Source organism: Pongo abelii, chromosome 1 (genome assembly GCF_028885655.2).
Source record: "Pongo abelii isolate AG06213 chromosome 1, NHGRI_mPonAbe1-v2.0_pri, whole genome shotgun sequence".
NCBI classification, from domain to species: Eukaryota; Metazoa; Chordata; class Mammalia; order Primates; family Hominidae; genus Pongo; species Pongo abelii.
In genome coordinates this window covers 209468672-209601024 of record NC_071985.2, presented here as the reverse complement: position 1 = coordinate 209601024, position 132353 = coordinate 209468672, and the positions used below count along the sequence as shown (strand labels likewise).

The 132353-nt window shown below is 48.2% G+C and overlaps 2 protein-coding genes and 1 long non-coding RNA gene across 3 annotated transcripts; 1 reads left to right on the top strand and 2 right to left on the bottom strand.

Moving 5' to 3' along the window:
* Positions 1 to 24740: 24740 nt before the first annotated feature.
* LOC100454751 (large ribosomal subunit protein eL36-like) lies at positions 24741 to 29024 on the bottom strand. The gene is made up of 4 exons (XM_054549505.1): positions 28942 to 29024; positions 28679 to 28782; positions 25138 to 25412; positions 24741 to 24836 (listed from the first exon to the last, which is right to left on the bottom strand). Exons 1-4 carry the CDS (start codon positions 29022 to 29024, stop codon positions 24741 to 24743), a joined length of 558 nt encoding a protein of 185 aa, XP_054405480.1.
* A 17527-nt stretch (positions 29025 to 46551) lies between these two features.
* LOC129051945 (uncharacterized) lies at positions 46552 to 81368 on the top strand. The gene is made up of 5 exons (XR_010136585.1): positions 46552 to 46696; positions 56116 to 56208; positions 57523 to 57591; positions 79481 to 79707; positions 81203 to 81368. It is a non-coding gene; the product is annotated as an uncharacterized LOC129051945 (long non-coding RNA).
* Positions 71286 to 129037, bottom strand: MYOM3 (myomesin 3). Its single transcript, XM_024253074.3, has 37 exons — positions 128857 to 129037; positions 125324 to 125502; positions 124841 to 124921; positions 123921 to 124080; positions 122768 to 122925; positions 116102 to 116197; positions 114369 to 114457; positions 111892 to 111936; positions 111301 to 111438; positions 109400 to 109561; positions 108632 to 108773; positions 107260 to 107459; positions 106534 to 106587; positions 106006 to 106133; positions 103115 to 103298; positions 100943 to 101114; positions 97499 to 97620; positions 96907 to 97094; positions 96242 to 96368; positions 94918 to 95096; positions 91379 to 91493; positions 90529 to 90685; positions 89387 to 89496; positions 87187 to 87231; positions 86335 to 86471; positions 83448 to 83592; positions 83185 to 83244; positions 82435 to 82502; positions 81322 to 81432; positions 79506 to 79593; positions 78925 to 78963; positions 78564 to 78672; positions 77151 to 77314; positions 76484 to 76520; positions 76274 to 76296; positions 74163 to 74218; positions 71286 to 72869 (listed from the first exon to the last, which is right to left on the bottom strand). Exons 2-37 carry the CDS (start codon positions 125482 to 125484, stop codon positions 72606 to 72608), a joined length of 4314 nt encoding a protein of 1437 aa, XP_024108842.1. The 5' UTR covers positions 125485 to 125502; positions 128857 to 129037; the 3' UTR covers positions 71286 to 72605.
* Between the last annotated feature and the right edge of the window lie 3316 nt (positions 129038 to 132353).

Sequence of the window (132353 nt, the reverse complement as noted above, 5' to 3'; positions counted from 1 at the left end):
TGTGAGCCACTGTGCCCCCCGCCGTGTTTTTAATTTTTAAAACAGGGTTGCCTAGGAAGGCCTTGCTGAGCAAGTGTCTCCCCTGCTCCTCTCAGTTGAGTACTTTCAGTGGCAAGAAAACAGTCTTGCAACTTACCTTAAGTAATGGAGGAAATTTACACAGTCTGGTGCTACTCCAGCCACTCATATTTAATAGGGTGAAGATTTAGAATGGAGTCTGATGCATAGAAAGTGCCCTAAAATGTTAACAGGATCACAGGGGCCCAGTACAACATGAAAATGCAAGGCCCTTCATTCAATATTTATTAAGAAATTCAAAACGACAATCGCAGAGTACTAAGCCAAGTGCAGGGTCCTTCTGAGCATGGGGCCCCTTCCAGTGCACAAGTAGTACGCTCAAGAAGCTGGCCCTGAATGCTAGCAATTATTATTATTCATAATGCCTTGAGAAATAATACAGGCAACTGAGGGACAAATATTTACTCACCACAATTGCTTTCCGCCTCACACTCAAAAGTGTCTCTTTTTTTTTTGAGATGGAGTCTTGCTCTGTCGCCCAGGCTTGAATGTGGTGGTTCAGTCTCAGCTCACTGCAACCTCTGCCTCCTGGGTTCAAGTGATTTTCCTGCCTCAGCCTCCCCGGTAGCTGGGATTACAGGCATGTGCCACCACGCCCAGCTAATTTTTGTATTTTTAGTGGAGGTGGGGTTTTACCATGTTGGACAAGCTAGTCTTGAACTCTTGACCTTAAATAATTCACCCACCTCGGCCTCCCAAAGTGCTGGGATTACAGGCGTGAGCCATTGTGCCCGGCCCACAAAGTGCAGTTTGATGTTTTCTGCTGTAGGATCCCAGAACCTAGAAAACGGTGATGCTGGAAAAAGTAGAGAGAGACTGAACTCCTTTCTGCCAGAGATAGGGCTTGAGCTGGGTAATTTACCAAACTACAAATCTGCTGGGGGTTGGGGGACAGGGACAAGGGAAGATACACTAAGGAATTTTGGAAGCACAACATCGCATCCTGGAAGTGCTGCCCAGTGTGCTAAGAGCACTGTATTTAATTCTGAGTATAATACTAGGGCTGGTAATTTTTTTGAAGACCCAAATGTTAAGTTCTCTCTCTCTTTCTTTATTTTCCTTTTTTCTTTTTTTTGCTCTGTCGCCCAGGCTAGAGTACAGTGGTAGGATCTTGGCTCACTGCAACCTCTGCCTCCTGGGTTCAAAAGATTCTCCTGCCTCAGCCTCCCAAGTAGCTGGGATTACAGATGCCAGCCACCTCGCCTGGCTAAGTTTTTGTATTTTTAGTAGAGATGGGGTTTCGCCATGTTGGCCAGGCTGGTCTCAAACTCCTGACCTCATGATCCACCCGTCTCAGCCTCCCGAAGTGCTGGGATTACAAGCATGAGCCACCATGCCTGGCCTCTTTCTTCTTTTCTTTCTTTCCTTGCTTTTTTTTTTTGAGACAGAGTCTTGCTCTGTCTCCCAGGCTGGAGTGTAGTGGTATGATCACAGCTCACTGCAACCTCCACCTCCCAGGCTCAAATGATCCTCCCACTTCAGCCTCCCTAGTATCTGGGACTACAGGTTCGTGCCACCACGCTTGGCTAATTCTGTAAGGTTTTTGTAGAAATGAGTTTTACTGTATTGCTCAGGCTGGTCTCGAACTCCTGGGCTCAAGCAATCATCCTGCATCAGCCTCTCAAAGTGCTGGGATTACAGGTGTGAGCCCGTGCACTTGGCCTCCAAATGTTAATTTCTGAAAATGATCTGTTGGGTGCTGCACCTCTTCTTGAAGACACTATGTTTTATTGAGATTTGTGTTAGAAAACCACTTTCCTTGGTACTGTTCTCAGAACTGCACAAATAAGACCCAAATGTAAACAATATAACTGGATTTCCTTGACCCTGAAATAGTTCTTTCTTGATTTGTGGGTAATGGCACACTCATTGAGCCATTCTGCTTGCTGGAAGGAGACTCACAGGGACAAATTCTGTGTGTTAAGTCAGTGGAATTACAAGCCTGACTCCATAGGCAGAACCAAAGCCTTGAGTCAATACAACATTAATTTTATTGGTACAATTGCTTAATTCAGACAACTGCCACAGACAGTGCTTGGTGTTGTGACTCTGTCTCCATGAGCAAACAATTAATTAGAAGCATGTTCATTTAATTTGTTTGATAAGACATGCCTGGTGTTTCCTATAAGCTGCCTCGCTCTAGTGAGTGGGCAGCAAGCCAAGTTCTTCAGACTGCGAGAACTCAGTGTTCTCATTTAAACATTCCTTTACTTGTGAGTTGGAAACTTTTGGGCACATACATATGTACACATTTATCAATTTATTAATATCTATGTGCAGACTCACCTTTCAACCCCTGCTCTGACTAATTTTGCTCTGTGGGAGAATTCATGGCTAATGGACATATTTGTTCACCACATTATTTTTTTAATTTTTATTTTTTTGAGACAGGGTCTCGCTCTGTCACCCAGCCTGGAATGCAGTGGCAGAGTCATGACTTATTGCAGCCTTGACCTCCCAGGCTCAAGAGATCATCCCCCCTCAGCCTCGCGAGTAGCTGAGACTGAGACACAAGCCAACATGCCCCTCTAATTTTTTTTTTTCTAATTTTTTGTAGAGATGGAGTCTCACTACATTACCCAGGCCCATCTTGAACTCCTGGGCTCAAGCCGTCCTCCCACCGAGGCCTCCCAAAATGTTGAGATTACAGGTGTGAGACACTATTTCTGGCTTAATGCCTTAAAATAACACTTTTCCTAGTTGTACATGTTAAAACTTTGGAGATGAAAAATTTAAAGGAAACAAAAATCACCTGTTATCCTACCACTCAGAGCTAATTACCATTAAAACTTCGATTATTATTATTATTTTGAGAAGGAGTTTTGCTCTTGTCACCCAGACTAGAGTGCAGTGGTGTGATCTCAATTCCCTGCAAACTCCACCTCCTGGATTCTCCTGCCTTATCCTCCTGAGTAGCTGGGATTACAGGCACCCGCCACCAAGCCCAGCTAATTTTTGTATTTTAAATAGAGACGAGGTTTCACCATGTTGGCCAGGCTGGTCTCGAACTCCTGACCTCAAGCGATCTGCCCACCTTGGCCTCCCAAAGTGCTAGGATTACAGGTGTGAGCCGCCACGCCCGACCTAGAGCCTGACTCTTAAATGCTACATGACATCTCCCTGGAAAAGTAGATCAGGGAGCTCTGATTTACCGAGGAGTGCGTGTAGGGGCTGAGAAAAGGTAAGAACCTTTACCTTAAGACTTTATAGAATTGTCAAGGCTTACTGTTCTTTGCAGCCTGGTTATCTAGGCTAACATGTAACAATTGGTATCATGTAACAAAGGGCATGGGAAAGAACTGAAGAAATACAATCATGGGCTTCATAACAAGGTTTTGGTCAACAATTGGTCCTCTATACCAGTAGTCTCCAACCTTTTTGGCACCAGGGACCAGTTTCATGGAAGACAGTTTTTCCATGGATCAAGGATGGGGGATGGTTTCAGGAAGATTCAAGCACATTACATTTATTGTGCACTTTATTTATATTATTATTAAGTTGTACTATATAATGAAATAATTATATAGCTCATCATAGTGTAGAATCGGTGGGAGCTCTGAGCTTGTTTTCTTGCAACTAGGTGGTCCTATCTGGGGGTAATAGGAGACAGTGACAGATCATCAGGCATTAGATTCTCATAAGGAGCATGCAACCTAGATCCCTCACATGCGCAGTTCACAATAGGGTTCGTGCTCCTATGAGAATCTAATGCTGCCACCAGTCTGACAGGAGGTGGAGCTCAGGCAGTAACGCAAGTGATGGGGGGGTGGTTGTAAACACAGATGAAGCTTCGCTTGCTCACCCGCTGATCACCTCCGGCGGTGTGGCCCACTTCCTAACAGGCCACAGACTGGTACCAGTCTGTGGCCTGGGGTTTGGGGACCCCAACTATATACAATGGGGCTCCCATGAGATTATAATGAGCTGATTATAAAGATTATAGAATTATAGCGATGTCGTAGCTGTCTTAATGTCATGGGTTAATGTCATTATTGTTATGTGGTGTTGCTGGTATAAATAAACCTACTGGGCTGTCAGTTGTATAAAAGTATAGCGTAGGCCAGGCGTGGTGGCCTATACCTGTAATCCCAGCACTTTGGGAGGCCAAAGTGGGAGTGAGATCCTGTCTCAAAAAAAAAAAAAAGTATAGCATATACAATTACGTACAGTACATAATACTTGATAATGATAATAAATGATTATGTTACTGGTTTATATATTTACTATACTGTGCTTTTTATTTTGTATAACTTTTTGTTTTTAATTTTTGAGGATACATAGGATGTATCTATATTTATGGGTTACAATATATACACAAATAATATTAGTTATTAATAGTTTTTAATAACTACTAAAGTATAGTTTAGAGTATACTCCTTCTATTTATATATTAAAAAGTTAACTGTAAAGCAGCCTCTGGGCCAGGTGCAGTGGCTCACACCAGTAATCCCAGCACTTTGAGAGACCGAGGCAGGCAGATCATCTGAGGTCAGGAGTTTGAGACCAGCCTGGCCAACATGGTCACTGTGTTACAGTTGACTATAGTATTCAGTACAGTAACATGCTGTTCAAGTTTGTGGCCTAGGAGCAATATCCTATATCATCTAGGTTTGTGTAAGTATACTTTGATGTTTGGACACTGATGAAATTGCCTAACGATGCATTTTTCAGAAAAAAATCCCCACCATTAAGCCATGCATGACTGTGTGAGAATGTTGAAGCCAGGCCGAGGTGGGAGGACTGCTTAAGGCCAGGAGTTCAAAACCAACCTGGGCAACATACTGAGACTCTACCTCTAAAAAAATAATTAGTTAGGCATGGTGGCATGTACCTGTAGTCCCACCTACTAGGGAGGCTGAGGTGGGAGGATCACTTGAGCCCAAGAGGTTGAAGCTGCAGTAAGCCATGATTGTACCACTGTACTCCAGCCTGGGTGACAGAGGGAGACCCTGTTTAAAAATATATATATATAGAGGTCATCCTGTTAATGGATTTCAGTCATCTTTAAAAGGCCTCAAAGCTTCTTTTTCAAACAAATTATTATCAGAAATCCAGTATATAGAATTGTATCTGTCTTGTCTCATGTTGGGGAGAGGAAAAAAAAAACACAGAAAAAAACAAGTTAATGTACAGTGGCTTATCCTGTAATCCCAGCATTTTGGAGGCTGAGGCAGGAGGATCACTTGAGCCCAGGAGTTCAACCGATTAACATAGCAGAGGCCCCCTCTCCACAGAAAAAAAAAAAGCTGGGCATGGTGGCGCATGATTACAGTTCCAGCTACTCAGGAAGTTGAGAAGGAAGACTGCTTGAGCCCAGGAGGTTAAGGCTGCAGTGAGCTATGATTGTGCCACTGCACTCCAACCTGGGCTAAAGAGTGAGACCCAATCTCCAAACAAAACAGAACAACAACAACAACAAAACCATACCTGGAGGGTGGAACCGCCTATAAAAGACTACTGATCTGGTTTAACCTCCTCACTTTATAGGCAGGAAGGGAGGGATGCACCCCAGCCCACACCGAAAGTGAGTGGGAGAGTTTGTTCTAGAAAACTGCCAGCTGGCTGCTATGCCTACATATTATCTGCAAACTACAGTTGTTTGAAGGAAGCCTGTAAAGCCACTTATCCATTTGGTGAAGATGAGTTTAGTTAAAATTAGATTATATTATTAAATTACATTTATTGAGCTATAAGTTTTTTTTTGAGACAGAGTCTTGCTCTGTTGCCCAGGCTGGAGTGCAGTGGCATGATTTCAGCTCACTGCAACCTCCACTTCCCAGCTTCAAGCAATCCTCCTGCCTCAGCCTCCCGAGTAGCTGGGATTACAGGTGTGCACCACCACGCCCGGCTAATTTTTTGTATTTTTAGCAGAGACGGGGTTTCCCCATGTTGGCCAGGCTGGTCTTGAACTCCTGACCTCAGGTGATCCACCTGCCTTGGCCTCCCAAAGTGCTGGGATTACAGGTGGGAGCCACTGTGCCTGGCCCATTTACCGAGCCATAGTTTAGATATGATAACATGTGCCCACTCTAAGTGTACTTTTCCAGTGAGTTTTGGCAGATTTGTACACCTGTGTGAGAGTCATCACAGTAAAAATATGGGACATTTCCGTCACCCCAAGAGGTTCCCTTGTGCTCCGTCCCACTTGATTTCTCTTCTAACTCATGCCCTAGGCAACCACTAATCTGCTTTCTTTTACAATCATACAGTATGTTTACTTTTTTGTGTATCTGGTTTCTTTTGCTGAGTATGTAAGATTCATCCATTTGTTGTTGTTGTTGTTGTTGTTTGAAATGGAGTCTCCTTCTGTCATCCAGGCTGGAGTGCAGTGGTGCCATCTTGGCTCGCCTCAGCCTCCCACAGTGCTGGGATTATAGGCGTAAGCCACCGCGCCCTGCCTGTTTTGTATATATCTGTACTTCATTCCTTTTTGTGACCGTATAGTATCCTATCATATGGTGTGATGGTTAATTTTATGTGTCAGCTTGACTGGGCAATGAGGTGCCCAGACATTTGGTTAAACATTATTCTGGTTGTATCTGTGGGGATATTTTTAGATGAGATTAACATTTGAATCAGTAGACCTAGTAAAGCAGATTGCTCTCCCTAACAGGGGTAGACTTCATCCAATCCATTGAAGACCTGAATAGAACCAAAAGGCTGGGTAAGAGGGAACTTCACCTCCCTGACTCCTTGAGCTGGGACATTGCCCTCAGATTGGAATGACTCCATCAGCTCTCCTGGGTCTCCAGCTTGCTGACTGCAGATCTTGGGACTCCTCAGCCTCCATAATCATATGAGCCAATTTCTCATCATAAATCTTTTTACCTCTATAATTATCTCTAGTCTCTGGATAGCTATACACATACTATTGGTTCTGTTTCCCTGAGGAACCTTGACAAATACATGTGGCTATTCTATAATTTGTTTATCCACTCACCTGTTGCTGGACATTTGGGTCGTTTCCAGTTTGGGGCCATTAGGAATGAAGCTTCTAGGCCAGGTGTTGGGGGGTCACGCTGTAATCCCAGCACTTTGAGAGGCCAAGGTGGGTAGATCACTTGAGGCCAGGAGTTTGAGTCCAGCCTGGACAACATGTTGAAACCCCGTCTCTACTAAAAATACAAAAATTAGCCCGGTGTGGTGGCGCGTGCCTGTAGTCCCAGCTACTGAGGTGGCTGAGGCATGTGAATCGCACGAACCTGGGAGACAGAGGTTGCAGTGAGCTGAAATCAAGCCACTGGAGAGTCTGGGTGACAGAGAGAGACTGTGCAAAAAAAAAAAAAAAAAGAAAAGAAAGAAAAAGAATGAAGCTTCTATGAACATCTGTGTACCAGTATTTTTGTAGATATATGCTCTCACTTCTCATGGGTAAATGTCTAGAACTGGATTTACTAGGTCCTATGGTGAGTCCTCTAGGAAGCAGATGCCAAGATAGAGCAAGAAATGCAATAAATTTATTGAGGTTAATGCCTGTGAAATATAAAGGAGAAACAGAACAGGAGGAGGCAGACCTGAACAGGGTCTTCAGACTAGATGTGACCCTGTGAAAGGAGAGGGGGATATCTTGATGGTTTACCTGGTTACCATGCCCTTGAAGGGTGGCAGAATATGCCACTCCAAAATATGCCACTTTGGCATAGGATTATTTTGAACTGAAGGCACTTGAAAAACAGCAGATATAAGAAGGGCACTCTGACCTCTCTTCCTTCTTCCTGAAAGCAGGAGATAAAACTCCCATGTGAAAGATGCACTCCCTAAGCCAGGAGGAAGAAACATTCTTGTCAACAGAGATAGGGAGTCAAGGCTGAGAAAAATCTGTACAAACAGACCTTATTAAAATACTCATTATTTTTCCCACATATTTTAGTTACTTTTGTGCAGTTGCCTCTTTCTGTTCAACATGGAATACAAGCACTTAGATTTTTCCACTTCTTTATACACAAATGGTCAATAAACATTATGAAAAAATGTTCAACATCACTAATGATCAGGAAATGCAAATCAAAACCACAATTTGATACAACCTTACTCCTGCATATATATATATATATATATATATATATATATATATATATATATAGTGTGTGTGTGTATATATATATATATTTTTTTTTAACTTTTTTTGAGTTAGTTTCTTGCTCTGTTGTCCAGGCTGGAGTGCATTGGCACAAAGATGGCTCACTGCAGCCTTGACTTCCCCAGTTTGAGGTGATCCTCCCACCTCAGCCTCCCAAGTAGCTGGGACTACAGGTATGTGCCACCACACCTGGACAATTTATTTGTTTTTAGTAGAGACAAGGTCTCACTATATTGCCCAGGCTGGTCTTGAACTCCTGGACCCAAGTGATCCTTCTGCCTTGGCCTCCCAAAAAGCTGGGATTATAGGTGTGAGCCAACATTCCTATCCTATTTATTGGTTTTCAACCATGGTTCCTGGCTTATGACTCCCATTGCCTTTGTTACAGTCCTTTGTTCTAATGTTGGGTGTGTTAAGCCACAGGAGCAGTTCCTCTGCCCTCCTGCCCTCCTTTCACCTGTGCAATGGCAGGACTCTCATGTTCCCTAGCCCTTTAAAAAAAAAATTTCCCATAGGTTATTGGGCTACAGGTGGTGTTTGGTTACATACTTTTTTTTGTTTTGTTTTTTGTTTTTGTTTTTGTTTTTTTTTTGAGACGGAGTCTTGCTTTGTGACCCAGGCTGGACTGCAGTGGTGAGATCTTGGCTCATTGCAACCTCCACCTCCTGGTTTCAAGCGATTCTCCCACCTCAGCCTCCCGAGTAGCTGGGATTACAGGCGTGCACCACCACGCCCAGCTAGTTTATGTATTTTTAGTAGATACAGGGTTTCACTACGTTGGCCAGGCTGGTCTTGAACTCCCAACCTCAAGTGTTCTGCCTGCCTTGGCCTCCCAAAGTGCTGGGATTACAGGTTTGAGCCACCGCACTCGGCAGATGAGTAAGTTCTTTAGTGGTGATTTGTGAGATTTGGGTGCACCCATCACCTGAGCAGTTTACACTATATCCTATTTGTTGTCTTTTACCCCTCACCTCTCTCCCACCCTTCCCCCCAAATCCCCAAAGTCCATTGTATCATTTTTATGCCTTCGCATCCTCATAGCTTAGCTCCCACATATCAATGAAAACATATGATGTTTGGTTTTCCATTCCTGAGTTACTTTACTTAGAATAATAGTCTCCAATCTCATCCAGGTCACTGTGAATGCCATTAATTCATTCCTCTTTATGGCTAAGTAGTATTCAATCATTATGTATCTATCTATCTATCTATCTATCTATCTATCTATCTATCACAATTTCTTTATCCACTTGTTGATTGATGGGCATTTGGGTTGGTTCCACGATTTTGCAATTGCAAACTGTGCTGCTATAATCATATGTGTGCAAGTATCTTTTTTGTATAATGACTTCTTTTCCTCTGGATAGATACCCAGTAGTGGGATTGCTGGATCAAATGGTGGTTCTACTTTTAGTTCTTTAAGGGATCTCCACACTGTTTTCGATAGTGACTGTACTAGTTTACATTCCCACCAGCAGTGTAGAGGTGTTCTCTGATCACAGCATCCACTCCAACATTTACCGTTTTTTTGATTTTTTGATTATGGCAATTCTTGCAGGAGTAAGGTTGTATCAAATTGTGGTTTTGATTTGCATTTCCTGATCATTAGTGATGTTGAACATTTTTTCATAATGTTTATTGACCATTTGTATATCTTCTTTTAAGAATTGTCTATTTGTGTCCTTAGCCCACTTTTTTTTTTTTTTTTTTTTTTTTTGAGACAGAGTCTCATTCTGTTGCCCAGGCTGGACTGCAGTGATCTCGGCTCACTGCAACCTCTGCCTCCCAGGTTCAAGTGATTCTCCTGCCTTAGCCTCCCGAGTAGCTGGGATTACTGGCGCGTGCCACCACGCCCAGTCAATTTTTTGTATTTTTAGTAGAGATGGAGTTTTGCCATGTTGGCCGTGCTGGTCTCAAACTCCTGAACTCAGGTGATCTGCCTACCTCAGCCTCCCAAAGTGCTGGGATTACAGGCGTGAGCCACCCCGCCTGGCCCTTAGCCCACTTGTTGATGGGATTGTTTTTTTCTTGCTGATTTGTTTGAGTTTGTTGTAGATTCTGGATATTTGTCCTTTGTCAGATGTATAGATAGTGAAGATTTTCTCCCATTCTATGGCTTGTCTATTTACTCCGCTGACTGTTCCTTTTGCTGTGCACAAACTCTTTAGTTTAATTAAGTCCCAGCTGTTTATCTTTGTTTTTATTGCATTTGCTTTTGGGTTCTTGGTCATGAAATTCTTGTCTAAGCCAATGTCTAGAAGGGCTTTTCCAATGTTATCTTCTAGAATTTTTATAGTTTCAAGTCTTAGATTTAAGTCCTTAATCCATCTTGAGTTGATTTTTTTTTTTTTTTTTTTTTTTGAGACGGAGTCTCACTCTGCCGCCCAGGCTGGAGTGCAGTGGCGCGATCTCGGCTCACTGCAAGCCCCGCCTTCCGGGTTCACGCCATTCTCCTGCCTCAGCCTCCCGAGTAGCTGGGACTACAGGTGCCTGCCACTGCGCCCAGCTAATTTTTTGTATTTTTAGTAGAGACGGGGTTTCACCGTGGTCTGGATCTCCTCGTGATCCGCCCACCTCGGCCTCCCAAAGTGCTCAGATTACAGGCGTGAGCCACCGCGCCCGGCCGGAGTTGATTTTTGTATAAGGTGAGAGATGAGGATCCAGTCTCATTCTCCTACATGTGGATAGCCAATTACCCCAGCGCCATTGTTGAAAAGGGTGTCCTTTCGCCACTTTATGATTTTGTTTGCTTTGTTGAAGATCAGTTGGCTGTAAGTATTTGGGTTTATTTCTGTGTTCTCTATTCTGTTCCATTGGTCTACGTGCCTATTTTTATACCAGTACCATGTGGTTTTGGTGAGTATGGCCTTGTAGTGTAGTTTGAAATCAGGTACAGTGATGCCTCCTGATTTGTTCTTGTTGCTTAGTTCTGTTTTGCCTATATGGGCTCTTTTTGGTTCCATACGAATTTTAGAATTTTTTTTCTAGTTCTGTGAAGAATGAACCCCTACCCTTTCTGATTGTGGTTTCTTTCTTTCTTCTTCGTCTTCTTCTTTTTTTTTTTTTTTAAATGAGATGGAGTTTCGCTCTTACTGCCTAGGCTGGAGTGCAATGACATGATCTTGGCTCACTGTAACCTCCGCTTCCTGGGTTCAAGCGATTCTCCTGCCTTAGCCTCCCAAGTAGCTGGGATTATAGGTGCCTGCCACCACGCCCGACTAATTTTGTGTTTTTACTTGAGATGGGATTGCTCCATGTTCGTCAGGCTGGTCTCAAACTCCCGACCTCAGGTGATCCGCCCGCCTTGGCCTCCCAAAGTGCTGGGATTACAGGCGTGAGCCACTGTGCCTGGCCTTTTTTTTTTTTTTTTTTTTTTTTTTTTGAGACTGAGTCTCACTCTTGTCGCCCAGGCTGGAGCACAATGGCGTAATCTCAGCTCACTGCAATCTCCGCCTCCTGGGTTCAAGCAATTCTCCTGCCTCGACCTCCCCAGTAGCTAGGATTACAGGCGCCTGCCACCATGCCTGGCTAATTTTTGTATTTGTAGTAGAGACGGGGTTTCGCCATGTTGGCCAGGCTGGTCTCGAACTCCTGACCTCAGATGACCCACCTGCCTCGCCCTCCCAAAGTGCTAGTGCCTGGCCCAACTGAATGTGGGTCTTAAGACCCTCCCATAAGAGGGTCCCATCCTATACCCTGAGGTAAGGAATGCTGATGTCATGAAGCCTCCGTGAAAATCCACGAGGACAGGGTTCAGAAGCTTCTGGATACTTGAAAAAGTGGAGCCTCCTGAAGGGTGGCACAACCAGGGAGGCCATGGAAGCTCCGAGCCCCTTCCCCCATACCTTGCCTTACATGTCCCTTCTGTATCCCTGGCAATATCCTATATAATAAACCAGTAAATGTAAGTGTTTCTCTGAGTTCTGTGAGCCGCTCCAGCAAATTAATTGAACTCAAAGAGGGGGTCATGGGAACCTCAACTTGAAGCCGGTTGGTCAGAAGTTCTGGAGGCCTGGACTTATGACTGGTGTTTGTATGTGTTGTGGGGGGCAGGGGCAGTCTTGGGGACTGAGCCCTCAACCTGTGGGATCTGGCACTGTCTTAGGGTACATAGTGTTAGAGCTGAATTGGAGAACACCCAGCTGGTGTCTGCTGCTTGCTGTGTGTGGGAAAAAAACCACTCATTTGGTCACAGAAATCTTCTTTTGTGTTGACGTGGTTGTTGTGGTATGAGAGTAGGGGAAAAACACAGAGTTCTGGGGGTGTGGGGGTGGCTCACGGCTGTAATCCCACCACTCTGGGAGGCCAAGGTGGGTGGATTACCTGAGTTCAGGAGTTAGTGACCACCCTGGCCAACGTGGTGAAACCCCATCTCTACTAAAAATACAAACATTAGCCGGGTGTGGTGGTGGGTGCCTGTAATCCCAGCTACTCAGGAGGCTGAGGCAGGAGAATTGCTTGAACCCAGGAGGCAGAGGTTGCAGTGAGCTGAGATCGCACCACCGCACTCCAGCCTGGGCAACAAAAGCGAAACTCCATCTCAAAAAACAAAAAACAAAAGCTACAGAGTTTTTCCTACACAGGGTCTTTATTTTCAAATGGGAGCTCCTATGTAGATGTAAACATCTGTATGCTTTCCTCTTGTTAATTTGCATTATGTTAATTTAATTTGCAGACCCAGTTGGAGACCCTAAGAGGGTAGAGAAAAGTCGTGCCCCCCATTCCCTTCTCAGGCCAGGTTGCAGCACTTGTCCATTCACTTTACAATTGGCAAAGAAAATCACAAGACACCTACATAGATCACCTGGGTTCCAGGTATATTCATCCCAACCCCCATTCTATTATTTATTTATTTATTTATTTATTTTGAGAGTCTCACTCTGTCACCCAGGCTGGAGTGCAGTGGTGGGATCTCGGCTCACTGCAACCTCCTCGTCCTGGTTTCAAGAGATTCTCCTGCCTTAGCCTCCTGAGTAGCTGGGATTACAGGTGTGTGCCACCACGCCCTGTCCCAACCCCCATTCTAGAACAATAACTCTATCTTTCCCTGTTGAGGAGGGTCAGTTGAGACCAGTTGTGAGGAATAGTATCAGAGGCTCAGCATTGTTTTTGTTTTGTTTTGTTTTGTTTTTGAGACAGTTTCACTCTTGTTGCCCAAGCTAGAGTGCAATGGCATGATCTTGGCTCACAGCAACCTCTGTCTCCCAGGTTCAAGTGATTCTCCTGCCTCAGCCTCCCAAGTAGCTGAGATTATGGGCGCCCACAACCACACCTGGCTAATTTTTGTATTTTTAGTAGAGATGGGGTTTCACCATGTTGACCAGACTGGTCTTGAACTCCTGACCTCAGGTAATCTGCCTGCCTCAGCCTCCCAAAGTGCTGGGACTCCAGGCGTGACCCACTGCGCACTGCGCCTGGCCACAGCACTGATTTTTGTAGCTGTTAGGTAAGCAGCAGCTAGATCAGTCTTGGTAAATGGGAGTCTATTCCAGGTGTCAGAAAACTACAACCCTCAGGCCAAATCTGGCTTGCAGCCTGTTTTTGTATTGCCCACGTGCTACGAATGGATTTTGCATTTTTATTGATTTATTTTATTTTATTATATTATTTTTTTAAGACACAAGGTCTCGCTCTGTCACCTAGGCTGGAGTACAGTGCTATGATCATATGATGCAGCAGTAGGCTGCTCGTGGGAGCCTTGAAATCTAGGGCTTAAGTGATCCTCCCCCCTTAGCCTCCTGAGTAGCTGGAATTACAGCCTTGAATCACCACCATGCCTGGCTAATTAAAAAAAAAAAAATTTGGCCAGCTGCGGTGGCTCACACGTGTAATCAAGCACTTTGGGAGGCTGAGGCAGGTGAATTGCTTCAGGCCAGGAGTTTGAGCCCAGCCTGGACAATATGGTGAAACCCCATCTCTACTAAAAATACAAAAATTAGTCGGAGGTGGTGGCACGCACCAGTTTCGAACTCCTGTAATTCCAGCTACTCAGGAGGCTGAGGCAGAAGAATAGCTTGAACCCAGGAGGTAGAGGTTGCAGTGAGCCGAGATAATGCCACTGTACTCCAACGTGGGCGACAGAGCAAGACCTGTCTCAGAAAAAAATTTTTTTTTTTTTTAGAGATGGTGGGGGTGGGGTCTCACTGTGTTGCCCAGGCTGGTCTTGAACTCCTGGCCTAAAGCAATCTTCCTGCCTTGGCCTCCCAAAGAGTTGGGATGACAGGAATGAGCCACTGCACCCACCTGTTTTACAGTTTTAAATGGTTGAAAAAAATCAACCATTTCTTTATATTAATCAAAGAAGATTAATATTGATTTACAGTATTTGTATTATAAACTGATTTCCTCTGCTGACTATACGTTTCTTAAAAGCAGGGACTTTGTTTTATTAGTGACAGGATAGTCTGGCACAGCAAAACTGTGGAATAACATGTTAATCTATGGAACCCTTGTGCATTGCTGATGGGATGTGAAATGGTGCAGTCACCGTGGAAAACTGTTTGGCAGTTCCTTAATAAGTTACACATTGAATTACTGCATGATACAGCAATTCCACTCCTGGGTATGTGCTCAAAAGAATTGAAAACAGGTGTCTGAACAAAAACTTGTACACAAATATTTATAACAGCACTATTCACAATAGCCAAAAGCTGGAAACAGGCCAAATGTCCATCAACTGATGAATGGATAAATTAAATATGGTATATTAATACAAGGGACATTATTCAGCTATAAAAAGAAATGAAGTACTGTGACATGCTACACCATAGATGAACCTTGAAAACATTATGTTAAGTGAAAGCCAGACACAATTGGCCACATAATGTGTGATTCCATTTATATAAAATATCCAGAATAGGGAAAATCCACAGAGAACATAAGCAGATTAGTGGTTCCCAGGGGCTAAGGAGAGTAAACTGCTCAGTAGGTGGGAAGTTTCCTTTTGGGGTGATGAAAAAGTTCTGGAACTAGATAGTGGTGATGATTGCACATCATTGTGAATGTACTAAATGTCACAGAACTGTGCACTTCAGAATGGTTAAAATAGTGAATTGTATCTTATGTGTATTTTACCACAATTTAAAAAATAGGCTATACAAATAGGAAAAAAATTTCATCTATTACTGAATGTCAGACATTTGCATTATTTCCTAGTTTTCCTTTTTTTTTTTTTTTTTTGAGACAGGGTCTCACTCTGTCACCCAGGCTGGAGTGCAGTGGCACAATCATGGCTTACTGCATCCTCGATCTCCCCAGGCTCAGGTGATCCTCCTACCTTAGCCTCCCATGTAGCTGGGACTATAGGAGTACATTACCACGCTTGGCTGATTTTCATATTTTTTTCTTTTAGTACAGATGGGGTTTTGCCACATTGCCCAGGCTGGTCTCAAATTCCTGGGCTCAAGCAATCTGCCTGCCTTAGCCTCCCAAAGTGTTGGGATTACAGGCATTAGCCATTACACCTGGCCCTATTTCCCATTTTTTATTGTTAAAACTAACTGATACGGTTTGGCTGTGCCCCACCTAAAATCTCATTTTGAATTGTAATCTCCATAATCCCCACGTGTCAAGAGAAAGACTAGGTAGAGGTAATTGAATCATGGCCGGGGTGGGGAGTAGGGGGATTGAGGGGTGGTTTCACTTATGCTATTCTCGGGGTAGTGAGTGCTCATGAGATCTGATGGTTTTATAAGGGGCTCTTCTCCCTTCACTCAACACTTTTCCTTCCTGCTGCCTTGTAAAGAAGGTCCCTTGCTTCCCCTTTGCCTTCCACCATGATTGTAAGTTTCCTGAGGCCTCCCCAGCGATGCTGAACTGTGAGTCAATTAAACCTCTTTCTGTTATAAATTACCCAGTCTCGGGCAGTTCTTTATAGCAGTATGAAAATGGACTAATACACTAACCTTGAGATAATCATTGTTGTTCATCTCAGAAGCACAAAATTTTAAGGACAAATTCCAAAGTGTTGAATGACTGAGTTAAAGAACATGAACAATTTTAAGAACTTGATATACAAGATAAAAATAACCTTTAGAAAGGTTGCATTGGTTTCACTCTCATTACCCATTCAGTACACACACAGTGAACATGTGTAGAGTTTATACTCTGTGCCAGGTATATATGGAAGACTAAGCCACAGTTCTCAGAGGTTTGAAATTTAACTAGATGATATAGGCCTGTAAATAGCCAGCAACAATAAGGTACAATAGATGTAAATTTCAGGTGACACTGGAAACCCAAAGGAAGAGGACCTGATTTACTCTTTTTTTTTTCAAGATGGAGTCTCTTTCTGTCACCCAATCTGGAGTGCAGTGGCACTATCCTGGCCCACTGCAACCTCTGCCTCCTGGGTTCAAGCCATTCTTCTGCCTCAGCCTCCCGAGTAGCTGAGACTACAGGCATGCACCACCATGCCTGGCTGATTTGTGTATTTTTAGTAGAGACGAGGTTTCACCATGTTGGCCAGGCTGGTCTCGAACTCCTGACCTCAAGTGATCCGCCTGCCTTGGTCTCCCAAAGCACTGGTATTACAGGTGTGAGCCACGGCACCTGGCCCTGATTCACTCCTGTTTAGGAAGGGAGGTGATATCTAAGGAGACCAAAGTGTTTTCTCAGCCTGTGTCAGCCATCCTCACCTATTTTGGATGTTACCTTAAAAAAGAAGTTGCCATTTTTCATGGATTAAACCTTTACTTCTTAAAAACATGTTTATTTTATTTATTTATTTTTTGAGACAAGAGTTTCGCTCTTGTCTCCCAGGCTGGAGTGCAGAGGCGTGATTGACTCACCGCAACCACCTCCTCCCAGGTTCAAACGATTCTCCTGCCTCATCCTCCCAAGTAGCTGGGATTACAGGCATGCACCACCATGCCCGGCTAATTTTTGTGTTTTTAGTAGAGATGGGGTTTTGCCATATTGGCCAGGCTGGTCTTGAACTCCTGACCTCAGGTGATCTGCCTGCCTTGGCCTCCCGAAGTGCTGAGATTACAGGTGTGAGCCACTGCGTCTGGCCTCCATGTTTATTTGACTGCTAGTGAAGATGAAGGTTTTTCTCATGTTTATTGACAACTTTTATTTCTTCTTTTGCTCATTTTCCATTGAGATGTAAATGCTTTTCTCAGAATTTTGAAGATTTCTGTAGTAAGGGTGATTTTATTTCAGTTATTTTCACAGCAAATATATTCTGCTGGCTTATGTTTGCTTTTAAGTCTTGTACAAGGTGGTTTTTTAAAAAGTTTTATTGAGGTATAATTTACATACTATAAAATATACCCACTGTGGCTAGGTGCGGCGGCTCATGCCTCTAAACCCAGTACTTTGGGAGGCTGAGGCAGGCGGATCACCTGAGGTCAGGATTCGAGACCAACCTGGCCAACATGGTGAAACCCCGTCTCTACTAAAAATACAAAAATTACCCAGGCGTGGTGGCAGATGCCTGTAATCCCACCCATTTGGGAGGCTGAGGCAGGAGAATCACTTGAACCGGGGAGGTGGAGGTTACACTGAGCTGAGATTGTGCCATTGCACTCCAGCCTGGGCAACAAGAGGGAAACTTTGTCCCCCTCCAAAAAAAAAAAAAAATATATATATATATATATACACACACACACACATATATACACATATATATACATATATACACACCCATTGTAAGTGTACAATTCAATGATTTTTAGTAAAATATATAGAGTTTATATAGACATATCCAAGTCATATAAATATGTAATAAAGTTGTAGAATTGTACAGGGTGTTTTAAAAAGATGTATCTCTTTCATTGTATGTAGTCATAGTTAATTTTTATTTCTTTTTAAATTCAAAGTATTTTAGAGATTAAACATATCAGTAAACAAATTTGTTAACATTTTTAGAACCATGTTCTATATCAATCATTATTTATTTTCAAATCTGGAACAATGCAAGGAGCCACACAGTTATGGGGAAAAAAATCACACTAGATTTTTTTTTCACATGGAGAGACTTTAGGCATGAAAAGCAAAGATGCAGAGATTTAACTGTTTAATTTCACTGCTGTTATTGTAATCCAGTGACTTGCATAACACATGGCCTGCAGGCATGTGGGAGAATCGGGTGACTTGGAGCCCTGGGTGAGAAGGTGAAGCTGTTACCTGATACTGATTTAGGGCAAGACGACCTCTGTTTTAGGACTGTCCTAGGTTGTTTTTTTTTTTCCTTCTGGGTCAGAGTCTCACTCTGTCATTCAGGCTGGAGTGCAGTGGCACAATCTCGGCTCACTGCAACGTCTGCCTCCTGTGTTCAAGCAATTCTCCTGCCTCAGCCTCCCAAGTAGCTGGGATTACAGGCGTGCACCATCATACCTGGCTAATTTTTGTATTTTTAGTAGAGAAGGGGTTTCACCATGTTGGCCAGGCTGGTCTCGAAATCCTGACCTCAGGTGATTCACCCGCCTCAGCCTCCCAAAGTGTTGGGATTACAGGCGTGAGCCACTGCGCCCGGCCAGGACTGTTGTAGGTTTTGACTTTGCTCCCTCTCTGGACTCTGTACACAGAGTGCTTCACTTTAGAGCATCTTTTTCTGTCTTTTTTCTTTATTTAAGTCTGACTCTTTCTTCCTCTTTGCTCAGTGATAACTGTTGGGAAGAAATGGCTTGTGTATCATTCACTTCGCATGGGCATTTCAGCTTAGGTCCTTGCCTTGAGGATCAAAATATTATCACCTTCGCTCATACTCCTTGTGACCATCTCACCCCTCTCTCACATGGTGAAAAAGAGAGCAAGAGAGATGCCAGGCTTTTTTCAAAAGCCAGACCTTGTGTGAACTACCAGAGCCAGAACTCACTCATTACCATGGGGATGGCACCACGCCATTCATAAGGGATCTGGCCCTAAGACCCAAACACCTCCCATCAGGCCCACCTCCAACATTGGAGGCCACATTTCAACATGAGATTTGAAGGAGACACACATCCAAACTACATCATCATCCAAAGATGAGGATAGTAATTTATACCTAATAGGATTTCATAAGGAACAAATGTAGTAATACATGTCCAGTATCTTGCACATGGTAGGTGATCAATACATATTTACAAATGTCAATAAATATTAACATTATTATTATTCTCATTCAATGTACATGATTAGGAGTTAGTTAATAAGAGAATACTTTGGTCAGTCACTACTACATATTAATATAGTTTCAGCTCTGTCAGCAGGAACCAAGGTCAAGAAATAATGGTTATGAAGAAGATAAAAGAGGCCGGGTGTGGTAGCTCAAGTCTGTAATCCCAGCACTTTGGGAGGCAGAGGTGGGCAGGTTGCTTGAGGCAAGGAGTTCAAGACCAGCCTGAGCAACATAGTGAAACCTCATCTCTACAAAAAATTTAAATTAGTTGGGCATGGTGGCACATGCCCGTAGTCCCATGTACTTGGGGGGCTGAGGCGGGAAGATCACTTGAGCCTGGGTGGTTGAGGCTGCAGTAAGCCATGGATCATACCACTGCACTCCAGCCTGGGCGACAGAGTAAGACTGTGTCCAAAAAAAAAAAAGGAAAATAAAAAGTAAAACCTTAACTATTTACAAAATTGAAGAGCATAATCAGGGCTGTTATATATGGATATTCAGGTTGTACACTGCCCAACACAGGAATGTAGTTTACATAGACTATAATATGAATGGTGCTCTCTGGATTTGTTCAGTGCACAACTCTAACAGTCATACATGGTAGCTTCCAAGATAATAAATAGTAGCCTCCAAGATAATAGATAGTAATGGTCTTCAATGAATAATTGGACGTCTCGTAACAAGGAAAGCAGAAAGCAATCAAAGATGTTTTTGGATTTCATGATTGGAAGGGTCCTTGGAGATGATCTAGTTCAACCCCCTCATATTTCAGATAAGAAAACTAAGATCAGGGGAGGGAAAAGTACAAGGTTCATCCAGGGCAGAACTGGGACAAGAACTATGTCTCTAGGGTCTTTGCTAATTGCCCTTTGTGTTTATGTGCAATTTCATTGTTGGTAGAAATTAGCATTCCAAATCACATCTTAAAACCCCTGTAGAGAAGGAAGACTTGCAATGGCTTTGCATCTTCTAGCCTTTGTTGGGAACAAACCCAGGATGGCTAAGCAGGAATGTGTTGAGTTCTGGGTCTTAGCTCTTCAGTGTCCTGCACGTTTCCTTAGGGTGAACAATTCCTGTTGAGCAATGCACCTTTGAAAGCATTTTGTTTACCTCTGTCTTTGACTTGATGTTAGCTGGCAAGCGGTGTGGTTTGCTAATGACCTCAACCAGGTGGCTAGCTTGGTAGTAATCTGAGAACAGTGTCTCTGGAGACCAGCTGAACTCCTTTGAGATTTGTTGTGGTGAATTGATGTACTGCTTCAGATTTTAATTCAGAATCAAACAGAGCCTGAGTAGGGACGATGGGAGGCTACAGGAAGCTGATGTTGGGCATTAAGTGCCTTGGGCTTTGAATTAATAGCTAGCTATGCGTTGCCTTTTCCCTATCCTCCACAGCCAGGTATTTGTCAGTAAATGGATATGTGGGAGGCATAGTGCCACTAGGTGCTGTGGGGAAGCCAGGAAGAATCAAACCCAAGGGGGTTAGTTTGTCCCAGAGGGCTGGTGCCTTTGGGAGAGAGCTGTGTGCAGACATTGAACCTGAGCCATACCTTGAAAAATTGGTAGGTTTGGAGCAGAGGAGATAGAAAAGAAAAAGAGAATGGGGAAAGCATTTTGGGTGGGAGTAATGACAAGCTGAAAAGCTTAGAGGGAGAAATATACAAGGTGTGTTTGGGAAATGAGATACAGATCAATCTAATCAGTAGTGAGAAGTTAAGAAAGGAAGATCGAGCTTTGTGCAGTGGCAATATCATAGCCAATGAGGTGCGATTGTTGCTAATTGGGGGAAAAAAAAGGAGGACTTTGGTCTAGCTTGATAGGTCCTTAAACCCCAAATGTGGGAGACTTTATTTATTTATTTAAGATGGGATCTAACTGTCGCTGAGACTGGAGTGCAGTGGTGCAATCATAGCTCACTGTAGCCTTGAAACTCTGGGTTCAAGTCATCCTTCTGCTTCAGCCTCCTGAGTAGCTGGAACTACATGTGTGCGCCACTATGTCCAGCTAATTTAAAAAGAATTTTTGGCAGAGATGGGGTTTCACTTTGTTGCCCAGGCTGGTCTTGAATTCCTGGGCTCAAGCGACCCTTTCACCTTGGCCTGCCAAAATGCTGGGATTACAGGCATAAGCCACTGCGCACCCAGCTGGATTTTGACTGTATATAATCTGAAGATAAATAGGGAGCCCCAAAAGGTTTATGGACAACAACATTATAAGATGAGGCAGTGTTGGTAACTAACTTCGACTTAGTCTTTGAGTTATTGAATATCCAGATGGGATTGTGATTGGGCTAAAAGATGATTTAGCATCACCCAGAGATAAATTCAGAGGTGGATTAAATTAAATTAAATTTATTTATTTATTTATTTTGAGATGGAGTCTCACTCTGTCACCCAGGCTGGAGTGCAGTGGCACTATCTCAGCTCACTGCAACCTCTGCCTGCCAGATTCAAGCGATTCCCCTGCTTCAGCCTCCCGAGTAGCTAGGATTACAGGTGCCCTCCACCACACTTGGCTAATTATTTTATTTTATTTTTATTTTTAATAGAGACAGGGTTTCACCATGTTGGCCAGGATGGTCTTGAACTCCTGACCTCAGGTGATTCACCCTCCTTAGCCTCCCAAAGTGTTGAGATTACAGGCATGAGCCACTGCACCCGACCAGAGGTGGATTTTATATCTCACATTTTTGAGGAAGAAGATGGGTCTTTGTGGGAGAGATTATTTGCATACTCAAGGAGAAGAGCATGAAGTAGTTTTAATTGTTGTATGAAAGTTAAATATAGGCTGGGAGCGGTGGCTCATGCCTGTAATCCTGGCACTTTAGGAGGCTGAGGCAGGCAGAGCCCTTGAGCTCGGAAGTTCAAGACCAGCCTGGGCAACATAGTGAGTGATCTGTAGTCTCAGCTACTCAGGAGGCTGAGGTAGGAGGATCACCTGAGCCCGAGAAGGCAAGCCTTCAGTGGGCCGTGATTGCGCCACTGCCATGCACTCTAGCCTGGGCAACAGAGTGAGACTCTATCTGAAAAAATAAAGAAAAAGAAAAAGTTAAATGTAGGTAGAGTGACAAAACATGCTGGGTAACCAATAACTTGTGCTGTTGCTCTCACCTGCCCTTCTGCACTCTGGTAGACATTTCAGAGAGTGACAAACTGTATTTTCTAGGCTTCCTTGCTAGCTGGCTTCTGTTTATGTTCTGATGATGAAAGGCATTGGTGTGATACTGGAGGATGGAAGGAGGCATTGACTCTCTTCCTGCTTTTGGATTTTGGTGGCATCTTTGGCCCGCAGAGGTAATTGATGGTGATGGCACTGGCTCCAGTGAAAATGGTAGCAATGCAGTGGCTCACGCCTGTAATCCCAGCACTTTGGAAGGCTGAGGCGAGTGGATCACCTGAGGTCAGGAGTTTGAGACCAGCCTGGCCAACATGGCAAAACCCCACCTCTATTAAAAATACAAAAATTTGCCAGGCATGGTGGCGCATGCCTGTAATCTCAGCTACTAGGGGGGCTGAGGCAGGAGGATTGCTTGAACCTGGGAGGCGGAGGTTGCAGTGAGCCGAGATCGTGCCACTGCACTCCAGCCTGGGCAACAGAGCGAGACTCTGTCTCAAAAAAAAAAAAAAAAAAAAAAGAAAATGGTTGTAATGGATCTGAGAGGTGGCTGCAGGGACAGGAGCAATGACTTGGAAGTACAGACTCTTGGGTTCCTGTTTAAACAACTGGGATCCCACAGCCAACAGGATCCTTAGAGACAGAATCCTCAGAGATCCTGTCTCTGAGTTTTGGGTAAGGTTTTTGTTCCTCTGTCCCAAGGTGGTAATGGTTTCCTGAAGTTACTGATCTTTGAGCAATCTCATCTCCCCTCTTTTGATACTCCTTCCCTTTTAATACTCTTGTAGCTAGTTTCATTATTAATTTATTCTATTTGAAATACCTAGACTGATTTTCTTGATTAGATCCTGATTGATACAGTACCTAGTCATCTTTTTTTCTTCCTTCTTCTTTTTTTTTTTGAGACGGAGTTTTGCTCTTGTTGCCCAGGCTGGAGTGTAGTGGCACGATCTCGGCTCACTGTAACCTCCGCCTCCCGAGTTCAAGCGATTCTCCTGCCTCAGCCTCCTGAGTAGCTGGGATTACAGGCATGTGCCACCGTGCCCAGCTAATTTTGTATTTTTAGTACAAAATTAGGGGTTTCTCCATGTTGGTCAGGCTGGTCTCGAATTTCTGACCTCAGGTGATCTGCCCTCCTCAGCCTTCCAAAGTTCTGGGATTACAGGTGTGAGCCACCACGCCTGGCTGTCTTTCTTCACTTGGCTTCTAGGATGCCACACGGGTTTTTCTCCCATTCTACCAGACATTCCTTTTCAGTCTCCCTTGCTGATTCTTCCTCTTAAACCTGACTCTTAACATTGGGAATGATTTTCACATAAAAATTACTAATGGTGACTTTCTTTCCAGTATCCTGAAGATCCAAATTTATCTGTAATATAGCCCTATCACTCAACATAGGAATTCATCTCATTTTACATGTGAGAAAATGAAGATTTCTTGCCCTAGGGACTATTTCAGGAATATCATCTTGAGAAATTAGTTCACATATTGCTTCTACCTGTGAAGCTGAGGCTTACTCTCAGACTGTTAAAGCTAAAAAGAGCCAAAGAGATTTGCTCACTGGTAGGATATTCCTTCAGTAAAAAATCTACAGTCTAAGCTCTGGTCATCTTTGCAGGTTTAGAAACTACTTTTCTGTTGCGCTTACCCAGAAACACACCAAATTTAATACAAATGCTTATACTTTTCAGATGTTAATAATATAAAATGTAAGCAACCATTTTGAACAATGAATTGTTGATGATGGGCATTTGTGGTTTTACAGTAACTAAAGCATTCTAACAGTATTGAGTGTTCTAATCCATGAATATGGTATATCTCTCCATTTATTTAGATCTTCTTTAATTTCTCTTAGTGATATTCTGCCAGAGTGGTCAGGATTGAAGTTTTGCACATGTTTTGTCAAATTTAAGAATGTACTTTTTGGGGGCCGGGTGTGTTCGCTTATGCCTGTAAACCCAGCACTTTGGAGACTAAGATGGGAGGATCACTTGAGACCTGGAGTTTGAGAGCAGCCTGGGCATCAAAGTGAGACCCATCTCCACAAAAAAAAAAAAAAAAAAAAAAAAAAAAAATTGCTGGTTTGGTGGCATGCGCCTATAGTCCCAGCTACTTTGGAGTCTGAAGCAGGAGAATTGCTTGAGCTCAGGCATTCAAGGCTGCAGTGGGCTATAATGGCACCATTGCATGCCAGCTTGGGTGACAGAGCCAGACCCTATCTCAAAAAAATAGAAAATAAATTAATAAAAATAAAAAGTAAAAAAGAATATACTTTTTATACAATTTTGTATTCAACTTTTTTTTTTCTTTTTCTTTTTTCTGTCAAGCTGTTCTTTATTTCAGGAAGAGGGCAGGGCAAGGGGCTCAGTCTTTCTTGGCAGTGGCTTTCTTCATGGCAGCCAGGACATTGCTCAGCTCCTCCCACTTCCTCTTGGCATGGATATGCATCCCCACCCTTTTCTTTTTTTTTTTTTGGAGATAGAGTCTTGTTCAGTTGCCCAGGTTGGAGTGCAGTGGTGCATTCTCGGCTCACTGCAACCTCTGCCTCCTGGGTTCAAGCAATTCTCCTGCCTCAGCCTCCTGAGTAGCTGGGATTACAGGCATGCGCCACCACACTCGGCTAATTTTTGTATTTTTAGTAGAGACAGGGTTTTGCCATGTTGGCCAGGCTGGTCTCGAACTCCTAACCTCAGGTGATCCAACTGCCTCAGCCTCCCAAAGTGCTGGGATTACAGGCTGAGCCACTGTGCCTGACCCCCACCCTTTTCTTGATAAACTTGGAGGTCTTCAGTAACTCCACGGCCTTGGAGACTTTCTGTAATTCCATGGCGCAACACTCGTAAGGGGCAAAGCCACACACCTCTCGGATCATGTCCCGCACAAACTTGGTGTGTTTGGTCAGGCGCCCGCGGCAGCAGCTGTGCCTGGGATTGCTCACGTTCTTGGTCACCTTGTGGCCCTTGTTGAGGCCCATGGCCATAGGGTAGCGCAGAGCCACGGCTGCTGCTCTCCAAAGGCAGCCGTGGCAGAAGGCAGCTTTTTTTAAATAGTATTATTTCCAAAGCATTTTACCATGTCTTTAAAGGGGTTTATTAACATTGGTAATGGCTGCATTAATTCAGGTGGCAACTTTTAAACCACTGGTATTACTGGTTTTACTTAATACTTTTACTTAATGGTGATGGCTGCGCTTTGTTTTATAGCATCAGCTTTGCTGTGTTAAACAGAAGGTCTAGTGTTGCACTGAGTCCCTTGGGGAAAGTAGACTAGAGAAATCGCAGGCTCGGTTCCAAAACCAACATTCCAAATAAAGAGGGTTTTCAGTGAAAATGTCAGTTTACCTTGAATATTTTTCCAGTCATGTAAATAATCTTCATTTTCTTCCTTACATTAAATGTATTCATTTGTGATCTCTGAGCTACTTTCATTATAATACAAATTTGCTATATTTCAGGGATTTTCTTGTGGGGAGAGGGGACTATTTTTTTTTTTTTTTTCGAGACGGAGTCTCATTCTGTCACCCAGGCTGGAGTGCAGTTGCGCCATCTTGGTTCATTGCAACCTCCGCCTCCTGGGTTCAAGCAATTCTCCTGCCTCAGCCTCCTGAGTAATTGGGATTACAGGTGCATGCCACCACACCAGGCTAGTTTTTTGTATTTTAGTAGAGACGGGGTTTCACTGGGTTGCCCAGGCTGGTCTCAAACTCCTGAGCTCAGGCAATCCACCCAAAGTGCTGGGATTACAGGCGTGAGCCAGCACACCCGGCGAGAGGGGACTGTTGATCTAATCTTGAAATCTGAATGCTCTATAGTACTCTATATTGCTATATGGCTGTGCTAAGTGCCATCACAAATAGAATAAACAGTATATATAATTTGTTCATCTATTTCTTCAATAAGCATTTAGTGAGCCACCTTCTAGTATATGCAGTGGGAATCTGTTATATTCTGAAGTTTCAGAGCTGAATAAACATAGTATCTCTTGTCCAGGAACTTCCAGGCTTACCCCTGTTATGCTATATGATCACATTAGAAATAAATCAATGCAGGCCATTGCTGACACATTCCTGGAGGCCTGACTCATGCCCACTCACTCTTCTACCCTCCCTCTGCTTTGTTCAACTGTTGATAGAGTCCTGGGGACTCAATAGAACTATCACTGGCCAGTTTACCTGGATGAGAGTGTCTTCAAAAGCCTTACCAACTTAGGACAAGACCGATTTCTTCCAGAATGCCCTAAATTCCCCCCTGCCCATTAACAGACTGCCAGGACAGATTCCTTGCAAACATTGTGGCCAGTTGGGCCTGCCCTCCCTCACAATCCTCTAATCTTTGATTTAATGTTCAAAATATTAACATCCCCGTAATCTATAATACCCTCTATTACCCTATGACCTGTTCTTTTATAGCCTCCTCTCCATTCTATTCTGTGTTGCCTCTTCCCGCTGCTTTGCTCCTCCAAAGATTCCCCCTGCACCTGCTGAAGGCTCATCCCATGCTAAGCAAATCCTTCTAGAATGTAAGCTCTTTATGGAAACTCTGTCTCTACCTCTACCTCTGTGCCTGATGGAAACCCAGACATCGTCTGAGATTTCCTCTGTAGCTCTCTCAAAAGGATGCCACTCCTTGTCTACTTCTCAAATACCTGGGATCAGGAAGTGGGTAAGGATTCCTTTTTGCTTTTCAGGGCTACTTCTGAACCATTTCTAGTATAAAGCCCCTTGGTCTTTCAACTCTGCTATGACCCAGATATAATCCTGTCTGTTCTTCCCTCTCCCCAATTCCTGGCTATTCCTCTCATTTGTTGAAGGTTTTCAGAAGTGGTATTATTAAGAACATGGGCTTCAGAGTCAGGTATGTCTGGGTTCCAGTGTCAGGTGTGCCACTTACTAGCTGTGCAATCTTCAGCAAATTATAGTATTTAATCTCTGAGCTAATTATAGTACTTAATCTCTGAACTTAAATTTTCTTAGATGTAAAATAAGATAATGGCAATCACCTTGGAGAGTGGTTACTGGCATTCAACATTCATTCAACTAAAAGTAAGTGGAATAAAATAATTATACATTGATATATGTTCTGTGAAGGGTTTAGGATAGAGAATAAAGGGGGCACTCCACTATGGAGGAGGTTCAAAGGGGAGGTGCCATTTGAGCTGAGACCTGAAGGAAGAGAGCGAGGGTTAAATGAAATAAAGCACATGGAACCACTTGGCACAGCACGGGCCCATAGTGAACTCAGTGTTAGTGGAAATCATTTTCCTGGTAAGGGTGGTGGCAGAGTGAATGGCTTTCAAAGCTGCAGTAATTGCAAGCTGAGTTGATCCTGGTCCAAGTGAAATAGTGGCATTAGTGCTTGGTGGTGGTAGCGGCAGCAGAAGCAGTAGTTTTTCTATCAGATCAGTTTTTCTCCTCCGCTCTCCTCTCCTCTCCTCTCCTCTCCTCTCCTCTCCTCTCCTCTCCTCTCCTCTCCTCTCCTCTCCTCTCTTCCCCTCCCCTCCCCTCCCCTCCCCTCCCCTCCCCTCCCCTCCCCTCTCCCCTCCCCTCTCCCCTCCCCTCCCCTTCCCCTTCCCCATTCCTTTCCTTTCCTTTCCGAGACAGACTCTTGCTCTGTTGCTTGGGTTGGAGTGCAGTGGTGCGATCTTGGCTCACTGCAACCTCTGCCTACTGGGTTGAAGTGATTCTTGTGTTGCAGCCTCCTGAGTAGTTGGGACTACAGGCGTGTGCCACCATGCCCAGCTAATTCTTTTGTATTTTTAGTAGAGACAACTGTTTTCCATGTTGCCCATGCTGGTCTCAAGCTCTTTTTTTTTTTTGAGATGGAGTCTCACTCTGTTGCCCAGGCTAGAGGGCAGTGGCATGATCTCGGCTCACTGCAACCTCTGCCTCCCGGGTTCAAGCAATTCTCCTGCCTCAGCCTCCCAAGTAGCTGGGATTACGGGCACACACCACCATGCCCGGCTAATTTTTTGCATTTTCAGTAGACACGGGGTTTCACCATGTTGGCCAGGCTGGTCTCAAACCCCTGATCTCAAGTGATCTGCCTGCCTTAGCCTCCCAAAGTGCTGGGATTGCAAGCATGAGCCATTGCGCCCAGCCTATAATAATTACATTTCAAAGGGTGGCAGCCTTAAACCCATCTATCATCTTGAATTGGCTCAAGACAAAGACTTTTAAATTATGTGAGAAGAGGACTGGTAGAATACAGAGGTAAAAGTAAGGTCTTCAGACTTAAAAGCTCTGTCTAAATAAAATCTTTTGATGTGGGTCATTCATGAAACTAAAGCAAACAGATGAAGCCTACTAAGATCTTGAAGGTTTGGATTGTCAAAGAGCCTGCCCCATTCAGCCGTGTCATTCAGCACAGCCCGTGACTGTTCGGCCCCAAGGCAGTTGATGGGGCCTGATCTACATGGGCAGGAGAGGTCTGCTAAAGCTCTTCAGCCTCTAGGAATGGCCTTCCCCACAGTGCCCTCCCCAGATGCAGCCATGGGGAATAGCAAGCAAGGAGAATCCTTCCAGAGAACAAAACTAAGGGCTGTAGATTGACCAGCCAAGAAACTCTACTGCAGGGATAGCGAGTCCCCACTACTCCTGCCCTGCAGGACTGTACAAGTGCGATGGACCAGAGACAGCTGAGTGTTTGCCATGTTCTTTTTTTCCCAAAGGGAGTTTTTATTGCACTTATCCTGTTAGGGAGAGATAAATTGTTTTTAAGCTTACAGATCTCTAGTCATGAGAAGCCACATCCTGACCCTAATCCTCTAGAGATCCTGGACTTTGAGCTGGATTTAGTAACTGGATGTAACTTTATTGCTCTATGCCTTGGGGAGGGCCAAATGTGTTTCCTTTTTCTTTCTTTTTTTTTTTTTGGAGACGGAGTCTTGCTCTGTCTCCCAGGCTGGAGTGCAGTGGTGTGATCTCAGCTCACTACAACCTCCACCTCCCGGTTCAAGTGATTCTCCTGCCTCAGCCTCCTGAGTAGCTGGGATTACAGGCATGTGCCACCATGCCCGGCTAATTTTTGTATTTTTAGTAGAAACGGGGTTTCACCATGTTGGCCAGGTTGGTCTCGAGCTCCTGACCTCCAGTGATCCACCTGCCTCGGACTTCCAAAGTGCTGGGATTACAGGTGTGAGCCACTGTGCCTGGCCTCCAAATGCATTTTCTTCATGGGAAGACGATGTGTTTGAATGTTGCTAGCCAAAAGGAGGACCGTGGCAGCAACTGCTTATTTCCTATCTCAAATCTACTCTCTCTCTATTTCTTTTTGTTTTTGTTTTTTTTTCTGAGACGGAGTCATGCTGTGTTGCCCAGGTTGGAGTGCAATGGCATGATCTTGGCTGCCTGCAACCTCTGCCTTTATTTCTTCTTAATAGAGAGCCCTGGAGGCCGGGCGCGGTGGCTCACGCCTCCCCGAGTAGCTGGGACTACAGGTGTCCGCCACCATGCCTCGTTAATTTTTGTATTTTTAGTAGAGATGGGGTTTTGCCATGTTGGCTAGGCTGGTCTTGAACTTCTGACCTCAGGTGATCCGCCCACCTCAGCCTCCCAAAGTACTGGGATTACAGGTGTGAGCCACTGCGCCTGGCCCTAAAAAGTTATGTTTGCGTCCTAACCCCCAGTATCACACAATGTGATTGTATTTGGAAATAGGATTGTTGCAGACATAATTAGTTAAGATGAAGTCATTGCTGTAGTCTGAATAGTCACCCTCTCACCATGCATATGTTGAGAGCCTGATGGCCAAGGTGATGGTATTAGGAGGTGGGGGGCCTTTGGGAGGTGATTGGATCATGAGGGCATGAGGGTGGAGCCCTCAAGAATGGGATTAGTGTCCTCATAAAATAGACCCTTTCCAACATGTGAGGACACAGTGAGAAAGCTCTATGAGAAATTAGACTTTCACCAGACACTAAATCTGCTGGCAGCTTGATTTTTTTTTTTTTTTTTTTCTTTTGAGACAGAGTTTTGTTCTGTTGCCTAGGCTGGGGTGCAATGGCACAATCTTGGCTCATTGCCACCTCTGCCTCCCGGGTTCAAGTGAATCTGCTGCCTCATCCACCTGAGTAGCTGGGACTATAGGTGTGCACCACCACACCCGGCTAATTTTTGTATTTTTAGTACAGACAGTCTCACCATGCTGGCCAGGCTGGTCTCAAACTCCTGACCTCAAGTGATCTGCCCACCTTGGCCTCCCAAAGTACTGGGATTACAAGTGTGAGCCACCATGCCCAGCCCTGCCAGCTTGACCTTGAACTTCTCAGACTCCAGAACTGTGAGAAAAAATTTCTGTTGTTTATAAGCCACCCAGTCTGTGGCATTTTGTTATGGTAACCCCAATAATCTAAGACAGTAATAATGGAGTAGGGTGGGTCATTAATCCAATATGATTGGTGTCCTTATCAAAAGACAACATGAAGACACAGATGAAGAATGCCCCATACGATGGCCCAGGCAGAAAGTGGCATGAGATGGCTACGAAGAGGTGAGGAAGGATTCCACCCAGAGTCTCGAGGGGGCGGAGGCCCTCTGACACTTTGATTTTGGCTGTCTAGCCTCTAGAACTGTGAGAGAATACATTACTGTTGTTTTCAGCCCCCTAGTGTGTGGTACTTTGTTCCTGAAGCCCTAGTGCCCCCTCTCATCCATCCATTCTCCACCCTAGGTCACCAGGCTCTCATTTTGCCACAAGAGCCTCTAAACTGGTCTCTAAGCTTCCGGTGGAGTTTCCTTTCCATTCATGCTCCATACAACAGCCTGAATGAGTTTTCTAAAGCTCAAATTACTCACCTGTTCACATGCCTTTCAGTGGCTTCCCAGGATGCTGAAGATAAATTCTGAATTCCCTCACCTGATACAAAAGGCCCTATGTGCCTTCCCAGCATCAATTTGTACCAGACTTTTTCTGTTGCTCTCAATGACTGCAACTCCCCCAGTGCTCCTACTGTCTGACCTCCGGGCTTTTATTTTTTTTCAAATGAAATGGAGCCTGACTCTGTTGCCTAGGCTGGAGTGCAGTGGCGTGATCTCGGCTCACTGCAAACTCTGACTCCAGGGTTCAAGAGATTCTTCTGCCTCAGCTTCCCGAGTAGCTGAGACCACAGATGCCCGCCACCACACTCAGCTAATTTTTGTATTTTTAGTAGAGATGGGGTTTCACCATGTTGGCCAGGCTGGTCTCGAACTTCTGGGCTCAAGTGATCTGCCCGCCTCAGCCTCCCAAAGTGCCGGGATTGCAGGCATGAGCCATCACGCCTGGCTGGACCTCTGGGCTTTAATTCCCATTTGACGTCCCTTCTCCCAAGAAGCCTCCTCCTAACAGTTAGTGCCCGTGTTATATGCTCTCTTCAAGCCCAATTCTTACCCCATCAGAACACAGATTCCATTTATTATGATGCACACTTGCCTGTCTATTTGCCTCCCGAATCTGTAAATTCCTCAAGGGCAGGGCAGTGTTTTCTTCAGCACTGAAACATCAGTGACCAACAGTGACTGTCCCATTTCAGGTGGTCAATTCATTGGATTTAGGGGAACAGATGGCTAACTCCTCTTACTATCTTTTTCTCCATGAGTTTCATATTTTGAAAGATTTTAGGCATTAAACACAGTTTATTAATTAAGTTAACCTTTGTGGACTTACGAGAGGATTAATGCATGGTTTTCTTTTTTTCTTTTTAAAATATCGAAAACAGCTTGAAGAATCTCCAACCTGTTTTCTTTTTTGGGAAATAACTTATCATCTGGTGATCCTGGGTTTTGAATGTAGCCAATTCCCCTAGGTAAAGAAACTGAGGCTGAGAGAGGTGAAATGACTTGTCTAAGGTTTACAGTGAGTTAATAATGACACCAGGCTAAAACTCAAGTTTCCTGACTTCAAATCCAGGATTCTTTCTGCTGTTTTATAATAGACAGGGCTTCAGGAGACCTGTTATAGCCAGTTATGTGCTGGTAAATGTTTAACAACTGGCTCCATAGGAGGGAAAAAAAAAAGATCTTGATTTATAGCATTTGTCGATTTCTGTGGTGTAAATAACTCTACCTTGTCTAATTTCAAGCTACCTGAAGTAACTCAACATAACAGTTGATTCAGGCAGACTCCAGCACACTGCTAGATATAGCCCCTGATTTTAGACTTTGCAGGTTTCTGTTCTGGAGAAACTTCCACACTCTCTTTCTTTTTTTTTTAACTTTTAAAATTAATTTTTATTTATATTAATTTTATTTTTATTAAATGAAATTTATATTTTATTATATATAATTTATATACTATTTTATTTATATTAAATTTATAAGGCATTATTCCTTAATCTTTTTATATGTTCTAGAAGAGTTTAAGCTACCTTAAATTCATATACCCTCTTTCTTAAAAATTTGTAGTGCTTGGAGACTCCCATCCCCCAGACACTGGCTGTTGCCAGAACATGCGAAACTCTTACAGTCAGATGATGCAGAAGGCTATAAATAAAAATAAAGGATCTCAAAGGAATGACCTGCTGAAAATATGACAAGATGGAAAACTCATATAAGTAGAGAGTGATGTTCATGGTTATGTGTTAGAACCAAAAGCCAGCGATGAACTCTGGAAAGATGAGTTAATGGAATACGAGTCCCTAAAGCATTTAGGCTGCGAGGAAGTGCCACGTCCTCTCCGTAGCTTTTCTGATTTATCTCGGGCAGAAATAATTCCTCCTTCCTTAGTAGATCCCAAATACTTACACTCAGTTGCTTTTTTTATTTTTAGAATTGCATTGCATCTAGAATGTATTTTACAGAATACATTCAAACTCCTTAGTTTGGCAGAGAGGCCTTTTATTAAATGAATTTTCAAAGAGGTGGGTGGGACAACAGGAAGAGCTTCGGAGCTTGATTGATTCTGAGTTCAACTCCTGCTGCACCGCTTACCGCTGTGAGACTTCAGGCCAGTTTCCTAACCTAGGCCTCAGTTTCTTCATTCTTTTTTTCTTTTTTTTTTTGAGACAGAGTCTTGCTCTGTCGCCCAGGCTGGAGTGCAGTGGCACAATCTCGGCTTACTGCAACCTCTGTCTCCCAGGTTCAAGCAATTCTCCTGCCTCAGCCTCCCAAGTAACTGGGATTACAGGTGCCTGCCACCACGCCTGGCTAATTTTTTTGTATTTTTGGTAGAGATGGGGTTTCACCATGTTGGCCGGGCTGGTTTTGAACTCCTGACCTCAAGTGATCCACCTGCTTCGGCCTCCCAAAGTGCTAGGATTACAGGTGTGAGCCACTGCATCCATCCAGTTTCTTCATTCTTAAATACCTTCCTTATAAGGTTGACACAGACGGAAATGACAGAAGACATGTGAGGTACTTAATACACCACCTGTTATGTGTTAAGGATGCAAGAAATGATCTGTTCTCTCCTTTTACAGGTGAAACATTTCCTGCTTGTTCAAATCTTCTTTATATTTTTGGAGATGTGCTTTACTATTAATGAGTTAGTTTATTTACACAGACTCCTAACAAATAATTAGAGCAAAATTCTCTGTGGACTGAATCTCTGATTCTACTGTCTTTAATGTCTAGTGGTTTTATTTGTTTGTTTTTTTGAGACAGGGTCTTGCTCTGTCACCCAGGCTGGAGTGCAATGGTGCCGTCGTTGCTCACTGCAACCTCTGCCTCCTGGGTTCAAGTGATTCTCCTGCCTCAGCCTTCTGAGGAGCTGGGATTTCAGGTGCCCACCACCATGCCTGGCTAATTTTTGTATTTTTAGTAGAGATGGGGTTTCATCACGTTGGGCAGGCTGGTCTCGAACTCCTGACCTCAAGTGATCTGCCTGCCTCAGCCTCCCAAAGTGCTGGGATTACAGGCGTGAGCCACCGCACCCAGCTTAATGTCTAGTGGTTTTGCAGGACTAGGACACAGATAAATTCTTGGGCTCAGGGGTCAGGTATACCCCTTCCCAGGCAGAAAGTAAGATACCATGAAAGTTATTCTTAAATGTGATCTAAGTACTACAGGAAGGTGATGAGGGGGCCTCACCAAATGGAGGATGTAACCAGAAGTGACACCAGTACCCCTGCTAAGGACTGGGCACTTATGCCATAGCATCTCCTTCAACCCTCACATTAACCCTATGGTGGTAGAATGACTCTTATTTTGCTAATGACAAAACTAATGTTCACAGAAGTCCATGCATTTACTCAACAATCTTCCTTGTGCACCTACTACATGCCAGGTATTTTCTAGGTGCTGGAGATAGAGCATGGGCAAAATGGACAAAAATCCCTGTCCCTGTGGAAGTGACATTAACAAGGCAATAAATAAGTTAAGGAAGTAAAATATAGAGCATGTCAGGTGGTGCTAAGAGCATGGAGAAAAATAAAGAAGAGTAGGAGTGTCGGGGATGGGTGAGGCTGCAATTTGATTTTTTTCTTTTCTTTTTTTTTTTTTTTTTTTTTTTTGAGACAGAGTCTTGCTCTGTCACCCGGGCTGGAGTGCAGTGGCACGATCTCGGCTCACTGCAACCTTGGCCTCCCAGGTTCAAGCAATTCTCCTGCTCAGCTTCCCAAGTAGCTAGGATTACAGGCATGCGCCACCATGCTCGGCTAACTTTTGTACTTTTAGTAGAGACAGGGTTTCACCATGTTGGTCAGGCTGGTCTTGAATTCCTGACCTCAAGCAATCCACCCGCCTTGGCCTCCCAAAGTGCTGGGATAACAGGCGTGAGCCACTGTGCCCAGCCTGCAATTTGATTTAAAGTGACTAGGGCGGCTGGGCAAGGTGGCTCATGCCTGTAATCTCAGCACTTTGGGAGGCCAAGGCGGGTGGATCACCTGAGGTCAGGAGTTCAAAATCAGCCTGGCCAACATGGTGAAACTCCACCTCTACTAAAAATACAAAATTAGCTGGGCGTGGTGGCACATGCCTGTAATCCCAGCTACTTGGGAGGCTGAGGCAGGAGAATCACTTGAACCTTGGAGGTGGAGGTTGCAGTGAGCCGAGATCATGCCACTGCACTCCAGCCTGGGTGACAGAGCGAGACTCCATCTCAAGAAAAATAAGTAAATAAATAAATAAAATACATAAATAAATAAAGTAACCAGGAAACGTCTCATGGAGATGACCTTGGAGCAAAGACATGGAGAAGGCAAGGGAGGTGGCCATGAGGATGACTTGTTCAGAAACTGACCTGGGGTTCCCAGGAATTGACAGGGCGGGTACTGGAATCTCTGTCTGGCTCTAAGGCCAGTGCTCTCCTTTCAACAAGCCTCTTTTTCAAGAAGTAGTGTCGCTGTCCTCCAAGCAGGCTGTGTGCGTGTGATCCTGTGTGTGCCCACATATGTGCTATTTAGGAAAGTGTTATATTTCTATGGGTAGACCCTGTGGGGACCCAAGCTTCCCTACTGACATCTTCCAGAGGCTGAGGCCTCACATTGCTGGTTTTCATGGAAACTTGGCAACTTTCTAGTTATCCCGCCCTGAGCCCTGCACCACATTCCAATGGCTTTATTTGTGTGCCTTGGAGCTCTGCCAGGGCTGGGCCCGGGACAGGTTGCCATGGCGACCTCCCCACTCTTTCCAGATAAGAATTTCTCAAGGATGTTGACGTTGGGCCTGAAATAGTTCTAGCCTGCTCTCAGCCCGTAGGAGGATGAACTTTGGCATGGAGAACTGAGTTAGGAAACCTACTCATTCCCTCAGTCTTTCAATTTGTGTATACTGAATCCTGGGTAAGAAAGACTTCTGGGGAGGGTACTCCAGGGCCCCCCAGCTTTGAGATTGAGGATGGCTTTGCTTAGGTACTAGGAGAGCTTCTTTCAGTTTTTCCATTCCAGTTGTTATATTCAGAGCTTGCCTTTGAGAGCCCTGCTAACAAGATATTTTTCTTTTTTTCTTTTTTTTTTTTTGAGATAGAGTCTCGCTCTTGTCATCCAGGCTGGAGTTCAGTGGTGCGATCTCAGCTCACTGCAACCTCTGCCTCCGAGGTTCAGGTGATTCTCCTTCCTCAGCCTCCCAAGCAGTTGGGATTACAGGTGCCCACCACTATGCCCAGCTCATTTTTGTATTTTTTTTAGTAGAGATGGGGTTTCACCATGATGGCCAGGCTGGTCTCGAACTCCTGACCTCAAGTGATCTGCCCGCCTCAGCACCCCAAAGTGCTGGGATTATAGGTGTGAGCCACTGCTTCCAGCTTTTTTTTTTTTTGAGATGAAGTCTTGTTGTGCAGCCCAGGCTGGAGTGCAGTGGTATGATCTTGGCTCGCTGCAACCTCTGCCTCCTGGGTTCAAGCAATTCTTGTGTCTCAGCCTCCCTTGTGGTTGGGATGATAGGCATGTGCCACCACGCCTGGCTAATTTTTGTATTTTTAATAGAGATGGGGTTTCACCATGTTGCCAAGGCTGGTCTTGAACTCCTGGACTCAAACAATCCTCCTGCCTTGGCCTCCCAAAGTGTTGGGATTACAGATGTGAGCCACTGCACCTGGCCTGAAAGAACAACTGTCACTGGGAATTTGCTTTCAGAAAGAAAAAATGTCAGTGTTCATGCCTTTAACTCAAAATAATTCTTAAGCCAAAATAGCATATTTTGGGGTGGCGTATTCTGCCGCCCTTCACTTCTTTTTCCCAGTAAATATTATTTTGAGTGAATAAAGTGACTCATTCAAAAATTATTATTTTTTTGATGACTTGTCCAAATTCACTGCATCAGTTATCTATTTCTGTATAACAAAACACTCTTGGATTTAGTGGCTTATGACAACACTGTCTTATTTGTTTATGATTCTGTGGGTCAGCTATTTGAGGTGGGATGGATGGTTTTTCTCCTGGTCTTGTCCGAGACCACTTGCAACTGCAGTCAGCTGGGGGTTTGGCTGAGAGCTGGTTGATCTGGGGCCTCAGCCAGGGTATGTTTTTGCTCTTTGTGGTCTTACGTCCAACAGGCTAGTGTCCTGGGCTTCTTTCTGAGAAAGCGAGGCTCAGGGCCTCTTCAGGGGCAGATCCTGAAGCAGTTCTAGGGGTCTTCTCTAAAGAAAATAAAAATCATTAATATGAAATTAGGTCCAGGGCCTTGGAAGAGGCCGGTGCAAGTAAAGGGCCCAAAGCTTGAGCTGCAGGAGCCTCCCAGAACATCCGCCTTTGGTCTTCTCTGCTCTTGGATCCTCAGTGAGACTTGATGGGGTCTGACATCATTCTTACCCTTGAGAACGGGCCAGGGAACTAGCATGACATGGAACAGGGCCTCTTCTCAGTGACACACCTAAGTGCCCTCTCCCTCCTCCCCAACTTGCCCCTCTCCTCTCAATCTTGAAGCTGCTATTGCTGTACTTCATCACGCTGAATTTATTGAGACATAACTTTTATCAGGCTTTAGATTTTATTTTGTTTTATTTTTTGTTGAGATGGATCCTCACTCTGTCACCCAGGCTGGAGTCCAGTGGCACCATCTCGGCTTACTGCAACCTCCACCTCCCAGGTTCAAGCAATTCTCCCACCTCAGCCTCCCGAGTAGCTGGAATTTCAGGCGAGCGACACCACGTCTGGCTAATTTTTGCATTTTTAGTAGAGATGGGGTTTCACCATGTTGGCCAGGCTGGTCTGGAATTCCTGACCTCAGGTGATCCGCCCGCCTTGGCCTCCCAAAGTGCTGGGATTACAGGCATGAGCCACTGGACCCTGCCAGATTTTATTTTATTTTGAGTCAGGATCTCACTGTGTCGCCCAGGTTGGAGTGCAGTGGCGTGATCACGGCTCATGCAGCCTCAAACTCTCCATCTCAAGTGATCCTCCAGCTTCAGCCTCCTAAATAGCTAGGACCGTAGGTACTCCACAATGCCTGGTGAATTTTTGTTTATTTTTTGTAGAAACAGAGTCTCGCTATATTGCCCAGGCTGGTCTCAAAACTCCTGGATTTAAGTGATCCTCTCCTTGGCTTCCCAAAGCTCTGGGATTACAGGTGTGAGCCACTGCGCCCGGCCCAGGTTTTAGATTTAAAAATTCAACTCCTGTCCCTATTTCCCCCCACAAATATGCTCTCTGGCATAAATTTCAAAGGTCTATTTGAAACTCAAAAGCTAAGGATAGACTCTTTGTTCTGCTATATCCCCCATCACTTCCTGAGGGAATGAGTTTCAAATGTCCTACCTGCTTCCCAAATGGGCAGAAAGATTCAGGAACAAAACCCACATTAGATAACAGTATAAAATAGCTTCCGGCTGCATGGTTAGAACTGTTTATTTACACAGGTCTAGGAGCATCACGTGAAAAATGTGAGCTTTGCCCTCACTTGGGCCTCAAATTTACCTGGGCATGTTTGGTGGGGGATGGAACCACACTGTAGGTACAATTGTGTTCCAGAGAGAGAGGTGACAATGGAGAATAAGGAATACACCATGCTAGGCTCAGACGTGGGGCCTTGGGTGGGATGTAGGCAGTGGCTCTTTGCATGGGGTGTGGCTATAACCGGGACCTCCGGGTGGTGGCTCATGGTTGCACTGGGGAAGGAAACTAATCTGTGTATAAAAGTTGATGAAGCTGTAGCACCAGGAGTCCAAGCTGTGAAGGAAGTTGAGTCCTTCCTCCGCCAGCAGCAGACTGAGCTGCAGAGTCAAATATGTAAGTAGCAATTATTGGTGAGGCTGTTGGCAGCTCATGGGCAAGAACAGAGGTTGTTGGCAGGCAGGCAAATAGCAAGGGCAAGGTCAGTGGCCCTGGTTGGGGTCTGGGTCTGGTGTGATGGTAGTGAGAACTGCAAGAACTCTTTTCACCTAATGACTCCAAACTCCTGTACTAAGAGATTTAACCAGCCCTAGCATGGCTTCTAGAAGCCTAAGGTGGCATCTCTGGGACCATCCAGCCCCCTTTTAAGTTCCTGTCTGTAAAATCTCTGGGCTGTCAAAAGAATTAACTGTTCGTTGCAGCCAGCACCTAACATAGACCCCTGACCTCCCTTTTGCAAAGCATTCATGAAAAAGGCTTCCTATTGAGACTCCTTCCTCTGCCCCTTTGAGATGTGTGTGTATCTCCTACAACTTACCTTTCTCAAAGACCTGAAAGCCATTCCTTTGAAATGTGATTATCAGGAGGGCCTCTGTCTCCCAGTCTCTGTGGGAGGACAGAATCCCAACCTTGTTGATCACCAGCTAGCAGACACAGCTGGCCGACTGCATTTTCACTTGATCATTTTTCCCTTTATTCCCTGCTTGCCTCCACCCACTCCCACTCCCATTCTCCCTTTAAAATGCTGTCACCTCTGGGTAAACCAGAAAAGAGCTCAGCTGTTTGCCCTACTGCCCCTCATTACTGCATATAACCTGTTTTCACTGCTTTAACTAGTGTCTGGCTTGTTTTTCTTTGACAGTTGCTCAGGGATTAGCAATGGCCCTCCTGGGCAACTCAAAGCTGTGGCCTGCATGAGGGGTGAATCAGAGGAGAACTGGTATCCAATCAGGTGATGGTGACAGGGTGTAACTGTGACCTATGAACAGGAGTGGTCTGGCCAGCACTGAGGATATATTAGGGACCACAACTGGGGCACATGGTGGTTTTTGTCCAAGTGAGACAGCCAAGTGTACAGCCTGAAGCAAACTGATGTGGGCAGAAAGCATGGGAGTCACCTCCCCCAGTAGTCCTGCAGACATACAAGGGGGGCAGGAGACCCAGAAAGGAGGCATCCTGCTCATTTGGCATCCTGCTCTTTTTTTTTTTCTTTTTTTGAGATGGAGTTTCACCTCGTAGCCCAGGCTGGTGTGCAATGGCGTGATCTCAGCTCACTGCAACCTCAGCCTCCTGGGTTCAAGTGATTCTCCTGCCTCAGCCTCCCAAGTAGCTGGGATTATAGACATGCGCGACCACACCTGGCTAATTTTGTATTTTTAGTAGTGATGGGGTTTCACCATGTTGGTCAGGCTGGTCTTGAATTCCTGACCTCAGGTGATCTGCCCACCTCGGCCTACCAAAGTGCTGGGATTACAGGCATGAGCCACCACGCCTGGCCTCATCCTGCCCTTTTACATGTCAACTGTTGAGTCCACAGTCTTTCTGTCAATCAGAACTTATTTGTGTACATAAACCACAGATACAACTCTCTGTGTACTATCGTGGCAATGCTTGGAGATCCCTGTTCACCCAAGAATCTCTTTATTGGGCCATTTATCACAGTCATTATCATTGACCTCTTGAATGAGATAATTATTTTGTCTTCTTCCTGCAGGATGGAAAGCTTCCTTTTGAGAGGAGAAAAAAATGGTGAAAAGAAAATTCTAGCAAATAAAAAATGATTTGCAAGGCTTCTCCTGTACTTGCTAAGTAAGTAAGGGGGCTCTCTGGATGACCTCAGACTTTTGGGAAATTGAGAAAGCATATTCCACAGCAGCAGTCCCATCCGGGGGTAGGAGTTGGGTGGCAGAGGGGCAGGGAAGAGAGCTAGAAATGGGGCACGAGGCTGAGGACCCAGGACAGAAAAACTCTGCACCTGCCCCTTTAGTGACCAAGAGTGAATTTCAAACCTAGATTTTGAGTGACAGTAGATTTATATAAATATTTTGAGGCTGGGCGCGGAGGCTCATGCCTGTAATCCCAGCACTTTGGGAGGCTGAGGCAGGTGGATCATGAGGTCAGGAGATGGAGACTGTCCTGGCTAACATGGTGAAACCCCGTCTCTACTAAAAAATAGAAAAAATTAGCTGGGTGTGTTGGTGGGCACCTGTAATCCCAGCTACTCGGGAGGCTGAGGCAGGAGAATGGTGTGAACCTGGGAGGCGGAGCTTGCAGTGAGCCAAGATTGTGCCTCTGCACTCTAGCCTGGGCGACAGAGCGAGACTCCGTCTCAAAAAAAAAAAAAAACTTGAAACAAGGTCTTTGCTTTGTTGCCCAGGCTGAAGTGCAGTGGCATGATCACGACTCACTGTAGCTTTGACCTCCTGGGCTCATGCAATACACCTACTTCAGCCTCCCGATAGCTGGGACTGCAGGCTCCCACCACCGTACTTACTTAATTAAAAAAATTTTTTTGTTGAGATAGGGTCTTGCTATGTTGCCCAGGCTGGTCTGAAACTTCTAGACTCAAGTGACCCTCCCACCTTGGCCTCCCAAAGTGCTGAGATTATAGGTGTGAGCCACTGTGTCTGGACAACAGTCAATTTTTATATGTGGACTTAAAGTTTGCTATATTATTTGAAGTCAATTATGTTTCCTTCTATAACTTTGGGTTGAGGTCAAGCATTGTTGCTCCAGATTTTTTTCCAGATAAGTGGAGTGGGGTACATGCTAAAAGAATTGGGGTTCCGCAGAAGCAAATGATACTTACCTGACACAAGGGCTTCAGCTAGATCTGTTTAGCCACCTCCAACATTTCTTTGAAAGTAAACTTTTTTATTTTTAGATTTCTTCTTTTTACAGACACCAGTGTTACTTGCCATTTTTTAAAAAGTTAAAATTTTTTTTTTTTTTTTTTAGCACAGATGAGGTCTTACTACGTTGCCCAGGTTAGTCTTGAACTAATGGGCTCAAGTGATCCACCTGCCTTGGCCTCCCATATTTTTAATTTTAAAATACTTTTAGGATTTAGGCTGGGCGTGGTGGCTCACACCTATAATCCCAGCACTTTGGGAGGCCGAGGAGGGCAGATCACCTGATGTCAGGAGTTCAAGACCAGCCTGGCCAACATGGTGAAACCCCGTCTCTACTAAAAATATAAAAATTAGCTAGGCATGGTGGTGGGCACCTGTAATCCCAGCTACTCGGGAGGCTGAGGCAGGAGAATTGCTTGAACCCAGGAGGCGGAGGTTGCAGTGAGCCAAGATCGCGCCTCTGTACTCCAGCCTGGGCACTAGAGCGAGACCCTGTGTAAAAAAAAAAAAAAAAAAGATTGAGTGAAAGAAGCAAGATACAAGAGAGCAATACTGAGTGATTCCTTTCATGTGAAGTGCGAGCACAGGTAGAAACTAATTTGTGGTTGTGAAAATTAGAACAATGGTTGCCTCTGAAGGGGATTGACTAGTGTGTGGCATGGAGGAAACGTTTGGGTTGATTAAAATGGCCTAAATCTTGTTGGGGGTATTGGTTTCACTGTTGCATATGTTTGTCAAAACTCGTCAAACTGTACACTCAAGACCTGTGCATTTTTCTGTATGTAAATTATACTTCAACCTTAATTTTAAAAGAAGCAGTGAGCCCCCAAATTTTAGATGATGAACTGGTTTGGATTGCTACCTCCTTTCCTTAAAGTCAACCGGGGAGAAACTGTGGAAGCCAGAGGGAAGCATTCCACAACCAACAGAAAATAAAAATGAGGCCATCCTTCTTCTCTTTGCCTCTACTTCCTCCCTGATTGAAGCTGTCTTTTCTTTCTTTCTTTTTCTTTCTAGAGACAGTGTCTTACTCTGTTGCCCAGGCTACAGTGCAGCGGCAGAGACACGGTTCATGGCAGCCTCAACCTCCTGGGCTTAAGCAATCCTTTTTGCCTCAACCTTCTGAGTAGCTGGGATTATAGGTGTGCACCACCATGCCTGGCTATTTTTTTTTTTTTGGAGACAGGGTCTCGCTGTCACCCAGGCTGGAGTGAAGTGGCACGATCTAGGCTCACTTCCATCTCCTGGGTTCAAGCGATTCTTACACCTCAGCCTCCTGAGTAGCTGGGACTACAGGCTTGTGCCACCATGTCTGGCTACATTTTTGTATTTTTAGTAGAGACAGGGTTTCACCATATTGTCCAGGCTGGTCTTGAACTCCTGAGCTCTGGCAATCTGCCCACCTCGGCCTCCTAAAGTGCTGGGATTACAGGCATGAGCCACCGCGCTATTAAAAAAAACCATTTAAAAAAAATTTTTTTTATTTGTAAAGACAAGGTCTCTCTATGTTGCCCAGGCTAGTCTCGAACTCCTGGGCTCAAGTGATCCTCCTGCCTTGACCTCCCAAAGTGCTAGGACTATATAGGTGTGAGTCAATTCATTCAGCCATATTGAGGCTGTCTTAAACCTGTGTCTGGGAGGTAGGTAGTTGTGCCTGGGGTAGAGGGCTGTGGTGGGGATGGTGGACAGTCTGGAAGAAAGTGTTTTTGTTTTTTTGTTTTTGTTTTTGTTTTTTTTTGAGACGGAGTCTCGTTCTGTTGCCCAGGCTGGAGTGCAGTGGAGTGATTTCGGCTCATTGCAACCTCCGCATCCCAGGTTCAAGCTATTCTCTTGCCTCAGCCTGCTGAGTAGCTGAGATTACAGGCACCCGCCACTACGCCTGGCTAATTTTTTTCTGTTTTTAGTAGAGATGGGGTTTCACCATGTTGGCCAGGCTGGTCTTGAACACCTGACCTTGTGATTCACCTGCCTCAGCCTCCCAAAGTGCTGGGATTACAGGCGTGAGCCACCGCACCCAGCTAGTTTTTAAAAATGTATTGACATATTTAGATTTTTTGGATATATTTGGATAACTGCCTGTTTGACCAGGACCTGTTTGGTTTGGTTTGGTTCTGCCTTGCCTTTTACTGGAGTCCTTTTAGGACAAACCTTCACTTTCTTCAGGATCAAGTATTTGTGGGGTGACTGACATTGGCAATACAAAAGCTCTGCAAGGGTGAAGCAAGCAGGAACATCTGTCACTCTTCCTTCTTCTCCAACCCCCAGGCTGTGGGATCAATGTAGCAAGACTGCCTGATCTCAGGGTCTCTTCTTTCTAAGAGGTTGAGGTGGAACCTTAGGCAGTGGAGGTGCTCGGAGGAGTGGCAAGCAAAGGGAAGCAGCCACAGTTCCTGGGGTGACCTGGGGTGAAGGGGGGCTTTTGGTCCTGGGGCTCATCTCCCTCTGTCTCCTTGAATTCATGAGGGCTGATCTAAATTCAGGCCTAAACTTTGACTCTTCCTCACTGCTTACTTCCAGACAAATAAGCTGATAGAGGTCCAATTTGTCTGATTATTTAGCCATAAACTGATTTTTTTTTCCATTTTATCATTCTGTTTTCTTTCTTCTTTTCCTGTGCTACATGCTTTATCTTTCTGTCCATTTATTTATTTATTTATTTATTTATTTATTTATTTGTTTATTTATTTGAGACGGAGTCTTGCTCTGTCACCCAGGCTGGACGGCAGTGGTGCTATCTTGGTTCACTGCAACCTCTGCCTCCCTGGTTCAAGCAATTTCCCTGCCTCAGCCTCTCGAGTAGCTGGGATTACAGTCGCATGCCAACAGGTCCGGCTAATTTTTTTGCATTTTTAGTGGAGATGGGGTTTCACCATGTTGGCCAGACTGGTCTCAAACGCTTGACTTCAGGCAGTCCCCCTGCCTCAGCCTCCCAAAGTGCTGGGATTACAGGCATGAGTTACTGTGCCCGGCTTTTTTTGTCCTTTAAAAGTGCTCCTGGCCGGGCACAGTAGCTCATGCTTATAATCCCAGTGCTTTGGGAAGCTGAAACCAGAGGATCATTTGAGGCCAGGAGTTCAAGACCAGCTTGGGCAACACAGTGAGACTCTGTCTCTACAAAATTAATAATAAAATTAGCCAGATGTGATGGTACCCGCTTATAGCTTCTTCAGGAGGCTGAGGTGGGAGGATTGCTTGAGCCTAGGAGTTCAAGGGTGCAGTGAGCCATGATTGTGCCACTGCACTCCAGGCTGGGTGACAGAGTGAGATCCCCATCTCTAAAAGAAACAAAATCTGTTCCCACTGTGGCAATCTCCTCCACAAAGTAAATATTATTTCTGTGTTTGTTTCTTATATAATTATTTGCCTCTTATTAGCATGTTCAGAATTCTCCCTGGCTTTATTCTTCTTTAGCTACTATGGGGTTGATAATATGTGAAACATTACTTGGACACAAGAACAGCAACATTGTTGAATTGTATGTAGTTCACAATGACCATTCATTATAGCTAATGCCATCTGTTGGTGGAGGGAAGAGTTGACATTCTTTTTTTCTGTGACTGTAGACATTGAAATATAAGGGGAGAAGCTTGTCTATACATATTGTTCAGAGGCTTTAAAAATAATTCACTGTATATAGTAGATACTTTTCCTTGTAAATATATAAATAGATCTATTTTATTTATTTATTTTTTGAGATGGAGTCTCGCTCTGTCACCCAGGCTGGAGTGCAATAGCTCGATCTCAGCTCACTGCAACCTCCGCCTCCCGGGTTCAAGTGATTCTCCCTGCCTCAGCCCCCAGAATAGCTGGGATTACAGGTGCGCGCCACCACACTTGGCTAATTTTTGTACTTTTAGTAGCGACGGGGTTTTGCCATGTTGGCCAGGCTGGTCTTGAACTCCTGACCTCAGGTGATCCCTCTGCCTTGGCCTCCCAAAGTGCTGGGATTACAGGCATGAGCCACCGCTCACGGCCTAGATCTATTTTATTTTAAAATATCTCTGTACTGTTCCATAGTATGGGTGTACCATAATTTATTCAACCATTCCCCAATTGATGGGCATTTAGGTTGTTCCTATATTTTATTTTATTTTTTTGAAATGGAGTTTTGCTCTTGTTGCCCAGGCTGGAGTGCAATGGAATGATCTCAGCTCACTGCAACCTCTGCCTCCTGAGTTCAAGCGATTCTCCTGCATCAGCCTCCCGAGTATCTGGAGGTATGCGCCACCAGTCCCGGCTACTTTTTGTATTTTTAGTACAGATGGGGTTTCACCATGTTGGTCAGGCTGGTCTCAAACGCTTGACCCCAGGTGATCCACCTGCCTCAGCCTCCCAAAGTGCTGGGATTACAGGTGTGAGCCACCACGCCCGGCCTTATTTTTTATTTATTTTTTTGAGACAGAGTTTTGCTCTTGTTGCCCAGGCTGGCGTGCAGAGGCATGATCTTGGCTCATTGCAACCTCTGCCTTCTGGTTTCAAGCGATTCTCCTGCCTCAGCCTCCCAAGTAGTTGGGATTATAGGCGCCTGCCACCACGCCCAGCTAATTTTTGTATTTTTAGTAGAGATGGGGTTTCCCCATGTTGGCCAGGCTGGTCTCGAACTTCTGACCTCGTGATCTGCCCGCCTTGGCTTCCCAAAGTGCTGGAATTACAAGCGTGAGCCACCACGCCTGGCCTTTTTTTTTTTTTTTTTTTTTTTTTTAAGTAGAGATGGGTTTTCACCATGTCGTCCAGGCTGGTCTGAAATGCCTGACCTTGTGATCTGCCCGGCTGGTCTCAAATGCCTAACCTCAGGTAATCTGCCCACCTCAGCTTCCCAAAGTGCTGGCATTGCAGTCATGAGCCACAGCACCCAGCCCTAAAGAAAGCTTTTTGTTTGTTTTTTGAGACAGAGTCTCGCTCTGAGACCCAGGCTGGAATGCAGTGGCACGATCTCAGCTCACTGGAACCTCTGCCTCCCAGGTTCAAGTGATTGTCCTGCCTCAGCTTCCCGAGTAGCTGGTACTACAGGTATGTGCCATCACTCCTGGCTTATTTTCAAATTTTAGTTTAATTTTTTTTTTGAGTCAGGATCTTGCTCTATTGCTCAGGCTGGAGTGCAGTGGTGTGATCATAGCCCACTTCAGCCTTGACCTCTGGGCTCTGTGATCCTCCCACCTCAGCCTCCCAAGTAGCTAGACTACAGGTGTGCACCACCATCCCTAGTTAATTTTTTTTTTGTAGCAATGTCATCTTGCTATGTTGCCCAGTCCGATTTCAAATTCCCAGGCTCAAGTGATCCTCCCACCTCAGCCTCCCAAAATGTTGGGATTACGGGCATGAGCCACTGTGCCTGGCTTAGATTTTTTTTACTACAGATAATCTCAGAAATTACATATCTTTAGGTTTAAATATATATTTCTTTGATTTTCAATAAGCATATAAATGGCATCTTTTTATAGGTTTATTCATCATGTCAATAAATAGATTTCTGCTTCATAATTTTTTTTTTTTTTTTTGAGACAGAGTCTTGCTCTGTCACCTAGGCTAGAGTGCAACGGCACAATCTCAGCTCACTGCAACCTCCACCTCCTGGGTTTAAGTGATTCTCCTGCCCCAACCTTCTTAGTAGCTGGGATTACAGGTGCATGCCACCACATGAGGTTAATTTTTGTATTTTTAGTAGAGATGAGGTTTCACCATTTTGGCTAGGCTGTTCTTGAACTCCTGACCTCAAGTGATCCACCTGCCTTGCCCTCCCAAAATGCTGGGATTACAGACGTAAGCCACAGTGCCCGGCCTTGCTTCATGATTTTTTAGTGCTTATATAATATTACAAGAAGAGGTGGTGTAACAGTTTGCCCAGATAACCTCTAAAGTTGGATATTTGTGTTGTTTCTGTAGTGACAAACTCAAATGTTCTTTATATCTCTTGCACTGGCTGTACATGTGGGCCTTATTGCAGCAAGGCTACAGGAGTGAAGCAATAATCAAAATAAACCAGAGATTTCCTGAATAAACCTGTGTCTTCAGACAGTGGACAGTTTTTTCTTTTCTTTTCTTTTTTTTTTTTTTAAGATGGAGTTTCACTCTTGTTGTTCAGGCTGGAGTGCAATGGCGTGATCTCAGCTCACTGCAACTTCCATCTCCCAGGTTCAAGTGACTCTCCTGTCTCAGCCTCCTGAGTAGCTGGGATTACAGGCGTCCACCACCATGCCCAGCTAATTTTTCAAAATATTTTTAGTAGAGATAGGAGTTCATCGTGTCGGCCAGGCTGGTCTCGAACTCCTGACCTCAAGTGATCCGCCCACCTCTGCCTCCCAAAGTGCTAATATTACAGGCATGAGCCACTGTGCCTGGCCGACAGTTTTCTATAATCGTCAGCCACTTCCAGTTTTATAACATCACACATCATAGTGGCTTCAAGATTCGTGACATAAGGCATTTTTCTCTGGTTAAATTAAGGTGGGGAAACTTGTTTAGCTGACCAGCTGCTTGAAAAATACCTTACAACTCATGAGCTGGCTTTTGTCATTAATTTGGTTAGGCGGTTTCAGATATTTATATTTTGTTGTTTTTTGAAATGTTTGTCCAAATTCCGAGTGCCAGCCAAACGTTCACACTCCTGTCTATTATTCTAGGGAGTACTACTCTAAAGAATACAGTAGTTCCCCCTTATCTGCAGTTTAACTTTCTTTGGTTTCAGTTACCCATGGTCAACCATGGTCTGAAGATATAAAATGAATAATATCGGAAATAAAAACCATTCAGAAGTCTTTTTTTTTTTTTTTTTTGAGACGGAGTTTCGCTCTTGTTGCCCAGGCTGGAGTTCAGTGGCACTGCTGGGGATTGATAAGGAATTAGAGAGACCAATGGGGTTGAGGAGGATATTTATTATTTAGGTGCACCAGCCCAGTCAGATTCACATCCAAAGGACTGAGCCCTGAACAAAGAGTTAAGTTACCTTTTAAGCATTTCCTGGGGTGGGGAGAGATCTCTGTAGGGGGAAGCATACTACAGAAGCGAGAAACAAAGACAGTTATTTAATTAATTGGGACATGCATTACATCATTTCTTACTTTTCAAGGAAAAACTGTTTTTTTGTTTGTTTGTTTGTTTTTTTTGGACGGAGTCTCGCTCTGTCGCCCAGGCTGGAGTGCAGTGGTGTGATCTCGGCTCACTGCAAGCTCCGCCTCCTGGGTTCACGCCGTTCTCCTGCCTCAGTCTCCCGAGTAGCTGGGACTACAGGCGCCCGCCACCATTTTATGACTTGAGTTTATCTGTCTAGTGACCTTGCAGCTGCACATGTAGAGAAACAGGGTCTTCACAATGCCTGGGAAAGGAGGAGAGATAAGGCTCACTAGCCACAGAAAAACAGGCAGTTAATTTTTAAAGATCTCCAGCTCTTTCTCTTTTTCAGGGGGAATTGGGTTTTCTTACATACAACTGAGTTTCTGCTTACACATTTTTAAATTTCTTTTAATTTCTGTTCCAGCGCAATCTCGGCTCACCTTAACCTCCGCCTCCCGGGTTCAAGTGATTCTCCTGCCTCAGCCTCCCGAGTAGCTGGGATTACGGGCACCCGCCACCATGCCAGGCTAATTTTTTATGCTTTTAGTAGAGATGGAGTTTCATCATGTTGGCCAGGCTGGTCACGAACTCCTGACCTCAGGTGATCCACCCGCCTCGGCCTCCCAAAGTGCTGGGATTACAGGCGTGAGCCACCGATCCCAGCCCGTAAGTCTTAAATTGCATGCCATCCTGAGTAGCATGACGAAGTCTTGTGCCATCCTGCTCCCCCCAGCTCAGGACATGAATCCCCACTTTGTCCAATGTATCCATGTTCCCCACTCATTAGTCGGTTCCTAGCTGTCTAGGTGATCAGATCAACTGTCTGAGTATTTCAGTGCTTCTGTTCAAGTCACCCTTATTTTATTTAACAATGGCCTCAAAATGAAAGAGTAGTGATGCTGGCAATTAGGATATGCTAAAGAGAAGCTGGAAAGTGCTTCATTTCGGTGTAAAGGTGAAAGTTCTTGACTTGAGAAAAAAATCGTATGCTGAAGTTGCTAAGATCTACAATAAGAATGAATCTCCTATCGGTGACATTGTGAAGAAGGAAAAAGAAATTCATGCTAGTTTTGCTGTCGCACCTCAGACTGTAAAAGTTGTAGCCACAGTGTGTGATAAGTGCTTAGTTAAGATGGAAAAGGCACTAAATTTGCAGGTGGAAGGAAGACATGAACAGGAACATGTTCCAATCGATGGCAATATATTGGGCCAGATTAACTTAATGTTAATTAAACTTTTTTTTTTCTTTGAGACAGGGTCTTGCTCTGTTGCCCAGGCTGGCTGCAGTGGCACAATCTTGACTCATTGCAGCCTCGACCTTCTGGGCTCAAGTGATCCCTCACCTCAGTCTCCCAAATAGCTGGGACTGCAGGCACACGCCACCACACTTGCCTAATTTTGTTCATTTTTTGTAGAGACGGTTTCATTATGTTGCCCAGGCTGGTCTTAAACTCCTGGACTCAAGCAATCTTCCTGCCTCAGCCTCCTAAAGTGTTGGGATTACAGCCATGAGCCACCACACCTGGCAAATTAAATTCTATTGTAGGTTTGTATGTATAGGAGAAAACAGTATATATAGGGTTTGATACTATTCGTGGTTTCAAGCATCCACTGGGGGTCTCGGAATGTATCCCCCAAGGGGAGGGCCACTGTAATTATCAAATTATAGTTGGGCCGGGCGTGGTGGCTCACACCGGTAATCCCAGCACTTTGGGAGGCCGAGGCGGGTGGATCATGAGGTCAAAAGATCGAGACCATCCTGGCCAACATGGTGAAACCCTGTCTTTATTAAAAATACAAAAATTAGCTGGGCATGGTGGTGCGCACCTGTAGTCCCAGCTACTCGGGAGGCTGAGGCAGGAGAATCACTTGAACTCGGGAGGTGGAGATTACAGTGAGCCGAGACTGTGCCACTGCACTCCAGCCTGGCAACAGAGCGAGACTCTGTCTCAAAAAAAAAAAAAAAAAAAAGAGTTGGATAAGCATTATATCAGAACTATTTTGTTTCTTTTTTTTGACTTATGTGTATATTGGATAAGTGTCTTTTTGGTCAGGGCCTGTTTTATTTGTCCATAGGAAGATCTAGGGCATGACTATTTGTCAGAAAGAGGAAATACAGGCATGAAACCAACAGGACAAACTTTATTACTTTAAGGATTTTCCTTCTTAGCGTCTGTCAAGGGCTTATGACCAGAAAGAGTTGTCCAGTCTATGGAGCTGAATTGTATTAACTTTAGAGATTTTACAGCAACTTGAATTTTGTTTACAATCGGTTCTTATGTGTTTATCTTGATTTATAAAGATGCGACATGTTTGACAGATTTAAGCATATACTTCTTTTCGAGCAGTCAGCAGATAATTATAGACTATTTGATTTCTTTTTAATTTTGTAGAGAGGGGGTTCTCCCTACATTTCCCAGGCTGGTCTCGAACTCCTGGGCTCAGGCGATCCTCCTGCCTTGGCCTCCCAAAGTGGTGGGATTACAGGCATGAGCCACCACATCCAGCCAGACTATTTGATTTTTTCGGATGCTTCCTAAGAAAGGATCCATCCCCCACTTCCTTCTTTTTCCTATTGAGGGATAGTATACATATTACAGATTTCATAGCCTATATTAATCCTGAGTACTTGATAGATTTTTACATAGGTACACATCCATGTGACCACCATCCACATAAAGAAAGGGGACATTGACAGCAAGCCAGCGAGCCTCCATGTGCCCCTTTCCCATCTATACTATCCTCCTGTTGGAGGTAACTACAATTCTGATTTTTTTTTCTTTTTTTTTTTGAGACAAGGTCTCCCTCTGTCGCTCAGGCTGGAGTGCAGTGGTGCAATCAGGGGTCACTGCAGCCTGGACCTCTGGGGCTCAAGAATTCTGATTCTATTATCATCAGTTTTGCCTGTTCTTATACATACAGCGTGTGCTCTTGTGTGTGGTTCCTTTTGCTCACCATTCTATGTTTTTGAGCTGCATCCATGTTGTTGAGCATACAAACAGCTGTTTTGACGTTGTTGTCATTGTGTGGTATTCCATTGTATGACTATGCTACCGTTTATCTGTCTGTTGATGAATTTGAGCTGTTTCCAATAACAAATAAAGTGGCTAGTAACATTCTTGTACATGTCTATTTGTGTAGCCATTCTCTTGGGTACATACTTAGGGTTAGAGTTGTTAGGTGAGAAGGTAGGCACATATTAAGTGTTGGAAAAGTCTGCTAAACACATTCCCAGAGGTTGTACAATTTCAGACTCCTACTGGCAAGATCTGATGTTCCAGTTGCCCCGGCCTTGTGAACCCTTGCCACTGTCTGTCTTTTAAATCTAGCCATTCTGCGGAGTGTGTTATGGTATTTCCTTGTGGTTTCAATTAGTATTTCATGGCTACTTGATTTTCTGGGTCTACTCTACCCCGTCTTTTCGCTTTTTGTCTGAAAAGCCTTATATTCTGTGTAATGAAATACGCCAATGTTTAAAATTGTTTCTGAGATGACTGGACAGCTTTTACCCATTTGCTTACTTCCAGTCTTGGCATCAGTATTCTCATGGCATTAAGAATGTTCGTGTGTGTGAGGCTGGGCATAGTGGTTCATGGCTGTAATCCCAGCACTTTGGGAGGCCGAGGTGGGTGGATCACCTGAGGTCAGGAGTTCGAGACCAGCCTGGCCAACATGGTGAAAACCCATCTCTACTAAAAATACAAATATTAGCCGGGACTGATTGTGCATGCCTGTAATCCCAGCTACTCAGGAGGCTAAGGCAGGAGAATCGCTTGAATCCGGGAGGCGGAGGTTATAGTGAGCCGAGATTGTGCCACTGCACTCCAGCCTGGGCAACAGAGCGAGACTCTGTCCCAGAAAAAAAAAAAAAAAAGAATGCTTACGCGCGCACGAGTCTGTGTGTGTGTGTGTGTGTGTGTGTGTGTGTGTTGACATCTGGTAGGTTTCTGTTTCAGAATTTTTCTTTTCTTTCTTTCCTTTCTCCCTCTCCTCCCCTCCCTTTCTTTTGAAAAGGGTCTCACTCTCACCAGGCAGGAGTGCAGTGGTGCCATCACCACTCACTGCAGCCTCAACCTCCCAGGCTCAAGCAATCCTCCCACCTCAGCCCCGTGAGTAGCTGGGACTACAGGCATGTGCCACCATGCCTGGCTAATTTTTTATATTTTTAGTAGAGTTGGGGTTTTGCCATGTTGGCCAGGCTGGTCTCAAACTCCTGGCCTCAAGTGATCCACCCAACTCAGCCTCCCTAAGTTTTGGGATTACACGTGTGAGCCACTGTGCCCGGCCTTAGTCCCTCTTTAATAAGAACATTAACCCCACTCATGAGGCTCTGCCCCAGTAACCTAATCACCTCCCAAAGGCCCCACCTCCTAATACCATCACCTTTCGGGAGAGAATTTCAACATAAGAGCTTTTGGAGGATACAAACATTAGGCCATAGAAGGTGGCTATTGGCATAGGGTGGTAGGTACTTCATGCACGCAACAGGGGGTATAAATTAGTGTAGTCTTTCCTGGTGGGGATTTTGGCAGTCTCTATAAAAAATTTTAAAGTGGGCTGAGCGCAGTGGTTCACACCTGTAATCCCAGTACTTGGGAAGGCTGAGGTGGGCAGATTACTTGAGGCCAGGAGTTTGAGACCAGCCTGGCCAACATGGTGAAACCCCGTCTCTACTAAAAAAATACAAAAATTAGCCAGGTGTGGTGGTGCGTGCCTGTAATCCCAGCTACTTGGGAGGCTGAGGCAGGAGAATTGCTTGAACTGGGGAGGTGGAGGTTGCAGTGAGCCAAGATCGCACCACTGTACTCCAGCCTGGGTGACAGAATGAGGCTCTGTCTCGAAAAAAAATTTTTTTTAAGTGCCTATTGTTTAATGCAGCAGTCCACTTCTAGTTATTTATTCTACAGAAATACTTTATCCTATGGAAATATTCTATTCCTTGAAAATATTCCATGTGAGCCCAAAGATATTTAAGTAAAGTTCATATACAATGTCCATCATTGTTTGTAATGAAGAAAAATAGAAGCCAGGCACAGTGGCTCACACTTGTAATCCCAGCACTCTGGGAGGCCCAGGCAGGCGGATCACCTGAGATCAGGAGTTCAAGACCAGCCTGGCCAACATGGCGAAACCCCATCTCTATTAAAAATACAAAAATTAGCCGGGCGTGTTGGTGGGTGCCTGTAATCCCAGCTACTCAGGAGGCTGAGGCTGGAGAATCACTTGAACCGGGGAGGCAGAGGTTGCAGTGAGCTGAGATCGTGCCATGGCACTCCAGGCTGGGTGACAGAGAGAGACTCCATCTCAAAAAAAAAAATAGGAAACTGCCCATATGTCCACCGATAGAGGCATGGTTAAACACTATTTGGTATGTGGTATTATGTTATTTTTAGAGACAGGTCTTGCTCTGTTGCCCAGGCTGGAGTGCAGTGGTGTGATCACTGCAGCCTCACACTCCTGGGCTCAAGTGATCCTCCCACCTCAGCCTCCCAAGTAGCTGGGATTACAAGTGTGAGGCAATGTTCCTGGCAGCACATGGTATTATATACTATACATCAGTCAACAAGGATGACGAATGGTCATTAAAAATCTTCAATACTTACTAAGTTCAAAATGCAAGTAGGAGAATAATAGGCATAACACGATTCCATTTATATAAAAATAATGCACACTGCAAAAGAATGAAGTTGGACCCTTACCTAACACCATATACAAAAAATAACTCAAAGTAGATCAAATACCTAAACGTAAGACCCAACACCACCACCACTCTCAGAAGCAAACATGTGATAAACATGACATTGGATTTAACAGTGAATTCTTACATATGTGTGACACCAAAGGCACAGGCAACAGATGAAAAAATAGACAAATTGGACTACATGGAAACTTAAAAGTTTTTATGCCTCAAAAGACACTATCAACAATGTAAAAAGGCAACCCAAAGAATGGCAGAAAATATTTGTAAATCATATATCTGATAAGGGATTATCATCCAGAATATGTAAAGAGATCCTAAAACTCGGCCGGGCATGGTGGGTCACTCCTGTAATCCCAGCACTTTGGGAGGCCCAGGTGGGTGGATCACTTGAGGCCAGGAGTTCGAGACCAGCCTGGTCAACAAGGTGAAACCTCATCTCTACTAAAAATACAAAAATTATCCAGGTCTGGTGGCAGGCGCCTGTAATCTCAGCTACTTGGGAGGCTGAGGCAAGAAAATCACTTGAACCTGGGAGGTGGAAGCTCCAGTGAGCTGAGATCGCACCACTGCACTCCAGCCTGGCCTGGGTGACACAGCAAGACTCCATCTCAAAAAACAAACAAACGAACAAAAAACCTCCTAAAACTCAACAACAACAAAATCAATCCAATTCAAAAATGGACAAATAACTTAAATAGATATTTCTCCAAAGAAGATATACAAATGGCAAATAAGCACATGAAAAGATGCTCAACATCAAGAATTATTAGGGAAATGTAAATCAAAACCACAATGGGATAACACCTTAAACCTATTAGGATGCTACTATCAAAACTAAACCAAAAAAAACAACAACAAAAAATAAAATAAAATAAAATAAAAAGAACCCAGAAAATAAGTAATGGCAAGAGTGTGAAGAAATTGTCAGTCTTGTACACTGTTGGTGGAAATATAAATTGATAAATCTGTTATGGAAAACAATGTGGCAGTTCCTCAAAAAATTAAAAGTAGAATTACCATGTGATCCAGCAATTCTATTTTTGGATATATACTCAATAGAATTGAAAGCAGGATACAGCCATGTTCATAGCAGCATTATTTACAATAGTCAAAAGGTGAAAGCCAACCAAGGGTCCATCAGTGAATGACTGGATAAGCAAAATGTGGTATATCTATACAATGGAATATTACTTACGCTTAAAAATAGGGAAATTCTGACACATGCTATGATATAGGTGAACCTTGAGGACATTATGCCAAATGAAATAAGCCAGTCACAAAAAGACAAATAGTGTATGATTCTACTTATATGAGGTACCTAGGAGTATCAAATTCAAATAGTGGTGGTTACCAGGGGCTGGAGGAAGGGAGAAATGTTTATTGTGATTGTTACTATTTAATGGGCACAGAGTTACTGTTTAGTGGGTACAGAGTTACAGTTTTGCAAGATGAAAAGGGTTACAGAGATGGATGGTGATGATGGCTGCACTACATTATGGATGTATTCATTTATTTTAGAGACAGAGTCTCACACTGTTGCCCAGGCTGGAGTGCAGTGTCTGTAACCTTCAGCTCCTTGGCTCCAGTGATCCTCCCACTTCAGCTAGGACTGTGGGAATATGCCACTATGCTCAGTAATTTTCTTTTCCTTCCTTCTTTTTTTTTTTCTTGTTTGTAGAGATAGGGTCTTTTTATGTTGCCCAGGCTGGACTTGAACTCCTGGCCTCAAGTGATCCTCTCGCTTCAACCTCCCAAAGCGTTGGGATTAAAGGTGTGACTTACTGTGCCAGACCTGAATATATTTAATAATACTGAACTGTACACTGAAAATGGTTAAGATGGTAAATTTTATCTTAATGTGTATCTCGCCACAATAAAAAATGGAAAATATGAAAAATGTACTCATGGGTTTATTTATTTATTTATTTTGAGAAAGAATTTTACTCTTATTGCCCAGGCTGGAGTGCAATGGCGCCATCTTGGCTCACTGCAACCTCTGCCTCCCAGGTTCAAGGTATTCTCCTGCCTCAGCCTTCCAAATAGCTGGGATTACAGGCGCCCGCCACTATGTCCAGCTAATTTTTTTGTATTTTTAGTAGAGACGAGGTTTCACCATGTTGGCCAGGCTGGTCTCGAACTCCTGGCCTCAAGTGATTCCCCCCGCCTCAGCCTCCCAAAGTGCTGGGATTGCAGGCGTGAGCCACCGCACCCAACCACATAGGTTTATTTTTATATATACATATACATGTCTATAAATGCATAAAAAAAGGACTAGAAGGATACACTCCAAACTGTTAATAGTGGTTACTTCTGGGAGGGGGTTAGTGAGTGTCTGGAACACACTAGGGGATGGAAGGAAGACATTTTGCATTTTTTTTTTTTGAGACAAGGTATTTGTCACCCAGGCTGGAGTACAGTGGTGCAATCATAGCTCACTGGAGTCTCGAACTTCTGGGCTAAAGCAATCCTCCCACCTCAGCCTCTTGTGTAGCTGGGGCTACAGGTGTACGCCACCCTACCCAGCTAACTTTAAAATTTTTTTTGTGGAGACAAGGTCTCACCTTGCTGATCAAGCTGGTCTTGAACTCCTGGCCTCGAGCAATCCTCCTGCCTTGGCCTCCCAAAGTGCTGGGATTACAGGCATAAACCATCATGCTTGGCTCACCTTTTGCTTTGCTTTTTTTTTGAGATGGAGTCTCGCTCTGTCGCCCAGGCTGCAGTGCAGTGGCACGATCTTGGCTCACTGCAACCTCTGCCTCCTGGGTTCAAGCAATTCTCCTGCCTCAGCCTCCTGAGTAGCTGGGACTACAGGTGTGCCCCACCACACCCGGCTAATTTTTTTGTATTTTTAGTAGAGACGAGGTTTCACCATGTTGGCCAGGCTGGTCTCGAACTCCTGACCTTGTGATCCACCCACCTCAGCCTCCCAAAGTGCTGGGATTATAGGCAAGAGCCACCGCACCCAGCTCTGCCTTTTGCTTTTCAAGATATTTCTGTACTGTTTGAATTTTTACAGCAAAAGCATAGTGACTGGGAAGGAAAGGTTGAGCAGCAAGCCTGAAACATATTTCTTCTCTTTACCAAGGATCCTTGGGGGAAGAAAAGGATCCCTACTCACATCCCCTTGTAAACACTCCAGTAACCAGAGCTTCTGGTAAGCAAACTAATGGTATTTACTAGCAGAAAGATAATGGTAAGTCTTTATCTGTGTAATGCATTTATCAATATATACGTTGTCTGCCTAGAGCGTTTACCAGAAGTAAAATTGGAATTTGTGGATTTATGGGGCATAGCGTGCTGGAAAATGTCACATAAGCTGTGTAATTAATGGGGTGTAAAATGAAGATGCTCTGTAATCAATATGGCTCCCTCGTGTAAGTGGTGGCATGTACAATTGCTTAGACTCACACGTTAAATACAAGTGCAAACATATTCTATGCAGTAGAGGAATGCTCTCTGTGGGGGAGGTGTTGATGGTGTTGAACTTCAAGGGAGGGATGTTTTGCCTGTGCCTTGGGATCCTTTGAATTAGTATCCTTTGAATTAGTAGAGTTCGGTACTGTGAGATCTATGATTCATGTGATTTGATTTGACAAATTGGGAGACATAGATTGGGTAACATCAGCACATAAATGCATCTTACAGCTGTGGAATTTGAGAGATATAGTCAGAGGGAGGGTGAGAGAGGGCATAGATACAAAACAGAAGAGCAGGCTGGGCATGGTGGCTCACACCTGTAATCCCAGCACTTTGGGAGGCCGAGGTGGGCGGATCACCTGAGGTCAGGAGTTCGAGACCAGCCTGGCCAACATGATGAAATCCTGCCTCTACTGAAAATACAAAAATTAGCCAGGCGTGGTGGTGGGTGCCTGTAATCCCAGCTACTCAGGAGGCTGGAGGCAGGGAGAATTGCTTGAACCCAAGAAGTAGAGGTTACAGTGAGCTGAGTTCGTGCCACTGCAGTCCAGCCTGGGTGATAGAGCGAGACTCTATCTCAAAAACAAAACAAAAAATGTAAAGAAAACAGAAGTGCTTGGACTATTGCAGTAGCTTCATAACTGGTCTCCTAGCTTCCCTTCTTGACTTCTCCATAACCCAATCTCCACACAGCATGACACCCCTGTTTGGAACTTTCCAGTGGCTTGCCATCACATTTAGAATAAAATACAAAGTGCTTATCATGGCCCACAAGGCCCTACCCAAATGGGCTCCTGGGACCTCTTCAGCTCAACTCCTAGTACTCTCTTCCTTGTTAACCAATATTCATGCTATGCTGGGCTCTTTCAACTGCCTGAGAGCCCCTTTCTGACTGTTTTCTCTGCCTGCAGTATCTTTCCCTTGGGGCATTCTCTGCATGGCTGGCCCTCTCTCAGGTTTCAAGTCTCAGTTGCAATGTCACCTTCTCAAGGGATTTGCCTTGGTAATGCAATCTAAAGCAGCTCTACCCTCACTTAGTCTCTATTGCCTTACCTCATCCCCATCATTTTATTTGCTTTAGAGCACTATCTGAAATTATTGTGTTTTCTTGTTTATTTTTTTTTTTGAGACAGGGTCTTGCTCTGTCATTGAGGCTGCAGTGCAGTGGCACAATCATGGGTCACAGCCAGCAAGGAAGAGACTACTAGGAGTTGAGCTGAAGAGGTCTCAGGAGCTCATTTGTGTAGAGCCTTGTGGGCCATGATAAAGACTTTGTATTTTATTCAAAATGTGATGTCAAGCCACTGGAAAGTTCCAAACAGTGATGTCATGCTGTGTGAAGACAGGGTTATGGAGAGGTCAAGAAGGGAAGCCTCGACTCCCAGAGCTCAAGTGATCCTCCCAGCTCAGCCTCCTGAGTAGCTGGGACTACAGGTGTGTGCCACCGCGTCTGGCTAATTTTTAATTTTTTGTAGAGACAAAATCTTGCCTTGTTGCTTAGGCTGGTCTTGAACTCCTGGGCTCAAGTAATCAGCCCACCTCGGCCTCTCAAAGAGTTGGGAATACAGGTGTGAGCCACGGTGCCCAGCCTGATTTTTTAATAGTGGTAAAATATACACAACATAAAATTTACCATTTTAACAAAAAAAATTTTTTTTTGAGGTGGAGTTTTGCTCTTGTTGCCCAGGCTGGAGTGCAATGGCATGATCTCAGCTCACTGCAACCTCTGCCTCCCAGGTTCAAGCGATTCTCCTGCCTCAGCCTCCCAAGTAGCTGGGATTACAGGTATGTGCCACTGTGCCCGGCTACTTTTTTATTTTTGGTAGAGATGGGATTTCTCTATGTTGGCCAGGCTGGTCTCAAACTCCTGACCTCAGGTATCCACCTGCCTATGCCCCCCAAAGTGCTGGGATTACAGGTGTGAGCCACCATGCCCGGCCCATTTTAACTATTTTTAAGTGTACAGTTCAGTGACATTAAGTACATTCATAATGTGTCATCATCACCACTATTTCCAGAACTTTTTTTTATCATCCCAAACAGAAACTCTATGCCCGTTAGACAGTAACTTCCCATTCCTTCCCCCCGCCAGCCTCTGGTAACCTCTATTCCACTTTTTGTCAATGAATTTTCCTGTTCTAGGTACCTCATATAGGTGCAATGATACAATCTTTGCCCTTTTGTGTCTGGCTTTCAGGGTTCATCCATGTTGAAGGATGTGTCAACATTTCACTCCTTTTAAAGGTTTTCAAGATTCATCCATGTTGTAGCATGTGTCAGCATCTCATCCCTTTTAAAGGCTGAGTAATATTCCTTTTTTTTTTTTTTTTAGATGAAGTTTTGCTCTTGTTGCCCAGGCTGGAGTGTAGTGGCGCGATATCTTGGCTCACTGCAACCTCCGCCTCCAGGGTTCAAGCAATTCTCCTACCTCAGCCTCCTGAGTAACTGGGATTACAGGCATCCGCCACCACACTTGGCTAATTTTTTTTTGAAACGGAGTTTGGCTCTCGTTGCCCAGTCTGGAGTGCAATGACGCTATCTCAGCTCACTGCAGCCTCCGTCTCCCGGGTTCAAGTGATTCTCCTGCCTCAGCCTCCCGAGTAGCTGGGATTATAGGCATGGGCCACCACGCCTGGCTAATTTTGTATTTTTAGTAGAGACGGGTTTTTTCCATGCCTGTAATTGCCACCATGCCCAGCTAATTTTTTTTTGTCTTTTTAGTAGAGACGGGGGTTTCTCCATGTTAGTCAGGCTGGTCTCGAACTTCTAACCTCAGGTGATCCGCCTGCCTCAGCCTCCCAAAGTGCTGAGATTACAGGCATGAGCCACTGCGCCTGGCCTTAATTTTTTGTATTTTTAGTAGAGACAAGGTTTCACCATGTTGGCCAGGCTGGTCTCGAACTCCTGACCTCAGGTGATCCACCTGCCTTGGCCTCCCAAAGTGCTGGGATTACAGGCATGAACCACAGCGCCCAGCAGATGTCTCTGTTAATTGAACAGTTTAACTTGATTCTGTCCCACAGAAATATAACAAGAGCCATATATAGAATTTAAATTTTTTTTTTTTTTTTTGAGACAGGGTGTCTCTCTGTCACCCAGGCTGGAGTGCAGGGGCATGATCACAGCTCACTGCAGCCTCGAACTTCTGGGCTCAAATGATCCTCCTGTCTCAGCCTCCTGATTACTAGAACTACAGGCACGTGCCACTGTGCCCAGCTATTTTTATTTTTGTAGAGACAGGGATCTCGCTGTGTTGCCAGGGCTGATCTCAAACTCCTAGGCTTAAGCAATCCTCCCTCCTTGGCCTTCCAAAGTACTGGGATTACAGGCGTGAGCCACTGTGCCCAGCTGAATTTTCTAGTAGCCATATTAACACAATAAAAAGAGGCCCTGCAAATCACTGGCAAGCTACTTAACCTTCTTGATCTTCCACTCCCTCTTGGTAAGATATCTACCAAAGGGCAATTGTAAAGATCAGATGAGGTAGCATATAGGAAAGATATACATGAGAATGATTTGCTAGTGCAACATCTGATAGTCAAAGTGTTATTTTTATTTTTCTAGAAATAAACAAATGATTTGAAAAAGTATCATGTGGTGAGCACCAGATGGATAATGAGACAAGTTTATTAAACATCTTAAACTGTGCAGTCAGTGACAAAAGCAAGTGGGAAGCAACTAAAGATGTTAGAGCTGGGAAAGCCGCCTCATCTGGTCAAAGTCAGGAGGAGCAAATCCCTCTGAGCCACCAGCCCGTTTGCCTACTTGGCTCGACCCCAGCTGACAGCCGGTGCAGGAGTTACTGCTGCTTGGGAGACTTGAGATTTTGGCCAGCGGCATGCTTTTGTAATCTTCTATGTGACTGTATTCGCTTCCGTTTCTGACTCAGAATGAACAGGGAAAGGCGCTGCTGGCAGCTGAATTGCCTCAAAGCCCAGCTCCAGCCAACCCTTTGAATAGTAATGAGAGCAATGTGCTCCTCCACACATCACCTAAATAGGGAGGCCCATTTGTTATCACCACTTGGCAGATGAAAGTATTGTTTCACAGAGGTTAAGTGATTAGGCCTGGATAAGCAAGCAGAATTTCGAACCCATGTAGCCTGACCCTGGGCCTTGTGCTGTTAGCCCTGAGGCTGCTTTAGGGACCAGAGATTACGTTATTAGGCAAATATTAAATAAACTAAGTGCATTTCGTTGCCTTCCCACCCTCAGAAAGCAACCTGGACTCAACCACTTTATTACTGATATATTTATATCACTCTATTTTGCAGATGAAAAGCACCATTGAGTATCCCTTCCTCTCTCTTTTTTTTTGAGACAGGATTTTGCTCTGTCGCCCAGGCTGGAGTGCAGTGGTGCAATCATGGCTCACTGCAGCGTCGACCCCCTGAGTTCAAGCAATCCTCCTTCCTCAGCCTCTCCAGTAGCTTCAATGATTCTATTTTTAGTACTTTTAGTGATCACCCTACACCTCTAAAGGAAGGTTTGGGCCAAGCATGGTGGCTCATGCCTGTAATCCCATCCTTTGAAAATAAACTCACCCTCATAGCTCAGTAATTTGTTGCTGCTGAGATGATTGAAAAGAATGGACCTTGAGTTCGAACTGTTCAGTTGTGGTTGTCACTTAAGGTCCAGCTTGCTGGGCTTCTCTGGAGTGCTGAGGCAAGGGGTGCCCCGCCCTATCCAAAATCTGTGTTGAGTCAGAAGGCAGACGCCAGAAGTCCATGGGGCAATTCCCAGGAGGAGGGCCTGCTCTGAGTGACATGTCCTCTTGGCTCTGTGGCCTCCTCACCTGGAGGGGGCGTCTGAAGACAGAATCCAGGATAGTAAGTCCCAATGACGAGTTCCATTCATGGTGTGGCAAGTAAGCTCCAACTAGACTGATCTTCGGGCAGATTCCAACTATTAACTCTGGGGGAGAAAAAAAAAGCACTGGAGATTAAAAAAAAAAGCAGGCAGATTCTGAAGAGGAGTCAACACTTGGAAGAAGGAAATGGCACAGGATGAATTTCTCCTGTTTTTAATTTAAATTTTTTTCTTTTCTATTTTAAAAATATGTATTTATTTACTTAAAAAAATTAAGATGCGGTCTCACTATGTTGCCTGGGCTGGTCTCAAACTCCTGGGCTCAAGTGATCTGCCTGCCTCAGCTTCCCAAGGTGCTGGGATTACAGGTGTGAGCCACTGTGATTGGCCTGTCTTTTGACTTTTAAAACCTATCCTGAACATTTTTCCATGCTGCTGCTTTTTTTTCTTCCCCATCTCTGTCGCCTAGGGTGGAGTGTAATGACATAATCTCGGCTCACTGCAAACTCCATCTCCTAGGTTCAAGCAATTCTCCTGCCTCAGCCTTCTGAGTAGCTGGGATTACAGGCACGCACCAACATGACCGGCTAATTTTTGTATTTTTAATAGAGATGGGGTTTCACCACGTTGGCCAGGCTGGTCTCAAACTCCTGGCCTCAAGTGATCCGCCCACCTCAGCCTCCCAAAGTGCTGGGATTACAGGTGTGAGCCACAGAGCATGGCCATTTTTTCCCTCCATGCTTCTAAATATTATATATAATTATATATATATATTCTATATATATATTATATATATAATTTATATATTCTATATATAATATATATATTCTATATATATTATATATAATTATATATATATAGAATATATATATAATTATATATATATATATAAAATATATATATAGACAGGACCTCACTCTGTTGCCCAGGCTGGAGTGCAGTAGTGCAATCTCAGCTCACTGCAGCTACAACCTCCCCAGACTCAGGCTATCCTCCCATCTCAGCCTCCTGAGTAGCTGGGACTACAGACATGCACCACCACACCTGGCTAATTTAATTTTTTTTTTTTTTTTGTAGAGACAGGGTCTCACTATGTTGCCCAGGCTGGTCTTGAACTCCTGGGCTCATCTTCCAGAGTGCTGGGATTACAGGTGTGAGTCACTATGCCCAGCCATGCAATATCATTGTTGGTGACTGTGTATCAGTCACAATATGACTAGATCGTAATTGATTATTAAGTGTATTAGCTTTATATTTTACACATGAATCACAAGCATTTTTCTCAGTTGGTTTCCGCTTTATAACTTTATGATGAGCCTGTCCTTTCATTAGTTGGCTGTGGTCCAATAAAAACCAACCACCATCTCTCTGGGTAAACATCTGATAAATGGCGTTTCTGATGTGGGCAGTGTCCATGTCTTTTTTGTTTATCACTGTATTGCCAGTGTCTAGCATAGCACCTGGAGTGAAAGAACTACTCACAAAATTTGTGGGCAGGTGCGGTGGCTCATGCCTATAGCCCCAGCATTTGTGAGGCCGAGGCAGATGGATCGCTTGAGCCCAGGAGTCTGAGACCAGCCTGGACAATGTGGCAAAACCCCAAGTCTACAAAAAAATACAAAAATTAAGCTGGGCGTGGTGGTGCACAACCTGTAGTCCCAGCTTCCCAGGAGGCTGAGGTGGGAGGATAGCCTGAGTCTGGGGAGGTCATAGCTGCAGTGAACTGAGATTGCACCACTGCACTCCAGCCTGGGCGACAGAGTGAGACCCTGTCTCAAAAAATAAATAAACAGACCAGGTGTGGTGGCTCATGCCTGTAATCCCAACACTTTAGGAGGCCGAGGCAGGCGGATCACCTGAGATTAGGTGTTTGAGACTAGCCTGGCCAACATGGTGAAAACCCATCTCTACTAAAAAAAAATACAAAAATTAGCCGGGCATGGTGGTGGGCACCTGTAATCCCGGCTAATCAGGAGGCTGAGGCACGAGAATCACTTGAATGGGGGAGGTGGAGGTTGTAGTGATCCGAGATATCACTTCATTGCACTCCAGCCCAGGCAACAAGAGCAAAACTCTGTCTCCAAAAAAAAAAAAAAAATATATATATATATATATATACACACACACACACACACACACACACACACATATATATATACATATATATTTAAAATAAATAAAATTTGTGTTGACTAACACAAATTGATCATGTTTGATTGACTAACTTGAGACCTGTGTTTAAGGCGAAGACTCAGGGTACCATCACTTGTTGCTGGCCTTAGTCTGTTGAATAGCTTTTAATTTAGTAATTCATGCCCTTTGACCTAGTAATTCCCCTTCTAGAGTCTATCCGAAAGAATTTTTCAGAGACGCAGGCAAAGATTTATATATAAGGATGATCATTCCAGTTTTAAGAGTGAAAAATTCGAAATAATTTCTAGCAATATGAAAATAATATGTAATTACAACATAAACACTAATATGGGGGTTTTGAATGTTTTGATGATGTGAGGAAGTTCTTATGATGTCATGGCATATACAAAACCAGAATGTAAAATTGTTCATAGGATTTCTCAACTCTGTTAAACTTAGCATGAAATACACCTAACACGTGTTGGGTGAGTTGGGAATGATTTCAGCACCAAGGAAAAGAAAACCTAACTCATGGTGGCTTAAACATAGAGGGGTTAACTCTTCTCTCATTGGCTGGGCATGGTGGCTCACGCCTGTAATCCCAACACTTTGGGAGGCTGAGGTGGGCAGATCACTTGAGGCCAGGAGTTCAAGACCAGCCTGGCTCACATGGTGAAATCCTGTCTCTACTAAAAATACAAAAAATTAGCCGGGCGTGGTGGCGGATGCTTGTAATCCCAGCTACTTGGGAGGCCAAGGCAGAAGAATCCATGAACCCGGAAGGCAGAGGTTGCAGTGAGCTGAGATCACGCCATTGCACTCCAGCCCGGGTGACAAGAGTGAAACTCCATCTCAAAAAAAGAAAGGTTTTATCTCATATGTAGCCTGTAGCCTGGAGGTGGTGGTTGAGGGTCCGATGGCAGCAGCGTGGAGATGTCACGGCCGGATCTCTGTGATTCTCTTTTCTTTTTTTTTCTGAGATGGAGTCTTGCTATGTCATCCAGGCTGGAGAGCAGTGGCGCAATCTCAGCTCACTGCAACCTCTGCCTCCTGGGTTCAAGCAATTCTCCTGCCTCAGCCTCCTGAGTAGCTAGGATTACAGGTGTGTGCCATCATGCTCGGCTAATTTTTGTATTTTTAGTAGAGACGGGGTTTCATCATGTTGGCCAGGCTGGTCTTGAACTCCTGACCTCCAGTGATCCACCCGCCTCAGCATCCCAAAGTGCTGGCATTACAGGCATGAGCCACCGTGCCCGGCCTGCGATTCTCTTTTCTTAATGGCTGGGCTTCCATAAAGAAAATCGAGGCCTGCCCCAGCTCCAGGATGACTGCGCTTGAGTCAGAAAGGAGGAGGCGAACTTGTACGGTGCCTGCAGTGTCTGTCCCTTTGATCAGGAACACCAAGAGCCTACCAAGGTGCCCCAGCAGATGTTGGCTTATTTCTCTTTGACTAGAATTGTGTCCCGTGGCTACCCCCAGCTACAGGAGAACCCGGGAAAGTGAGTATTTAACATCCCAGTCTCTAGAGTGGAGGCAGCAGTGGGGAATCGGTGGGAATATCTGTTAGGTTAGTTGATAAACTAACATTTCATTTCCATTGTACTTGTTTCGGGCTGGTGGGTTTATGGGTGTTTTTACTTTTTTTCTTTATTTTTTCTGTCTCATGTAATTTTTCTACAACAAGCATTTCTAATTTCTGTTGTTGAAAAATATGACAGATACTGCTCTAAAAATCCCTTGTGAGGTTGTGGGCTTTCATTTCTGGAAGTGTTCATACTATCATCAGTCAAAATTGTGCAGAAGGAAGGAACTGTTGAATTCTGTGGGGGCTGGATTGACACCTCTCTCTTTCCCAGTAGACTATGACATCCCCAGGGAATGGGTGGGTGGGGAAATCTATGATTTGTTTAGCTCCTGTCAGGTACTGTGCTAGTTACTTGGCAAGCAAGCATCCTCTCATCTAATTCTCATAGCAGCCTTCCTTTTACAGATGAGAGGAAGACAGGCTAAATAACTTAATCAGGCCATACCTTGGGTGAAAGGAAGCTGGATCTCAGTACCAGGCTTTAATTTTGTAGGTTCCTGAGACATGGTAATCTCAATAAAATGTGTGTCGAATGAATGTGGAGTCAATGAATCCCTTGGATGTGTAAGTTTTTAAAAGAAAACTGCAGCGGTTCCTTGATAATTATTTCTTGTAGAGCACCCATTCATTTTAACTTGCGCAATTGAAAAATAACAGGCTGTGTAAATTTCCTGCAGGAGGGGAACTCTGCACACACTTTCCTGTATCTAAAATGCTTGCCTAATTGCCGGATATAAATAACGAGTATGACTCCTGTATGAAAAGACAGCTGAAGATTTGTTTCTCATGAAGTCTCTGAAGTTTTTTATTATGAAAAAATTCCAAACATATTCAAACATAGAGAGAATGGTAGTATGAACTCCAAGGTACGCATCACCTAGCTTCAAGAAGCATCACTATTTTGCTAACTTTTCCGTTTATCTCCCCGCTCCCACTTTTTTTTATTAGACTAAAGTACTTTAAAGCAAACCCAAAGACTCATTTCACCATGAACATATTTGTAATTGGAATAAAAGGGATTTTCTGTGGCCCTGCGTTTTTCTTTCTTTAGATCTGCTAGTGCAGGAAGCAATGATGTAAAAATCATCCCAGGGCACGTGGATTTCTGGAGGCCCAGGTGAAAAGAGGCGTATTCCTCACAGGCTATGCAATTTGTTTTTCCCTTAGCTCCTCTGGCTCCGGCAGTAATACTTTCCTCAAATGCTGAAAATTAAATATCTGGCCTCTCTTAGCTAGATTTCTGGGGAGTGCTTCTTTTGAGACTATTTTTGGCATGAAAATATCACTCAAGTTGCTTGAAGTTATTTGGAATTTTTAAAGCATGGAAAGCATCTCACTAGAGCCATGGTTGAGGCTGAGTGGATAGAGTTACTTATTACCCAGGCTATCATTTCCCATCCAGCTTCTTGCTTTCTGTGCCCATCTGTTTAATGGTTCTAATGCTTTAGGACGGCCGGGCGCGGTGGCTCAAGCCTATAATCCCAGCACTTTGGGAGGCTGAGGCGGGCGGATCACCTGAGGTCGGGAGTTCGAGACCGGCCTGACCAACATGGAGAAACCCTGTCTCTACTAAAAATACAAAATTAGCCAGGCATGGTGGCACATGCCTGTAATCCCAGCTACTCGAGAGGCTGAGGCAGGAGAATTGCTTGAACCCGGGAGACGGAGGTTGCAGTGAGCCGAGATCATGCCATTGCACTCCAGCCTGGGCAACAAGAGTGAAACTCCATCTCAAAAAAAAAAAAAAAATGCTTTAGGACAAGGACTGCATCCTGGTTGGGATGTGAAAGGTGACCCAACAGGTGTGGAGGAGGAGTGGCTGGTGGCCAGTAGAGGGGAATCTGCTTGGCTGGCCAGCCTTCCTTCCAGCTGTGTGCCCTGCCTAGGCTCTCTGGAAGAGTCCAGAATGCTGGGAGGTCCATGGAGAGTTTCTGAAAATGCTGGGATTGTCTGTGTCTCTTAGTCCATGTCGTGTTGCTATAACAGAAAACCACAGACTGGGTGATTTCTTTATTTATCTATTTATTTTGAGACAGAGTCTCACTCTGTCGCCCAGGCTGGAGTGCAGAGTGCAATGGTGCAATCTTGGCTCACTGCAACTTCCGCCTCCCAGGCTCAAGTAATTCTCCTGCCTCAGGCTCCCAAGTAGCTGGGATTACAGGTGTGTGCCAACAGGCCCAGCTAATTTTTGTATCTTTAGTGGAGAATGGGTTTCACCATGTTGGCCAGGCTGGTCTTGAACTCCTGACCTCAAGTGATCCACCTGCCTCGGCCTCCCAAAGTGCTGGGATTACAGGTGTGAGCCACCGCACCAGCCCAGACTGGGTGATTTATAAAGAAATTTAAGGCCTGGCATGGTGGCTCATGCCTGTAATCCCAGCACTTTGGGAGGCCGAGGCAGGCAGATCACGAGGTCAGGAGATCGAGACTATCCTGGCTAACACGGTGAAACCCCATCTCTACTAAAAATACAAAAAATTAGCCGGGCATGGTGGTGGGTGCCTGTAGTCCTGGCTACTCAGGAGGCTGAGGCAGGAGAATGGCGTGAACCTGGGAGGCAGAGCTTGTAGTGAGCCAAGACTGCGCCACTGCATTCAAGCCTGGGCGACAGAGCAAGACTCTGTCTCAAAAAAAAAAAAAAAAAGAAATTTAATTCTTACAGTTCTGGAGGCTGGGAAGTCCAAGGTTAAGGGAACATATCTGGCAAGGGTCTTTGTGCTGCATCATCGTGTGGCAGAGGGCATCACATGGTGAGAGAGCATGGGGGCAGGGGGCAAAACTCATCCTTTTATCAGGAATCCATGAGAATTACCCACTCCAACGATCACTAACCCACCCCCATGATAATGATACATCATGGATCAATAATTCACTCATGGCCAGGCGCGGCAGCTTATGCCTGTAATTCCAGCACTTTGGGAGGCCAAGACAGGTGGATCACTTGAGGTCAGGAGTTCAAGACCAGCCTGGCCAACATGAGGAAATCCTCTCTCTACTAAAAATACAAATACTATCTGGGTGTGGTGGCAGATGCCTGTAATCCCAGCTACTTGGAAGGCTGAGGCAGGAGAATCGCTTGAATCTGAGAGGCGGAGGTTGCAGTGAGCCAAGATCGTGCCATTGCACTCCAGCCTGGGTGACAGAGTGAGACCTTGTCTCCAAAAAAAAAAAAAAAAAAAGAGGAAAAAATTCATCTTGAAGGCAGAGCCCTCATTACTTCACTTCCTCATGTCTTATAAGAATCAACACTGTTGCACTGGGGATTAAGTTCTAACACATGAACTTTGGGTGACACATTCACATAAAGTGTTTGCCGAGACCTAATCATAGACTCTAGAATGCTCCTCCTCCCTCACACCTCACTGCCACATCACTAAAGGCCCATTTACAACAGTTCCTTTTTATGCCATGCCTGCCTTTTAACAATGAATTACAAGGCATACTAAAAGGTAAAACACACAGAAGAGACAGAGCAAACATTAAAACCAGACTTAGATATGCCAAGCATATTGGAATTATTAGGCCAGGATTTTTTTTTTTAAATTTTTGAGATGGGGTCTCACTCAGTTGCCCAGGTGGGAAGTTCAGTGGTGCCATCACGACTCACTGCAGCCTCGACCTCCTGGGCCCAAGCAATTCTCCCATCTCAGCCTCCCAAGCATCTGAGACCACAGGCACATGCCACCATGCCTGGCTAGTTTTTCTTTATTATTTGTTGAGAAAGGGTCTCGCCATCCTGCCCAGGCTGGTCTTGAACTCCTAGGCTAAAGTGATCCTCCTGCCTCGGCCTCCCAAAACGCTGGGATTACAGGCATGAGCCACCACACCCAGCCAGACCAGGAATTTAAAAAAATTATGATTCATATGTTAAGGACTCCAATGCACCAGACCAGGGACTGGCTTCTGCCCCCAAACTGGCTTGTCAGCAATCACAAAGCTCACAACATTTCCAGCCCCATGAAGCACAGCTTGTAGCTTCTTATAGTGCAAGTGCAATCTGCACCAACAGGGATGCTCACGTCATGTTCCACCAAGGCCAACAGGCTTTCCTATGTCATTGAAATTTGTGACATATTTTCATTGACACACCAAAGAAGCCAAGACTTTCCTCTGATGTTGGAAGTGTTAAGAGTAGGAGTGTGGGCTAGGTTGATGTCTTTTTGTTTACTACATATTCATAGGAAGAGAAAAGCAAAAGAGGATGAAGTTCTGGGAAGTAATAAGATAATCTGGCTGGGGAGGGTGGCTCATGCCTCTAATCTCAGCACTTTGGGAGGCCAAGGCAGGTAGATCGCTTGAGCTCATGAGTTCGAGTAACATGGTGAAACTCCATATCTACAAAACATACAAAAATTAGCCAGGCATGGTGGTGTGTAGTCTCTGATACTCAGGAGGTTGAGGCAGGAGGATCACTTGAGCCTGGGAGGCAGAAGTTGCAGTGAGCAGAGATGGTGCCACTGCACTCCAGCCTGGGCAATTGAGCCAGGCCTTGTCTCAAAAACAAAACAAAATAAAACAAAAACTTAGTGTCCATTGGAAGGACCCTCAGAATGATCTTCCAACCTTCTGGTTTTATAGATGGGAAACTGAGGCCCAGAAAAGGAAAAGTATTGTGCAAGACCACACAGCGAGTGGATGGTAGAGGGGTGCTTCAAACCAGCGGTGTTTGCCTCCAAGATCTGCGTGATTCCCCAAACTCCAGTCAGGTCTCCCTGGTCCCCGCTGCTCCCTGCAGAGGTCTCATCAAACGCCTGGCCTGCCTGCACCATGCGGCCTGGAAGTGAGCCGCTGGGGGATATGTTACCCACCATACATATCTTGATACGTGGGGGATGTAGGGGTGACTCACTTTATCCTTCAGTTCAGAAGCCATTTCAGAAATCAGAGGCAGGTGTTACTTCGTGGTGTTGGGAGTATAGATTATGTTTATTTTCTCTATAATTTCCAGGGTTTTCCAAAATTTTACAACAAACATCTATAATTTTATGAACACTCCCCATCTTATTTTTAAAAAGAAAAAAGTTGGGGGGCAGAGAAATGCCCAGCTCAGTACTGAGATCCATCAAGTGAGGCCAGCCAGTGTCTGTCACACCAGGCAGAGGCCCCGTGCTGGAAGCCCTGGAGGTTACCAGCTCCAAGCCTGGTATCCAAGGCCTCCTGGGCAGCCTTAGCGTCCTCCTTCCCTTTCCTCCCACCAGACCCTGTTCCTGAGATGTCCTTTTCCCATTACCACCACAAAATCGGACTAATTTTTCAGGGCCCAACACCAATTCTGCTAATTTTTTTTTGGCTCAATCTTGGCTCATCACAACCTCCGCCTCTCAGGTTCAACGGATTCTCCCACCTCGGCCTTCTGAATAGCCGGGATTACAGGCGCCTGCCACCACGCCTGGCTAATTTTTGTATTTTTAGTAGAGACCGGGTTTCGCCATGTTGGCCAGGCTGGTCTCAAACTCCTGACCTCAGCTGATCTGCCCGCCTTGGCCTCCCAAACTACTGGGATTACAGGCGTGAGCCACCTCGCCCAGCCTGGATGAAGGTGTTTTAAAAGCCCTACCTCCCCCTATTGGGACGACCTTCTGTCTCCCTCCTTGGACCACTGGCAGCACTTTCCTTGGACCTGCTTTATAATCTTTATCATGTCCTGCTTTGTCCTGGAGTTGTTTGCGCCCAGGTCTGTTTCTCCCATTGGACTGAGGCCTCTTTGCAAGCAGAACCTGCTTATCAGCTGCCTTTGTATTCCCAGCTCCATCCTCAGCCTCCCACATGCTAGATTTCAGATGTCTGTTGAACTTACGTGAATTGAAACTATGGGATCCTAAAAGAGGGGTGTGATGTATCAGTTTATGGCAGGGCTCATGACCCTTGGCACTTTTGACATCTGGGGTCGGATAATTCTATGTGGTGGGAGCTGCAGTGTTTAGCAGCATACCTGACCTCTACCTATCAGGTGCCAGTACTGTTAGATAGCCCCAGTGCATCCGGGTCTCCTACTCCAGGTCCAGGGTTCATCCCACTCTCCTGGAAGCCACTCAGGACCCCAGAAAGATCTTTGCTTCTCCACTTTGGTGCATCTGCTCCACCCCCACCCTCACATCCTGGGTTCTATCTTGTCCCCTTTCCTTCTGCCCCACCCCTGTAGCCTGTGCCAGGCTGTGACCCTGGTACAGGTTGTCCCTACTGGTCCATGCAGACTAGACTCAGACTGTGCCTGGACACACGCTGTCACATGCTCTTCAGCTCCTTGGGCTCGTCCCCGTGCTTGAACACACTGATGGTGACCTGGCCTGTCTCGGAGCCATACTTGTTCTTGACGAAGACGCCGTAGCGGCCACTGTCTTCACTGTTGACCTTCTCAATGGTGATGGTGACCTCTGTCCCCCTCACTTCCATGCGGTATCGGTCAAGGAAGGTGACAGGCTGGTCATTCTTCAGCCAAGAGATTTCAGGGGTGGGGTCTCCTGAGACGATGCAAGTCAAGCACAGGGTCTGTTTGAAAAGACAGGAAGGGAACAGTCTCACCTCCTTGTAACTTGAACTTAGCATTCGCTTTCATGCCCCCAGAGAGCTCCCAGCTCAGGTTGCTCCCTGTGATAATTTAGTACATGTGTTTTATTGTAATTTGTAAAGGGGAGAGATTTTATTTTAACCCCACATCCTTCATCCTCAACCTTTTATTTGATTTTGAGATGGAGTCTCGTTCTGTCGCCCAGGCTGGAGTGCAGTGGCACAATCTCGGCTCACTGCAACCTCTGCCTCCCAGGATCAAGTGATTCTCCTGCCTCAGCCTCCCGAGTAGCTGGGGTTACAGGTGCCCGCCACCAAGCCCGGCTAATTTTTGTATTTCTAATAGAGACGGGGCTTTGCCATGTTGGCCAGGCTGGTCTCGAACTCCTGACCTCAGGTGATCTGCCCTCCTCAGCCTCCCAAAGTGCTGGGATTACAGGCGTGAGCCACTGCGCCCGGCCATTCTCAACCTTTCTACAGGAATACTTACTCATCAGAATCTCAGACCATAATTACTCTCGCAATTATCGGTCCCAGAATGGCCTTCGCTTTGTTTTATTGCTTTTTGTAATATATATGTCACTATGGTTTTACCATGCAAGTAAGATTATATTGCTTTGGTGCATAGGTTTATGAATTAAAATAGAAAATTGCTGAACAAGCTCTAATGCAGAGCACTATAATAATTATTAAACACACAGGCTCTGGAGTTGGGCTTCCTGGGTGTCAGTCTCAGCTCTGCCCCTTTAAGCTGTGTGACCTTAGGTCTCTTAACCTGGGTTAAGGGACTCTGGGTTTCCTCAGCTATAAACTATGATTAGTAATAAATAAAACCCTATTTCATGTGATTGCCTTGATGGCTAAAGAAGCTCAAAAAGATAATATACATGGAATCGTGCCTGACACAAAGTAAGCACCATCAAAAAGTCAGCAATTGTTTTCAGGAACACTAGATTTACATAAATAAGTTCAGTCCTAGACGGGTTTTAGGGATCTCCCAGTAGACATTTCTTGTGGACGCTGAAGTCCGCAGGTAGAAGTCTAGGATGCCCAGGACTGTCTAGACAGATGGAGATAGAACTAGGCCAAGCACCCACTGAGGGCTGACACCAGGCCCAGTGGCTTTCCTTTGTACCACATGTCATCAATGAGGTGTGGTCACTTGGCCACTCTTTGGCTTTGAATCCACGGAGCTGCATTGTTTCGTGATCTGTGGTAGATGCACGAAGGAACACAGAGGGGGACTGCTGGCTGTGGGCCGGAAAGGGTCAGTACCTTATCTTCCATGATCGTGGCCACATCTGGCAGACCCCTCACCACTTTGGCACGATCTGGAAGGGAAATAAGAGACCCCAGCGATGAATCTTTTTCTGCCAGTCGCTCGCCCAGAAGTTTCATAGAGTTGAGGTTTATTTTTAAGCAAGGCTTCTTTTTTTTTCTTTTTCTATTTTCATTATTTTGGATGGAAATCTTTTTAAAATTTTTTTTTCAAAATTAATTTTTTGAGACAGGGTCTCGCTCTGTTGCCCAGGGTGGAGTGCAGCAGCACAATCTCAGCTCACTGCAACTTCTGCCTTCCGGGCTCAAGCAGTCCTACCCCCCTCAGCCACCTGAGCAGCTGGGACTACAGGCATGCACCAGCACGCCTGGCTAATTTTTGTATTTTTTGTAGAGATGGGGTTTCGCCATGTTGCCCAGGCTGGTCTTGAACTCCTAGGCTCAAGCAATCCTCCTGCCTTGGCCTCCTAAAGTGCTGGGATTATAGGCATGAGCTGTCACACCTGGCCTTGGATGGAAATTTCTAGAACTGTATTACATGCTTCCTTGTATTCGTAAGTAGAAGATATGGGCCATAGTGTGTTTCTGCCACTGATCTGAGGTCATTTGCTATGATTGGTGGTACCTGGAGGTGACCATGAGATGCTCCTGACCTCAAGAACCAGGAAGAAGGTAAGTGGGACTCTGAGACTTCAACTGGCAAAATCCACACAACGGGTGTGACCAACAAGGTCAGAGAAAGCGGTACAGAAGCTTTTGGGACACTTTGAACCTGGTCAAGCGAGGGACCTGGTGGCCATTGTGGGTGGCCAGGAAGAGTGTGGTTGTCAACCACTAAGCAGAAATCTGGTCTGCTCCTCATGGTGCAGGGGAAGCTGTGGGAACAGGACGGGTGGTCAGCACGGCCTAGACCAGGAATCAGGGACGTGCAAAGAGCCTGATGCGGATGGTGTCTGTCCAGTGGGTGAAAGGGGAGCAGGACCCCAGATGGGGAGGGGAAGGCCCCACAGATGGATGCAGTTGTGGGCAGAAAGTGTCACCAACCCTTCACAGCTGGACAAAATGATTGTTTCCTTCAGCTCTGATTCCACACGCCCCAGCAACCCAGTATTGGTGAATTCAGCTTTCCTCTATTAGGGTCCTGGACGGGGCTTCTGTTCAGGATGTGGCATTCCACTATGGGCAGGGACATTTTCACTGGGTGAATGATTAGATTCACGGTACAAGAACCTCCTCGTGGCCTGAGGCTGAGGCTGGTCTTGGGCTGTGCTCCCTCCACCGAGGCGCCCCTCAGGCTCCTGCAGGAGCTTCTCACTGCATGGCCACTTATACCCCTCAATTGCCCCTTCCCAATAACAGCTATGAGCCTGAGGCCCGCACTTCCTGTCAAGTGGGGACACTCGGGGACAATGATGCCATGCAGAGCGAATTATCCCCTCCCACACATGGCCTCAAGCTGGTGGTGTGAGTTTTCTTGTCTGTTCTTAGAGCTGTGCTGTCTCCTTCTATGGCCACACCTGTGCTCTGCTGCCTGCCTGGGTCTTTCCCTCACTGAAATCCTTACTCCTCATCTGCTGGGCCAGTGAGAGCAGACAGCCAGACTCCTACCACCGGGACGCTTAGAACTGGCTTGGGTTGGGAGGTGATGAATGGGACAAGCTCGAGCTCATGGACTTGGTGGTGCCTCCCCAGGTGGCCCAGAGGCCGTGCCGTGTGCCTCTGGGTTTGGGGCTTCATCCTGGATTCAATGAGGCTCCAATGCCTCAAGAGCCATAGCTTCAGCTTTAAAGTCACCCCATCCCCACAGATCACTCAGGAAGGCCTGCCCAGCCTCATTCCTGTCTGTCCCCTCCTTTTCGGTCCAATCAACGTAGTCCATGTGCCTGCGAGAACCAGGCTCCCGCTGGGTGATTCCACAACACAATCCCAGGTGTCCTCAGATTCTATCTCTGTCTTGCTCAGGTCTTCCCTGCAGCTCTGTAAGACCCTAGAGCCCCCCAGACCCCACTGTGGAACGAGGCCTTCAGCAGCCCACCAAAAGGCTTGAGCTTCCAGGAAGTTTGCCCCAAATTCAGAAACAAAAACAACAGAAATATCGGCCGACTTACTCTTCTCGATGATGGCCAAGTTTCTGAAAAACAGAAATGGGAACAAGGTGTGACATTCCACTTGCTAAAGGACAGTCCAGCCCAGGTGGAGGTGAGGGGTGACGAGGGAAAGGTGGAGCTGGCTGGGGCTCCCAGGGAGTCCTGAGCCTAGTTCACGCCACACCCTGGAGGGGCCTATAATTCACACTGAGAAACGTAGACGTAACTTACTTCAGTCTCTGGTGTTCAGCCATTGCGTCCTCAAAAGCTATAAGAAGGACAGAGGAGAAAGGGGGCCATCAGGGCCTATGCTGTCCAATGATGGGGACAGGGTGACCCTGGGAGCAGAGCTTATCCCTGACTGTCCTCCACTCTCTTCCGCATGTTCCTTTGGGGCAGTGGCAGGAGTGCGTGGGAGGGTAGGCATTCCCTCAAAAGACTGTGGGGTTTTCTTTTTTCTTTCTTTTTATTTAGCTAAAAATTTTTTAAAAATATTTCTTTCCTTAACACCTATCCCAGAGTAATCTTTATCATTATTCTTTTATTTTTTGAGACAGGGTCTCACTGTGTTGCCCAGGCTGGAGTACAGTGGTGTGATCACAGCTCATTGCAGCCTCTATCTCCCGGGCTCAAGCAATCCTCCCGCTTCAGCCTCCCAAGTAGATGGGAATACAGGCACGCATCACCATGCCCAGCTAAATAATTTTTAGTTTTTGTAGAAATGTTGCCCAGGCTGGTCTCACTATGTTGCCCAGACTGGTCTCAAACTCCAGAGCTCAAGTGATCCTCCCACTTCAGCCTCCCAAAGTGCTGGGATTACAGGACTGACCCAGCGTGCCCGGCCTGTCCATGGGATTTTCTAAGCAGGTTTCTCTGCAGAAATAGGTGGATGGCTCACCTTGCCCTGAGAGATCTGTTGAGAGTTGCCGGACTTCCTTCCCTGCAGCTATTTCCAGAGTGTATTTGCCCTTGTCTGAATCTTTGGGGTCCAGGATGTGAAGCCAGATCTCATCCAGGGTGGTGCCTGTCCTTATCCGATCACCACTCTCCAGACGTTTGTCTCTGAATGTGAGGGTGGAGAAATGGTTAAGGCTGCCTGTCTGCAGGTCAACAGATACCCCTGCCCCAAAATCCTCTCCTCTGGTGTTGTTTCGAGATCCATGGGCTATGGGTGGTGACCATGAGGCACCAGATAAATATCCACTCACTTACTCATTCATTATTCAACCCTCCATTCATCATTCAATACTGCATTCATTCACTCATTCATTCATTCATCAATTCTTGTGGCATGACAGCTGTGTATCGATGCTGAGTCCGCATTTGTGATGTATGCCACAGGCAGGGACCCTAAGGAAATGGTTCTTTAGGGTCTGTGACTGCCACTTCCCTCACCCTTAGAAGCCAACTTCCTCACCTCTTTATTCTCCTCCTTTTACACTCTCCCAGGCCTTCTTCCCACAAGCACTCTACTCTAACCTTTAGAAATCACATAAGGTGAAACTTTTCCCCTTCTTTACTTAAATTTCATTCCTAGAGACACTGTCCTCTGTTCCCAGTGTTGTGTTGCAGAGGTGACACCTCTGTGCTTAGTCACAGGGCTCAGAAACTCTGACTGGAGGAGGAACCTATTGTCCTGAAATTCCATCTGGCCTTGGCTCTCATTCATTTGACAACCTGGACCAAATCAGTCAAGCCTTCTCCATAGAATGGGTGCAGTAATGTCTGCTCCACAAGGCTGAGGCATGCAACTGATAAAAAGCACTGGGAAAACTCTGCTGTTGGATTATCTGGGGTCACTCAGAGAGTGGCTGAGTCTCTGTGGGTACCTCATCTATCCTGCCTTCAAGCCCTGGCTCTCAGTGGCCAGCCCCACAGACCCTTTTCCTGCATGTTTCCCCTAAGCCTGGCTGACCAAGTTTGCTAAGGCTGCAGAGGCCCACAAGGGTGCCCTGACCTACCTGATCATTTGGCTCTTCTTTGTCCCTGCATCCCTTTCTCCCCCAGTTCCTAGCTGCTGCCCAGAGACTGATCCTGCTGTGGCCATAGAGTTTCCAGAAAAATGTTGTCCCACCAAGGTTCCCACCTTCACTGGGGGATCTCGGCAAAGCCTTTCTACTCCTCCCACTGCTAATCTCTATCCTCAACTCCTTCTGTGGACAGCAAGACCAGGGAGAGACCCTGTCTCTGCCAACCCCTGGGACCAGGCTCTGCTTGGAGGACCAGGCAGGGAGAAGGGAGGGAGGCCCCCATGGGTCAGGTGCTGAATCCTTTCCAGCCTCGCTGGGGCTCTGGGGCAAGGTGGACTTACTTGTGGAACCAGGTGGTTTTCATGTACTCCACGTTGTAGTACTTGACCTTGCTGAAGATCCGGATCCCTTCCTCGGTCCCCTGGATTTTCAGTGGAGTTGCAGAGAGGGCTGGGGAGACAGAGGAGAAGGATGAATCTTCCCTGAGGCCATTTAGGCATCAGATTTTGGGGCCGGCTTGTCTGCCTCTGCCCTGGGGGGCAGGTGCTGTGGGGGAAATGCAGTGCTGTGAAGAGGCAGGACTTTCTCTTCGGTGTTTGAGGTTGGAAACTAAACCCACCCCCAATAGCCAAGGCCAGTGTTAGGCTGCTTGGAGGCTGTTGGGCATCAGGGCAGGGCTGGGCAAAGAGGCAGGCTGCTTACCACCAATCCTGCCCAGCTCGGTGAAGATGGCATCCAGGGCTGGTGGGAAACAGAGAGAAGGGTTAGCTGGCATAGGGCTCCCCTAGGGATGTGCTAGGAGTGGGGACATCCTAGAAAAAGGCTGGTGGAGCCCATGAGCTGCTCTCAGAGGGACAGGCAACTCTGTAGGATGACTCTCATAGCTTGGGGATAGGAGCGGGTTCAGGGCACTCAGCAATGGGGTGGGCAGAAGGGCACTATGGATGGAGGACAAACATGCAAACCTGACAGTTTTTTGCAGGCTGAGCCGATCAGCCTGATGAGGAGCCTGGGCCCACTGTGGGACGGAGGAGTGAACTCAGGCTTCGGGGCTCCAAGCCTGGGCTCACTGTGGTATACTGTGGTGAACACGGGCATCAGAGTCACACCGACCTGGCCCCTGCCACTGACTAGATGTGGAATCTTGGGCAAGTTACTTAATCTCTTTGTGCCTCAATTTCTCCAAGTGACATGGTGATCCCATAAATCTTACTGCACAGATCACATCACAGTCTGCTCCACTGTGCTCCCTCCACAGCCCCTGACCCATCGCCAGCTCCTACCGTCACCCGTGAGGTCCAATATGGTGTCATCCTCCCCTCGATCGTCAGAAACCATCGCTCTGTAAATTCCCTTGTCCTTTTTGGACAACTGGAAAGAAGGATGAGCGATGGTGGTGTCAGCATGGGCTCCAGAAGGAGAGATGGATACCAAATCTGGAGGCCTGGGCTCCAGGCCTGCCCCTCACTCTCTGTGTGACCTCAGGTAAGACCCTTCTCCTCCCTGGGCCTCCGTTTACTCATCTGGGCTGGGTGAGCTCTAAGGCTCCTTTCGGCTCCAGAGCCCTTGGATTCCTAGCTTGGGGCTTGTCTGGGCCTGGGGAAGGGGTGGAGTAGGGGGAGTTGAGGACAGAACCAGACACCTTCGTTTGCATTCACAGGCAGCTGCTCTGAGCATGACACAGTGAGCCTCACTTTGCAGAGCTTGTCTGGGCCTGGCCCACCTTTCACTCCCTGGGGGCTCCTGGATGGAGGGACCCCCACCACCTGCAGTTCCCCAGGAGGAAGCATGTTTTCTCCTGCCCAGGACAAGGGGGCCCTTTTGGCCCATGTTTGTCAGCCCCAAATTAAGTCTGAACAAACACTCAGCAAAGCAAGAACTTGAGTTGTGCTTTCAAGGCAAGGTCCAGAGATCAGAAGTGACCTCTCATTACACAGCACCTTCCTTCAGCCCTCATCTCTCAATACTTCCCACCAGGACCATCTCCACACAGTGGGTTTGGGGCAGGATCCAAGACAGAGGCAGCTCTTAACCTGAGGATTGAGGTGCTGAGCCCCAAAAGTCCTCTCTTATGTCCTCACCATCCCAGGAAGGCTCCAAGTTCTCAGCCAAACCTAGGGTGGGTGACTGGAGTGGCTTCTGATCCCACCTTCTAGCCTTATGTCTTTGCACTGAAACCCTCTGAGCCTCAGTCTACTGATCTGTGAAATCATGGCATCATCCTTGCCCTGCCTGTATGCTACAGCTGCTGTGGGGATCAAGGGAGGTAACTCTTAGGAGGCCAGAAAGTTTTCACCAATGGGACTGATGATTAAAATAAAACTCCGTAACTATGAGGCACCTACTGGTGCCACAGCCTGTCTGAGGAGATTGCACAGTGGTGGCAAAGGCTGACTTGGCATCAGCCTGGCCAAGATTTGGGAGAAGACCTTGAAATCATTGTTTTCTTCCTAGTCAGCAAGCCTCTGTTTGCTGCAGTCCTCCTGGCACCCAGTGAGGCCACAGACATCAGCAGCAGGGCAGAAAAAGGTTGACGTTTAAGAGCAAGCCTTGTGTTTCTCTCTTAACCAGGCCACAGTCCACCAAAGGCCATGGGGAGGACTTGGGGGGAGAATTGAGCTCCAGGCCTGCTTTATTCTGCCCAGATCTGCCTCACATGGAGACATCCTTCCTGTCCCGAATCCTAGACTGTTGGGGCGGGAAGGAGGCATTGAGAGAGCATCCCTTCCAACCCGCTCATGTTGCAGATGAAAGCTGAGGTCAGAGAGGGACGGGGGCTAGCCCAAGCCTGCACAGTCATTGGCAGGGCCAGTACTGGAGCTAAAGAAAAAAATCAGTAATACTGATTCTGTCTCTATTGAAAATTTGGGGGTTTTAATAGCTTTCTTTTTGCATTAATTTTGATTTTTTAGAATATTGCATACAATATTATTTATCTTGATTACTGAGTTTTCTGGTGCCTCTTGAATTTTGTGCTCAGGGCCTCACTTGCATCAACCCAGCCTCGGCCGTGCCTCTGACTCCCAGCCCAGAGCTCTCGGCCCTCCCTGGCTTGCAGCCAAAGGAGAAAGTGAGCCCTGAAGCTGGAGCCACACTTGCCTCTTCAATGCAGAGAAGTCCCGTTCCCGTCTCTGGATCATACTGACCATCTGGCATCTCTGCCCTCTGGAAGAACCACTGAAAGCGAGTCTCCTTCTTGGTGTTGGTCACCTGGGGAAGGTGGGGAATGAGGAGACTCTGTCAGGCTTGTTTCTTTTTGAGTAAAAACACACCTGTGCACACTTTCAGGCATCTCAGTGGTGTCCTTTCACATACCATATGTCTCCTCTGCTGGCCTCTGGACTCTGAATTCTTGCTAACGGTTTTCCCTCTGCCTCTTGATCCCTGTCCTACTCTATTTTTCTTGTAAATATCCATATGCTTCAGTTAAATGTCATCTCCTCCAGGAAGCCTTTTTTTGAAGCATCCCATAGTCACCCCTCCATCACGATTCATCAATTTCCTGCCCCATCCGAGTCAAGCATGAGGGATGCTGTTTTCCAATGGTCCTGCCTTGACCATGGGCTCCCAAGGCCCACAGAGACCACTTCATCATCTTCTTATGTTCAGTACCTCGCAGAGTGGCACATAATAGATGCCCTGAGTTTACTGAATGAATATGCTTCTGGGAGAGCACCCACCCTCCCCTTCCCCAGTTATCTAAACAGGCTGAAGGGTGCTAAGAAGGACCTTAGGCTTTGGAGTCAGATAGACTTGGTTCAAACCTGGGCTCTCCCTCTTACCGTGTGGCCTTGAGCTATTTCCCCATTTGTTTTCTCATCTATAAAGTGAAGATAGTCACAGATGATTGTGAGGCAGATGAAATAATACTGTGAGTCTCTGGGCACAGGATAATCATAAACACAGGGATACCCCTCAACATATAAACCCTCGCAGGCACCTAGACCCCCTGACCCCTCGAAATCCCTTCTGGAGCCACTAGAATCTCGTTCAAGGCTGGTCCACCTCACACTAATCCTACCCCATGGGCGCTGGGAAGGTGGGTTTGCTTTTTGGGTTACATGTGGTCTCCTCGGGGGTACTTTCTGTGTGTGTGATCAGCCAAGCACAGAGTATGGAATTTAGGGGGCCAGGTAGGCAGGGACAGCAATTGGGCTTGGGGACAAGCCACAGGTCCCCCCGCACTGGGCCTGGGGGCAGGGCAGGACTTGCCTTGCACGTCAGCTGCACTTGGCAGTCCTCCGTGACCTTCCACTGCAACGGCTGCTCAAAATAGGGACCTGTGCGTGCAAAACAAATGTGCCCACTGTCAGAGAGCCAGCCTCAGCCAGGGTGCCACCTGTGTCCAGGCAGTGCTGGGGGGAGGGACAGCTAATGGCTATGGACTTCTCAGATACTGCCTCTGCCAGGGCTGGGACTGGGGTGAGGCAAGGGCGATGCTCAGGGCGCAAATTTCTTTCTTTCTTTTTTTTTGAGACAGAGTCTCGCTCTGTCGTCCAGGCTAGAGTGCAGTGGCACAATCTCGGCTCACTGCAAGCTCGGCCTCCTGGTTTCAAGGATTCTCATGGCTCAGCCTCCTGAGTAGCTGGAATTACAGGCATGTGCCACCATGCTCGGCTAATTTTTGTATTTTTCATAGAGATAGGGTTTCGCCATGTTGGCCAGGCTGGTCTTAAACTCCTGGCCTCAAGTGATCTGACCACCTTGGCCTCCCAAAGTGCTGGGATTACAGGCGTGAGGCACTGTGCCTGGCTTCAGGGTGCAAAATTTAAGAGGGCTCGGCTCTCACCCTCAGGTCAGGCAAGGGCTATTTTGATCTGGCACTGGGACAGAACTGGACTGAATGGCAGTGGACCTCCCTTGGGGACCCAACAGGGCTGGGGGTCCCATTAACCCCCAGTCCAGCATCTCTAGCACGAACCAGTGGCCAGGGATTTTGAATTTCACCCCAGTAGATCTTACCCTGTTTTCTCTTCCAGTCCCTTCTCTTAGCATCTGCCTTCCTCAGAAGTTTGTCAAAATCTGTGAACACAGAGGGAGGAACTGGCATGAGCTGAGAGGAGTGTGGGTCTGGAGAGGGGACATGGGGTGGACAGAAGTCGAGGGGGCTGTGCTCAGCAGGCTGCAGAACCGAGGACTCAGGGCTGCAGGGCAGGCCGGGTGTGCGGGGCAGGGCGGGGCAGGGCTGGGCGGGGCAGGGCTGGGCATGGCTGGGCATGGCTGACCGTCATCCACCAATGTCAAGGTAATCTGGTTTTTGGCTTTTCCATCTTGGAGTTGAGCGGTGTACGACCCTTTGTCCTCCTCAGACAAGTTCTGGATGATCACTTCCACCAGGCCCTTCTCTCGGTCAAAATTAATTTTGCGGTTCTGAAAAGGACAAACTCCAGAGTCCTCTTCCCTGTTCTGGGAACTTTGTTGTGGGGTACACATCAGAGTGTAGTGGGCTTGGGGGTGGTAAGCGCAGAGCTGTCAACCTTCAGAGACTGGGCGGGGCGTTGGGTAACCCTCTGCGGCTCCCCCCACACCTAGTCCCCCGGGGTGCTTGAATAAGTTACAATTTTTTTTTGTTGTTGCTTTTTTTTTTTAAGACAGAGCCTCACTCTTGCCCAGGCTGGGATGCAGTGGCGCGATCAGTTACAATTTAATAATAAGCCTGGAACCCCTGCTGTGCCACGATTTTTGCCATTTTCTTTTCTTTTTCTTTCTTTTTTTTTCTTTTTTGAGACAGAGTCTCGCTCCATCACCCAGGCTGGAGTGCAGTGGCGCAATCTCGGCTCACTGCAGCTTCTGCCTCCCGGGTTCAAGCAATTCTCCTGCCTCAGTCTCCTGAGTAGCTGGGATTACAAGCATGTGCCACCACACCCAGCTAATTTTTGTATTTTTAGTAGAGACAGGGTTTCACCATGTTGGCCAGGCTGGTCTCGAACTCCCGGCCTCAAGTAATCTGCCCGCCTCGGCCTCCCAAGGTGCTGGGATTACAGGCATTTGCCATTGTGCCCAGCAGCTTATTTTCTACTTCTTTTAAAGTGGGAAAAACCCCATTGACGCGTGTAAAGGATAATGGAAAAAAAAAATACTCCTGTACTTGCCACCCAGAATTAACACTCATTTACATTTTACCATATTCTAACAGTTTTTAAAATTTCATTTTCCTCATCTAGGTTCTTTCTTCCTCTGGCTTTATTTGTATGTTGATTTGGGGGAGTGATCTAATTTTGCTTTATTTTTCTATAGGGACAACTGATTGTCCCACCACTGAATACTAATGAGTCCAGACTTTGTAACACTTCCTATACCATGTGGTAAGGTCATTGCACAATCTTTATGCAGAACTTTCAAGTCAGTTTTCTGATTTGCACCTTTTGATGCTGGGACAACCAGCCCCATTGCACAGATGCAGAAACAGAGGCACAGACAGGTGAAGAGACCTGCCAAGGTCATATAACCCACAGGGGGTGGACATGAGACTCCTGTCAGAACCAATGCCCTCTTTCTATAATACATATTTTCTTTCTTTCTTTTTTTTTTTGGTCACTGGACCTTTGATATATATAACATATATTTTCTTTTTTTCTTTTCTTTTTTTTTTTTTTTTTTGGAAACAGTCTTTTTTTTTGAAACAGAGTCTCACTTTATTGCCCAGGCTGGAGTGCAGTGGCACGATTTTGGCTCACTGCAACCTCTGCCTTCCAGGTTCAAGCGATTCTTGTGCCTCAGCCTCCTGAGTAGCTGAGAGTACAGGTGCACACCACCATGCCCGGCTAAGTTTTTGTATTTTTAGTAGAGACGGGGTTTCATCATGTTGGCCAGGCTGGTCTTGAACTCCTGACCTCAGATGATCCACCTGCCTCGGCCTCCCAATATGCTGGGATTACAGGCGTGGGCCACCCCACCCAGCCACAACATGCCCAGCCATTATTTTCTAATGGCTGCTTTGCCATCTGGAGATGAAATTCACAAATAATATGAGATTGAGTCGTGAATTTGAATCTCTCATGAGGTTGACATTGCCACATCAGCAGTAAACGGTTGAATATCGACAAATCATGTGGTTCAATCTAATACAACCTGTCTACAGATATGATTTACAAAATAATATCATACTCTAACCATAATTTAGAGAAATAAGTCATTTAAAATAAAAATATTTCAATATATAGGTGCTTGGATATAATCTCAATTATGCTGTACTGATTTATAATGAATCGGTTTGACTTTAAGAGAAGAAAAGCAAAAAAATCAGAAGCTATTCCATACAAAAGCAGGAAAATGAATGAGCATAGGTAAAGTAGCCAGCAGAATAAAAATTCTCCATTCAGTGTATAGTAACATTGCATACTTTGGGAAGCTGAGGCAGGACGATCTCCTGAGTTCAGGAGTTTGCAGCCTGGGCAACAAGGCAAAACCCTGTCTCTACAAAAAAATATAAAAATTAGCTGGGCGTGGTGGTGTGTGACTGTGGTCCCAACTACTCGGGAGGCTGAGGTGGGAGGATCGCTTGAGTCTGGGAGGTTGAGGCTGCAGTGAGCTGAGATCATGCCACTGCACTTTAGCCATGGTGACAAAGTGAGGTTCTGTCTCAAAAACAAACAAAAACAGAAAACAAAAAATAAAATTGTTTGGGAGACAGAGGCAGAAGGAGTACTTAAGGCCAGGAGTTCAAGACCAACCTGGTCAACATAGTGAGTCCCCATCTCTAATTAAAAAGATTAAAAAAGAAAAAAATTGTACAAAAATACTTTGTATTTATACGTAAAACAGAGTTAGAGTCTAGCCTTGGATAATTATAGGCATGAATGCAGGTTTTTCATCTTAAGAATGTCTGGTGGGGTAATCAAAAGTTGTGGGGGGTGTGGAAATTCTTTGTTTGTGGGAATGTCCCTTGCATTGGCCAGCATGTAGTGTCCCGGCCAACCCCATCCCCAACACCAGCACTGGTACTAAGAGCCAAATGTCCCCATCCCGTCCTCATCACTGAACAGCAAAAGCACACCGTCATTTCTGAAATGGCCACTAGGGGGAAGTACAAGCCCATGCGGAATCACCACCCCGTGAGGCCGCCTCCCCGGCAGGGGAGCCTCACTTCAGGGACTGTGAGCACCCAATTACCGGCGAGCTGAAGATCTCCTTGTTGTTGAAGATTAGATGTAGCTCAGCCGCTGGAGATAACTTTTCTACTTCCAGCCAAAGCCGCACCTCCCCTCGCTCCAGGATGTCAATGTTCCAGCCGGAGATCAGTTTGATCACTGGGAGGCGCAGGACCGGAAGGGGGTGGGTTGGACCCCTTCTCCCTTTCCCGCTCCCTTCCAGCCCCACCTTGAGCACACCCTTGGCATCTGACATGCAAAACGCTTAGAGAACCTGAAGGACACTGTACTGGGTGGGGCTCAGAGGAGGGTTTTCCTAATGCCCACTCTAGATTTAATTAATCTCAGTGAAGCGTTTCCTCTCCCAAGAGCTCTGGGGCTGCAGTTCCCAACCTGGCAGGGCATTGGATCCCAGACGACTTTCAAAAACCCTAGCATCTGGGCTCCATCCTCAGAGATTCTGATTTGTCTGTGGCATGGCCTAGGTATTGGGATTAGGAAAGGTGTCGTCATGGTTCTGTTGTGTAGCCAAGTTTGTGACCTCCCCTGCTCTAGGGACTGTACACACTGTCCCTAGTCAATGCAGAGAAGCAGAGGTTTAGACGATCCCAAATCCTGATGACTAAAGAGCCAATAACAGTAATTATAAAAGAGGAAAACACCCACATTTCCCTTCCTCGCATCCCCTTTCCTGCTGCTCTTTTCTTTCCATGAGCTTCTTGAGTGGTCCCTGACCTTCTAGCTCTGCGGTTCTCCCACCCTCTGTCCCTCTGGGGTTGTTTCCTGGTCCTTGGCCTGACTCTGCTCTGCTCAGAACATGCCAGTGGGCCCAGTGGGAGCTGCACAAGGCTGGCAGCTTGGACTGCTTGCTTACCTGGGTTTCTGATCTCATGACTCAGCTTCTTCAGCTTCTCCAGCTCTGGGATAGGGGGTAGTGAGGAAGAAACCAGAGAGAATGAAATATCCTGGCCGGATATTTCCTAGGATCCTGTGCTGGGTCAAAGTTCCAAGAGACACCTCCCCCCACCTTGGGGTTCCTTTGCTCCATAGGGGCCATGATGAGTACTTTGCCCTGGGGCACTGAGGGTGATGCCGGGGCTGCAGCTGGCCACCCTGAGATTGCGTCCTCTCCCTGTCCTTCAAGGCCTAGATCAAGTCTCATCTCCCTAGAGGAGCATCTACCACGTACCTGGTTCTGCATACTTCATTAGTCCTCTGCAGGGCTGTGGGCTGAGCATTACTGTCTATCTCTGGTCACTCTAGGACCACTGGTGCCAGGGCCTCATTGCTCACCCCTGTCATATGCCATCTTAGTATCCCTGGGTCTAGACCACACACCGAGCACTGCAGCCCAGAAGTCTCAGACTGTTCTAGAATGCTGTCTCGTTTGCTGACTGTTTCTTCATCTTCTTCTTTTTTTCTTTTTTTTTTTTTGAGACAGAGTTTCGCTCTTGTTGCCCAGGCTGGAGTGCAATGGTGCGATCTTGGCTCACTGCAACCTCCGCCTCCAGGGTTCAAGCGATTCTCCTGCCTCAGCCTCCCAAGTAGCTGGGATTACAGGAATGTGCCACCATGCCCAGCTAATTTTTGTATTTTTAGTAGAGACAGGGTTTTACCATGTTGGCCAGGCTGGTCTTGAACTCCTGACTTCAGGTGATCCGCCCTCCTCAGCCTCCCAAAATGCTAGGATTATAGGTGTGAGCCACTGCGCCCGGCCTGCTGACTGCTTCTCAGTGTTGTCTCTCCTGCTAAGGTGAGCTCTGAATCTATGTGAATGTCTTGTACACAGTAGGTGCTCAGTCAATATGGACTGTGTGGATGAATTGGCAGGGGCAGAGCCCATGCCTCATTTTCCCTAGTAAACCCCACAATTCTTAACACAATGAGTCTAGATTCACGGCAAGCACACGGCAAACAAAACCAAAAAAATACCATCATTTTCATGGATGGCTTTAGTTTGCATAGAATCATCTGATTGTATCTGCATAACAATATTGTTTCAGGTGGGGGCAGCCAGGGATTATAATCCCTCTTTACAGGGGAGGAAACTGAGGCCCAGGAAGGTGGCATGACTTGTCCAAAATCAGCCAGCAAATTATGGAACTGGAATTGGAACCTGGGTCTCTCTGGCTTCTGTTTCTTAACAAAATCAAAAGGCCTCATGTGCCATAAGCAGGGTAGACAATGGGCAAGGGCTGTCCTAGTTGCTACGGAGGTAGCAGAGTGTCTCATCTGTTGTGAGCACAGGCTTTGGTTCAGTTTAATTTATCAAATATGGATGGTCCTTTAGATGTGGTATTCACTCTCCGGTTACCCGCAGTCCCCAACACTCCCTATTGTCACCCCATTTCTCAGACCAACTGCTGTGTGCAATTTATCATCACACTTGCACTGTTGCTTTTTGGGGCTACAGAAGGAGACAAAAATAATTCTAGTACCTTTGCTTTTACCAAAAGTGGGAAAACAGGTTGGGCACAGTGGCTCACGCCTGTAATCCCAACACTTTGGGAGGCTGAGGTGGGCGGATCACGAGGTCAGGAGATTGAGACCAGCATTGCTAATACGGTGAAACCCCATCTCTACTAAAAATACAAAAAATTAGCCAGCGTGGTGGCAGGTGCCTGTAGACCCAGCTACTTGGGAGGCTCAGGCAGGAGAATTGCTTGAACCCGGGAGGCGGAGGTTGCAGTGAGCCGAGATTGTGCCACTGCATTCCAGCCTGGGCGACAGAGCGAGAATCCGTCTCAAAAAAAAAAAATAAATAAAATAAAAATAAAATAAAATAAAATAAAATACAAAAGTAGGAAAATAAAAGAGAGACCAAAAAATGTAAATTTCACTGGGTAGGGATTTTTGTCTGTTGAGTTCACTGATGTAATATCCAGGGCCTACTTGGCCTGTGGCAGGTGCTCAATAGATATCCATTGATGGAAAGGATGGGTGGGTGAAGGCCTACTTCTCTGTGGAAATTGCCACTTTACTCATTTTGGTTGCTTCTTGCTGACCTCTGTGGGCATTTGTGTTTGGGACTCTCTCTCTGGGGAGGTGGCAGGGAGTGGGGGCAGGTGCATTACCTTCCTCAGTCAGCGTGTGGCTTGCGGAGATGTCTTCATCGGCATCAGTGACTATGACTGAGTAGGTGCCCAAATCCTCGAGGCCAGGTTCTTTCAGGATGACCTTGGACCTGGCAGAGAGAGGAGAGCAGAGGCTCTGGGAGGAGATCCTTGGTCCTGTGCACTAGAGGCCTGGGAGCCAGGGAGTCCAGGTAGCTTCTGGTGAGCCTGTACCCCAAGCAGACCCTGGCCAAGTCAGGAAGCACAGGCAGCTGCCTCCTTCTACCTCCTCAGGGTCCCCTCTGGCCTGACACCTTCAATGGTGCCATTATCTGGGCTCTCTGGCACTGGGTCTGCACTGGCCACACCACCCTGACTTCCTCCAGGGCTTGAGGCGTAGGCTTTATGCCTTCTGGACACAGCTGAGGCCATGAGCCGCTGGGGGAGGATGAGACATGGGGGCATTTGACAGGGGCCCTTGTGGTCATCTGGTCCAACTCTTCATGCTATAGATGAAGAACCTGAGTACAGACAACTTGCAAGAGCAAGTCCCTGGCAGCCAGGCTAGAAACCAAATCCTCTTTGAAGGTCTCCTTGAAGGTACTGAGTTAGAGGCACATAGAATTCCCTACAGAAAAGGAATCTCCAAAAGAACAATGCCATTGGCTGAGCGCAGTGGCTCACTCCTGTAATCCCAGCACTTTGGGAGGCTGTGTGGGGAGGATTGGTTGAGCTCAGGAGTTAGAGACAAGCCTAGACAACATAGCGAGACCCCATCTCTACAAAAAATACAAAAATTAGCTGGGCAGGTGACATGTGCCAAGCTACTCAGTAGGCTGAGGCAGGAGGATTGCTTGAGCTTGGGAGGTCAAGGCTGCAGTAAGCCGAGATCATGCCATTGCACAGCCTGGGCGACAGAGAAAGACCCTGTCTCAAAAAAGAAAAGAAAAGAAAAGAAAAAATAGCACCATTGCAGCCTCTTAAATGCACTCTCCACTCTTCTCACTAAGGTGGCAGTCAGCGTCCTCAGTGAAAGACCGAGCAGTGCCTTTCAACCATCATGGATGGGTCCTGCCCTGTGGTCTCAGCCAGGAGCCTCTGCCAGCTCCTCTGACAGTATTTGGGTCCCGTTGAGCAGTTGTTTCTCCTCTCGCCTCACTTACTTGTTAACTTTATCCTCGATCTTGACCCTCTGGGGGTCCAGTGGGCCCTTGTAGTCTTTGGACCATTGAAACTCTGAGGAGTCGGGGGCTTCAGGGGCTTCGAAAGCCAAATAGATAAAGCCCTCTTCATCCACACCAACCTCTATCTCGTGGGCACCTGAGGGCGAGATCCAACAGAGGGCAGCGGATGTTTATACATAATAAACCAGGTCACACCCGTCCCTTGCTTAAACCTCCAGGGCCTGCCCGTTGCACTTAATAATAAACTTGACTCCTTGCTGTGGCTGCCAAGGCCTTGCATGATCTGGCTCCTTCTCACCTCAAATGTCACCTCTTCAGAGAGGCCCTCCTTGACTGCCCTAGCTAAGCAATCTTGTCCCATCCTATCACCCTGTTTTATTTCTTTTATAATAAAGCACTTATCTCTATCTTAAATCGCTTTCCTCATGCAATAGTTTACTTGTTTACTGTCTTCTGCTCCCCCCACCCCTACATCAGAGCAGGGATCTTACTTTCTCATTCACTCCTGTATTCGCAGTGCAATGTGCGCATCACCAAATATTTATTAAATGAATGAATAATTAAAAGAATGGAAGGAAAATGTGCTTTATAGTTGGGAGAGGTGAGCGATTCTGTCATACACTAGCGTGTGACCTGGTTGATCTTCTCTGAGCTATAATAAAATCAATGTCAATGTGGGATGATGACCCCTCCCTCAGGGGCTTGCTGGAGGGCCAGAGAAGTGTGAGGCCTAGCACAGCATCAGGCTTCTCCCAACTTCCCTTGAACTCCACCCGTCCCCGACGGCGTAGCCCAGTGGCAGAGCTTTGGCCTCTCCGGCCACTCCTACCTGGCTTGTCCTCCAGGAGCACGGGATCGGTGGGCATGGACGGTTGCCCCAGACCAGCTGAATTCACAGCCTGTACCTGGAACACGTAACTCTTTCCTGGCTGCAAGTCGGAAACCTGGGGGCAGAGGGCAAGAGCCAGCACTGAGGACAGCAGTGACTCTTCTTGAAACTCGGGCCCTAGGGTGCAGGAGCCATGCTCAACAAGAAAACCCTCTCCCTTCTTGTGTCCCTCATCTTTCCGTGTGATAAAGACGGCTGTTCAACACCTGGGGATTGTCTTTGCCATCCTTTTCTTGGGCCCTCTCCACCAATCACCAGGTTCCATCTGTTTTATTTCCCTAATGTTTCTTTTTTCTTTTTTTTGAGACAGAGTTTCACTCTTGTCACCCAGGCTGGAGTGCAGTGGCGCAATCTCTGCCCACTGCAACCTCTGCTTCTCTGATTCAAGCGATTCTCCTGCCTCAGCCTCCCAAGTAGCTGGTACTACAGGCACCCGCCACTATGCCCGGCTGATTTTTGTATTTTTAGTAGAGATGGGGTTTCACCATGTTGGCCAGGCTAATCTCGAACTCCTGACCTCAGGTGATCCACCCGCCTCGGCCACTGAAAGTGCTGGGATTACAGGTGTGAGCCATCGCGCCCGGCCTCCCTAATGTTTCTTAAATGTGGCCACTTTCCTCCAGGTCCCATCCACAGTTGTGATTGAGGCTTCGTTTCCCCTCACCTGGGGTAGTCCAACAGTTTGCTAAAGGGCGTTTCTGCCCTGGGACTCTTCTCCCCCAGTCTGTCTTTCCCTCTGCAGATCTGATGATGTGTACATCTTTTAGTGGCCTTCAGGGTCAAGTTCAAATTTTGAGGTCGAGTACCTATAGTCTTCCTAACCTGGCCTTAGCCTGTTGTCCTCTTGCCCCTCCATCTGTCCCCTTCACTCCACACTCTCTCAGCGTCCCCACATCCATCACGCCATTTCCCACCTCCCTGCCTTTGCCCTTGCTGAGCACGCTGCCTGGAATGCCGTCCCAGCTCCCTCCTGGCTCACTCCAGTGTAGCCTGTGCTTCATCACCCAGTTTCAGCAGATGCATGGATTCTAGGAGGCACCTCTCACCTTCTCCTTTGAGCGTCCAGAATTTCTGAGACCCCCTCAATTGCAGCATTTATCACACAGTATTGTTATTGCCTGCTACCCAACAACTGTGACTCATTTAGCTTCCCATGCCTAGGAATTGGTCCAGGCCTGGCATTAAAGCAGGTCTGAAGAAATGTTTAGCCAGTGGCTGACTGACTGAATGGTGGCCAACTGTCCACATGCAGAAGCTGGTGCCAGATCACCTAGGCTGTCCCGCCCCAGCCTGGGCCAACCTACATGCGGAGGGGGCGAGCCACTCATATAGATGAAGACCTCAAGGTCTCAGCAGAGTACCCTGGCTGAGGCTCATCTTCCCTGATTCTGTCTGAGATGGCCTTAATTTCATTTTTTTTGTAAAATGAATGTATTTTAATTTTTTCCGATTATAAAAGAAACACACACTTGTTGGGAAACACTTTAAGTGATAAAGCACAACATGAAATGAAGGACTAAAGCGTCCCTGGCAGGCTCTCCCCCAGAGATAACCAGAATGAACCATTTGGTAAAAGTCTTTTCAGAGATTTTTTTTTTTTTTTGAGATGGAATCTTGCTCTGTGGCAGGGAGTACAGTGGTGTGATCTCGGCTCACTGCAATCTCCGCCTTCCAGGTTCAAGTGATTCTCCTGCCTCAGCCTTCTGTGTAGCTGGGATTACAGGCATGCACCACTGCACGTGGCTAATTTTTGTACTTTTTTTGTAGAAATGAGGTTTCACTATGTTGGTCAGGCTGGTCTCGAACTCCTGACCTCAGGAGATCTGCCTGCCTCGGCCTCCTAGAGTGCTGGGATTACAGGCATGAGACTCACCGCGCCCAGCCAAAATCTTTTTAGACTTTTACAAGGACATAATCCATGTAGAAACAGGACATGCACCGTATCCTATTGGTTAGTATCTTATTCTTTCCCATTGTTATGGGCTTCTTGAGCCAGCCTTCTTTCCTCTGGGTGCTCCCTAGTGAAATGTTGACGAATGGGCTTGAAAACTGCATATCCTCCTGCCTGGTGGGGAAAAGCACCAGGAAAATGGGCTGGAGAAATACTTCCCCTTTCCCTAGGGCTGCAGAAAATGGAAACTAATCCACATCACATTCTTACAAATATTCCTCAAATAAAGGAGGCCCTGAGACACACTGGCCTTAGGTGTAGATGCTATGGCCTGTGAAAGTGGCCTTCAGTCACCTGGAAGTCTAATTCTGATTGGTTGTCTAAGGTAGCAATTTGTGTCTGTTAATAATGCTTCAAGTGACATCTTTGTTTCCTGATATGTCTAAGTATTTGTGAGTTGTCTTGGTTAGGCCAGGAGAAGAGTATTTGTGATTTCCTTACCTCTTGCACGTGTGGAAGTTAAAACAACCACCACTCCAGAACAAAACTAGTGATTCTGCTAGACTTCTCATTTAGCCAAAGACTCTAGAGTTTGTTTCTCATTTAAATTAAGGAACATGTATCTGCATACATGTTTATTTATCTATGTTATATATAACAGGTTATATATATTATATGCTATTCACATATAAATATCCTACTCTGTATTCTGCTTTGTTTTTCTTAGCCACATAGGATGGATATCTTTTTGTGTCAATACATGCACGTAGGTCCACCTCATTCTTTTTTTTTGAGACAGGATCTTGCTCTGTCCCCCAGGCTGGAGTGCAGTGGTACGATCATGGCTCCCTACAGCCTGGACCTCTCTGGGCTCAGGTGATCCTCCCACTTCAGCCTCCCGAGTAGCTGGGACTACAGGTGTATACCACCACACCTGGCTATTTTTTTTTTTCTAGAGATGAAGTTTCTCCATGTTTCCCAGGCTGGTCTGGAACTCCTGGGCTTGAGCAATCCTCCCACCTTGGCCTCCTCAGAGTGCTGAGATTAAAGGAATGAGCCACCATGCCCTGCCCATCTCCATTCTTTATACCGTCTTGTTCCTTTAACTGCCTTATTCTTTATACTGCCTGGCACAGGATTCTACTTTTAAGGTACACTGTGATTAACTTAAACAACACCGTTACTAATGGACGTTTAAGTTGTTTCCAGCTTGGGCCGTTATAAACAAGGCTACAAGAAGCATCCTTGTCCTTAGATCTTTGCACGTTTGCCTAATTACCTCTCTATAATGCAATCTCAGAAGCAGAATTCCTGGGTCAAGGGATATGCATGTGCAAATGCTGATATACCTGGCTGATAGCAAGTGAGTCTTTAGGGAGGCGCCTGCCTAGCATGGAGCGGGATATGGGCACCAGCCAGCCAGACCTACCTCCAACTTGCTGTGTGACCCTAGGTAAATTGCTCTTCCTCTCTGGTCTTCTGCTGCCATTAAGTGAGGGCAGTGATGTCTGGAGGTCATTCCAGCTCTGATGCTGTAGTGGCAGGGAAGGCTCAGGGCCAGTCAGAAGACGAAGGCATAAGAACTTACCCTCAGGTGGGTGCCAGAGATGGGGCCTGGGGTGACCGGCTTCCACTGCTCAGAGCCTTCCTCCTGGAAACTGATGTGATAACCTGTGACAGGCCCAGCCCCCGTATACAGTGGGGGTTCCCACTGTAGCACCAGGGATGTGGCCCGCACCTCGGATGCCCGTACATCGTACGGGGGGCCTGTGACAAATGAGAGATGGGCAGAGATGTGTGAGTTGGGCAGCCAGGCAGCCAGCCAAGTGGGCAGCAAGCCCAGCAGTCAGTCAACAAGCTTGTCAATCCATCAGTCACAGTCAAGCCAGGAAGGGCCTGCTCTGGGTGTCACCAAGCTCGGGTCAACCTTGGCATCATGACAAAACCTGGCTCTGGGCCTGAAACAGGGTTAACTTTTCAAAATGCGCTCAGCCTCCCCTCCTCCCAGTAGCTTCCCTGACCTTCCCCAGCCCCATCCCAGACAGCATTAATTCTTCTAAAGTGCTTCAGTGTTTAGTGTCGGGGCCAAGGGTGTAACTTCTAGAGTCAGACCTCTGGGGTTCATGTCGAAACTCCACCTTTTCCAGATATGGGGACTCTGGGCGAGATACTTAGCCTCTTTGTTCCTGTACCCTCGTCTGTAAAATGGGGATAGTAATAGTTCTTGTTATACAGTGCTTTTGTGAGCATTAGTGAGATAATTTATGAAAAGTGTTTGGTACCTAGTAAGTGCCCAATAAATATTAGTTGTTTATAATTGTGGTTGTCGAAAGCATCATATGTTTTAGTTATCTGCCACTGAGGTAGAGGTTTTGTGTAGAAAACAGAACTGAGCTGAACAAAATGATGGAAGGGTGTGATCCTCCTTCTTCGGTGGGAGGTGAGGGGCTCATTTGTGAGAAGGCTTACAGGGTTATGGGAGCAGTGGGTAGGTGGCCAACTGCCCATTTGTCCAAGACTAAGAGGGTTCCTGGGACTTGGGATTTTCAGTAGGAAACTAAAAATCTCAGGCAAACCAGGACTCACTGCTCACCCTAGCAGTGCACCTTTGGGGCTGGAGATTGGTCTATGGCCAGAAGCAGGCAGGGTCTCGAGTTGGGAAATAGTTTGTGCTGGGGGTACAGGGCCAGTTGATGGCCCAGGTCAGGGGTCCTTTAAGGCAGGCTTAGGACTCCCTTTGTGTCATGTCAGGAATTATAGAGTGGGTTTGTGGAAGGGCCAGGGGCCTGGGGTGCAGGACAAACAGCACAAGCCTGAATGCACAGAGGAGTGTGGCGGCCTTCATCTCATTGGGTAGGTTTGGGGAAGGAGGGAAGGGCAGGCACTGGACTTCAGGCCTGAAGGCCTCTCACCTGGCTGGGGCATTGTCCACTCTTTGCACTCAAACAGGCTGCTGGGTGCCGACAGCTCGCCAACACCTGCCCAGTTGGCAGCCCGGGCACGGAACTCATAGAAGTGGCCTTCATGAAGGTCACTGACCTTGAAGAGCAGAAACACAAACTGTGAGGCTGAGGCTGGGGGAGGGATGGGGAGCAGGAGCAGTGGTGGGGGAGCGACTCAGAGCAGGGGATCTGTGGGGGCTTTGCTTTTATTTTTTGAGACATGGTCTCACTTTGTCACCCAGGCTGGAGTGCAGTGACATGAACATGGCTCACTGCAGCCTCAACCTTCTGGGCTCATGCAGTCCTCCCGTGTTAGCCTCTCGAGTAGCCAGGACTACAGGTGTGTGCCACCACACTCAGCTAATTTTTGTATTTTTTGTAGAGACAGGGTTTTGAACATGTTGCAGACTGGTCTCGAACTCCTAAACTCCTGAGCTCAAGCAATCCCAGCTCAAGCTTGGTGGCCCTAAACAGTTCTGTTCAAGGTGGGTCTGCACTGGAAAATGATCTCGATGGCTGAGGCAGGGGAACTTGAGACCTCTGTCAGACTCTGTCAGACTCCAAGACTCAAGCAGTGCCCTCTGGTCGCTGCTAAACAAGTCATGACACAGGCTGGGGCCACCTTCCAGCCCTACCTTGCAGACCCGGGTGGGGATGGGCTGCTGATTGACTGCGTGCCAGTCCAGCTCTTCCGAGTCATGCTGGTCCAGGAAGTAGCCCAGGATCTTGCCACCTCCACGACGCTTGGGGGGTTTCCACCCAATGACCATTTCATTCTTCCCGCAGTTCAGGAGGGCAAAGCCATATGGAGCAGACGGGGTAGCTACAGGGAGGTAAGGAGGTGAGGACAGCTGCTCCTTAGGGGTGGCTGGATTGGACAGTGGGGCCTGAGGGAGCCGACGAGCCTCCCCTAGTTGGTGCCCGCCCTACTCCAGGGGTTTTTCCCTGAGCCAGCAGTATCTGTGCCTCAGGAGGGCATCGGAGCCTCAGGTTTCTGGGTCTGAGGGCTTCCCCACCCCCTAGAGCTGCTCAGGCCTCATCCCATGGCCTCAAGCCATGGTTACTTCCTTCCCAAAGGAAAGGGCAGCCAGGCCCAGCTCCAGTTTCCTTCAGAGGGCGTGTGTGCCACTGGCCACCAGGACTGGGCCCTCCAAGTTGTGGTCTATGAGCCCCAGCTCCCTGCCCAGCCCAGGGAGGTTTGCAGGCTGGACCTGCCCTTGGACTCACCCAGAGCCTGCTTGACCCTGATGGGCTCGGTGGCGGCTGAGCTCTCACCTACCCCAGCCTCGCTGACTGACCTGACACAAAACTCGTACTCCTTCCCCGTCCTCAGCCCGGGAACTGTAAACCTGGGAGAGAAATGTGCAGCTTTCATGGATGTACAAACAGCCTGGAGACATTTGCAAACTTTCCAGAACAACTTTGTGGAATAAGTGGTCACCAGTGTTGTAGAATTTGAAGGTTCCAGGTCAATTCTTCCTAAAAATATTGCCCTTGATCCCATGGCAATGCCTGAGATGACACCATGGAGGGGGTAGACCTAAGGGTTTTAAAGGATGTTTGCTTTTCCAGATCCACCCTTAAAACGCAAATATGCTAGGAAAGGTTCTAATTTAAAGCAAAGGCAGCCAACCCTGGACCCAGCGCCACATGGTACATCTTCAAGACTTTGGGCTTTGTCCTTGAAAAAGAACATGTGGCTGTTAATACCTGCACTAATGCTGTGATGCAAAAACACGGAGTCCTTTCAGAGCCCTCAAAGAGAGCTGTCATCCAGAAACACGCAAGGATGCTCTGGCTTAGAGAAAAATGTCCTTCTCATCCTGTCCCTTCTTGATAAGACCCAAATTGTGGACCTCTTTCTCTCTCTTCACCTATCAACATTATCCTAGAGCAAATCTTGTTTTGCAGGGAGCTCCTCTCAGCCAGTGGTCCCTGAGGAGTCCCCAGGACTTAAATCACATCAAGTGTTGACAGCTGGCAGAGCAGCAAGCTCTCTGCTTGGGGACAAGTCCCTTTAAAGGGAGAACATGCCTTTATGGGACAGAGGGAGCACTGAAGGGGGTGATGGTCAGGCAGCACCTGAACAGGGGAGGCTGGGATGACTCCCCAGACCAGACCCCATTGACAACAGATGACAATGATGATGATGACGACAGCAGCGTGCCCTTGTCTGGCACTCACTTTATGTCTATCCACCAGGTGCTCCTCACAACAGTCTCTGAGGAAGATGCTGTTACTTATCCCTCTTTTGGAGATGAGGACAAAATCTTGGGTGTTGGAGGGGCCCTGAGGGGTGAAACTATCCAGTTTTTTCATGTTACAAGTAGAGAAGCACTACCACAGCAGGAGAGATGGCCAAGAGTACACAGCCAATTAGGGGCTCAGCCCAGATGGTAGCCAGGTCTCCTGAGCACCAGGGCAGCACCTGCCCACCCACCCACCATTCATTCATTCATTCATTCATTCATTCAGACATTTTTGTGAGCCAGGCTCTGTGGAGCCTGATGATTCCACAGTGACCTGGACCACCACAGCCCAACTTAGCTCCCTTTCTGCTGTTGCCCCAGGCTCCAACTCCTGGGCAGCAGGGTTTAGCCTCTTTCCAGTCATGACACATGTAACAGATGACATGCACATGTAGGACAAATTCTCTGGACATGCCAGAGCAGCATGCCACCTTCACCTCTGTGTGCCACTTCTCCTGGTCATGCCACCCCATTCATGCCAGCTCTCCTTCAACCCCTGCCCTCCCCTTCAGGGAAGCACAGCTGAATGCAAGTCAGGGGAGAAGTCTTTTTCTAGGGATAAGCTTGACTCTGAGCTAATTTGTCAAAACCTGATTATTCTCCAACTTGGGAATTTTATCTGTTTCTGGTAACAAATTACGAGGGACCCCTCACAGCTGACTGTGAGGCACCAAAGACTAGTGGGGCACTGGGTCTGTTCCTTTTCCTTGGTCAGATGACCTTGGCTCATGGCCCAGGGTGAGGGCAGCCCAGTCAGGTGTGCTCAGGGCTTGGTCAGTTGTCTGAGGGAAAGAGAAGGGAGATGTATCATCACATAAGCCCCCTCCCGCACAGAGCTCCTATATCAAGAGAAGTTACCAGCCCAGAAGCCCCAAGACTCACTGTGCCTGCTAGGATGAGGGTCTTTCAGGGCCAGGGGATGAGGAATGAACCTCAGAGTAGAGTGTGAGTTGGAATGTCAAGAGGCCAGGAATGTGGCTCCACCCTCCTGGTTTACAGAGGAGGGAACTGAGGCTCAGAGAGGGTGACGGTTAATATTGAGTGCCAACTCGATTGGTTGAAGGATGCAAAGTATTGTTCCTGGGTGTGTCTGTGAGGGTGTTGCCAAAGGAGATTACCATTTGAGTCAGCGGACTGGGAGAGGCAGACTCACCCTCAATATGGGTGGGTACCATCTAATCAGCTGCCAGCGTGGCTAGAAGAAAGCAGTAGAAGAATATGGAAGGATGAGACTCGATGAGTCTTTAGGCCTTCATCTTTCTTCCATGTTGGATGCTTCCTGCCCTTGAAAATTGGACTCCAAGTTCTTTAGCTTTTGGACTGGGACTTACACCAGTGGTTTGCCAGGAGCTCTCAGGCCTTTGGCCACATACTGAAGGCTGCACTGTTGCCTTCCCTACTTTTGAGGTTTTAGGACTCGAACTGGCTTCCTTGCTCCTCAGCTTGCAGACGGCCGGTTGTAGGACTTTACCTTGTGATTGTGTGAGTCAATACTCCTTAATAAACTCCCTTTCATATATACATCTATCCTATTAGTCCGTCCCTCTAGAGAACCCTGACTGATACAGAAAGGGTGAGGGGTGGTATGGAGCCTGAACTCAGGCCTCCCTGGCTCCAAAGCTCTCCACTGCTCTGCTCTCCCCGCCTCTCTCTGGCTTTAAGCTCCTGGAGGGATGAGACCAAGGCATGGTCATCTCTATCCATGGAGTCCTGCAAATAGCACATTCTCAACAAGGTTTGTTGAAAAAGACCATCTGGGTTCAAGTCCCAGTCCTGCCACTTACTAAGCTACAGGGGCTTTGGCAAGTTATGTAACCTCTCCACGCCTCAGTTTCTTCATCTGTAAAATAATGAAAATAATAGTCCTACACGTTTAGGCTTGCGGGCAGAACTAGATGACCTTATGTATGAAAAATGCTAGAACAGTACCTGGCGCAGGGTAAATACCATGAAATGCTGGGCTTCGTTATCATTATGGCCCCCTTTCAAGGATGCCTGGTGCAGGAAGGGGGGTGATCTGGTTTGGCTCTGTACCCCCACTCAAATCTCATGTTGAATTGTAATCCCCAGTGTTGGGGGAGGGACCTCGTGGGAGGAGATTGGATCATGGGGGAGGATGTCCGCTTTGCTGTTGTCAAGATAGGGAGCAAGTTCTCACGAGATCTGCTTGTTTGGAAGTGTGTAGCACTTCCTGCTTTGCTCTTTCTCCCTCTCCTGCTCCTGCCATGTAAGACATGCTTCCTTCCCCCTCGCCTTCCGCCATAATCATAAGTTTCCTGAGGCCTCCCCAGAAGCAGAAGCCTGTACAGCTTGCAGAACCGTGAGCTGAATAAACCTCTTTTCTTTATAAAAGAAATTACCCAGTCTCAGGTATGTCTTTATAGCAGCGTGAGAACAGACTGATACGGGTGGGCAGATGTACCTGGTGCCTTGGATGGGTTTGTTGTTAACTGTTTGCCACTCAGATGACCCCACCTTCCGGGAGTAGATGTAATAACCCAGGAGCTCTGGGTCTTTCACGGGATCCCATGTCAGGGAGACAGAGGTCTGTGTGTCTCGGAAAGCTTGAACTTGAGCTGGAGGAGGGAGGGTAGCTATAAAATAGAAACATGGGCTGAGTGAGAAGGCTGAGTTCTGTGGCTCTGACAGGCTGGGGAAGGGGAGGAGCATGGGGAGAGGCCAGAAGGAGCTCCCACAGCAATCAAGGTGCATGAATTCCTGACCTGCTGGGGGCTTTGGGAACTCTTCCCTAGGCCCAGAAGTGTATCCTAAAAGTCCTCTCTCCCCTTACCTCTGAGCATCTCTGCTTCCTCACTAAAGCACAAAAGCATACTCACTCATTCATCCTTACACACACACTCTCTCTCACTCAAAAGTCACCAAATCTGACAGGTTTCCTCAGTCCTTATCTTTAATCTCAGTTTTCTTTCCTTGAAATTTCTCTACTGATTTTCATGGCTCCCTGAAACTAAGCTCTTTGAGGTAGGGGCTACTGTAACTTGTTAAATGGATGGTTGGTTGAATGAATGCATGGATGGATGGTTGGTTGGATGAATGGATGAATGGATGGATGGATGGAAGGATGGATGGATGGATGCATGGACAGGTGGATACATGAATGAATAAATGGATGGATGAATGGATGGATGGATGGATGGATGGATGGATGGATGGATGGATGGTTAGATGGATGGATGAATGGATGGATGGATGGACAGGTGGATTCATGGATAATAAATGGATGCATGGATGGATGGATGGATGGATGGACAGGTGGATACATGGAGGAATAAATGGATAGATGGGTGGGTAGATGAATGAATAGATGGATAGATGGACTGATGGGCGGATGCATGGATGGACTGATGGATGGCAGGTGCATGATCTTCCTAGTTCTCTTTTTATTTCTAAACTCCTTACACATCCTTTGGTGGTTCTCTATTTTCTTTTGGCCCCCAAACGTTGGACTCCTCCAAGCTTCTGTTCCTTGACCTGCTCCATTTTTTCTCCTCTCTTCTTATTCCTAAGGGTCCTACCTATCCCAGGTCTTCACCCCTCACTTGTTTGAAGGCTTCATCTCTAGCCCTGCTCTCCCTTCCTTTCTGAATTATACCAGAGCCTTGCCTGGTACAATTTAAGTTTGGTTTATGGTCCGGAGACTGTCCACATCTGATGACTAATTGCTCACTGGCCAGGCCCCAAAACAAATCCAAATGTTAACCAGAATTAAAGAAAAACACCACTTGCTCACCAACTTGTTCATATGTGCCGTGTGTTTGTGTGTGTGTGTGTGCGCATGTGTGTATATTTTTTCCCCTCTAAATTATTGAAGCAGAACAAATCTAGAACTTTGAAATCTTCCCCAAATGGGACCTTCAGTAAACCAGGCTTTTCTTGCATAGGTGGCACTGTAGCAAGGTTCCTTAAAGGGCTGGTTGTGATGGCAGCTACAGGGAATCTGATGAGAGGGTAAAGAACCTCAGAATCCAGAGGCCTCAGAGATGGGAGCCCTGGGAAGCTGGGGTCAGGATGGAGTTGCAATTGGGAGACTCACGAAGGAGCCAGAGGTGGGAGCAGTAATGAGGCCCTTTAGAACAATGCGTTTGCCAGTTGAGGACAGCAAGGTGTGCAGCTTGGAAATGACTCTCCCAGGTCCCCTGTTGTGCTGCAAATGAGCGGTGTCCTGCCTGGTAAGCCAGGGCTCAGGTGGGACAGCTCAACCCCCAACAGACAGGGAGCAGGGGGCTGCTTGGGAGTGAGTTACAGGATCTAGGGGCAGGCCAGAGACCTGTGGAACAGAGGGACCACTTGCTTGCACAGCTGCTGTGCGGGACCCACCTGTGCTCTGTAACCCATGCATTGCTGATCTGGAAAAAGGCAGAAGGCTCTCTCCCTCCATGAGCCTCCTGCCCAGAGAAATGTGATTTCTGATGTCTTAAAAGTCCCCAGGCCTGAGATCAAATTGCTTTTCAGCTTCATGATGGGTAGAAGGGAGTGGGGACAGGGAAGTGGGCAGGGCTTTGTCCCTGCAGCTTCAGGTCCTGAGCCTGGCCTGGCCTGCCTCCTCCCCGACCCCACTGCATCACAAGGATACCTGGCTGGCCCCGCAAGGCGATGGGCTCGCTGGGCTCCGAGGGATCGCTCAGGCCATACTGATTCACTGCTCGCACTCTGAAGACATACGACTTCTTTTTCTCCAGGTCCAGAACGGCGAATCTCGGGGATTTCACAGGGCTTTCCGAGCTGATGGCCTCCCAGGTGCCACTACCTATGACTGACTGAAGAAACAGAGGAACTCACATTGGCTAAGCGGTCGCCCAGACCGGCTCTGTGCTGGTCTCCTCCCATGATTTCTGTGCCCAGCCCATGTGCTCTCATGATCTCTATACTCAGCCCAGGCTGCCCCTGAGCGTGGGGCTCTGCCGCATCTGCCTCCTCACCTCTCCACCTGGATGCCTACCGAGACCTCAGGTCCAGCCTGTCCACGACGCAGCTCCAGAGCTTCCCACACCTGCATTGCATTGGTGGCCCCCATCCTTCCAGTCCCTCGGGTGAAACCCCTGGAGCCACCCTTGGCTCTTCCTCTCTTTGTCTCATGCCCTAAATATGCTCCATCAATGAACCCAGTTGGCTCACTCTTCAAAATTTACCCAGAATCCAGCCATGCCTTATCGCCCTCAGGCTCCCCACCATAACCTTGATGCAGGCTGCCAGCACCCCGCACCTGAATGATCTCAATGGCCTCTTGACTGGTCTCTCCTCCATTTCTACCTATAACCCCCGTCTGTTTTGTCTCAAATGGCCATCAGGGGGATCCTTTTATAGCACGGGTCAGACCAGGTCCCTGTCTGCCCAGAACCCTCCCAAGCCCCGTATCTCCCTCAGAGCAAAAGCTTCCCCATGGCCTGACCCCTCGGCCTGTCTGGCCACCGTTCCCTTTGCCGTTAGTCTCTGTGCCTCTCTGCTGTTCCCTGAGGGTCCAAGTCCCACCTCTGGGCCTTTGCACTTGCTGGTCCCTCAGCCTGGAATGTTCTTCCCCCAGAAATATCTTGGCTTCCTATAGGCCTTTATTAAAAATCCACCTTCCTGGGGAGTGGGGAGGCCGTCCCAGCCACTCCATCTAAAAATGTAAGCAGCTCCTCTCCCCACACTTCAAGTTCCCCTCCCTGCTCAACGTCTTTCTCCTTAGCGCCTACCACTCACTACTGTGCTTAATATTCTACTGATTTACCCCATTTATCATTGGCACCCCCTCCCCCGACTGCCGTGTTCCCAGGGCCAAGAACAGGATTGGCACATGGCAGGTGCTCCATCTATGTTTCTGGGACAAACGAATGAACAAATGAATGAATTCTCACAATAACCCTGCAGGAAGGTGTTAATTTCTCTGCCGATGAGGAAAGTCAGGTTCAGAGAGTTTTGGTAACTTGGCCAAAAGTCCTGCGTCTAATAACTAGTATTTAACTTCACTCAGGTGTGGGTGGCTGCAAACCTGTTTACTCTCCACAGCGTCAGGGACCCAGAAGGCAGCCAGAAACCCCAAGTCTCTGGGCAGATGGAAGGTGGAGAGCCCGGGGTGATACAGATGAGTGAGGTACCCAGAGACCCTTTCTGCTGAGTCTGGGCAAGAGAATTAAGACCTAGAAGCACCAGGGGACCCACTGATTCCATCCTCTGTGGTCTTCCCGCCACAGGCCCATCCAGCTGCCAGTGGCCTAGACCAGGTAGGACAAGAAATTGCCATAAGAAACCATGAACACTGCTGAGCTCCTACTGTGTGCCAGGCTCCATTCTAAGTCTTTATGTGCACTAATTAATTTGATCCTCACATTAACCCTACAAGCTGTGTATGATTATTATCATTTTATGGAAGAGGAAACAGAGGCACAGAGAAACTAAGCAACTTCCCCAAGGTCACACAGCTGGTAAGTAGCAGAGATAGAATTTGAACCCAAACAGTCTGACGCCAACATCTTCACCATGATACACTACCACCTTGCAAAACAAATCCTCAATTATCTACAGCTTTCCTATGTCGGAGAAAAAGGATTACCCATGAGTGTGAAAAGAGAGGCCCATTTGGATAACCAGAGCCAGAGATTCCTCCCTGGAAATTTTAAATTCATTTATTCCCTAAACCTTTTCTGTCCACCTAGTTTGTGCCAGGCATTGTGCTGGGCACAGAAAGTAATGAGAAGATAAACTTAGTCTCTGACTTCAGGGAGATAGTCAAGAACACCTCCTTGGGAAGCACTGACAGATCCTGGGGGTTGCTGGCTTTGGCTGTGGGCTGTGTTTTATTTCATCTTCACAGGGCAGGTTCTCTGTTCTATGCTGGAGGAAACTGAGGCTCAGAGAGGTTAAGACACTCACTCAGGATCACACAGCAGAAGGAAGGATTTGAATAGATTTTGACATCCGTGCTGTCTTCTACTCCGCCATACTGCCTCCCCTCCACTGTGAAGTTCACTCCACAAGACCTGCCTCATCCCCGCTGGGGTCTCCCCTGCCTCCACTCGGTCCCCAGCGAGAACCACCTCCTAGTGCTAATCACTCCATAGGCTCTGCAAGTGCTGCTGGTGCCTGTCCCTGGTTGGAGGGTACCAGCCTCATTTCCCTCCCAACATAGTCCCACCAAGAAGAAGTGCTTGGCCCCAATGTGTGGTCTGATGCCATCCGAATTGGGGGCAGGGAGGTACCCAGGAAGTGGTGGATCGTATTGTCATTGTTGTCTGTGCCTTGTATTTTGTGTATTTCCATGAACAGCCTCAGGAACGACCAGCAGTGACTGGCCTCCCAGGGCTAGAGGTAGCTGCAAAAGGCTATTCAGTCCATCCCCATGCCTCCGTGTAGGGCCATGCCTGGGCCCTTCCAGCCAGGGGATTTTCTTATTCTCTGACGGCCTCCCCAGGGGACACTGCCCAGGGTCCCACAGCACATCTGTTTCTCAGGCTGGCCTGGGGCTGGGGCCTCGGGGTCCCCTACCTTCTCCAGCAAGTACGTCAGTGGTGCTCTGCCCCGGGGGCTCGGCTCCTCCCAGGCCAGAACCACGTAGGCCTCTCGGATCTCGCTAGCATGGACATTGGTCGGCGGTGAGGGGATGGTCACAGTATCTGGAATCACAGTCACCCGGGGCCGAGATGGGTGGACCCTCAGAGACCCCCTAATCTCAGTGCCTCATTCCACGGAGGAGGGAACTACACCCCCACCCATCCCCAAGAGAGGAGCAGTAGTTGGCTCCAGGTCACTCAGCAATGCTGGGCAGAGTCGGGGCCAGAACCCAGGTCTCCCCCTGTCCTGGCCAGGACTTTTCCCAATGTGTTCCCTCCTCCAGGAGGGCCACAGCCAGATGGGCCACAGTGACCCCAGCACTCTGGCTGCCTCCAACTAGGCCCCACCTGCCCTCATCCTCCACACCCTGCACAGGGACAGCTTCCGCCTCTTTGCCAGCTCACGTCCCAGAGTTTCCAGAACTATACAGGAGGCCCAGGTGTGTGGGAGGATCCCGCGTACCTTCAAAATCGTCTGTGCTGATGGTGATCTTGTTTCCCAGATCAAAAGGGATCTCTAGGATGAGAAGGGAGCATGGGAGGGTGGGGGATGGCACAGGAGGAGTTAGGCCAGGGCCTACCCCACACCAGGCTCTGCGTCCTGCCCCGTCCCAGTCCTGGCCTTGCAACCCTCGCTGTGCAACCTCAGACAGGTGCCCTCTGGCCTCAGCTTTCTCAGGAGTCCCAAGTGGAGCCCTGCTGCTCTCAGGCCCTGGTAGATGCTCTTTCTCTTGGGACAAGTGGAGACAGAGAGGAGGAGGGAGGTGCCTGGGGCTGGGCACCCTGCCACGGTGGAGCTTCTACCACACCCAAGTCAGCGTGGCTCCTGAGGGCTGAGAGGGCCGTGTCCCCACACTCGAGCTTAAGGACATCTGACAGGTGCTGGGGTAGGGTGCTTCCTCAGACTGGTCTCTCCCATGGACAGGTTTGGTTTCTCCCATTAGACTAGCTGTATCTTCCTTTTCAGGCTAGGGGTTCCTAAGGACCGGATTGTGCCTCCTCCATCAGACTGGAAGTTCTCGAGGGCTGGCCTTTGTCTCCTTCATCAGACTAGTGTTTACTGAGGGCTGGGCTGTGCGTCCTCCACCAGACTCGGGGCTCCTGAGGGCTGGATTGTCTCCTGTGTGAGGTAGTCCTGAGGGTTCCCTGACTGATGTTCTAGAAAGTCGCTTAGGACCTCTGTACCCACCTGTCTTCCTCCGGGCTGCATCATGGTCGCCCATGACAACCAATTCTGAGGCCTTGGAGGGGACGCTGCTGCCTGCCCTGCTGATGGCTCTTACCCGGAACCGATAGCTCTGACCTTCGACGAGGCCTTGGATTGGGCACCGACAAGTCCCTCCGGGGGCCTCATGGCAGGGGATCCATTCCCCAGAGTCACCCTGGCACCTGTTGGAGACAGGCCCCCCCTTTCAGCCCCTGCCCACAATGCACACCTTCCCAATGTGAGCCTCTACAAGGGCTTTTCTCTGACTGGGGGAGCCTGCCCAGCTCATCTCTGCCAATTAAAGTTCTTCTCTCCAATGGAAGAGTCTGGCTCCAACCTCAGGCCCCCGGGAGACCTTTTCACCATCCCTGACACTGACCAGCAGCAGTGCCCTTCATGGGGCATCATCATGAGCCTGTGACTATGCTGTGCCCTCCACACCCAGCCCTTGTTTTATCTCCCTGGCAGTCCTAGGGGGCACGTGTGGTCACCTTCACTGCACACATGGAGGATCTGTGGCTCAGAGAGTGACAAGATCTTCCCAAGGTCACAAGTTAGGATTCACCTGAGCTTGTCCCCTCCCTAAGTTGGCGTGCATTCCAGGTTGACCCTCCAAGCCTGGGCTCTCTGTACCCTCTTGGTACCATTGTCCCAGGCAGAACGACAGTGCATGTTACCCTTATTGTTACCAGCTGGTTGAGGCAGTCGTCACATGTGGGTCCAAGTCTTGTCTCCACCACTTATGACAAATGTGTCTTTGAGCAAAGTCATCTCCCCACATACTTTGGTTTCCCCATCCATAGAAGAGGGCATTAGATAGTCCCCCTCCCCTTTAGAGAGGGGTCATTATAAGGATGGAAAGAGATGAGGCACGCCCGTAGCACGGTCATGAGCCTGTCCGTGGCAGCATTAGCTATTTTCTCAAGCTGGGCCTTCAGAGCCGGCCACACTGGAAAAAGGCCGGAGGTTCTGGCCTCTGTACCTGTTTGCCTCCCCCGCTTGGGGTCAGTGCTATTCCATCTCTCTCTGTCATTCAGGAAGGAAACTAGCCCACGAATTCACTGTGCTCAGGGTTTAAGCACTCCCCATTTTGCCCCTCCGGGTCAGCTCTAGAGGGTCCACAGGGCAGTGGCCGACTCCAGCGTAGAATTCCAGTTATCAGCATGACAAAGACTTGGAGGTGTGGATGCCCCTCCATTGCCCCTAAATGACACAGCACAGCCTGCCTCCTGTCCTGTTCTGAGGAGTGGGGGTGTGGGGGTTCTCTGAGGTCAGACATGGGGCCTCTTTGCTGTGGCTCCCACCAGACAGAATTCTGCCCCTAGGGCCTCTGCCACTCACGAGGCCGACTCACCGCTCAATGGAGTAGGCAGTGATGGGGTTGCCCCGGGTGTCACTGGGTGGGGCCCAAGTCAGGATGAGGCAGTCTCTGTTCACATCCAGGCATCGGACGTTCAGCGGAGAGCCTGGGGCCCCGGGGTTCTTGGCCTCAGCGTCTGAAACCCGGGGGTGAGAGGGAAGCCCTTCTAGTCAGTGGCCATTTGGTGACAGGCCCTTCCCACTCCCGCCTGGCATCCTCTTCTCATCCATCCTCCAGGGGCTCAGTTTTGATCTTGAGGACTGGGGCCTGAATATTAGTCCCCCACCCCCATAGCAGTATCTGAGGGAAGGGTGACGGTACCATTTCTTGGAGGCCCATTTTACACCAAGTACCCGAACAAGTGGAATAATTAATTCCAGCCCCAGAGCAGCCTTCCCCTCTTTGGATGGGGAAACTGAGTCTCATGGAGGTGAGTGACCTGCCCAAGGTCACCCAGCTGGTGACGTGACAAAGCCAGGATGCGAACCCAGGCCCTAAGCAGTGGCCAGAATCACTCCAGCCCCACACTCAGCTCCCCGCCTCCCTGGCTCCAACCAGGCTAACTCTCAGGCCACATCCCTTTGGAGGGTCATAGGATGCCATGGGGAGTCTTGGAGACCCCAAACCAAAGCCCTGATTTTGTGGCAGAGAGATTGAGACCCCAAGAGAGCAGGGCCCTTGCCTAAGGTTCCACAGCAAACAGGGGGCAGAGCCCTGGTCTCTGGGCTCCTGCTGCCACCCTGCACCTACCCATGCCCTCACCTCTCACAAGCACGTAGGTGCTCTGTTCCCGGGGTCCAAAGGGCGAGGGCACCTGGATCATGTAGAGCCCCTCGTCCTCCTTGTAGGTGCAGGACACCTTCAGGGATGCCTGGCAGTCTGCGTAGAGGATCTTCCGACGTCTCGAGGACCTCAGTAGCCTCCCTGTGGAGGGGAAGCGGGGGGCCATTGAGTTTGTGGGGGGTCCTGGTCTCACCTGGGAACCATGGAAATCGGGGGGTCTGGAGACCCTGGCTGGGCAGACAGAGAGGCTGGTGAGGCTCAGCTCAGGCCTTGGGTGGGGGTGGTGGCCTCCAGGGCTTTGCCAAGGCAGTGGAGAACTCTCCTTTGCAGAGGGCTTGGGAAGTAGGGAAGGGCCAGTGCAGGGCTGGGGCTCAATGAGGGAGTGAGGGTTTAGGGACATAGCTGGTGACAAGGTGAGGAGTTGTAGGTTCTCTGAGGAAGTAGGAGCAAGAGAGATGGGTCCCTGTATGGGTTCAGGGGATTCAAAGAAGGAGGGCCCGTTTGGGGGAGGTGGGAGCTCAGTAAAGGGCCTGGGTCTCATTGAGAGAGCTGGGGCCTCGGTGAGGCGGGTGGAAGACTTGTTGAGGGGTTAGGGGTCAGGGAAGGGAGTGAGGGCTCACGGGATGGGAGCTTAGGAGGTGGATGGGGACTCAGAAGGGGAGTCCGGGGCTCAGGGGTGGGCCCTGCCCTGAGGCCACACTGTGGGGCCAGCTCTTCTCCTTGCCCCATGCGAAGGCTCCGCCCTCTAGCCAGCACCTCCATTCTGGAAGATCCACAGGTTTGGGAAAATGTCTCAGTCTTGTTATCGCAGCTGTCAGGGATCCTGATGGCTCCCATACTCCCTGCTCCCAGCAGGTGCAGCCTCCCTGGGCTCAGAGCTGGGGGTGCCGGAGGGGCACTGTACTCTGGGTTCTTAGGCTATAGGCTTGGTCATGGATTGGGTAGGAGGTCCAGCCATCCTCCTCCTCCCTCACTGGGCCACATCTTCCTGCCTTGGCTCTGACCAGGCTTCTCCAGGCCTCGCCTGAGACATCCCCAGGGACCTCCCAGCCCACGGGTCAGCAACTGTTTATCTGCACCATCACCCTGACTCTGAAAAGCCTGATGCAACTGTTGCAGCCTGCCCCGAGCGCTTGTGGTGCCCTCCTGCCTCCCGACCTTGGGGCTCTGTTCCCATTGCTTTGAGTGCCCTCACTCACTTTATTTATTTATTTATTTATTTATTTGAAACGGAGTCTTGCTCTTGTCCCCCAGGCTGGAGTGCAATGGCGCCATCTCGGCTCACTGCAACAACTGCCTCCCGAGTTCAAGCGATTCTCCTGCCTCAGCCTCCTGAGTAGCTAGGATTACAGGCACCCACCACCTCGCCCGGCTAATTTTTTGTATTTTTAGTAGAGATGGGGTTTCGCCACGTGGGCCAGGCCTGAACTCTTGACCACCCATCTCAGCCTCCCAGAGTGCTAGGATTACAGGTGTGAGCCACCATGCCTGGCCTCCCTCACTCACTCTTAGGGAGGTAACGATGCATGCAAACAGCTGAGCAGGTGTCTGATCAGTGTCAGCAGCTACAATTGTGCTGATGGCTTCCTCCCTCCTCCCAGGTGGACACAGCCCCCTGGGCTCATGCACATCTGCCCCTACCCTTCGCCCCAGCCCCAACCCAGGGCCTGGCACCCCACAGATGCTTGGTGGCCATTTGTGGGGTGGCATGATCTGACCACACCTGGCTGCACTCCCACTCTAATCTGCCTCTTCAGCACTTTAGCTCAGTTGGTACTGGTTGGGGAGCGTCTCTGTCCGCTAGGGGTCCTCTCTGGCTCTGAGTGGAGCTTTGGAGGGGCTAGCTCTGGAGGCTGGGGGCCAGGACTGGGGGTCCTCACCGTCTCGGAACCACTGGATGCTCTCAGCATCTAACACATCTTCCGAAAACAAGCATGACAGGGAGAAGGGTTCCTTCTCACGAGCAAAGACTGGCTTCAGCACCGAGGTGAATTCCACGCTGGGGCCAAACATCGATCCTGGGGTGGGAATGAAATTTGGGGCAGAAGTTTTTGAGGCAGCCAGCCTGGCCTGGGACTTAGGAGTGAGGAACTTTCTGGGGCATCCCCTCTCTTCTGGGTCTTGACGGGGAGAAGAGGACCTAGCCTTGGGGTAGGAGGGAAAGAGACTTATCTAGGTAGGGGCCAGAGAAGCCAAAGAGCAAACATCCCAAGGCCAAGTCCATTGGTTTTTCTGGCTTTGCCTTTCGAACCCAGTTTTGGTCAGAGGACAGCTCAGCAGCTGGGGACAGCTCTGGGGTACCCTGCGGCCTTTAGAAGTCAGGTGCAGGTGTTACCAGCTCATAGACAAATCCCGGCGGACATCCTTTTATGGGCAGAGGATGGCTATATTCTAAACAGGGACCATTGCGGGGTGGGGGCGCAAAGCCTGAACAAAGAATCCCAGGTCCCGTTCTCCCCCAGCTGACTTACTTTTGAAGATCTCTGAATCGAAGCCAGCATCCTTCCCCAGGTAAGCTGAAAACCAAAGGCAAACGGAGTTGGAGAAGGTTCAGACCCCACATTCCTATGCTATTTTGGGGACATGGGCTTTGGATGAGTTCGAGTCCTGGTCTGTTGGTGGCTTCCCCTTGTGGCTTTGGGAAAGTTCTTTCACCTCTCTGTGCCTCAGTTTCTTCAGCAGTAAAATGGGACAGTAATTCCTACCTGGGGCAAGGAACGAGCGGGTTCACATGAATCAAGCCCCCAGCCATAGCCTGACACGTGGCAGGTTCTCAATACATGCTGGTTTCCTTTCCCTACCCAAACTTGCCACCAGGATTTTGCAGTGTCTTCACAGCGGTCAAGCCCGGTCAGAGATGCGGGGATTTCTGGTGGGATCAGGGAGAGTGGTGGGAGAGGGGCAGCACTGAGAGGCGTCCGGGGGCTGAAGGGTGAAATCGAAGGTAATGTTGCCACAGACCACCAGAGAATAGTAACAGCCGCTTTCACTCACACAGTGCTCGCCCCATGCTGTGAGGATTGAACGAGCCAATTAAACACATAAACAGATTGACTCATTCTGTCTTCACAGCAGCCCTGTCCGTTGGTACTATTATTATCCTCTCAAACAGCTGAGAAAACAGGCACAGCCGTCCGAACAACACCCCAGCAACACACAGCCGTCCAGACAACACCCTGAAGCTATGACATGACACTGGTCCCTGGAAAGGCCATTCCTGAGCAAGGTCCAGAGAAGGGCAGGAGGCTGCCCGAGTTCACACAGGTCAGTGGAAGAGTCAGGATGGGAACTCAGGGCTCCTGAGTTCTCTGTAGCACCCAAGTTGCTACAGAGATGAGAGCAGAGAAGAGGGTGGTAGTGGCGGTGAGTGGAATAGGAGAAGCAGGGAGTTGGCTGGAGTCTGGGGCCAAGAGCAAGCCTGGTGCACCCTGGAGTTGCCAGCCTTGATGGAGAGACGGACAGGGATCTGGAAGGAGTGGTGGGAAGGATGGGTGGGCAGAGGGAGGCAGGGCCCCAGTCCCTGACCTTGGGCTTGACTCTGGGCACGGCCTATGGGGACAGCTCAAATTTCTGCACAAGAGCTTGGCCTGGCAGCAGGATCTGCCTCCTAAGAGCTATTTAGGGAACAGGACAGTGGGTGGAGAGGGCTGTGCGGGACAGTTTAACAAGGTCTGATGAGAGGCAGGGAGGGTGGGCTGGGATCCACCTGTCTACTGCCCAAGACAGCTGCCTTAGGAGTGTGTGTATGAGTGCGCGTGTGTGTGTGTATATGTGTGCACATGTGGGCTTCTCTCTCCCGGGGGTCCTGGAACACAGGGCGCGGCATTCTTCTGGGCCCAAAGGTGTGACCCCCTTGGGCAGTGCCCTGCCCTGGTCATGGGAATGGGTACCACATGCCAAGGCTTATACGTATCATCTCATTTAATCAACTCGGGCATCTGAGAGAGGTGGTAAGATTGTAGGATTCTCCCTTTCACAGATGATGAAGTAGAGGCTCAGAGAAGTGAGGTGGCTTCCCAGATTTACACAGCCAGTCGGCGGCAGAGCCAGGATGTGAACTCGGGTCTGGCTGACTCCTGAGTGTCTCCCTCCCTGCTTTAAGCTGTGATTTTAGATGCCTATGGGGTGACCTCCAGGAGGGGCCCAAGCCCAACGGGAAAATGTGCAAAAGAACCCACATGGGGCAGTGGGGGTCAGGTGGAGAGTTGCTGGGGTTTGGCCTTTGCCCCTGAGGACCCCTCAGCAGGGTTGGTGGGGCCAGACCACCCTCCCAGAGGCCCTGAAATGGATCCCAACCTAAGCGCAATCCGGTGGGCCAAGCATGCTCTTTGGCATGGCGGGCAGGTGTGTTTGCTTTGAACGACTGTGTACGTTGTGCTCTGTGCAAAGGTATCTCCTGAGAGAGCAACTTGGAGGCTAAAATTCAGTCTGTTTTCCCTTTGCCAAGCCATGTGCCCTGGAGTGGGAGCTGCATCTGCCTGCAGAAAAGGGGCCCCTTTCGCTAATTCATCCACTCGGTTCACACAAAGGTGCCCATCACGCCGGTGATGACTCTGCGGAGAGCTGAGTTCAAGTCCCAGCCCTGCCACCGGCTGGCTCAGGATGGAATCAGGTACTATCAAGGGTGTCTGGCACACAGTGAAGACTCAGGAGAGGTCAGTTCCCTTCCCATCTCCCGGTTGCTCTTGACACCAACCCACAGGGACAGGTGATCTGCCTCACTCGCCTTCCACCATCAGCCCATGCCAGGCTGATGGAAGAGACTATCGCTTGCTGCGAAGGCCCCCAGGGAAGTGGGAGTTTCCAGGGCTGCCCTGGTCACCCAATGCCAGGCTGAACAGCCTTGTGCCTATGGCCCTTCCTCAGGTCTCACGCAGACCCCTGTCCTTGTCTGCCCAGCTTGGATTTGCTGTGGCCCGGACTGCCTGTTGGGGATGGGAGGACTTACTGCGGACGAGGACTTTGGCGAAGGAGGAGGCTTGGCCGTAGGCATTCTTCACTCGCACAGTGTAAGTTGCTGAGTCCTCAATGGTGCATCTGAAAAGGAGAGAGGGAGAAGTTCCTCCCAAGACTGCTGGGCTCCATGGGAAACACAAGTCCCCTGTGTGGGTGGGAAAGGCTGGAACTAAGGAAAGCCTCACGGTGCCAGGAAGAGACTTTGGTCACTATCTCTGAAAAGCTGTGTGTTTTCAGGTTGGCCACTGCACCTTTCCATGCTTTGATGTCCTCTGAAAAACTGGGGACATGACACCACCTAAACTGTCTCAGGAGAAAGTGCTTTAAAAATGTGACATGCCACATTGCAGTTATTGCTGATTGTGGAGGATCAGAGAGGTTAAGTGACTTTCCCAGAGTCACAGAGCAAATGGAATTCAATTCAGCTTCAAACAAGAATCCTGGAGCAGGAGCCTTCTCCTTTCTCAGAGAGCAGCAGACAAACTTGGTAAAGGCAGACTGCAATCTGGGTAGAACTGGGCCAGACACCCAGGTGTTCCCAGTTTCAGGTGTGGGTCTCACCACCAACCAGGCCAACCCTGTCATGTTCCCAGTGGAAGCCTGGGCCCGCTCCATCCCAGGGGTACCCTGGTGACAGAGGGGGGGTGGTAGGCTGTGGCACCTCTGGCCCCATTAGCAAGCAGAGGCCCTTGGTGCCTCCTTTTTGCCCCTCTTGCTTCCAGGGCCAGTCCCGCCGGCCCCTGGAGGTCCCCCTGGGCCTGCGCACCTTCCTTGACTGTGGAGTCCATGGGGCACCTCCCTTATATGGTCAGATATTTATGTCTCCCCACTTCTGAAGGGTAAGATGAGTGTTCTGCTTATCTTTGTGTCTCTGAGGCTTGGGTTGGTTGAGGTGGAGGGTTTGGTGTTTGGGAAACAACCCAGATAGAGAGAAATGGCTCACACCAGGCCCTGCCGCATAGCAGCTGTACGAGACCTTTAACTTTCTGAGCCTGTTTCATCACCTGTGACATGCGGTGCTTCCCTCAAGCATGGTGGCAGGGATTATGGATCGTATGTGAAAAGCACCCAGCACAGGGCCTGGCACCTGGAAGGAACTCAGTGCGTGACAGCTGATATGAATGATGAGTGACACAGGACTTGGGAAGGACTGCACTCTTATATTCCCATGTGGCCTCCTCGCAGGTGCCCTGCCTCTTCCCTCAAAACCATGCTTAGGACGCACCATCTCCTGAAAGGCTGAACTCTCTCCCATGTCACTGCTTCCCCTCACATGTGTATGTTTGTGTACATAAGCACATGTGTGAGCACTGTGTATGTGCATGTGTGCATACGTGCCTGCACAGGTGCATATGTGTGCATATTATGGTATTTTCCCTCCCCCACAAGGAGCCTTCCCAGCATGACTAGTTCAGCGTCCAGTCCTCATGGCCAGCCTTTGAGTCCAAATTTCTCACCGTGTATCTCAAGGCATCGGAATCACATGGTGGGTGTGTGTGTTAAATATTAATTCCTGGGCTCCATTCCAGACTTGCTTAATCTGAATCTCTGGGGGTGGGGAGAGGGTCTGTCCTGTCCCAGGAATCGGTATTTTGACCAGCACCCCAGAGACTTCTGAAGAAGGTGAACTTGGGCCACAGCTCCGAGGAAGGGTTTGGGATCCTGCTCTGGCCTCGGCGGTGGCAGGGCCTGGGGTCATAGGTCTCTCCAGGTCCCCAGTCTCACCTCCTAATCTCCAGGGACAGCAGCCCGTAGTTGTTGGTGATTCGGTATTTTCCGGCAGGAAAGAGGCGGGGATCAATCCGTGTGTCATTTTTGTACCTGTGGAGACACAGTGGTCTGTGGCAGGCAGTGTGGTTCCAAGCGGGAGGGGTCTGGAGCCTCTCGAACGGGGATTCCAGCCGCAGGTTTTTGTTTTGTTTTGTTTTGTTTTGTTTTTTTGAGACGGAGTTTTGCTCTGTCGCCTAGGCTGGAACGCAGTGGTACAATCTCAGCTCACTGCAACCTCCGCCTCTCGGGTTCAAGCAGTTCTCCCTGCCTCAGCCTCCTGAGTAGCTGGGATTACAGACGCCTTCCACCAAGCCCGGCTAATTTTTGTATTTTTAGTAGAGATGGAGTTTCCCCATGTTGGCTAGGCTGGTCTCGAATTCCTGACCTCAGGTGATCCGCCCGCCTCAGCCTCCCAAAGTGCTGAGATTATAGGCGTGAACCACCGCGCCTGGCTTCCAGTTGCAGTTTTGTGTTGCTTACTTGCCTGTGTGATTGGAGCAGCACTTATGCCACTCTGAGCCTCAGTTGTCCTGACTTGTGAAATGGGGGTACAAGAACACTGGCCTCACAGGGCTGCTGTGACAATTAAATGGGATGGGCTTATAAAGCCTTTCCCCTGTGCCCACTCACTGCAGGTGCTCAAGGGTCTGTTTCCCTTCTGGGGGCAGAGAAGAGGGAGCCTGTAATTAAGGGCAGCTGCCCCTCCCCCTACCAAGCCATCCCCAGGGGCACCCTAGGACCAGTCCCCAGCTTTTCCCTTCCCTCCGAAGGGGCTTGCCAGGGAAGGAAACCCAGACCCCTGCCGCTCTTCCTAACCCCCGAGGATGGCTATTCTTCATTTTGGCTCTCATTACAATAGCCGGAGGAGCTTTCAAAAATCTCCATGTCCAGGCAGGGCGCAGTGGCTCATGCCTGTAATCCCAGCACTTTGGGAGGCCGAAGCGGGTAGATCATGAGGTCAGGAGATCGAGGCCATCCTGGCGAACACTGTGAAAACCCGTCTCTACTAAAAATACAAAAACATTAGTCAGGCGTGGTGGCAGGCGCCTGTAGTCCCAGCTACTCGGGAGGCTGAGGCAGGAGAATGGTGTGAATCCGGGGGGTGGAGCTGGCAGTGAGCAGAGATCGCGCCACTGCACTCCAGCCTGGGCAACAGAGCAAGACTCCGTCTCAAAAAAAAAAAAAAAAAAAAGAAAAGAAAAAAAATCTCCATGTTCAGTTTTTGAACATAAGGCTGTGGGAATTTGTATCGGAAACTGCTAATTATTCTCCAATAGCCATTCTCAGGGGGAAACAGAATTTACCCATGGGCCACCCCATATATGATGTATCTCCTTGCCTCTTTCTGCTCGGTGTGGCCATATGACTTAGCATTGTCAACAGCAAGCTGGGACAAGAGTCATGTGGCTGCTCCTGATGACACGCTTTGCCCCTTTTCACATCATCGTTCCCTCTGTCCTTGGCAGGAACAGGCAGGTGCCGGCAGCTGTCTCACATGCCGAAGTTCAGGGCTGCCTCTCCAGTAGTGATCTGGAGAAGCTCAGTCCCTGGGGAATCTGTGCAGCAGGCCTGTGCCGTCTGCATCCAGACATTTAGATGGAAGAAAACAAGCTTCTAGCTTATTTAAGCGATTAAAAACAAAACAAAACTCCAGGTCCAGGCTGCATCCCAAATAAACGAAATCAGAATTTCAGGGGGGTGAGACCCTGGGATCAGTATTTTGATACCCTGGCATCAGTATTTTGAAAATCCCCTGGTGAGGCCGGATGCGGTGGCTCATGCCTGTAATCCCAACATTTTGGGAGGCCAAGGCTGGAGGATTGCTTGAGGCCAGGAGTTTAAGATCAGCCTGGGCAACATAGCAAGACCCCATCTTTACAAAATATTCTTTAAAATAATTAGCTGGGTGTGGTGGGGTGTGCCTGTCATCCTAGCTACTCAGGAGGCTGAGGCAGGAGGACTGCTTGAGGCCAGGAGTCTGAGGCTGTAGCAAACCATGATTGTGCCACTGCAATACACAGCCTGGGTGATAGAGCAAGACCCTGTCTCAAAAAAAAAAACAACTGTTTTTCTTAATGTCCTCTGGTGATTCCCAAGGGTAGTCAAGTGATCGCCCTGCCCTGGATGCTGCTCTCATTTTCTGTGAACTTGGGTCTTGTTCCCTCTGCTGTGTGGACAGGACAGTGGGGTGGCCGGGGGTCCTGGAGGCCTAAGGAGTAGGGGCTGAGGAGTGAGGGTGAGTGACACTTAGGAGGCCTGGATTTTGACACAGCTTGCTGTGTGACCTTAGGCAACTCCATACCCCTCTCTGGGGCTCTGTGTCCCTGAAGCCATGGAATGGAGTCTCATGGGATGATGCTTCTCTCTGCCCTGGGTGGGTGGCTGAGGTTGAAGAGGAGGCCTCCCAGAGAGAGGGCACCCCAGCCTCAGCCCGCTTCCTTCCCTGGACCTGGCCTCACCCATGCCCTGTTTGTCTCCAGGGCAACCAAACACAGCTACACCCATGCCCTACAATGCAGCCCCCAGCCTGGCCCCCTCCTGAAAGGAGCTCGGCTAAACCTCCTGCAGGGAGGGTGATGCCTAATCTGGGTGCCCAATCTCTCCAGCTCTCCAGGCCTGGGGGCCAGGGTTAGGCCCCCTACCACACACCTGTCAGGAAGATTCCAGACACCTCAGCCTGGCCAGCTCTGCTTTTCCTGGAAAAAGCAGCTGCTGTGGCTCTGGCATGGCCGAGACAGCCGGAGACCTCAACACTCACCCCTCCCTCTCTCTGGGCCTTAGTGTCCTCCTGTGCAGTCAAGCAAAGGACCACCCGAAGTGGCAGCCAGTGACAAAACAAGCTTGACTGGGACAGGGGAGGTGAGAGGCCTGAGCAAGGTCTGGCTCTGCAAGGACCTCAAAGGGAGTGAGATTTCTGTTATTTATCTAAACCTTTTTTTTGGCCTCACATATTTTGGTGTTCGATTTTACTTTTTAAGAATGTTTTAGGGAGGCCGAGGTGGGTGGATCACTTGAAGTCAGGAGTTCCAGACTAGCCTGGCCAAAATGGTGAAACCCCATCTCTACTAAAAATACACAAAAAAATTTAGCTGGGCATGGTGGTGGGTGCCTGTAATCCCAGCTACTTTGGAGGCTGAGGCAGGAGCATTGCTTGAACCCGGGAGGCAGAGGCTGCAGTGAACCGAGATTGCACCACTGTACTCCAGCCTGGGCAACAGAATGAGACTCTATCTTAAAAAAAAAAAAAAAAGATTGCTTAAAAAAAGAAAATAAGACCAGGCATAGTGGCTCATGCCTGTATTCCCAGAGCTTTGGGAGACTGAGATGAGAGGACTACTTGAGGCCGGGAGTTTGAGACAGCCTGGGCAACATAGTGAGACTCTGTCTACAAAAAAATTGAAAAGTTAGCCAGGTGTGGTGGCACATGACTGTGGTCCCAGCTACTTGGGAGGCTGAGGTAGGAGGATCACTTGAGCCCAGGAAGTTGAGGCTGCAGTGAGCTGTGATTGCACCACTGCACTCCAGCCTGGCAACAGAGTGAGACCTTATTTCTAAATAATAATAATAATGATAATCATTGAATGAACAGACTTGCCTAACAGGTGAGCTGGAATATTCCTCCAGCCCTGGGGCTGGACAGAACCTCTGGAGTTCAGTCCTGGGGCAACATGTGGCCCTGCCTGATGTGATTGATGATGGAAAACCAGATCCACCAAGCCAGGAGTGCCAAGGGCCACCTGAGTTGCCCAGGCTGGAGGTGGACCTGGGCTTGGCTTCTGCCACTTGTCAGGAATGCTCAGCTCCCTGTTGTGGCAACCTCGTTGGCAGGGGTAGAAACAACTCCCAAGAGGCTTCCAAGAATGCCTTCGATGTGGTCCTCAGTGCCAGGGCCGAGCAGAGCTTGGCTGCGGGGAGGACAGCTGAGTTGCTAACCTCTGCTTGGCCTGGCCAGCGCTGGGAGCAGTCCTCCTAGTGGAACCAGCAACTTGCGTGCAGGGACCGCCCAGTCCCCACAGCATCCCAGTGCCCAGCAAGGTACTTGGCATACTTTTTGGAATAAATGCCAGCTGGGAATGACCAGCCCTGAGGCCAGCTCCCTCAAGATGCCTTTCTTGATTGCTCCTGGCCTGAGTGATTCCTATTTCTCTGACTTCTGAAGCATTATATGTGCTTTAAGGAAAGTAACGCTTGTAATAGAACAGGAATTAAAAGAAAGTAAAGAATGTGTAAGCAAAAACTCAGTTGTATGTAAGAAAACCCAATTTCCCCTGAGGAAGAGAAAGAGCTGAAGTCCTTTAAAAATTAACTGTCTGTTTTTCTGTGGCTAGTGAGCCTTATCTCTCCCTTTCCCAGGCATTGTGAAGACCCTGTTTCTCTGGCTGTGCAGCTGCAAGGTCACTAGGCAGATAAACTCAAGTTGTAAAACATGTTTTTCCTTGAAAAGTAAGAAATGTTGTAATGCATGTCTTAATTGAGTAACTGTCTTTGTTTCATGCTTCTGTAATATGCTTCCCCCTGCACAGATCTCCCCCTGCCCCACAAAATGCTTAAAAGGTAGCTTGACTCTTTGTTCGGGGCTCAGTCCTTTGGATGTTAATCCGACTGGGTTGGTGCACCTAAATAATTAAATAATTCCTCTTCAACCCCTCCATCTCTCTGATTCCTTAATTATCCCACAGCAGTAATAATCACTCTCCTACTCTCTAGGCCAGCTGAAAGAGTTATGCGCTTAGAGGCAGGAGACCTGAGTTTGAATTCTGACTCACATTGGCTGTGTGACCTTAGATAAGTCACACTACCTCTCTGAGCCTTGATATCCTTACCTGTGAAATGGGCGTAATAGTTCCTATCTCATGAATGGCCCTGATGCTCAAAGGCAAGTGAAGTTTTGGGTCAGTGTAACGTGGATTCAAGTATAAGAGGCTGCTGTTTTCCTTTGTGTTTTCCATTATTTGTGCCTCTATTCTCTCTCCTGCTAGACCATAGGCTGTTTCCTGTCAAGATCTGGCTCATAGGCAACCTCTTCTGAGAAGCCTTCCTGGATTCTAAGGGCTGAGGTAGCTCCTTCTTCCTTTTCACCCAGACTCTTTGATCTCAAATATCACCCACGAATATACTTCTTTGTGTGTTGATGCTTCTTTTCTGGGCTAAGAGTTAGTTCCTTGAAGGTGAGATTGTGTCTGGTTATTTCTTTTCTTTTTTCGAGACAGCATCCTGTTCTGTCACCCAGGCTGAAGTGCAGTGGCACAATCTCGGCTCACTGCAACCTCTGCCTCCCGGGTTCAAGCAATTCTCCTGTCTCAGCCTCCCAAGTAGCTGGGATTACAGGTGCCCGCCACCACACCCAGCTAATTTTTGTATTTTTAGTAGAGACAGGGTTTCCCAAGTAGCTGGGACTACAGGTGCAGACCACATGCCCAGCTAATTTTTAAATTTCTTGTAGAGATGGGGTCTCGCCAGCTGCCCAGGATGTTCTCAAACTCCTGAGTTCAAGTGGTCCTCCCTCCTTGGCTTCCCAAAGTGCTGGAGGTGGGCCTGGGCTTGTTTGGTTATTTCTGTGCCCCAGTGCCTCAGCCAGGTCCTGGGACAGATGACACTCTCAGTAAATATTTGTTGAAAGCCCTTCCTCATCCCCCAGGGTACTGGGCAATGGGCCTTAGATCCAGGGGAAACTCAGGAAACAGTAGCTCAGTCATGTGAATGACATGTCTCCTTCTGTGGTGAGACTGAGACTGGGCCGCGGCCAAGCCCACTCCAATCTGTGCCTGTGCAGGAGACCCCTGCCCCTGCCTCGCCCCTCCCCAGGCGAGGCCTAGCCTCTGGGATTCTGCCAAGGTTCGCCTCCCAGGAACGGCATCTCCTGCTTTCCCAGCCCTCTTCAAGTCCTGAGGTTTCCATGTTGTTGTGGCATTAAATTCTCATCACATACAAGCTGGACAGGAGGTCTTCAATCCATTCTTCAGAATAGGAAATGGAGTCAGGACCAGGGAGTTTAAGAGGCATGGCTGAGACCTCACACTGAGTGAGTAGAGAGAGAGAAAGCGAGGCTGGGAACACAAGGCTCCCGCTCCAGGCGTGAGCTCCTTCTCCGTAGGCCCTTCCCTTCCCATCTTCTCCCTGCCCCACCCACCTCCTCTCTGCTGCTTGGCCCCTGTCCTGCCTCTCACCATCATCCTCAACCCTGGAGACGCCCAGCTTGCAGCACCTGCCTTCTCATGAGACCAGAATCATATTTCTATGAGGGCTGGCTCCCCCGGGGCCCAGTCTTCCAGCCCTAGGCTGGCTGCGGGGCAGCTAAGAATAACCCAGGCCTAAGCTGGGCGTGGTGGCTTGTGCCCGTGGTCCCAGCTACTTGGGAGGCTGAGATGGGAGGATCACTTGAGCCCAGGAGTCAAGACTGCAGTGAGCTATGATTACTCCACTGCACACTGCAGCCTGAGTGAGGCCCCGCTTCTAAAAAAACAACCCAGGCCTGGTTCCCCAGCAGCTGCTCTATTCGGTGGGTGGACAGAGCTCAGGGTTCACGGGTCTGCAACAAGAAGTCCTGGCAGAAGTATTGGATGTGAGGAACTCACTTGTGACCCCAGAGGCCCAGAACCCCCTCCTGCCCCAGCGGCTTACCAGGTGACCTGGGGTGGTGGCGAGGCCTGGACAGTGCAGGTCAGCAGGACCGTGGTGTGCTCCCAGACGGCGTGGGAGCGAAGAGGGATCCAGAACCAGGGCCCGCGGCCGGAACACAGCTCCCTCAGCTCCTTGGCTTCCTGGACCTTCTCCTCTGTCTGGAGGCGGGAGGAGGTGTATGATGCTGTGAGCCAGGGACCACCTCTCTGCCATCTTTGCCATTACCTCCCCACTGACACCCAGACTCTGTGGTTAGACCCACATGGGCTGGAGTTCCCGGTCCCCTCCACCAGCTCAGCAGGGTGGCACTGTGGGCAGGGCATGGATTTTGGAGCCAGCTGGCCTGGGGTCAAGGCATTGACTAGCTGTGGGACCATAGGCAGGTCCTCAGTGTCCTTATAGCTAAAATGGAGATGATAACAAAATCCCCCGCCCACTGTGGGGGTGTGGGGGTGAAAGACACGGCACTGAGAAAGCCTGTGTAAGTGGGAGCTGGGGAGGGAGTATGGAGAGTGGCTCAAATCCTGATACTCATCAGGGCTAGCATTTCCTGAGGGTCTTCTCTGTTCTAGGCAATAGGAAAGTCACTTTCCAAACCCAGTCTCATTTAAATCCCACCTCAGCACTGAGAATTTTTACAATGATGTCTATTTTACTTTATTTTTATTATTATTATTTTTTAAGATGGAGTCTCACTCTGTAGCCCAGGCTGGAGTGCAGTGGTGTGATCTTGGATCACTGAAAGCTCTGCCTCTCGGGTTCAAGCGATTCTCCTGCCTCAGCCTCCCGAGTAGCTGGGATTACAGGCCCAGGTAATTTTTGTATTTTTAGTAGATACAGGATTTCACCATGTTGGCCAGGCTGGTCTCGAACTCCTGACCTCAGGTGATCCACCTACCTCGACCTCCCAAAGTGCTGGGATTACAGGCATGAGCCACTGCGCCCAGCCCTATTTTACAGATGAGAACACTGAGGCTCAGTAACAGGGATGTGCTTGCCCAGGCTCACACTGCTGGAGTGTAGGGGCATCAGTTGCAAACCCAAAGCCTGGACTCTGCCCTGGATGTCCCACCTCTTGGAAAGGGGGTGAGGATAGCAGCAAGTGGTGCGTCGCAGGTCCCAGGCCCTGGGGCTCCACAGCCCACCCCCTTACCCGCCGCCTCAGCATCTTCCAGTCCCGCCTCTGGCGCAGCAGCCGGTGGGTCCGCAGGAAGGCGATCTCGGTCCTCTCCCAGTCATTGCCGAAGCCCACCCGCTTCTGCCCTCGCTCCTCCAGCTCCACGGCAGAGGTCTGGCGTCTCAGCTGGGCTTCCCTGCCGTGACAGAGGCCATCGGGGGCTCAGGCAGGGATGGGGGGGCCTGGGGCATCCTGGCCAGTTCCATTCCCTGTGCCCAGCAGTGTCAGGATGCTTTAAACTTTTGGAGAACATGCATGATTTTGCATCTTCCCTTGCCTCCAAAACAGCCTGGAAGGGCCCTGCTTGCAGTCGGTGCTTAATAGTTGACTGTTTTCATTGTTTTCGAGGCTCTTTCACAAGCCTTTGTTCATCTTGTTTTCACGATAGCCAAGTGGCCAGGCCTTAGTGTCCCTATTTCATAGGGCAGGGACTGAGGCTCAGCAACTTGCTTCAGGTCGGCCAGGACCACCACCCAAGCCTCCTAGCCCAGGGCCCTGCCCCAAGCCAGACGCTGCTACTCCACGCCGGCACACTCAGAGGCCTCCTCAGTCTCTGGCCTCGTGGGAAACTGGGGCCTGGTTTACTTGCTCCTTCTGTCCCATTCCTAGCCCCCTCCTCCACCATGTGAAGCCCGGAAGTCTGTTGGTGAAGTGGGCCCCTACCCTCTTCCTTGGGGACAGTCACCCGCTATGACACGTGCACACTTCCAGAGGGTGGCGTGTGGGCTTTGCGGGCAGGTAGCCCTGGGGTTAAACTCCTGTCTAGACCCTTATTCTAGATGTGAGATTTTGGGCAGGTTCTTTACACTCGGGGTGAAAGGCCAGCAGGGAGGCCAGGGACTGGAGAGGATGGCCCCTCCTCAGCCATGGCTCCCTGGGAAGCTTCTCTGACTTACCAAGACAGCTCGGAGGAGGCCGTCAGAGCCAGGGCTGCTGCCAGGGCGTAGTCCTCGGCGCTGAACTCATGCTCTTCTTCGCTGCTCCCAGAAGGAGGGGAGTGAATGGCTCCTGCAGGATTGGCTGGGGGCTCCCTGAGATTAGGGCTGCCTCTGCCCACCTCAGCCTCAGGGCACCAGCAGGCAGGGCCGTGCCTCCCTCCTCATACTGGGGTCTCAGAAAGCAAGGCTGCATCCCCCCAACCCTGAATGTGCTTCCCTCCTCAAACAGGGTTTCCAGAGGACAGGGCTGTGCCTCTTCCATCACATGGGGGTCTCCAGAGAGCCAATTGTGTCTCCCCACTCAGACAGGGGGTTCAGAAAGCAGAGCTGTCCCTCCCCCCATCAGGTTGGAGCCTCCAGAGGGCTAGGTTGGGCCTCCCTCCTCAGACTGGGGGTCCTGGGGATAGGCCAGTGGCTGGGCGGGGACCCTGCGGCTCCCACCTGCTGCGGAAGGTCCGCCTCCGCACAGAGGAGCCCATGTGCAGGCTGTGCTGCCGCTCCTCCTTCTGCTCCTCCTCCTGCCGGTGCTCCAGCCTGTGGACCTCCATGGCTTGGGGGGGCCGGGGGTCCCCCGCACCTCCCAAGCTGTGCGGCAGAGTCATGGCTACGAGAGCAACAACCTGTCAAGGCCAAGGTCCACGGTCATTCCACCAGGCGCCCGCCTGTCCGCTCCCATGCAGTCTTCCCAACATCTCTAGGAGGCTGGCAGGACGGGGGGTGGGGGTGTCCTCTCTGTAGTGGGCAGACAGGGAAATTGAGGTCTGAGAGGGAGAGGGACCTGCCCAAAGTGACAGAGGCAGGCTTTGGGCTCTGAGCCTGGCTTCTCCTCCACCCCACGTGCTCCCCAGCTGAGTGAGCAGAGCCCCATGTTAGGGAGCAGGGCCCTGGCTTCTAGCTGCTTCCAGCTGCAGCCCAGCCCATGTCTCACTGTATGATCTGGGGCAAGGTTTTCCCTTCTATGGGCCTCAGCTCCCCAGACAATGAGTGGTTGAAACTGTGATGTCCACGGCTGTGTCTATGACTCAGGACGGGCAGGCGTCCCCATTCTTCCTCCACGGGCCATGCTCAGTTCTACCTCTGAGCCTTTGCCCACGCTGGTTTCCTCTCCTGGCACACCCTTCCCCTCCTCCTGGCCTGCTTAGCTCTAGTCATGCTTCAAACCCCAACTGAGCGCACGCTAATTAGCACAGGGACTCTGAGTCCGACCCACAGGATGTGATCCCAGCTCCTTATCCCAGCTTTCAAGTGTGTAACCTTGGGAAAGACTCATGACTTGGTTTCCTTATCTGTAAAATGGGTCTACCAACCTCCCAGGGTAGTTGTGAAGGTTAGATGAGTGCTTGGGGCTTAGTAAGTACAACGTAAGTGTTAGACATTAGCATTATTTTTCTAAGAAGCCTTGTGGAAAAACGACAGGCCACCTAGAATTTTCCCTCTTCTAATTTCTTTTGTACTTATTTTCTAGCACTCCACAATTTAGCATTGATTCAGACAATGCCTTCTCTATGTAATTATTTTGTATCTGTGCATCCTGACTGTTCAATAAGACTGTAAGTGAATTAAAAGTACAATAGTGAGAACTTACTATGTGCCAGGCCCATGTTAGTTTTCAAATGCATTATCCCCAGTCCCTGCAATAACCCAAATGAGGACAGCACCATTATTATCCCATTTTACTGATGAACAGGGGCAGTACTTGCCCAAGGTCATCCAGCATGGTGGTGGGGCCATGATTGGCAGCCAATCCCTAGCCCAACCCCTAGCCCTTCTGACCTCTATGTCATATGTCCACTCAAGGCCAGGCCGTGGCCGAGGCTGGGTACACGGTGGGCCACAGGCCCTTTCTCCTTATGAGGGGATTGCAATGTACACATCTCCTTTGCATTCCTGAGGCTCAAGTCTAGGCCCGTGATGGCGCCCAGTGGGGCTGGATCACATTTACCCGGGGGGAGGCTCAGGAAGCCGATCCGTGGATATGGAGAGGCAAACGAGGGGTGTGGGAGGCCCGTGTGTCTGCTGGCTGTGGGTTTTTGCACTAAGTTTTCTCATATCCGGGCTTCAGTCACTGCTGGGTCTCTGAGGGCCCCCCTGATGCTAAAGCCGGAATCCCTGGAATGGCTTTCACACCTCCTCCAGGTGGGAATCCTGGTCTGCAGGCTTCTGGCATGGGAGGGTTCCTGCCCAGGCGTGAGGATGGAAACAGAAGAGGGACGACTGCCTGCCTTGGCCTGCTCCTGTCAGCTTCTGTGGGGTCAGCTCTGTCTGGCCCCTGCCTCTCTAGAGGGTCCTGCTGGAGGTGGCAGTGTGTGTGTGTGTGTGTGTGTGCGCGTGCATGTGTAGGCTGTCTTCTGCCTGGATGTGAACACAGCACCTAGGTGACCATTTCTCTAAGTCCATGACATGGAAGGTGAGCCCACTGGCTTTACTGGAGAGTCCTTGGCCTGGAAGGGGCATGTGGTAGGGGTGGCTGGGGCTCAGGCTGTGGAGGGTCAGTCTTAGTGGGCTTTTACCCCTTCTACTTCCTAGAAGTTTGCTCCTTTTGGGTGTCTGCAGTTGTGGGCATCAGGAAAAGGAGAGTGGATGGCTGCAGGGTTGGCTGGGACCAAGGGCTACCCCTAAAGCTCCCTGGGCTCCTGCTAATCATCTCAAATGACATAATGGGACAGTCACCCTCTTTGGCTTCGTATCACTCCCTCCCGATGGAATAAGTTCTCTCTGCACCCAAAGAAGTGGCTAGCCCTGCTCATTCTGCTTTATTCTTCATGGCCCAGGAGGAGAGCTGCTGGGTACCACCCTAGGTGGAGCAAGGACCCCCCACTCTGCCCCAGCTTTCCTGGGACACGATGGCCCCGGCTCCGGTGGCTGAGAGTTAACATTCCCTGGCACCAGCCACTGGCTCCCTTCCCCTGGATGCTCTGTTCCTGATTAGCACAGCAGGCAGGGGCCTGGCACTCGTCCCTGACCTCAGGGCCTCCAGCAATCAGACCCCTGGCTTTAGCAGATGAGCCACCAATTCTTTTTAAAGCACTGACTGATGCGTGGGATTAAGCAGGGACAAGTTTGCGGCCTCCCTGCCCTTTCCCGAAGGACCAGGGTGCCTCTTCCCAGAACACTGTGTGTGCCTGCGTGGAGGGGAAACTGTCCCCCTTTCCCTCTCTTGGGGTACAAAAATCTGGGCCAGAGGTCCCACTGCGTGGCCTTCCCTATTCCCCTCTGCTTTCCTCCCAAGCCTCCATCTGCCGAGGAGGCCTCTCCCCTTCTTCAGGAGGGAAAGAGAAATGCACAGCAGTTGAGCCAAGACCCCTCCGGGAGCTGCGTTGGGGGCGGGGGGTGGCTGGGAGCGGAGACACATCCTGCAGGCGGCGGGCGGCACAGGCTGGGACGTGTTCTTAGCCAGTGGCTCCACCAGCTTCCGTGAGGCTGAATCCTGTCCTTGCCAGTCATGAGCTGAGGCAACTCCTTTCCCGTCTGGGCCTCGGTTTCCTGCCAGGCACTGGATGAAATCCCTTCCAGCTCTAAGATTTGGGATCCGAGGGCTCGCTCACTTTCCCTGCCTGTGGGGTTGGCCAAGCCGGGCTCAGCCAGCTCCGCTCTAAGTTCATGGAACTTGCCAGCTTAGCCCGGCTCCCGCTTATCGCTGCTCCATCGCAGGAAAGACTCCAGTTCCCAGGGCAGCCCCCACTCTTTTTTTTTTTTTTTTGCAACTTTCACATCACAGACAGCTCAGCTCTCAGAAGACCCAGGGCCACACAGAACAGTGGGATGGGGCAGGGGTTTCTGGAATCCCCTCCCATTTTCACTTGGGTGCTGCCTCAGCACAAATTTCCCAGGCTCCTTTCACAATACACAACACACAAACACACAAACACACACACGCACACACACACACACGCATGCACCCACAGATATCACTCCCCAGTGGCTGACTCTTAGGAGGCATCCCTCCCCAGCCCTGATTTCTGGGGATGACTCACAGAAGCAGTGTGCCCACTTAGGAGTCTCTGGGGAGAAGATTCCTGAGCCCGAGGGGGTCCTTGTTCTCTTCTTGCCTTCAGCTCAGCAGGCACCGGGAGAAGAATGCGATCCCGGAGCCTGCACCGTCTTAAATATAGCAGTGCTGAGACAGTATGATGACAATGGATGAGAACTATGGCATGGGAGACGGGGGGCCAAGGGGAGGGGCCATTCCGTGTCTCCAGCCTGCTGGGCAGCAGCGACAGGTGGAGCTGTCCCCCGCGTCCCCCCACACTGCTCCTCCTCTCAGCTGGGTCCTTTCTGCCCAACCCGAGCCCCTGTTAAGGTGGAAAGGTGGTCGTATGGAGGGCAGATCCCGTGCGGCATTCTCAGCCATCAGGAGTTCTGATCTGAATCCTGCCCCGGCTGACTGGGTGCCCTGGGGAAGGTGCTCAGCTTCCCTGAACCTACTGCCTTCTGAAAAATGGAGACAGTGAGACTGGGCACCTGGACTTCACGAAGACGGTGGAAGGAATACTACCTAAAAATGAGTGTTTCGTGCTCAGAAGTTGTCATTGGCTAAAACAGCAATGTGTGGCTCCTGGTCCCTCCACCACTCCAGTAGTTACTACACAGCCCCCGCCCTGACCACAGTCATGTGTGTGTGTTGTGGTGCAGGCAGGAGGAGCTGGGGAGCCACCTACTGCTTCACTGTCCAAACTGCTCAGGCTGCCAGAGTGGCCACTGCAGGGCCCTCTTATAGGGTAAATATACTGGATAGGGATAACTGAAGCACACCTCAAGAATGACCCTGTGTGGAAGACCTGAATGTGCATTCCGAACTAAGGAATCTGGGAGTGGCCAACCTGTTTCTTACCTACCATGAACATCTGAGCCCCTGTCCCGTCCCTTCCGGTGGAACACTGGCCATACAGGGGATTGAGGCCCCGAGTTTTGGGTTAAATGAAGATTGCCAGGTGGAGGTCATTAGGGGAGAGTGTTAAGTGAAAATGCTCTATAAACTGCATGCTGTTTGCAAGGGGCTGAGGTTTTCCTGCCCAGTCGGCCGCCACTGGTATGTTGTCTAGCCCGCCGCCCCTGGACCATTTCTGTATGTAAGGCGGTTCCCCTGTCCAGTTCGCCACCACTGGACTCTCTCCCCTGTAGGCAAGCCCCTAATAAACCCTCATGTTCCTCCCCTCTCCTCCCCCCTTCCCTCTCCTTCCCCCTCCCTCCCTCCCTTCTTTCTTTCTTTTTCTTTCTTTCTTTCTTTTTTTTTTCTTTCTTTCTTTCTTTTCTTTCTTTCTTTCTTTTTCTTTTTCTTTCCTTTTCTTTCTTTCTTTCTTCTTTTCTCTCTCTCTCTCCTTCCTTCCTTCCCTCCCTCCCTACTTCCTTTCTTTCTTTCTTTCTCTCTCTCTCTCCCTTTCTTTCTTCCTTCCTTCCTTTCCTTCTTAAGTCAGAGTCTCGCTTTGTTGTCCAGGCTGGAGTGCAGTGGCATGATCTCAGCTCACTGCAACCTCCACTTCCTGAAATCCCCATGTTTCGTTTGCTGGCTATGGATCCTTTCTTTGGCCTCTCAAACCTGGTGGCTTCCCTACTGAGGTTAATAGGTGTTCAGCACCACACCTCTTCCCACCTTTTGCCCTGCCCTGCCGTTCCCTCAATCTCAATTCTTTCCCCCTCACATTCTTTGGCACCTACCCTGTGCCAGGCCCTAACCTACAGGGGAAGTCAGGCACTTATGACAGGAGGTGATAAGGAAGGTGCACCTGGGTTGGCTCTCAGAGGATGAGCCGGTGAGGGGAAGGCTGTACCGGCCCCCAGCCAGAGAGCACAGCTTCCCTCCCTCACCCCTTCCCGGGACTTCAGGTGGCCACCAACACTACACCTGTCACTCTTGCTAGTGCCTCAGGGACTATTCACTGGAGAGAAGGAGACAGAGAGCACAAGTGAACTCTTCAGGCAAAATCTGAATCCCCTGCCCTATTTGAAAACCCCTTTCTCAGTGCTCCTGTGGCTCTCTCTTACAGCATCTTTTGGGAGAGAACATTTCTCTCCCATCTTCTATTGACCCAATCAAACAAGGGCTTTCCAAGACTTATCTTCATACATCTGCTGTGAGGGGTGACTGTGAATGAATCCGTATGAACAGCAAAGAGGGGTTTGAGCTTCCAATCGAGCAGGAGACAGCCATTTAAACAGGTCCTCTAGCCCCGTCCTCCCAAGGCAGTCTGGGGAGATGAATGAAGGTGCAGTGGAGAGGCAGGGTGCATCCTGGAGTTGAACCGGCTTAGGCTTTCAATTCAGTCCCACCACTTAATAGCTGGATGACCTTGGGGAAGGCACTCAGCCAGTGTGGTTTGATTATCTGTACAGTTGAAGACAACAATTTCCACTTTGCTGTCTGATTGAAAATGTTCAATCAGGCTGGGCATGGTGGCTCACACCTGCAACCCCATCACTTTGGGAGGCCAAGGCAGGCAGATCACCTGAGGTCAGGAGTTAGTGACCAGCCTGGCCAACATGGTGAAACCCTGTCTCTACCAAAAATACAAAAATTAGCCAGGTGTGGTGGGGGGCGCCTGTAATCCCCGCTACTTGGGAGGCTGAGGCAGGAGAATCGCTTGAACCCAGGAGGTGGATGTTGCAGTGAGCTGAGATGGTGCCATTGCACTCCAGCCTGGGTGACAGAAGTGAAACTTTGTCTCAAAAAGAAAAGAAAAGAAAAGAAAAAAGAAAAGAAAAGAAAAGACAAAATGTTCAACCAAGAACCGTGAAACCTCCAGCACAGCGTCTGGCCCCGGACAGACGTTTGCTAAATGAAAGCTCTAGGAATGCTGATGGCTTTCTCTTACCCCATGCTTCTGGGGGTGGGCTTGCCATGTATCCCTTTGTTGACCTTACCCCAGTGAAGCACTCAGTCATCACTGGAACCTCTGTAAACATGGCCAACCCTGAGGTCATGCGGCTGAGCAGAGAGATTAGATGACTTGATGTTATACAAGCCTTGGTTTAAATCCCAACCTCTGGTGCCTCAGTCACTAACGAGGGACCTTGGCCTCCTTTCTGGGCCTCAGTTTCTTTCTCTGTAAGTGGAGGACACATTCCAAGACAGCAGAGAACTTGCCTGCCTGACCATATCCCTACCTCCGAGAACAGTGCTTGGCATACACCTGGCCCTCAATTCACATTTGTTTAAAAATGAATCAGTGGGCTGGGCGCGGTGGCTCACGCCTGTAATCCGAGCACTTTGGGAGGCCGAGGCGGGCGGATCATGAGGTCAGGAAATCAAGACCATCCTGGCTAACACGGTGAAACCCTGTCTCTACTAAAAATACAAAAAATTAGCAGGCCGTGGTGGCGGGTGCCTGTAGTCCCAGCTACTCAGGAGGCTGAGTTAGGAGAATGCCGTGAACCCGGGAGGCGGAGCTTGCAGTGAGCTGAGATGGTGCCACTGCACTCCAGTCTGGGAGACCAGAGAGAGACTTCGTCTCAAAAAAAAAAAAAAAAAAAAGAA

What these genes read in the sequence shown, in the direction of transcription:
- LOC100454751 (XM_054549505.1), bottom strand. Translation starts at nt 29,024, where the DNA reads ATGGCAAACACTCAGCTGTCTCTGGTCCATCGCACTTGTACAGTCCTG. An exon ending in TCCAAACCTTCAAGATCTTA is followed by an intron (nt 25,413 to 28,678) that starts GTAGGCTTCATC and finishes ATTTAAAAAAAG; the next exon opens with CTGCCTTCTGCCACGGCTGC. An exon ending in CCAAGTTTATCAAGAAAAGG is followed by an intron (nt 24,837 to 25,137) that starts GTGGGGGTCAGG and finishes AAAAAAAAAAAG; the next exon opens with AAAAGGGTGGGGATGCATAT.
- MYOM3 (XM_024253074.3), bottom strand. Translation starts at nt 125,484, where the DNA reads ATGACTCTGCCGCACAGCTTGGGAGGTGCGGGGGACCCCCGGCCCCCC. An exon ending in TGACGTACTTGCTGGAGAAG is followed by an intron (nt 103,299 to 106,005) that starts GTAGGGGACCCC and finishes CTGTTTCTTCAG; the next exon opens with TCAGTCATAGGTAGTGGCAC. An exon ending in CCACACGCTGACTGAGGAAG is followed by an intron (nt 87,232 to 89,386) that starts GTAATGCACCTG and finishes CCCCTATCCCAG; the next exon opens with AGCTGGAGAAGCTGAAGAAG.